At 52.4% G+C, this 123997-nt stretch overlaps 3 protein-coding genes across 4 annotated transcripts; all 3 read right to left on the minus strand.

The window, feature by feature from the left end:
* Positions 1-2260: 2260 nt before the first annotated feature.
* Positions 2261-13436, minus strand: ANKRD39 (ankyrin repeat domain 39). The gene is made up of 4 exons (XM_028103961.2): positions 13307-13436; positions 7954-8057; positions 7317-7520; positions 2261-2655 (listed from the first exon to the last, which is right to left on the minus strand). Exons 1-4 carry the CDS (start codon positions 13404-13406, stop codon positions 2512-2514), a joined length of 552 nt encoding a protein of 183 aa, XP_027959762.1. The 5' UTR covers positions 13407-13436; the 3' UTR covers positions 2261-2511.
* A 2287-nt stretch (positions 13437-15723) lies between these two features.
* On the minus strand, positions 15724-22537 carry SEMA4C (semaphorin 4C). 2 transcript variants are annotated; one of them, XM_028104063.2, is made up of 14 exons: positions 22396-22537; positions 20765-20913; positions 20330-20392; positions 20039-20137; positions 19844-19940; positions 19603-19719; positions 19334-19485; positions 19071-19246; positions 18605-18749; positions 18286-18508; positions 17955-18067; positions 16837-16994; positions 16688-16758; positions 15724-16553 (listed from the first exon to the last, which is right to left on the minus strand). In XM_028104063.2, the coding sequence occupies exons 1-14, from the start codon at positions 22502-22504 to the stop codon at positions 15724-15726; spliced, it is 2502 nt and encodes an 833-aa protein (XP_027959864.1). In that variant the 5' UTR covers positions 22505-22537. The 2 variants fall into 2 exon arrangements, with proteins under 2 accessions (XP_027959864.1, XP_087882339.1); XM_088026213.1 differs by having other exon boundaries at positions 17952-18067; positions 22396-22519.
* A 7604-nt stretch (positions 22538-30141) lies between these two features.
* On the minus strand, positions 30142-115576 carry FAM178B (family with sequence similarity 178 member B). The gene is made up of 15 exons (XM_088026214.1): positions 115307-115576; positions 113736-113797; positions 111728-111823; positions 106307-106459; positions 99640-99745; positions 95804-95888; positions 73204-73306; positions 67178-67271; positions 66679-66855; positions 66258-66355; positions 52696-52783; positions 45926-46051; positions 31944-32021; positions 31481-31633; positions 30142-30171 (listed from the first exon to the last, which is right to left on the minus strand). The coding sequence occupies exons 1-15, from the start codon at positions 115559-115561 to the stop codon at positions 30142-30144; spliced, it is 1704 nt and encodes a 567-aa protein (XP_087882340.1). The 5' UTR covers positions 115562-115576.
* Between the last annotated feature and the right edge of the window lie 8421 nt (positions 115577-123997).

Below are 123997 nucleotides of genomic sequence, written 5' to 3' on the forward strand. Positions count from 1 at the left end.
CTGCTCTTCACGCCCCCAGCGAGAGGAGCTGAGCTCCTCAGCCCTTTTACAGGAGAGCTGGCTCCTGGGGGCAGGGCAGGCCAGGGGCTTGTGCCCGGGCCAGATAGCTCAGTGGTTCTGTAACGCTGACCAAAATACCAGTGTGGGCGTGCAGCCCGCTGAAGGCAGGAGCTGCTTTGAGCTGCATGAGGTGCAGCCTCAGACACCCACTCTCCTGCACCTGTGCCATCCCCTACACCTGCTCAGGAGTAATTCGGCCAATGTGTGGCCAGGGGTGCCTGGGCCACTAGAAAAAAGTCGAGCGTGAGCCTCCATGTTGCCACAGGTCTAGGTGCCTGAGACCCTGAAAGACCCAGCCAGCCTATTCTAACCAAAGGAAGCCAGAATCCTAGAGAGGACCTTGGGAAGGAAAGGCCCAAGAGGCTGACATCTGCGGCAGGAATCCGCATGGCACCTACAGGAGATCAGGCTTCAAGCAACTTCCCCACTCCCAGCTTCAAGGCTGCCCTCCATACTTTTGCTTTCCTTGCCCAGGCGCCCCCCACTTCTCCCTCACCACTCCGAGAGCCAGTGTATTAAACTACACCACGGCCAGGAGCCAAGTCCAGCCTGTCCTCAGCAGCCCCTGCCTCTTGAAAAGCCTTCCATGCCCCACACATGCAGGTCCCTACCTGATGCTCTCCTGGGCAGGGAGCGTGCCATCCCACAGAGAAGCTGGACTGAGACCCTCTCCGGGTCCAAGTACGGAATGTTAGCCATTAATCTAGTCACAAATCAACCTGTCTCAAGCCACCAAAGTCAAACTTCCTCATTTAAGATGCCCAGCATGCCCTTCACCCAGCTGGGCCTTGAATTCTGCCTTGACCTTTGAAAGGAAATCTGATAGTAAATAAGACTCCCAAACTGGAACTATATGAGCAGGGCTGACCAGAACAAGAGGGAGGGAGAAGTACAGGTCAAGGACAGCCCAAGGCCCCAAAGGGCTGGGAATGGTTCCACCCACAGCTGTCTTCTCAGTAAATACATCCAAGTTCTGAGACTTAGGGAACCCAGAGCTTTTAAAAGAAACTCAGTCCTTATGTGTCAGGGGTTTTTGTCAAAGGTGATTTCTTGCCTTTGGTTATGAAAAGGGAGAGCAGCCTAGACTAGAGTGAGGGTAAGAAAGACAAGACAGACTTTGGCTTTGGTCTCTATCTGCCGACTCTAAAACTCTTCTTCAACATTCAAGGACAAGGGCATCTTCAACACGCTTCATCTGAAATTCTCACCAGAAAACTAGTTTCTTCCACAGGAAATTGGTATTAATTCTTACAAAAAATTACTCCTTGTAAAAAACTGAAACATAACCAATAAAGCTCAAGATGCACTTGACAAACCACTCTCACCACAGCAGACCAAGGGACACCCCAGGTACCAGTGTAATATATATCAACATTTTTCCTGTAATTTTGTGTACGTACATACAGGTTTCCATAGACAGGTCTGAAGAGGCATCATACTGTGACTGCACCTCAGCACACTTTCCATGTTAGTCTCACACTGCACTCCAATGACACATGTACCAGAATTTAATCCTTTCCCTAGCAGGGAGCACAGCACTTAGCTTACTTCCTTTCTTCCTTACATTATAGCACAGCTCTGTAGATGTCTCTGTAAGTAACTTATCTTTGTATATGTGGGTATTTCTCTAGATGGCTACAGAGAAATCAAATTATTGGCCCTCATCTAAATTTTAATAGATATTCCCAAACCCCCATCTGAGGTGGGTATACCAATTTCCATGAACAGATACCAACAAAGTGATGGTAAAAAAAAAAATATATATATATATATATATATAAAAACAAGATTAATATCCAGAATACATAACTCCTATGAATCAATAAAAGGAAGAAAATCTTTAAACAGGCCATAGTTATGGACAGGAAGTTCAGCGAAGACAGGCGGTCTATCAGGTTGTTAAAACGAAAGGTGAGGAAGTGTGCGCTCTGACAGTTTGCAGCATGCCTGGCACACTCTGGTGCCCTCCATATATTCGCTCATTTAACCTCCACAAGGCCACCAAAGCAGGCCATTATAATCATCCTCACCTCACAGATGAGGAAGCAGGGACAGACGGGCAAAGTGACCTTTCCCAAGGGCATTCAGCTAGAAAGCAGCTTTTAATTTGTCATATGTCCCAGTTTCTTCTAATACTTACGTAGTTCTGTTTTTCTACTTAAGTCTTTAATCTACTTGAAATTTATTTTTGTGCATGAGATGAGGTAAGGCTACAACTTTATTTTTTCCAAACGGATAAATGTTTCCACATGAACTAATTTAGAATATGATCATCTCTCCAGGCTTAAGCACTTGCAGCCCCACATCTACTCCCTCACTCCCCGAGTGGCCAGAATAGGGCTCTTCAGGCCTCAGGTTCCCACCCTGCAGCCCGGATGCTGGCCAAGGCAGGCGCTAGGAGGGCTAGTCTGGGTCCTCTTGCAAGGCAGCCTGAGACAGAAAGGTGGTGGCTCAGGTGGCCAGCAGGTCCCACAGGTCACTGTCGCAGGGCAGCAGGTCACATGCTAGTCGTGCCTTCCGATCCCGGACAGCCTTCAGGGCTGGGCTGTGTTCTAACAGCAGGGAGCAAATGTCCACATGACCCTTCTCAGCAGCCTGTGGAGAAAGATGCCCGAATCAAAAGCCATATCCCCACTGGGCTCTACCCTTTCTTGCTCCACTTCGGGGAATCTCTTGGTCCTAAAACAGGTCTTATGGAAATGGGAGACACAGGCTATTTGAGTAGATTTCCCCTAAGCCCTACCAAATCCCAACAACTTGCATAAAGATTGGTGGAATTCTCTAGTGCCATTCCTGGCAGTTAGCTTGAGTTTTTCTTTCTGGTGTCCTCTGCTCAGCAGCCATTCTTCTCTGTCCAGGCCTGCACATTAAAAATAAATACAGACAGGCACCTGGCTGGCTCAGTTGATGGAGCATGCAACTCTTGGTCTCGGGATTGTGAGTTCAAGTCCCACGTTGGGTATAGAGATTACTTAAAAATAAAATCTTTAAACAAACAAAAACAAATATAAAACCTTGGATCTCTAAGTGTCTTTTATAAATGTTCAGTCATCTATCAGCTGGGCACCGTAGGCACAAGATACACCAGACACGGCCTCTGCCCTCTGGGAACGCACAGATGAGCAGAGAAAAATGGGTCCAGGTTCCCGGCTTTCTCCTCTTCCTTTGAAATAGACGATCCGAACCTGGACGTCAATTTTTAACCTACCTCCTCCAGAAAAAAGTGTTAAGGTGATTTACACAGATTAGCTTATATAACTTTCATGATAACCGTAAGAGGTAGGAACTATCATCATTCCCACTTTATAGATGAAGAAACAGGCTCATACAAGGTAAGTGACTTATCCAATGTCACAGGGCTGGTGTGGGAGCCTGGGGGACCCTAAAGCAGGTCTGACTGCCAAGTCTCAACTCTTAACAACCGTGTTATAGCACTCTATTCCCTGCTCTTCCCAACAGTCACTGATGTACCACGAGGCTTTTGAGAGGTATCAATATTAGTAGCAAATACCACCTCAAATTTGAATCCAGATCTTTATTTAGGAGGTCCTCTTGATGAGTACAGACCTAAGGTTCTCAGTTTTGTTGCCTCAATTCAGGCAGTGGTATGTTGTGAGCAGTTCTGGGGTGCATTCTGGGGAGATGTGAAATGCATTCCAAAGAATTTTGTAGAAAAATACCAAAGTTTGCAAGTAGCTTATTTGTTAAAAAAGAAAGAACAATTCCTAACTCTTCCCATATCTGCATCCCCTGAAGGAAAGGCTGGAGATGCATTGAAAAAGCCTCAGGCTGTAAGACCAGCCAGCACCATGCGCGCAGTGTCCCGCCGTACACACCCTCCAAGGGAGTTACACTGTCTGAGCAACACCAGTGTAGACCATCAAGGAATAAGCAATCTGCCTCTTCAACTGGCAAGGATCCTAAAAAAATAAAACGCCATCCAGTTGTTCACTAAGCAAATATTCACTGGGAACCTGTGCTAAGAGCTGGGGCTACCACAGTAAACAAGATCAAGTCTTCGCTGTCTCTGGGGAGAGAGAGCTCAGACGGAATTTAGGAGGGAGAAAAGTTATGAGGAGTCAAGTGCAGGGTGCTTTTGCACACACAGTTGGGGGAGCTACCCACGTCTGAGAACAGGAAAGCTCTCTGAGAGTGTGATGTAGAAGCTAAGATCCAGAAGGAAGGACAGAAACAAGCCAGATGAAAACCGGAAGAGGAGAGGCATCGAGCTGGGGATAGCTTGACAGGTAAGGTCCTGGAGTGTCAACCATGACAGGGTCAAGAAAGGGGGCCTGAGGGGGCGCCTGGGTGGCTCAGTCGTTAAGCGTCTACCTTCGGCTCAGGTCGTGATCCCAGGGTCCTGGGATCGAGCCCCGCATCGGGCTCCCTGCTCCACATGAAGCCTGTTTCTCCCTCTCCCACTCCCCCCTGCTTGTGTTCCCTCTATCACTGTGTCTCTGTCAGATACATAAATAAAATCTTAAAAAAAAAGAGAGAGAAAGAAAGGGGGCCTGAGTGTAAGTGACAAGGGGATGAGAGCTCAAGATAGTGGCACCTGGCTGGTTCAGTCGGAAGAGCATGAAAGTCTTGACCTCGAGTGGTGAGTTTGAGCCTCATGTTGGGCATAAAGATGACTTAAAAGAAAGAAAAGAAAGTAAAGAAAGGAAAGGAAAAGAGAAAAAAGAAAGAAAAAAAGAGAAAAAAGAAACTGGAGGAGGGAAATGTTGACATCTTCCCTTGAGTGCACGCCAAGGGTACTATTATCTGCAAATCCTTGGACAATGAACTACATCTGGCTTCCTAAAAATTAAGTTGGTCCTTGAAACAGCCCCCCACCCAATTTTTTATTATGGTAAGAACACTTCACATGAGATCTGACTTCTTAACAAATCTATTTTTTTATAATTTTTTGGTAATTGTTTTTTGTTAAAGGATAGCCACACACCCCCATCCACACCCAACGCAGCGCTGAGATGACGAGTCCCACGCTCTACCGACTGAGCCAGCCAGGCGCGCCCCCTTCTTGACAAACTTCAAGTTTGTTAAGCACGGTCACCTACTGACACAGTGCAGATCTGCTGCGCTTCATCAGCTCCCCTCAGGGACGCTGTGCCAGCTCAACAGCACCCCCCCACACACACAGCCCCGGCAACCACCATCCCACTCTCTGCTTCTGTGTTTGACTATTTTCTACACAGGCACACCTCATTTTGTTGCACTTTGCTTTACCGCACTATGCAGATACTGTGTTTCTACAAAGTGAAGATCTCTGGCAACGCTGCACCGAGCAGGTCTATTGGTGCCATTTTCCAACAGCATTTGCTCACTTCGTATCTCTGTGCCACATTTTTGTAATTCCTGAACTACTTCAAACTTTTTCATCATTATTATATTTGTCACCTGTGATCACTGATCTCTGATGTTACTACTCTATTTTGGGATGCCTGAACTGCACCGATATAAGACAGAGGAGCTAATCGATAATGTATGGGTTCTGACTGCTACCCCAGTCTTTCTCTCTCTCTGCCTTGTACCTCCCTACTCCCTGAATGACAATACTGAAAGCCAGTTAATAGCCCTGCAATGGCCTCTCAGCGCTCCAGTGAAAGGAAGAGTCAATGTGGCAAAGTCCATTGCTGTCTTATTTCAAGAACCAGTGTGCCACAGCAGTTTCTTAAACCTTCAGCAACCACTACCCTGAGCTCCCTGATACGCTGAGCAGTTATCCACATCGAGCTAAGACCCTCTACCAGTTAAAAGATTACAACTTGCTGAAAGGTCAGATGATGGCTAGCATCTGTTAGCAATAAAGTATTTTTAAATTAAGTTTCATACATGATTCTTTTGGACATAATGCTATTGTACACTAAATAGCCTACAGTATAAACATAATTTTTATGTGTCCTGGGAAACCAAACAAACTTGTCCGACTTGCTTTATGACCGTGGCCTGCGTATCTCAGAGGCGTGCCTCATATAAGGTGTATCATGAAGTATAAAAAACAAAATCAAAACCTGCTACATTTTTTTTTTAAAGATTTTATTTATTTGACAGAGACAGCAAGAGCAGGAACACAAGCAGGGGGCGTGGGAGAGGGAGAAGCAGGCTTCCCGCTGAGCAGGGAGCCCGATGTGGGACTCGATCCCAGGACCCTGGGACCACGACCTGAGTCGAAGGCAGCCGCTTAACGACTGAGCCACGCAGGTGCCCTGTATTTTTTTAATATATCTACTAGTGTCTCTACCAAAGTGTTACCCCCACTCCCACCATACATTAAAAAATAATGATTATAACATGTTATTCAACAGTCAGGTGTACAAAATAAAAACAAGAACTCTGTCTTTGTGGCCGTAACATTTCAAGGCTGCTGTCGCTAAGCAAGCACCTTTCTGTCCTACCATGTTTCTGAAGTCCAGGTTGCTTGCTGGGGAATCTGCCAACCCCTAGGTGTCTCTGTTACGGGCTGGGGCGACGGAGTAGAGTGTGCGGAGTAGGAACACTGGCTCCTAAAAGCTCTCCTCCTGGAAAAAAAGCTTGTCAGTGTGTCTTGTCTTCTAGTGGCTGAGAACTCGCCACACTAGGGAGCGGAACATAGTCTGTGATTGTAGAGCCCGGTCTGAGAGACAGGTCTCTAATATGAAAAAGCGAGCACAAATTTTTGGTGGACAGCAAAAAGTGTCTGCCATAGGCTCTCACGGTAAGTCATGCAGTCAACTTACATTTTTCTATTTTAAAGTTCGTAAGAGAATACATTTACACACGCACGCCATAAATATGCATAAACCGCTTCTCTAAGATGCATAAGCAATCAGTAAAGGTGATGCCTTGAGCAGGGTGTCCCAGAAGACTGAGGGACCAGGGGTCAGGGTGGAAGGGAGACATTTTCATGCTGCACTGTTTTGTACTCCTCAAACTCTTCACCAAGTATAGGTATTTCTGGTCAGCAGAAAGTGAATGAAGTGGTCACCCTGGCTACCGTACAGCAAGCAGGCTACATGGGTAGGCGAGAGTAGATGTGAGCTTCAGAAAACTGACTTCACGGAAAAGCATTCATGACATATCATGAAAGCGAAGGGAAAAAAAATGACGCCGTATGTGTAATTCTAATTTACACACCCAGGGAAAATGCTGGGACATTGGACATTAACCCTCAAGTGATGACTGGTAAGCACGGACATTACAAGTGCTTCTCTGCTTTCCCCGTGTTTGCTCCACTGAACAAAAGCCAAGATTGTGAAGGGGGGAGGGTGGCATACCTTGTGCAGACTGGTCATGCCATCGTCGTCCACCAACCTAGGGTTGGACCCGTGAGACAGCAGAAGGCGTGCGATTTCGGTGTGCCCACAGTAGCTGGCCCGGTGCAGAGCGGTGGCGCCCCCGTGCGTTTGGGCGTCACACTTAGCCCCGCTCTCCAGCAGGAACTGGCACACGGCATAGTGCCCATTGCGGCTGGCATAGTGCTGCAGGGAACGGAAAGCGAGGTCAGACAGCAGAGCCCAGGCAGGCGGCAGGGCGGTGGGCAGGGGAGAGCGTGGGCTCTGGAGCAGGCTACAGGGTAGGCGAGAGGACGGTAATGACCTCAGGGGCCGCGTCCGTCAGCCGTGTGACCTGAACAAGCTGCTTCATTTCTACCATCAGCTTCCTCAACAGCAAAGTGGGGATAATAATCATTCCTACCTCACAGGATTGTTAGGTAAACGAAATTATAAGTGATGTAAAGCACTTAACACTAATTAAGGAAAAAAACAAACCAAGAACAAGGTTCACGCAATGCTTGTGTGCTTCTTCCACAAAACCTGCTGGGAGAGAAGAACGGGTGGCAGCACAGGCAACAACCCCCAGCCCCGCCAGAGAGGGCAGATACCCCGAGTGGGAGTCCCCTCCGCAGCTCACCAGAGCCGTGTAGCCAGCCGAGTCGGGCTGGCTAGGGTCTGCTGCCTTCTGGATGAAATATTTCACTCGGCTTAGGTCTCCATTCAGGGCTGCCGACCAGATTCCTGTGGAAAGACAACCAAAGTGCTGAATAATGCTGAATGACTGGAGACTTTCAGTGCTTCCTTGACTTCTTGACCACCATTTTCTCACCTATAAAATGGGGGATTTACTCATTCCACAAATATTAACTGAGGGGCTCCTGGGTGGCTCAGTCAGTTGCGTGCCTGACCCTTGGTTTGGGCACAGATCATGATCTCAGGGTCCTGGGATCAAGCCCCGAGTCAGACTCTGCGCTCAGCTTGAGATTCTCTCTCTCTCTGCCCCTCCCATAAATACATACATACGTACATAAATTAATTAATTAAACAAAATCTTTTAAAAAATTTAACTGAAATCTCTGTGCTAAGGACTGTCCTAGGAGCTGGTGAGAAAGCTGTGAGCAAGACGGACAAAGGGGCTTTATCTAATCAAGGCAGTAGGGTTGGACTGTCGCAAATCCCTTCTTCCCACTTCAAACACATAAATATTGAATAAAGTAATGTTTCAAATGTCTGAATACACAGGCAAATTCAAAAGCAAGATAAGGACACTGCGAGTTGCCAGAGAAGATGAAACCCATAGCCAAAGTGGTGAGCAGGTACTCCATCTGCAGAAAACCCAAAGTCCTTGTAAATAGACACACATCTTAGAGGCTCCGGCTTGAACTAGGCAGAGTCTGGAGCAAAGGCCGCAGGGCATGTGCATGGCCAGGAACAGACACAACAAGGTTCCGCGCACAAAGCTGGGAGACAGGAAGTACCACCTCATGGGTGAACTGGGACTAGAAAATCTCTACTTTCCTGAATAGCAGCAGAAAGCAAGCTACCAGGCCCAGGCAGTTCACTCATTCAGCAAATATTTACTGAATACCTATCAAGTATCTGGCACTGTTCTGCGTACTAGAGGCCAGCCCAGAATTAAAGGTCCCCAATCCCCAGGGCTGCCCCAAAGCTTTGGTCTTATGGAGGTTACTTTCTAATTAAAGGAAACAGATGAGAAAAAAAAAAATGAGAGAAATCAGGTGGTGCTAAGGGCTATGAAGAAAAAGAAAAGAGAGAAGGGATACAAGCAGTGGTCAGGGATGGCATCTCTGATAAGGTGACATCTGAAGAGAAACTTAAATGAGAAAGGCACCATTTCAAGAGGTGTGAGAAGACAGCAAGGGCAGAAGAAACTTGGAGACATATGTATACATATATTTATTTATTTTTGCATTTCTCCCATCATGTAAACTTCATTAACTGTATGATATCTTTTCCAGCTTTATGGAGAAATAGTTGACATACATCACTGTATAAGGGGACCTGTATCTTTTTATAGCCTCAGGGAGCAAAACCCCCAAGCTAAGGATCTGTCATAAAAATGGATCCAGACGGTGAATGCTGTAAGGGCTGAGCAGAGGCAACTTTTAAAAAATGTCCCATAAGGACACTTCCACAAGCCAACAAAGGTGTGGCTCTGTTGTGGATAATCTCTAACAAGAGAAGACACCCCCTGCCCCCCGTGAGCTCAAAAATTAAAAGTTGCAAAGAAGTAATCCACTGCCACAAGAAATAGCAAATACAACAAATGGAAAAATGCATACTTCAAAAATGAGCCATAGATCCCCCGCACGCCGCGCTCAGTGTCTAGAACCCCGCAACTGCTGCGCTCGGTTCGCCTGCATCTGAGCCTACTGAAGGGATGCTGTAGGGACAGAAGGCATGGAGGACTTTAGGACTCGCGGGACTGCTGTTAGTACAGTAGCCACAAGTGAGAAAAATCCAGCCTCAGAATCTGCCCCCTTTGGTGAAGATACTCAGCAAGTTCTTGTCACAGTAGCATCCGTCAGGATTGCCTCTTCAAAACTGGATCCAAAGTGTGCAAAACAAAGAAAAGATGAATAAATGAAGGGACTCCCCAGAGGCCCATGGGGCACAATAGGCAGAACAGTGGAGCCCTGGCCTCTCCTGAATTCGTCCGTTCAGGAATGGACAGAATTTCAACCATTTATAAAAGCCCAAACGTTTTAAAAAATGGATTCAAATATAAGCTACATTATTTCCAGATGAACAGAGAAACTTAAACAACTGCCAGAGTCAAGGAGGGAAACACTCTCCGTTCAGCCCCTTCTTCATTCCCATTTGGAAAGAGCATCGGCTGCTCCCTCTACTCACGTCTCTGTGTCTTTTCATGAAGCCAGGACGGTGCTGAAGTCAAGTGGCCATCACACAAGTCCCACAAGCCAAGGCAATGGTCCCTCGAGACAGGGTCCTTTCACAATTAGAGAAGAAGACTAGCACCATATGCTCTATTTCAACACCTCACAATGTGCTTCTGACAGTACACAAACTTACTCTTAGCTGACTCTCTGTTTTGGCAAAACAAATCTTAGTTCGGTGCTTAACATCCGTGTTCCCAAGCCATGATTTACCACCCAAAGTAAACGACACAATAAAAACAGAATATAATCAAAGCAAAAAAAAAAAAAAAGAGCCATAATAGCACAATCTAAAAGACTTTAAAACAACATTTAGTGTGTTCACAGAGATGAAGGAATACAATTCACAAATCAGCAGAACATTAGGGAGAAAAAAAAGAACAGGGAGATCTGAAACAAAGTCAGGGGTGCCTGACTGGCTCAGCCAGTAGAGCATGTGACTCTTGATCTCAGGGTCATGAGTTCAAGCCCCAGAGTGGGTGTAGAGATTGCTTTTAAAAAAGTCAGTAGGTGCACCTGGGTCAGTCATTGAGCGTCTGCCTTCAACTCAGGTCGTGATCCCAGGGTTCTGGGATCGAGCCCCACATCGGGCTCCCTCCTCGGCGGGAAGCCCGCTTCTCCCTCCCACTCCCTCTGCTTGTGTTCCCTCTCTCACGGTCTGTCTCTCTCAGATAAATAAAATCTTTTAAAAATAAATTAATTAAAAGTCAGTAAATTAAAAAATAGAATCACTGAACTAAAACAACAACAGATGGCTGGACAGTACTGCAGACCCACCCGGGAGGGAATGAATGACTTGGAAATCACCCAGAATGCAGAATGGTAAAGGGAAAAATATTAAAGAGAGGTAAGAAAACATGAAAGGCAGAATGTACCAACATGTCTAATAGGAGTTTCAAACAAAAAAAAAGAGAGAAATTGGACAGAATGGGAGAGAGGAAATGCCTGAAGAGATAACGTCTGAGAATTATTCTGAAGTAAAGACAACAATGAGTTCTCAGATGAAAACCACATTAAATCCCAAGGAGAATTAATCAAAACATATCTACCATGGTAAAATGACCAGGCCTCAAGAATAGAGAGAAGATTTAAGTTACCAAAAAGAAAAGATCATTAGTCACTGAAGAATTATAATCAGATTATCAGGATTTTTTTTAAGTTTATTTATTTCCTTATTTATTTTTTAGCGATCTCTACACCCAACGTGGGGCTTGAACTAATGACCTCGAGATCACGAGTCACTCGCTCTTCTGAATGAACCACCCAGGCGCTCCCAGCAGAATTCTTAACAGAAGTAGCAGAAAAAGAAGATAAACACTACTTTCAAAGGTTTGAGGGGGGTAAAATAATTGTCAGTCTAGAATTTTATACCCGGCTAACCTACCAGTCAAGACAGAGAAAGAGAGAGAGGGAGATGAAGAATCATACTCACTGAAAAAACTTTTAAAAGCTATACTTCAGGAAAAGGGAAAATGAACCCAGAGAGGAAATATGAAAAAAACAAAAAAACCCACATGATAAGGATCTTTCCCACGTGTGGGAAATAATGAGTAAGCAAACAAAATAATATCAGGTTGTAAAAACTGCTTTGATGAAAGCAAGGTGATATATCAGAGTAACCTGGAACGGAAGGGACCCTACTTTGGACAGGGCAAGGTTTCTTTCTTAACAGCTGCACAACTGGCACTGTAGGCCAGTTAATTCTTGGTTATGAGGAACGGTCCTGTGCATTGTGGGATGTAGACTAGCATCTTTGGCCTCTACCTACTAGATGACTGTAGCATCCTCCCAGGTGTAACACCTGAAATTGTTTCTAGACATTGCCAAAGACCCTTAAGGAACAGAACTGCAACTGCCCCCACCCAGTTGAGAACTACTAGAATGGGGTGTTGCCCACCGCCCCAGTTGAAAACTACCAGAATGCAGTGTTCAGGGTGAGTCTCTCTGAGGAGGTGACATTTGAGCCAAGACCAGAAGAAAAGCATTAGCTAGCCTAATGCTGCAGAAAGTTCACTGCAAGGAGCTGGGACAGCAAGTACCACGGCTTTAAGTCAGAAAGAGATCTTGCATGTCTGTGAAACCAAAACGAGCCCAGTGTGGCTGAAGCACAGAGCAGGGGAAGAAAAGGATGAGAAATAAAGTGGGAGCGGAGGAGGAGAATAGGCAACGATTAGGTCACACAGTTTTGTAGGCCACGAAGGGAATTTGAACTTACTCTAAAAACAATGAAATTATCTGGTTTAATATATTCAAACGGTTACTATGGCTTCTGTGTGGAGTAGAAAACTTTGTAGGAGGGCAGGAGAGGAAGCAGGAAGGCCCAGGAGGGAATTGCTTCAGAAGTCCAGAGGGTGGCGACGTGGAGGGAGGTAAGCAGGTGCAAGAGCCACTTAACATAAGTTAAATCAGAATGCGTAAAAAGCCGTAGCATCCACCCAACAGCTGATGAGAGTGTTATTACTGCAAAAACTGCCTCTGCACTGACAGGTGATACAGGGCCTCCGAGGAAGAGCGGACTTGTTTTTCAGCTTTACTCTATTCCTTACAGGCGATATCATCTCCTTACAGCGTGGGGTAAGAGAGTTACCTCTCTGGGCCCCAAAGGTGGAGATAACATCCCCTGCGTCGAGGGCCATGTGTATACGTATCTAAAACCATACAGGGCCTGACACATCGGGGCTCACATCAGAGGTCAAAACGTTAGTTCCCTTCGCAGCGCAGCCCTCCCTCTGAAGCTGCCCTCGGGGTGGCTGCAATACCCCGGCTGCAGATTCTGCTTCCCGACCCCCGCCCAGCCACCCGAGAGGGCCCAAGCCTCCCGCGGGCGCACCAGCTGAGAAGCCGCGCCGACCACTTGGGAAAGTTACCGAAACGAGGGCCTCCGTTTCCCAACCTGCACGCGAGACGAAGTTTCTAGAGGCCCAGCTCGTGCCAGGTCCCTGGCGGGATCTCAATGACGCGGGGGCTATAAGCCCACCGTCCGCCTGCGCTCCCACCAGGCCCACTGCGGCCCTCGGGGCCCCGCTTCTCGGCCATCTTGTTCCGCGATCTGGAGAAAGCCGGGAGTCTCACCCCTGTCGAAGTCCATCTCGTCCAGCGTTTGCTGCACGCCGGACGCCGCACCCGTCCAGGAGCAGCAAGAGCCGTCCGCGCAGGGCCGCGGCGCCGCCATGTCGGCCCCAGAGCCCCCTCCGTCCCGGCTGTTGTGCGCACGCGCGACCGCGACGGGTGGGTGGGGCGGGGCGAGGCGGGGCGGACGCAGCAGCGCCAGTAGCTCGGGAACCAATCGAGGCGGCGGGGCGGGGCTTGCGGCGCTGCCCCGCGCTCCGAGGCGGCCGCGCGAGGGCGTCCCAGGCTAAGCAGAGTGCCGAGGGCACCGCGCAGGATGCCCAGACCCGGACAGCAGGCGGATGGCGCCCGGGCCGGCGGCCTTGTAGGGCGTGTGGAACCCTGTAGGGTGTGGGGACGCAGCGGGCGGCTCGGCCGCCCGCCAGAGCCCAGCCCTCCAAGGTTCCCTGCGTCCCACCGGTTTCCCTAGGGCAGGGAGTCGCCGGGCGCGCCCCAAGGCCCTCCGCCCCGTCTTTCCGCACCACCCCAGGCCCAGTGACCTCGCTTCCCCTTTCCACCTCCCGTGCCTCCTGCCCATTTCCTGAAAACCCGTGGGAGGCAGGTGGCCACAGCTTTTGCCACTGGGAGCACATAAGCCCCAAGGGCAAGTACAAGGGCCGTGGGTTGTGCGGAACTCGCCAACTCCAGTGGGAGCCTACTTTACCGTACCTATCTTCATATAGCAAGACATCTTAGGGCCTGAGGTTTACTGACCATGATGGAAGCTTAAGTGTACCCAGAAGTCAGCAGATCACAGCCCTTTCCTACAGCTAAGGACACCCAGGGCAGCAGCCCCTTTCAGCCACTGCAGGCCCTCCGGACCAGTCAAATGTAGGGAGGCCATTTCACAACTGCCTCCATCTGTGGACATGAATCCAGGCTGGGTCTTCCCTTCCTTACAAGTATCTGGGCCCTCCCTGTGCCCACTCCTCCCATAGGACAGTGGCTTGGTGCACCCTGGGTGGTGGTGGGGCAAGTTCCATGTTGTACATCGCTTAAGCATTCGAGGCGAGTATTCCTGGAGGGTAGGCAGAAGGCTGGAAGTAAACTTTCCTCCTCTAGGCTAGTTGAGAACATCCTCACAAGCAGCCAGTACATACAACCTGAAGCTCCTTCTAATACGTTCCCTTCCTTTACCCCTCACTCCCACTTCCCTTCCCAGAGCTCTGGGAAGCCAGGGCCCTCCTCTCCGGCCTTGCTCCAAATGCCCTAACTTCTCCTTTTGGCCAGAAGCCAAAGCTGCCAGCTGCCTCCCAAGAGCCTGTGGCCCTGGTCTGCTTCCAGCCCCACAGCTACCACTGTGGGGAAGCACTGGAGCCTGGGCTATCCCCCCTCTGGAGAGGGGCACAAGCAGGCAGGGGTAACATTAGGGGCAGCGGCCCCAGAACTATGGGGAGGCGAGGCTAGTCCTGCCCAGAAGGTTTTAGCCCAAATGCCTTATCCCTACCACAGTAACGCTTAGCTGTTTTCTTGATTTTTATTTGTCAATATAAAAATACTCAAATATTTACAACAAATAAATACGCGGGGACACAATAAGTTACACTGTTAGGAGCCCTCCTCCTAGGGCTGGGAGAGGATATGCAATATCCACAGCATGCCCACCCTCTCTCCTCCTCCCTCCCCCACCCCCCAACACCACCTTTCCCAGCCCAGTAAGGGAGGACAAGTATAAAATACCACTGAACCCCAGGGCCGAGTGGGAGGCCCCTCCCACCCTTGCCCCAAACACACAGGAGAATCCATCTCCCTCCCCCCACCCTGAAAACATTCACAGCCCTAGGAGCAGGACCAGGCCCACCCCAGAGCCCCGGACTCCCCAAAAGGGGCACAGCACCCTGCCCAGCCCACCCCCATATGTACATTGCTGACCCACGCTGGGGACTGGGTGGGGGTAGGAGAGGCAAAGTGATACGACCCCTTCCCCTTCATAGCTCCAATGACTCACCAGGAGGACCCCAGGCCGAAGGAAGACTCGGACAGAAAAAGGAAGACCTCTCTCTCTCACACACACACACACACACACAGACAAAGACTAGGTCACACACACGTGCACACACAGACGTATAGATACAAACACACCCACATCTCCAACTTCTGCCTTGGGAAGTTTTGGCTGCTGGGGTCCCACGTGTCCGTGATTCACAGCCCCTCACAGAGAGGAGGAAGAGGCCTTCCGGGAGGCTGGTGCCCTGGGGAGCAGTGCCCGTGCTGAGCAGAGCAGGTCCTCATGGCCGGGCGGGTGCCGGCCAGGCTCTGTCCCAGGCCGAGCCGGTGCCCGCGCCATGTCCCTGAGGTAGCTGGTGCGTGTGCAAAAGGAGGAGCGGCGCCTCGCACCCTGCCCCTGCGAGGCGGGGGTGGGGTGGGGGGTGGGGATCCCCTCATACGGAGGACTCCTCGGGATTGGAGTCCGGCAGCGGCTGGCGCTGCTGCAGCTTGCGCCTCAGCTCGTCTGCCAGCTCGGGCAGCGGGTGCCCGAGCCCGCCGCGGTCCTCCGCTCCCAGCTGTAAGCGCACGTAGCCATTGGCGTTTGAGTTCCGCCCACCCCCCAGGTGAAGCCGGGTCGGAGAAGGCAGGGGCTGGCCGGGGATGCCAGGAGCTGGGGAAGGGGGCCCGCCCCCGGGCTGGCACCGCGCGTGTCCAGGCACGATCTTGAGGGAGCCGTCCGAGTAGTAGTAGCCGACGGGATCCCAGAGTTTCTCATCAGTCTCCGGGCCGGGCCTGAAGGGGGGACTGGTGGGCTCCTTGGGCAGCTCCAGGGGGTACACCAGGGTCCTCTCCGCCGCCTTGGCACCTTTCTCCAGCTCCTCCCGCAGCCGCCGGCGCAGCGACAGAACGAGCAGCAGCAGGACCAGGCACACGGCCCCCAGGGCCACCACAGCCAGCCACACCAGCCCCAGGTTTTCCAAGGGCGCCCGAGCCTCCAGGGTCACCGATGGGCCCGCCACCACGGCCACCAGGTAGCCTTCGGCAGCCAGCCGTGCCCCCTGCTCCTCCGAAAAGCAGTGGTAGGCCCCGGCGTGGCGGGGCTGGGCAGCCATCACGACCAGGGCCTGCAGGCGGGCGTCATAGAGGAAGGAGCCGGGCTGTTCCGCAGGCAGGTCCCGGCCCCCGAAGGTCCAGCGGGCGTGGGCCAAGTTGGAAGAGAGGCGGCAGGGCAGCACCAGGTCCGTGCCCGCCACCACGGTGATGTTTTTGGGTGTGAGCCTGACTGCAGCAGCAGAAAAACAGGAGAGCCGAGTTAGCACGGGAAACCCAGGGCCACGCGGAGCTGCGGCTAGTCCAGCTCTGGCCCAGGGCCCATCCTACCAGGGAGGAGGGAGGGGGAAAAAAAAGACAGCTCACCCTTTTTATTGCCACGGAGGTTACAAATGCCTGAGGTGTCGGAGACCGTCACGTGCTGGATCAGCGAGGACCTGGTTGGGGAAGCAGGGTCCATGGGCACTGGGGCTCCAAACACCCTGCCCCTCACCCTTGTGCTGAGCCCCACTCACCCGAAGGGGCCATCCACGGCCACACAGCGGCTGGTGTTAACGCTCCAGGCACAGTAGGGGTCCCGAGCGAGGACGCAGTCTGCGCAGGAGCGGTACTTCACGCAGTCGGCCAGGGGCAGCTGAACCAGCTGAGAGCGGGAGCCTGCAAAGAGAAGCTTCTGCAAGAGAAGCGGGGCAGAGGAGGCTCAGCCAGACTGGGACACAGACTGCAGCATGGGCGCAGGAGGGCAAGGGTGCCAGAGGAGGAAGAGGGCGGTGCTAAACTCCCAGGAGGGGAACGGAAGGACCAAAGAACGCCCAGAGGGCTTACTACAAGCCAGACACAATCCTAAGCACCTTCAAGATGTGACCTTCTTAGACAGGGAACAGTGGAACTACGGGGCTGAGAAATATAATCTCTCTCTCTCTCACACACACACACGCACACGCACACATTCTCCCGTACTGTATAAATAGTGCAGGAAATGTGTGTTCCGCTAGGCCCGGCAGCCCTCACAATAGCACAAGCAAAGCATAAGGTGTTTTCCTCTGTCTGAATGGTGACTGCCAATCCGTGTGTTTCTTCAACCACGGACTTTCTTTCTGCCATTATTCCATGTTCTGGGCAACAATCTGAGCCACAATAGTTGGTCAAGGGCCAGCACATGAAAGTTCAGGGGAGTCACAGACAGGCCAGAAGAAGGGTAGGGTGCAAGCGGCACCTCAGGCAAACAGCGAAGGGAGTGCAGGGCCGGGACTGGGCTGGGCTGGCCTGGGCTGGACCAGGGGGCCGGTGGGAAAGCCGGCATCAGGAGGGCAGCTGAGCAGAGATGTGGCCCGAGAGGGCCGGTCCACAATGGCACCACCAGAGAGGCTGTACGTCACAGAGGCACAGCACGACCTCGAGGGGTCTGAAGGAAGCGTGGAGAGCAGCTGCCAAGGCCCAGTTCTGGGAACACAGCCCCGTGGGGACCTGGCTATATATAACGCCTGCGGAGCGCAGAGTCCGTTAGCACGCTTGTTTCCTGGAACTCTCCCCAAGCTAAGTGAGGTATGTTCGAGTGTCTCCCCACCCGTCCTGGCCAAGCAAAAGACTGCGGAAGGTGTAGGGACAGCCGTGGGTGGGGCCTGATTACTACCTTGCTCCGGGATAGGACCAAGCTTTCCACAGGCTCCTGGTCAAACACCTGCAGCTCCTCGATCAGGTGGACCCAGGGGCCCAGGTTCACGGCCTTGAGCAGCCAGCCGTCTCCTGTGGGGGTTGGGGGAGGACAGGCATAAACGAGAGGGCACGGGGGCCCCTGGGGCATCTCTAGATCTCACTGCCCCGGACACACAGGCCCTGCCGCCCCCACCCTGTTCTTCCCTGTGGAAATCCTGCGCAGCCTCCAGGCCCATCCTAGCAAAGTGGGCATGCTGCTTTCCCTCAGGCAGCTTCCGGCAGCCACACCCGCCTCCCCAGGTGCCTACCTGTACCAATGAACAGCACTGTATAGGTGGCTCCGTCAAGCCCCGTGACCCTGTCAGCCACCAGGTGGGTGAAGTTGGTGTCCTTCTTCACAAGCAGGGGCCGGCCCCACCGGGGCCCTACCTGCTCCTCCATCAGTGGGTGCTTCTTGATGAAGTTGAGGGTGTTATCAGGCAGCTCCAGAGAACTGGTGTAGCCATGGCGTCGGTGCCAGTTGTTGATGCACTGGGGGCGGGAGGGGGGAAGACGGGAGAGCTGTCAGCATGTGGGAGAGCTACTGCAGCGGAGGGCAGGAGCCCATCCCCGCCCCGGAGGACTCACTGAGCCGGGCCGTGGGCTGGGTACGGGGTCGGTATAGCGGCCCCACTTCTGGGCTTGCTCACGGTACTCCTTGTAGGGACCCTCGAATACCCTCTGGATCTCTTCCAGCTGGTACTCGCAGACCGCTGACAAGTCCACATCGCCCCTGTCACAGCAAAGGAGGGACCCCAAGGGTGAGGCACGGCACTCACTTTACCCCAGCTCGTGGCATGGACCGGGAAGGCGGGGCCCCCCACAAAGCAGTCCTGGGCGTGTGTGACGTCATGTCGGCTCTAAAGTACCACTGGGGGAAGGGTCCTGCACACCTCCCCTGAGGGGGCTTTGAAAAGGGGCAGATGCCCAACATCCTCCTCGCCTTCTGGTCTACCGACCACTTAAGACTTTACTCAAGACACCTGCACCCACCAACCATCCCTACCCTGCAAACCTCCTCCTCCCAACCCCCAAGTATTCCTGGCCAACTCACCACCGCGCCCGGAAAACCCCGAAGAAGGTGGTGTTGTGCCAAGAGGTGTCACGCAGTGTGTGCAGGGCCTGCAGCTGGTTGAAGTAGAGCTGCCGGTCGGGGGCCGAGCACACCAGCCTTGCCTTCAGGAATGTGGTCCACTTCCTCTGCAGGGTCCGCGCACCCCCCATGTCCCCCTGGCGGATGGCAAGGGGACACTGCCGGTCAGGCCTGCCGAGCCACCAGGGCTCCCAGAGCTCCTCACTCACTGCAGGACTCCATACCTTGCAGACACGGGCTACACGAGCCACCACCTGTTCCGCGTAGCAGTCATACTCCACTGCCCGCTCACTGAAGAAGAAGTAGACCTTGTCATCGTCCCCCGTGAAGCTGCCCACGCTCTCTGGGATGTAGGCAGAGCCTACAAAATGAGGTTCTACAGGAAGGGGAGGAGGGTTAGCAGCGGGGGGGGGGGGGGGAGGGTTTGCTGCAGGGCCCCTCACCCATGGCTCCCCCCCCCCCCGGGGCCCCACACCAGCTCCTCGGGGCTCACCATTGAGCCAGAAGGCCAGGTACTCTGTCTTCATGGAGTGGTGAGGCCCCATGTTACGCAGGATTACAGGCTCTGTTCCTAGGAAGTTGTTGAGCGTGGCCGAGTACAGCTCACCGTCTGTGGGGGACAGGATCAGGCAGGCCAGAAGTGACATGAAGACACATTCAGGCCACGCAGAACCATAGTGAGAACAAGTTCTAGGGGCGGACTCCCCCAGCCTACCGCGGGGACAGCCACTCACCCACAAGGAGGCCAGTGTGGCCCTTGGCCGGGTCATAGGGACATTTCCCCTTCCCATCCTCAAATTCTCCACGCTCCAAAGTGAAGGTGAGCATGTCCTAGGGGCAGGGAAGAGACAATGAGGAGGAGATGCAGAAGGGCCTGGGAGTCCAGAGAAGGGCGAGGAGGGGGACTGAGGAGGGAAACCAGCACTCACGATGTAGGTGCACTTGGGCTGGAAGGCGTAGGTACCACAGACGTACAGGTGGGAGGCGTTGTAGGGCTGCAGGAAGCGGATGAAGTTGAAACACTCCGTCTGGGGAGAGAACGGCATTCACTTAAGAGTACGGGGCCATGGGACACGGGACACAAGGACCAAGAACGGGTCTGGGACAAAGAGAGAGGGTGGGGGTGGGGGGAGACAGCAGGTGCCGTGAGGCCCGGCCAGCGGAAGTACGGGCGCAGGGGGCGGGCCTCTGGCTCTCCTGGCCGTATCCTGAGCACCCACCTGGTTGCTCTTCCCTTTCTGGATACACTCGGCTTTCTTCTCAGCTGGTGCCTCCCATGAAATCTGGGGGGGGGGGGCGCGGAGGGGGGCATGTCAACATCACAAGTACACACTGAGCATGTGCCCGGAGTATCTGCCACATGCATGGCCTGTGGCAGCCACATGAGGACACCACAAGCAAGCATACACAGTCCCCATTCTCTGGGAGTTTATTTTAACAGAGGACGGAAGCCGCAAACTGCCCCAAAGCTGCAGATGAGGGAAAGCAGCGTGCCCACTTTGCTAGGAGGATGGGCCTGGAGGCTGCGCAGGCTTTCCACAGGGAAGAACAGGGTGGGGGCGGCAGGGCTGAGGGGGCAGTTTGGTCAAGCTAAGCCCCTCTGGGTCCTGCCGCTCTCCCCACACCTGTGTGCCTCCCACTCCCCCACCTCTCACCGCTCCTTGCAGCTCCAGAGCCTCCACGCTGAAGGCAAACAGGGCCTCCCGGGCCCCCACGTAAAGAAGCCCCGTCTGCTCAGTCAGGGTCAACGTCAGGAAGTCCTGGATGCCCGTCTGGGAGAACCGCCGCACCACCGTGGCCAACTCTGCAGGGACAAGGTGGGAGTGAGCAGGGTGGTGAATGGGCAGAGGGCTTCCTGGGGCTCCAGGTACCCTCCTCCCCCCAAGAATCAGCCTTCCTCTATACAGTGGTCTTCGGGGCCTAATCACCCCTGCTGCCGGCCAGCACCCCACAAGCAGATGCCAGCTAAGCACTCTGACTGGCAATAAAGGGCCTTCTCCAATAGCATTTTGGCTCTGACAGCTCCACCCAAGCCTCCCTGGCCTTTCCCAGCCTGGGAGGCGGCAAATCTGGGCTGGTGAGGAGGAAGGAAGGATATCTCAGCCACAGCTTCCGGCCAGAGGAAGCCATCAGACTGATGGCCCTCACTCTCAGGGTCAGCAGCACCTCTGGCTGCAGAGCTGGGCTCTTCCCCCTCCCAGCTTCCTCCGCTGCTTCCTTCTTTGTTGCCTACTACCTACATCACGCTCCGGCCAGGCGCCAGCCCGTGATCGGGCAAAGCAGTTATGTACTGAAGTTGTAAGCACTGCTTGCCTGAGTTAACTCTTCACTCCAGCAGGACCCAAATCCAGGCGGCCAGAGGTCCAAGCACGGCCGGCCACTGGGACAGGCGGGGATGTGGGAGACAGAGTTGGGGCTGGGAGGCCAGGCCAGGGTGGTCAGGGGGAACCAGAGGCTAGGCACCAGAGAAGGCACTGAAGCCTCGGAGCTGGGAAGCTTTGTTGCTGTTCACCATGCAAGGTATGACGACACCGATATAGTCACAGGATTCCTAAGTCAGCCCCCAAAATAGCTGCTGACTTGTCCTCAGGGTCCCCCTAAACCAGGCTTAGTCTTTGGAGCCAGACACAGGCGGGCAAGGGAGGGCTTCATTAGCACCCGAGTGGAGCCTGTGGGAGGTGAGCTCATCCTAGGTCCCCAGGGTGCACTGATGATACAAACACCTGACATCACCTCTTAATACAGGTGTGTGCGTGCAGAGGGCTGTCGGGTCTGCTGTCCCCCGACATGAGCACGTGTGTAAACACATCCAGGGCCAACACAAGGCACAAGGGTAACAGAGGGGTAGCAGAGAGGCTCTATTACGGTTGATAAAGGGGCTCCTGGGGGCAAAGAGAGAGCTAGAAAGGCTTTGGGTAGAGGGGTGATAACACTCTGCCTTATGCCTACCCGGGCTGCATTTTCTCTCTGTGGGCTCTCAGTGCAAGTGCTAGTTCCAGAAGTAAGGCATGGGGAGAACGATACAGAACGGTCTCTCTTCCTTACGTTATGGGGGCAGCCAGGTCCTAACCATGTGAAGAAGGGCTATCCCAAGACTATGAGCTCTGGGTCCCTGGGGCCACTCTAGGGCCACTCATTCTCATTTCTTAGAAAGCTGTCATACACATCGGTGGGCTTTAAGCCCAAGAGCAGGATAAAGCTGGCACAATCTAGGGGCAATCGCTCTTCTCCCCCCACCTCTCCATAGTCCCTCCTGGCCTCCCCCCTTGGGACTTGAGGCACTCACCCCCAGAAGATACGGTCTTCCGGGGCACCAGGTTCCACCACATCTCAGCCCCAATGCCCAGGCCCCACAGCCCCACTACCAGCAGCCAGACAGCCCAGTGTGGGGCCATGGCAAATGCCCCGGCTCGAAGCTCCAGGCCAGCTGCCCTGCTGGGGGAAAAGAAAGGGTCAGAATCACAGCCAGAGAAAACAGACCGGAAGGGGGCCCACACAAGCCCGTGTCAGGAGGCACTGACAGGACATATGACCTGATCAGCTTCCCCAGGAGCCTCCTGGATCCCCCCCCACCCCGGCCCTTACCCAGTCCTTGGAGCAGAACTTGGTGTCCCCCCCCCACACACACACCTGGCCTCAGCCCGCACAGATTCCAAAGGAGGTGGGGACCCCAGAGGAGAGGGGAGGAGCTGAGTCAGCTGGAGGGGTGGACACTCCAAGAAACATTCTCTGGCCTCCAGGCCCTCACCCACTCCCTCTCAACAGGAAGTTGTTTAAGAAATTAAAAGGGGACTCCTTCCCCCCACATTCAGGCCTGACAGATTTGAGGATTTCTTAAAATAACCTCTGGGAGCAGCACCTGCCCCCACTGGGGCTCCAGCCAGCCCCAAGACATACTTCTGGCACGCAAACCCCTTGGCAGGGTGAAGGGGCATACGGTGGGTGGGCGTTTCCAGAAGCCCCTCCACCCCCCCCCCAGAGGGGACTTGATGGAGCCAGCCTTGCGGGGGTCCTGGCCCCAGGCTCTCCCCTCCCCCAGCGCAGACAATAGCCAGGCAAAGCCCCAAACCCCGGTTCCACATCAGCAGGGCTGAAGTGGGGCCGGAGCCGAAGGGGCCCAGCTTTCCCGAGGCCCCTTTGTTGCCCAAGACTGGAGGCAGGAAGTGGGTGGGATGGGCGTGGAAATGACCAGGGCCTCATCCTGTTCCTCGCACAGCCTCCTAGGAGACACTAGCCTTCGGGCTTTGGGGCGGCGGGACAACAGAGCTGGCTCCGGTCTAATCAGGGATCTCCCGGCGAGAAGCTCTCAGGCGGGGGCGGGGGGAGCTGAGGAGCGGGTGGGGAACGCGAGAGGGGTTCCTCTCGGATCGCGGGGGACGCCCTGTGCAGGGCCGGCGCCTGCTGCGCTCCCCCCGGGTCTGACGAATCTTCCCAACTCAGGGATTGCGCCCCGGGACCCCCGCCTGGGCAAGCCATCTGGATTAACTGCACTGCCCCAGCCCTCCAGTGCCGGGTACGGAGACACAGAAGCCGGGGACCTGCTCACCCCAAAACAAAGGGTCCCCGCCAAGACCTCGTCCTTGGTCACCCCCCCAGATTCTCCCCTCCCCCCAGCTCCCGGGATTTGAATGCAAACAAAGCGGCGGCGCTGGGAGCGTGGCGAGCCCGGCCGGCGGACGCCCCCTGTCGGCCCAGTACCCCAGTACTGGAAGGGCGGGGGGGGCGCTGGGGATACGTCCACCCCTCCCTCCCCTCCAACACACCCCCAGCCCTCCCTCTGCCCCTTACCCTAGACCCGGGCCGGACTCCGCGGCGCGCTCCGAGAATCGGCCAGCACGGCGATGCCCCCACCCCCAGCTCCTCCCAGGGCGGGGAAGCAGGGGCAGCCGGAGGGGTGGGGGCTGGAGGACTGCGGGGCCCAGGCGGTGCGCCCCCCACCCTCGCCCACCGCGAGCGGCGGGGCGCGAACGGCGCTTCCGCGGCTGCAGGGCGGGCGCTCCCGCCAGGGACTGCGCGGCCAGGCTCGCGTCGGGAGCCTGGCTTTCCAGGACAACCCGCCTCCCCGGCGGAGCGGGCGGGCAGGGGGCCGCGGCAGGGAAATCCGATCCCACAACATCGGCCTCAGTCCAAGCCCGCCCCAAACTTTCCGTCGGGGGTGGGGGAACCGGGGACAGTTCGGGGGCCTGGAGAGGATCCTGGCCGCCGACCCAACAGCACGGGGGACCCCCGCTCCCCTCAGCCGCGCTCTTCCAGACCAGTCCGCGCCTCCGGACGCTATGGCTGCGGGCACTGCTTGCCCGGCTCAGGAGCCCCCGCCAGGCAGCCCGCGGGGGGCGCAGGAAGGATCTCGGACGAACTGCTGTCCCCGCCGCTAGCCCTCCCCGCACCCCCAGACCCTGTCCCTCGAGCGTGCGGCGGCCCCTGCCCGAGTCGGGGGACAAAGCGGCGGCCCCGGAGCCCTGGTGCTCCCGCCCCGCGCAACCCTGGCCTCACTCACCTCTTCTTCGCGGCTTGAATCCCTGGGCGCCGCCCTCGCGTTCGGCTCGGATCACGGTCCGCCCCTACCCGCGCGCCGCCGACGGCCTGCGCGCGCCCGCCCGCCCTCCTCCGCTGTCCCCTCTGCCACCGCCCCTCGGTCCCGGCTCGGCTCGGCTCGGCGCCCCTGGGCTCGGGCTCCCCGCGCCACCGCGCCGGGTGCCGGCTCTTTCTCCAGCGCTGCCGCCGCTCTCCGCCCCCTCCCCCCTGACGTCAGGCGGGGGGGGGGGTTGAGCGGAGGCCGGGGGCGGGACGCGAAGGCCGGCCCAGGAGGGGGCTGCGACCCGCCGCGACCCGCCGGCCCCCCAGCTCCCCGCCGGCGGGCTGGGACCCTCGCCCCTCCCCGCGCCCTGCCGCCCCGTGCCTCGGAGTCGCGGTCTGCGCCACAGCGCCGGGAGGTGGGGCGGGGGAGGGACTCCGGGCATTGCCTTGGTTGGGGGGGATCGGACTCACCCGGTCTTTCCGAAGTGTCCCCCAAGGCCAACCGCGGGCTGGGCGGCTGGGCTCGGGAATGGGGCTGAGGAGCTCCCCACGCTGCAGTTACTGGAACCAACGCGGGCAAACCACCTCGGGGCGAGTATCCGAGGGAGGGGTGCCGGGGAAATCGAGGCTCCTTTTCGGGGCGGACCAGAGTGGGTCTGTCTTTTGGCCCGAAATTCTGCTTCGTTTCTTGGCCCCAACGCCCACTGTCGTCCCCCCCCGCCCCCCGCAGTCAGACTGGAACGGGTCTTACCAGCCAGGAAGACCCACTAATCTCCGGAGAGTCTGCTCCTTGTTTTTCATGCTCCACACGGAGGGACAGCAGCGCCCTTGCCCAGCTCCCGGTGAAGACAACCCTCTGGGAGACTCCTGTTGCACAGAGCCTGCCCCCAAAAAATGACTCCTTCTGATGCCACTGGAAGGCTGAATAACAAGTGACATGAGCCCTAACGTTCAGATGAAAGCGGCTGAGGGGAAGCCTCGGTGGAGAACTACCACCTTTTAGAACAGCCTGCCTCCGCCCACAGCAGCTCCTAGAAGTCACTTGTAGCTCTGGCCTCCTGCGCTGGGGCAGTGCTGGGGTGGACCTTGCCAGCTGGTCCTCGGAGCTGGGCAGGTGGACAAACCCCAGGGAAGCCGCCCCATCGGCACCCAGACACAGATGCCTCCTCTTGGCTAGGGGCAAATGACAGAGGTAAAGAGACTGGAGCCTGGAGGCTTTGGTGGTAACTTTAAACGGGCGCAGTCCTGGAGGGGAGGAACAGTGGAGGGCCCCCGTCAGCAGATCTGGATTATAAATCAGTCCCGACAGGAGCTTTTGTTCTGAGTTAAAACTTGGCATCTGAAAATGGAGACCAGAAGAGTAGTGGAGATAATTGGGAAAAGCAGTACAGTTTGGATTCAGTAACAATTGGGTCTTTGCTGGTACACATAAAGGCCCCTTCTCCCGCACTGGCCAAAGCCACATTTCCCAGCTCCTTTCCACCGGGGGGGGGGGGGGGGGGGGGGGGGGGGGGCTGTGGTCTTGGAAATGCTGGAGATAAGAGGGCAAGCCAGTTAACAGTTAGCATGGGGTAGGCAGGAAAGGCTCTGTGCTTCAGCAGGCTGGGAGGGAGATGGGTGTAACCCTCCTCCTCCAGGTTAGACCCTGCTGTCTTTTTCAGTGGAGGTAAACGGATGCTCAACATTTGTTCTGTGCTTTAGACTTTGCAACCTGCCTTCACATACATTTCCTCACTTAATCCTCATGACCACTGTTCAAAAGGCAGGTATGGGGTACCTGAGTGGCTCAGTGGGTTAAGCATCTGCCTTTGGTTCAGGTCATCCGGCGGCAAGCCTGCTTCTCCCTCTCCCTCTGAGGCTCCCTCTGCCTGTGCTCTCTCTGTCAAATAAATAAATAAAACCTTAAAAAAAAAAGGGCAGGTATTGTGTCTCTGATTTTAGAGATAAAATGCGTCTCAGAAGGATGAAGCAACCTGCTCAAAGGCACGTAGGTAATTAGCAAGGTCGGAATGTTAAATCAGGTCTTGGGACTCCCAATTCTATCTTTGCACCAAGTCAGAGTGCATCTGGACAACCTTTAAGCCCTAAACAGCGTGTTTCCTGCTGTTTTTCCTCACCTCCGCTCCCACCCCCAACCAGGCAGAGACTTGAGCTCCTGGCTCCACCTGCAAGATGGCCCCAGTGGAAAGTTTCAAAAGGTGGTTTGGTTTCACTGGCAGGGACAGTCTTCTGTATGTTATGGCAGCCTTCTCTGTTCCTGCTAACAGACTCCGGGAGCCCTTGCCTCTCAAATGCTCCTCCAAGATAAGGCTGCAGCTCCCCCCACCCCCCTTTTCTACCTTCACTCATTTCCTGCTGTGTTCTGTCCATTTCCAGCACTGGCCTTTTCCATGGGTGGGTGGGCAGAGGATAAAGTTTCCTGCATGACTACTTGCTCATGATTCATACTTTTTAATAAAAGCACAACCGGTCAAAAATGAGGATTCCTGGGTTTTAAATTAAGAAAAAAAAAAAGAAGAAGAAGAAGAAAAGTCTCCTGTACCTGTCATGTCTCTCTAGGGTCTGTCTGCCATATTCTATTTAAGGTACCCATGCTTCAGGCCTTAGGCCCTAACAGACCCTCCTGCTCACCTGCTTGTGGCCAAGTCAAGGAAAGACCCAGATACTGCTAAATGCCTTCTGAGGTTCTCCAAGAGTCCACTGGCAGCTCAGCTCAGGCCAGTCCCTACAGATGGGCCCAGGAGTCTTATCTGAAAGGCAAGCCCCCGCTCCCTCCCCCACGACATTGGTCATGTGCCATGGCGTCCCTGATTTGAGCTCCTCACCCCTAGTTCTTGCAAGGCAGCTTTCGGACCGGAGTGGAGCCCAGGGTTCACACTGGGATTCTCCAGTTAGCACTGCCTGGCCAACTTCCAAAGGATCCGGGAGCTGTTGTCAGCCCACAGAGGGGGAAATGAGAAAGCCTGGGTCAGCCATCCTTCAGGGATCTTTCTGAGGGCCTGGGGACCGAGGTGAGTGGGGACATAGGAAAAGGACTTCCTCTACTTCCTCCTAGAGGAGAGTTATCAAAGCTGTCCACCTGGGAAGCCTTTCCCTTCCCAGCCCCTCCCTGCCACCATCACCAAAAGGAAGCAGGAAAACATCCGTCATCACAGCCCCGGATGCTGCGTTTCCAGTGGCTTCAATCAGGATATCCCTCAGCCTTTTCCCAGGAGCTTAAGGATCTGGAAAGGGCAAGTGGTGAAGTGGCCAGCACCATTGTGGACTTCTTGGCCTAGAGGAGACTGAGTCTCTAACTGGTCAGCCAGCTCCCAGCCAGTTCCAGAGAGGGCCCATTACATGTCCCAGGGGATGTGGGACGCCCTTAGCTGACCTCGAAGCGCACCCCTCTGCTCAGGTTACAGCTAGGTCTCTGGAGGGACTGAGTATTCACCAACACCTCCTCTCTCCTTGGTATCTATTTCCCTCTTGGGGATGAGTGTGTTTGGGGAACAGGGGAGGAGGGGTCAGTGCACAAGGACCAGGACTGGGGAGACGGGCCCCAGACATCTATGGCGATAGACCGCATGGATCTCTTTCTCAGAGCCACGAAGGGGCAGCTTCAAGAACTGGAAACTCCCCAGCTCAGCCTCTTAGGCCTCCCTACTCCCTCTCTGCCCTTGGCAGTGAGAACAAAGAGGGGAAATTTCAAAGGTGATTTCCAGGTTTCCAGAGCAAACTGAAGAGCTGAGGATTAACTGTCAGGATGTGCAGTGTCAAAAGCAGGGGCTGCCCGGAGGGAGGTGAAGGAGGCTGGCTCACCAGAGCCTTCGCTCTTTTATCAGACGATCTCAGGCCTACCTGATGCCACTGGGGCCTCAGTGGTGCCCCAGCCAGGGGGCCCTGTGATGTGGCCAGGAACAGAAACCAGAACTCTCGGTCAAGTCACCTGGGTATCCAAGTCACCCTGGCCAAGGACTTCTTCCACCTCTCACTTGGCAAAGGGAGCATGGCAGGGCAATGACACGTATGGCACCCAGCACTCTGCCGTGTGCTCATGCCCTCTGAATTATAGATGCCCCCAGCTCCCAGACTTCTGGGCGAGGGAGGCAGCTGTGTCTAAAACAGCCCCAGGGCGCACCTGGGTGGCTCAGTCAGTTAAGCGTCCAACTCTTGATCTCAGCTCGGGGCTTGATCTCAGGGTCATATGAGTTCAAGCCCTGCGTTGGGCTCCACGTTGGGTGTGGAGCCTACTTAAATAAAACAAAACAAACAAACAAACAAACAGACAGGCCCAGGAAGTGATGGGCTACTCTTCAGTTCTGCAAATGGAGCCACTTGTCCTGAAGGTGCTTTATTTGGGGTGGGGGGAGTCTCTCTCCTAGTTAGCCTGCCTTACCCTACCCCTGTGGCATGAGAGCAAAGGAGAGGGGCACAGAAACACGGAAAGTCGTAAGCACCAGCCATGGTGAAGCTCCGTCGGCAGACGCTCGGCTTGAGTTGAGGAGAGGGCCCAGGCCAAGGGTGTAGGGGTCATTCTCTGCTACTTCCACCTCTTACAGCCCCTGTAAAACCCTCTTCCAACCCAGGGTTAGGAGAAGCCTGACGCTAAAATGGATTCTTGGGATTGGAGAAGTAGACAGAGAATGGGGATACCCAGGGATCTCCCCGGTGATGCACAGGGCCCACATGCTTCTCAAGGGGGGCAGGTCAAAGACACCCAGCACTTCATTAAGGATCAGGGCCCACCAAACCGATCTTGGGCAAGGCTGAGGGAAAGTATCCAGAACTGTCTTTTGGCACCCCACCCCACTTCTAAGTCTGGGGAGTTGATTTCAGAACTCAAGTGATAAACTGAATTAAGTGTAATTACAGCCCTGACCCACCAGCTCACTCTGTGGATCCTCCCCGGTAAGGGCAGTGAGTAGGAGGGGGGTGCGTAGTTCCAGACCGGGTCCAAACAAATGCTCGCTCGCGGTACTCCCCGGTTTCTGACAGCTCTCAGGCCACAGGAGTAACTGCTGCTCCCTCAGGATTTACACACAGCCTTCTGGGGCAGGGGGTGGGGCCTAAGAGGCCCAGGTCACATGACTGTCCGAGGTGGGAACTCAGCCCAGCACCAGCAGAGATGTCAGGAAACGGGACGCTGGGCAGGAGCCCTCAGGATAGGCACTGAAGGAAATCTTCTAAACCACCGATGCTGAAATAAGACTTTAGTGTGCACAAAGAAAGCTCGCATTAGTGCGAGAGGAAGGAGGGTTGCGAGGGCCCAGGAGGCCCCGGGAAAACGGAGAGTGGATACAAAGGCCTGGGGGCAGAGGAGACGACTGGGAGGACTGGGAGGGAAGGAGGGCTGAGGGGCGGGCCAGGCAGGGAGACGAATCTGTTGCTTGGTGGGGCTCGGGGGGAGGCAGGCTCTTGCTTCATCACACCGGTCCTCCTCTGGCCTCTGTTCGTCACTCCCTCCTGTTCCTTGAAGCCCGTTTGCTTCCTGCCAGAGCCAAGAGCTGGGGACCAGCAGCCGTGCCCTGCTCCTCTAGTCTTTCCAGGGGCTGAAGTACTGGGCCTGTGGCAAGGAGAAAAACAGGGCGATGGCCCCAGGCCGGGTAGGGCCCACCATCCTGACGGTGACTCTCCGGCGTCAACATCCACTACAGGCCTCCTCATGCCCGGTGCTGAGCTCCAAGAGTCCTGTGGCTTCCCGTCCAGGAGAGGACACGGCAGGTCAACAGGCCACTTGAGCACAGCGCAGGAGTGCTCTGTCCGGGTTCCCTCTACTCACGACTCGAAGGCCCAGGGCAGTGTGACAGGAAGGTGGGGCCTGCCCCCTGACTTGGCCAGGCCACAGATCACTTTTCCTGACAAACACGCTGTTTCCCACCAGAGACTAGTGCGATCTAGTTCCTGGGGGACTGAGGGTGAGGTCTGCTCTCCGGCTTTCTCAGAGACTTGCGAAATCTGAGACCCAAGCCACAGCCTGTGGCCAATGTGTCAGCCCCAAGTCAGAGGTTACAGGAGGAAGGACGAGCAGAGACAAGGCCAAGGATAGACACGTTGGGAGCCGAGGGGCATTGGGAGGATGGGAGGAGAAATGCTCACCAGACCCAGCCTGTGTCCATCAAGGGTTCGGGGCTAGGGGAGGGAAGAGCCCCCAAGGCAGCCGGTGCTGTTTGTCAGAGGGACAGAGACCAGAAAAGAGGCTGCCAGAGCAGGGGTTGGGAGTCAGGCTGGATCTCTGCCCTGGTTCTGGCATTTACACGCTGCCTTCGTGATGGGGCAAGCTATTTAACCTCTCAGCGACTCTGGTTAGCTTGCTCATCTGTAGAATGGGATGGTAACAGGACGTGTCTCATGGGGATAGTTACCTGGATTCGTGGAGAAAGGGGGTCTTTGTTCAATACGTATTAGCTATGAGTATTATTCCCTAAGAGAGCCTGAGAGAATCAGGGGCGTGGAGGGTGTCACTCCAGACATTGGAGGGACCAGGGCAGGCTGAGAGGGTCCCTCCCAGCAGAGTAGGAAGCCAGCCTCAGACCTGCAGGACAAGTGGGCAGAGGGGAGACAGCTGGTCCCTCTGGTGCCCCTCCCTGGCACAGCTCACTGCTCCTCCTCTAGGGCGAAGTTTTTCTTTGCATTTGGCCAGGAGTTGGCCTCTCTGTCTCCCCCTCACGACACCCCTGCACTGGGCATTGGATTCTTGGTGAGCATGATGAACGCCCTGTGCAGCATCTCCACCCCCCCACATTGCCTTCTCCACCCATCGGCCAGTCAGGAGCTCAGTAGCTGCAGTCAGGGCAGACGTTGCTGCCGGCTCTGGCCAGCCCACCTGACCGCTTCCCTCCCCTCCCACGTCTCGGGCCCGGAGGGGGCACCACCTGGGGCTGGCAATGGGCCAGCAGCTCCTGCCAACGGATGTAGGTCTGGGCAGCTAGGTCCTTGAGTCTGGTCCGGTGCATGGCCTGCGGGCTCTCCCGGATATGGGTGCTGATGTGACGGTCCAACTGCATACAGAGCAGCTGCAGTTCTCCCTGTGGGAGGGGGGTGTGGGGGGGGAGGTGTGGCATGGGCCAGGCCCCTCCGCAGAAGGGGAGGAGGGGGAAAGAAATCAGAGCAAGAGAGGGATGGATTTGAATGACTGCTCAGAAGTAGGGCAGGAAAGGGAGGAGAGGAACAGGGCAGCTGCTGGGAGGTTGGGTCAGGATCCCTTGGGAGTGCCTCGTGGGACACTGGGAGAAGGAGGGCGCCTGGCTCCCCTAGGCCCACGTCTTTCAGAGCCTCCCACTCTTTGCAGCTCCTGACAGCGGGCTGGCCTCCATCTCAGCCTCTTGGGAGACTCACCCATTGGTCTGGAGTAATGTCCTGGCAGCTGACCACCACCCCGGCCAGCATCAGCAGGCTGTGGCACAGGTAGCAGGCCTGGACAGAACACAGAGAGACGGGCTCCCCTAAGTCCGTCACCTCCAGACTCCGTACTTGCAGGCCCAGCGGCCCGGGACAGGGACTCAGCCCACCGCTGGGCTTCCAGGCGCAGTTTCTAGGGAGGTGTCCTAATGGAGGGCTGTGGACCCCCTTGCTCAGAACCCTCCCTCTGATGGATGACTGTCCTCCCTTCGTTCAGAAAAAGAAGAAACCTCTGCCATCCAGAAACCCGTCCTGTCACTCAGGCCTGTCCCGGGGGCCCAGCAGAGAAAGCCTGCTGTGGAAAAGGGCCCGTCCATCCTCACCTCTGCACCATGTCTGTGGTCCTGCTCTGTTCCCTGAGACACCCGTGTCAGGGGCCACGATTCTCTAAGGTGGGGGACATGGCCCCCGGGTGCCCAGCTTGCTCCTCGGCAGGAAACCCCTTGCACAGACAGATGTACAGCCCTGTGTGGACAGTCAAACCGTGTTGACTCAAAGAGGCCGGTGAAGAAAGGAGAGGCAGGCGGGAGACGGCTTCAGTTAAGCATCTGCACGCTTACCCTCCCAACTCATACCCTTGCTCTGCCCCCTTGACGTTCTGAGGGGTACAGACAGGACAAAGGCCAATTCCATCTGCTCAGGGAATGGTTGGATCCCAGGGTGCCCTGGAACTCTGTCGGCACCCATTCTTTGATGGGACAATCCAGACAAAGCGAGGCACGGGGAGGAGAGCACCCTCAAAGACAGGCGTGGCGTCTGCCGTGAAAGGCAGCCTGCTCCTGGCGCATCGAACTCTTCCACTCAGACGTGCCTGCCGCCTTGTCCCCTTCAGACTCCTACGTCTAAGATAGGGAAGGTGGCAGGAAACACCCCCACCATTGTGCCCGTTGCAGATAACTAGCTCTGAGGCCGCGCTGGGAGGGGAGAGGCGAGCTCCAGAGAAGGCCAGCAGGGCTGATGCATGGTAGTAACAGAGCTGGAGCTCAGAACCAGCCCAGGACTCCCCTGTGCCCCTACCATCCAGAAACAGCAGCATCCCCTCTGCACAGACCCAGGAGCCTCCTGAGGGCAGAAGCCAGAACCGTTTTTGAGGGCATCAGACATGGTACTCTGGAGTACTGTCTTCCTAAACTCAAAATACCTCTGTGTAAAATCCTGAGACGGGAAGCCTCCTCCCCCCCCCCCCCCCCACTGCACTCCGCCACCACCACGGCCCCGGCAGCACCTGTCTTGCCCAGGACCCAGCCTGCTCTTCAGCACCACAGCCAAGGCCACAGGCGGCCTGACCCCATAGTCTGGCCAGGATGGGTTGGCCGAAGACGCAGGGCAGGAAGCCCAGGGGACCACCGGTGTGCCTCCAAGCAGTGCCGCCCCAGGTTGGGCAAGAGCCCGTTCCCGAGCCAGCGGCACCTGCTGGGTCCTGCAGCTGCCTAGGCCTGAGTCCCCCAGCTGGGCTGGCTTGTCAGAGGGCCGGCTTGCTGGCAACCTGCTGCTTCCCCCAGGCTCCCTTTCCCCAGCCTGGCCTTGCCTTAAGGAGGTCCACAGCATTCAGAACTCCTTCTCACTCTGCAGTCCTGGCAAAAGGCTGCTGCCGACCGCCCCCCCCCTCCCCGCCCCCATAAAGCAGGCACAGGCCTGGGAGCCAGACGCTGTTCCGTACTAAGACACAGCCACAAACACGGAGACGTTAGAAGATACTTCAGGAAGGCAGTCATTGGGCCAACGAGTACTGAATCTCAACTTCCCCATGGACCAAAAAGAGAAAGGGTCCTTCTAGGGTTTGTTTGTTTGTTTGTTTGTTTTTGGTGGGGGAGGGGGTGAAATGCAGCTCTGAGGGCTTCAGGGAGGAAGTGACTAAGCCCAGCCCAGCCTCAAAGGAACAGTAGGATCTGAGGTGAAGATGGCCCTGTGGGGGTGGGGGCAGGGCCAAGATTACACCATCAGACAGATCCTAGGGCTGATGCAAGAAACAGGCAGGGCACACTGGGGGACTGACCACCAGGTAGCTGGCTAGGCTGGGGCAGGGGGGAGGGAGGGGGCCCCCTGAGGACCGGGCTGGCCCCAGAGGGCCTGGACAGTGGGCTGTGGAGATCGTTCAGGGCTCTTGAGCAGGGACGGCTGGGGTGTGGGGGACAGACTGCCCCCCCACCCCCCAGAAGGAGGCCACTAGAATCAGTTGGGATGGAATACCACCAGAATGAAAATGTGGCTGTCTCTGACAGAAGGGACTATAGCACATCCTTCATCTTTTCTGTTCTAAGCTTATTTTTCTACAATGTGTGCGCTTTACTCGTATAATCTGAATACAATTAAAGTTTTTTTAAAAAGTTAATTTAAAACGGGACAATACTAGTTATAATTGACTGAACCTCTTGGGTTTGGGGAGGGTGTGGGAGCAAGGGAGAGAGACGTGACCCTGAAAAAGAGCGACACTCTATGACCCAGGCCCCTGTTTGAGAGGGCACTGAGCAAGCTGCTAGCAAGACGTGGTGGTGGCAGGAGACGCCAACGAAAATATCCAGGGGCCATAGAGGGGGTGGGTCAGAGGAAGGCCCGGAGGCGTGGAGAGGCACCTGAGAGATTTCTGCATTTCAGAGACCCCTGTGCTGTGTACAAAGCCAGGGGCTAAAAGGGACCTTGGAGCCACCCTGGGATTGGTACAGAGGCCACTCTCTGTCCCTGGGGGTCTCCGGAACCACCGCCCCCTCGCCCCCACCCCACCCCGGGGCAGAATCTATCTTCCTAAATGGGAAACGTGGTGAAGATGGGCCCCGGATCTGAGGAATGCCCTGGAGGAAAACTTGTGCAGTGGGGATTTACTGAGAAAAAAAGCAGCAGGACCAGGGACTACGGAGTGCGAGTTTCACAACTTCGTTCTTAACACTGATTCCCATCATTGAATCCAGGGGGAAAATCCCAGGGAAACTATTCTGAATGTGTGCTTTTGGGGGCAGGGGGGCAGGAATGGCATGAAGGAAACGGTCGTTCTGAAGAAAATCCCTGCGAACCACGCGTTACCAGCTGTATTTCCCCAAGGGGGAAGAAAACCTTGCCCACTACCTACAAGGAAGGCTGAGGGCATTTTTTTTCCTTGCCCTCAAGGGTGATCCTTGGAGTTGGGCCCACGTGAGGGGAGGCCCTTTAAGGAAGACTTTGATCCAACTTAGGGGGATATAGTTCCATCTGTGCACAGAAAACCCCACAAAGACAGCAGTCTTTATAGTAGTACTTTTGCGGGGGGGGAAGAAAGGTTCCATACTGCATGGGAAGCGCCCAGCCCCTGTGGTCCTCTCCGGTCTGTCCCCTAGACCCATGACCCCAGCATTGAGGAGAGGTAAGAGAGCATCCGATCCCCTCCAGACAACCCGACAGACAGTGGCACCGGGTGCCCGCAAGGCTTCTTGTGAACCCCACCCTCCCTCAGACTCCTCTCCCTTGCCCTGTTTTGTGAAGGTCTGAGAAGCAGACATTTAGCAGAACCTGGGGCTCTGGCTAGGAGGGGGCTGTACCCGAGCCTCCTTCCTCTGAGAGGCAGGCCCGGAGCACCAGCAGCAGTGGGGAGAGCGGGCCACTCCTGGGGGTGACAAAGTAAACAGCCAGGTTGTGGGAGCTGGATTTCCTGCTCCAGTCGCGCTGTGGCCGGCTCCTGAACTCAGCAAGCCTGTTCCTGTCCAGGCTGGCACCACAGAGACACGGGGCTCTGTCTTCCCTTTCAAGACTGGGAAGGGAAGCCGGCAGAAGCCATGCAGCAGCTGGGCTGGTAGCCGGTGAGCCCCAAGCCCCCTGCCTGCTCCCATTTCCTCCACAGCTGGAAGTGCAAGGTGGCCCTCTCCTCAGCCTGAGGCACCTTCCAAGTCCCCAGGGTCCTGTGTGTCGGGAGGGAGTAGAAGGCAGTGTGGCTTCAGGGTTAAAGGGTAACGCAGAGACACTCCTTGGGGTTGGGGTGCGGGGGTGCTATGCTTCTCAGGCCTTCCGGATCTTGTCGGAGAAATGGGCCCCCACCAGCGCAGGCTGCCCAACTCTTCCCCCTCTGGGTGTCAGCAGGGGCTTGTTGGAAGCCCCTGTGGACAATGGAGCCCTGGAAACCTCAGGCAGCCACTTGGGGAAAGGCAGAGGGCGAGGGCAGAGAGGGACATGCCCGCACCCAATGCTGACGAGACGACACCGTCCCCCCGCCAGCAAGGCCTGGAGCTATCACTTTCTGGGTCTCTCCCCAGAGTGGAGCAGGCCAACTTTTCTGGGAAGTTCTGTGCTGGATGCCTCCCTCCCGGCTCTAGAGCCTGAACGCCCTGCCCTCCCCCCGGGGAAGGACGATGAGGATGAGAGATAGGGCTTGTCACCCCGTGAGGGGGGCGGGGGGGAAGGGAAGGTCAGTGTCTCCTTTTCTGGCCCGGCTAGTTCGGACTGCAGGAACCACCAGCCAAGGCTCCATTTGCAGCGCTTTCGTCATAAGAAAGGAGGGAAAAAGGGTGAACATTTCCCAGACACTTCATCCTTTAGAAAATTCCCCTCCAGCTAATGCCAAGGGAGCAGGCTGTGGCCTGGGTTATTTACACTAAAATAGGGCAGAAAGGAGGAGGCAGAGGATCTCCCAGGAAGTCACTCTGGCCGGAACACAGTGGTTTCTCCCGCCTCAGGTCATGACCAAGAATCCAGGCTTGCCCCAGGCAAGTCTCCAAACCAAGCCCTTTCCCTGGAAGCTGCCAGGCTGGGTGACCATCCTGTGGGAGCAGGTTCAGCCAGGCTCTGGGGCAGCTGCTGGGGTGGGGGGCGGTATGGAGTCCGCGGGGGGGGGGGGGGGAGGCTGACTCAGGAACACCTGCTGGGGAAAACCAAGACTCACCCAAAGGACATGGTCTTCCCGGCCTGGCTGCTAGACCCAAGGGGCTTCTGCTCAGGATGCTGGCCCTGCAGACCTATAGGTGCCCGCTCCCTGCCTGGGACACCAGGACCCAAAGCAGCCTCCTTTGCTTTCACCTCTCCATGCTCACAGGCCCTGGGGGGTGACTGCCCGGGGTTGGGGGGGGGGGGCGCCTGCCTTCAATCACAATCTGGCTGGGCTGCTCTCAGCCCTGTCCAGAGGGCCTGCCGATGGACTCCAGGGGGAGAATTCTGCATGTGGGTCCACTCAAGGGTTTTGTTTCTGTCAGACACAGATGCACGCACACATGCTGAGGGTCAACTCTTGAACCAATCTGGTTTGGGGGAGACTGGAGCGGCACTGGTCTGTCTGCCTTGGCACATTTCAGACCCAAGGCTAGAGCGAGGCCTCCATGAATTCTTTTTCTTTTTTTTCTTTTTTTGTTAAAAATCAAATTTAAACCTACAGTACCACTTCACAGTGCCCCAACCCAGCAGGGCTCCCAGAGAGGCCTAATGATTCTCATTTTGAGCAGATGTGGAAGCTGAGCTTGGAGAGATCCCCTGACTGTATGACGATCTCCAATAAGGGTTAGGTCTGAAGCAGATGTCTGTACTCTCTTCCTAAGGCTTAACAAGTTCCGTGTGTGTGTGTGTGTGTGTGTGTGTGTGTATTTTCCATAAAGGGGATTTAACTGGAGACACCCTCTTTCAGAAGGAACAAGCTCCCTTTGCACTGCCCAGCAGAGGCCCGAGGGCCTATTAGCGGCAGGGTACAGAGGATGAGGCTGTGCCCCTAGGACGGGGAGCGGGGCCCCAAGCCTGAGCCCCAAGGGCATGGTACTCTACCACAGGATGGGCAAATAACAACAACAATAATTAGGAATGAGTAATCCTGAGGTAGGGCTACTTGGGGGCCCCAGGCCAAGAGCCTCAGGCTGGTGGAGAGAGCCAGACCTTGTCCCGCTGGTATGTCCACAGAACACAAGAGGAGAGGAGACCCGTCCTGGAGTGTGGCACCTGCCATCATCTCTAGGACGCTATTTCTTCCCTGTGCCCACAAGCAAACTGCCTGACCTACTCCCCTTGCTCATGCTGCTACCGCTCCAAGGTTACTGCCTGACCTTGCCTTGGGCCAGCACTCAAGCTGCAAGCAGAGGACTGCGCCAAAAGGAAAGCTGAGTTCGAAGGAGATTCTGACCAGGATGGGTCATCGGTTGGACCTCGCAAGAAGGAGATGACAAGGATACACAACCGATAATTAGGAAATGAGATGGTGACACAAGGCCTCTCCCGAGTCCAGGGTCCCTGAAGGCACAGAGCACAGAGGCCAGGGAGCAGATGTCACAGGCAGGGCCTGCCACACTTACCCTCCGGCTTACAAGGCCAGACACTTAATTCTGTAAATGAAAGTGCGGTTTGGGCATGGGGGTGGGTGGAGCCCTCAACATGGAGTAGGGATGAGGCCAGTCGAGGGTGATGGGAGACAGGCTGGCAGAGTCTGCAAAGGAACAGGACTTCTGGCTCAGCCGCAGGCGAGAAAGTTGGCTCTCGGGTCCCAGCTGGGCAGCCAGGCAGGTAGCATCTCTGCAGCCTGCTGAGGGACCCTGGAGGCCCAGCACGGGCCCGCCTGCTCCCATCCCGCAGAAGGTGCGTCCTGTACCTGCATGTCCAGATGCCTGGACAAAGTGAGTTCAGAGACTCCAGACCCTGAACTCCAGACAGACAAAGAGATGCTCTTTTAAGCTTTATCTCAAACTTGGGACTGGCCCCTACACAGCCGTGGCCCCTGCTCTTGGTACTGAGAATGAGGAGGGAACGAGGAGGCCCTGGCACAGTGGGGCAGGGGTGGGAAAGAGATGGAGCTGGGACAAAGGCAGGAAGGCTGAGGGGTTTTAGTTCTGTGGATCTGCTGCAGGGAGGTTATCTCAGAGCATCTGACCCATTCCTGTGTCTGCTGGTGGGAGGAACGAGGGGTTGTAGGCAAACCTTTGCTAGAGTGCTCCCACCCAGCCCACCCTTCCTTTCTGGCTTCCTGCTGGCCGTGGGGGGTAGGGGAGATGACAAGCCAGGACTGGCTGGCTGGCTCTTCCTGCTCCTCCAGCTGGGACTAGAGACCCTGACCCCAGGGGGATCTGGACCGGAAGCCCAGCTTTGCCGACTACCCAGAGAGGGACCAGATTCCCAGTGCAAATGTTTGAGAATTTAGGACTGGCTGTGCATGAGCACATCAGTATGTGGGTGCTGGTGCTGGACAGACCCATTGAAACCAGCCAGGGTGTGGGCATGGGCACCCTCCACGGGCTGGAGAGCCTATGGAGAGTACTGGCTTCCTCAAAAGCCATTTCCTCAAAAGCAATGGCTTCTTCTCTTCTCTTTCTTATCTTTCTCGCTCCCTGAACTATCTCCTGGTGTGCTGGCATGGGAGGACCCTGGAAAGCACTGAGTCCTTATACTTCCTATAGAAATCACAGCGTAGGGCCATTGCCCACGGCTACAGACCAGGCTATCGGCATCCAAGGTTTCTGGGTACCCAGGATCCTGCCCCCATCTTTGTCAAGAGTGTTGCAGCCCCCCGATTCCCTAAACTCCATGGTGGTGACCTCAGCCCTGACTCTGGGGGAAGACATGTGACCCGGGCCGGCCACTGTATGCCTGCCGATTTGATTGGCTGACAGATGAGCATATGACCCAAGCCAAGCCAATGAGCCTCAACTCTGGGATTCTGCTTAGGACTCTAGGATAAAAGATCTTTCTTTCCCCCACTTCCTAGGGCTGCTAAGGGAAGGACATAGCCTGGAGTTTCTCAGGACCAGCAGGGAAAGCCTGCCTGGGAATACACCAAAGGGCAGAGCTGAGAGATGCAGAGAGAGGTTTCACGCCACTGCTCAGCTTCTGGTCCAGCTGAGGCTGATGGGCTGTTCCAGGACCTTCCAGGATATGTGTCTGTGTTTCTGTTACTACAAAGTCCTGGCAAAAATGGGAGAAGGGACCGAAAAGGCAGTGAACAGAAGAGCAGTTGAGAAGGCCACGGCTTGCCTGGCAACTGCTCCTCCATCTGGGGAAGTGAGCGAGGGACCTCACACACCCTTCCTGGTCCTCCTTAGGTGTGTGGTAGGAGCTGAGCCCAAACTGCTTAGACGCAGCATTTAGAAGGCACTGTCCCTGAGAAGGTATAGCCTGGGAGAAGAGACAAGGTGGGGCAGGGCTGAGCGCAGGAGAGGTGGGCAAGGGTCCCTCCCAAAGGCTGCACCTGCCAGGGCACCCATTTCAGTGGGAGGCGTGGGACGCCACTGAGCCAGACTCTGGACCCGATCCTCAGAGGTGACTCTGTTTAGGTGTGTGAAGCAACGTGTGGACAGGCCATGGGTCAAGTGAACAGATTGTAATGACCACAGGAATCCAAGGACAGGGGAGACAGGCCAGGCATTGCCAGGAAGAGGGAACAGCAGGAGCAAAGAGAATGGAGGCTTGACATCTCACATTTCCCATGACGTCTGGGAAAGATATCTGCTGCCTGGAATCAAATGGTGTGGTTTGACATGCGGGAGAGAAGCTATGGGGATGAAGTAGGGCCCCCTGACAGAGGGGCTGAACATGGATGTGATGGGCACTTAGGACTGCCTTTGCCTAAGTAAGAGTGGGAGAAAGACAATCACAGGTTTGTCCAGGAGGGTTCAAAAGATGAAGAGAAGGACTGTCAGGCCAGCCAGTGTCAGTGTCAGGTGAGTTACCCTGCAGGGAGCAAGGGCTGTGCCTGGGGGAGGTACCCCCAAGAGTTCCAGGACGACTGGGCCTGGAGCAGAGGGCTCAGAAGTTGCCTAAAGAATCCAAGCCTGCTCTCTCTGGCTCCACTCTGTCACTTCAAGTCCTGCTTGCAAAGAAGCCAGGGTTCCTGGGACCCAAACACAGCTAGTTTGGGCCTGGGCCCCAGTGTGGCCTTCAGCTGCTCACAAGCACCCATTCTGAAGAGGCTCGGCGGCCTCCGAGGTGGGTGTGACCCGGGGCTGGTACGTGGATCTCCCCTCGGGCTCAGCTTCCCAGAGGCCATCTCTTTGAGGTTTATTTCAAAAGATGTTGGATGTTCCTCATTTTGGAGGAAGGAAGAAGGAACCCACCACAGACCAGGCAAGAAGGAACGCAGGATTCCCGAATGTCTATTTTCTGTTTCTTCAAGCCAGTTCCTTTCTTCCCAATCTTGCCCTGACTAAGGTCTCCGGCCCTGCGGGCAGGACTCCCCCTCAGGTGCAGGGAAGGGGCAGGATGTAAGGACAGGCACTTGCAGGTGAGACGGCGGAGGGTACGGGGAGAGGGAGAGGCCCCCGCTCCACCTGGACTTCTGGCTGACGTGGGGCGAGGGGCCTGTTCTCCAGCCAAGCCTGAGGGAGTATGTCCCTTGGCTGGTGTTGAGTGCCAGCAGGAGAGGGCAGAGCCAGGCACAGAGCTGCCAGGCCCTAGAGGCACCCTCCCTGCCCACTCCCCACAACCTCCCTAAACCACACCCCAGTCGCTCCAGCGGCTCCTGGCAGGGTCACCAGACGCAGGGGCAGGCCAGTCCCAGCCACAGCAGGAGCAAAAGCCATCAGACTTGTTTGTCAACTCTTTAACACGAGGGCACACCACAAAGATATACAGAGATACACACAACACATGCACACAGGCATACATGCACGCATGCAGACGTGCACGCACGTGCACACACACACGTGCGTGCGGCGGGCCCACAGCCTCTGCAGAAGAAGTGCAGAGACCCAGGAGTGAGGGGCAAAGGAGTTTGTTCAGTAGGGCAGAGTTTGTTTACCCCAGAGCATCACTCAAGCGTGTGGTACTCACCCACCCCCGCATAAAAATCAACTCTTTACACACGCACTTCTCCAACACACAAGCCATCCCCAAGCCTCGGAAGCACAGAGCTGGACAGCACGCGGTGTGCATGGTGAGGAAGCTGATGGGAGCCACCTGTGGTCCCCAGGCTCAGTCTGGGTGGTGGGGCCTTGAGGACCATCACAGATGCAGAGCCATCAGTGGGCCCCATGAGGACACTCATCAGGTTGTGTGGAGGACATGCCCTGGAAGACGGGGAGACAGGAACCCGGCTCCTGGTGCCTCAATGCAGCCCCAACTCTAGGACATCCCCCTTTGTGGACCTCCGTTTTCTTCCCACACGACGCTTAACTTCCTCAAACTTCCCAGATTTAACCAGACTGGGGGAAAACGTCCCATCCCACCATAACGATCCTGGTTCTGTAGACCTTCCGAATCCCCAGGGGGAAAAACATGGAACAAAAAAGTTCCTTCACTATAGCAAAAGGCCTGAGGAAAAGCAAGAAACAACAGGAAGGTGAGCACATAGAAACAGAACACACAATGGCGGGTCTAACAAGACCAAAACATCAAGAATCTCAATTCAAGTGAATAGACCAAGACTCTGAAATTGGGCAGAATGCAATTAGACAAAATCTGGCCCAAGACGGTTCACGTAAAGCCACCGAAAAGGAAACTCCTGGTTCTGGGTTGGAAGGCTGAGGAGACAGTAGCAAAGCACGTCCAGTTACACGTTTGTCTGCAGAGCGGTCAAAGGACAGGCTCACACGGGGCCTGGGACAGCGCTGCTGGTCTCTTACAGAATTGGATCCAAGGACCCAAGGAAGCACTAGGAAGCCAGCTCTGCAGTTGCCTCCTGCATTAAAACATCCTCTCCACCTCTCTGAGCTGAATGGGCACCTGCCTGCCGATGGGCTGTCTCAGACCCCGGTACTTACTCTGACTTAGATGTTTACTCTCCTCCAGGAGAGCCCCTGCTCAAACCAGGTGAGCACAGGGCCTCCCAATAACCACCAAGGGGGCTGAGCAACCATTTCTTTTATCAAAAGCACTTGGAAATGCTGAAAGTGTTCTCATCTCGCCAGGAAGCAGAGTCTTAGACTACACAAACCCTGCCTGATTTGCTAGGACACTTTGTGCTCGGACCCAGCTCCGACGAACAGCCGGTCCAGCCCCCTGCAGTGCTGCAGCGGGACCAGCTTGCTGCTCTTGTTGCTCTTGGTGGTTAGCTTTCCCAGGCAGGAATCTCACCGGCTCATAATTACAATGCGCTGTGATTGGTTCTCTCATGAGCAGGTAGGGCTTCTGAAGTCAAGGACCTCCAACACAAGAAGTGCAGGCCATAAACCCTCGTGGCCTTCATGAAACAAGGACTTTCAGCGACAAGGGGGCTGACACATAGAGGCTGGCCAGAGGGCATGCAGAGGGAGAGGGTTCTGGAAACGGGTAGGAGAGTGGACGGCCCGAATGCGGTGGAAGAAGAGACTTTGGAGAGGGGAGAGGAACTCAAATCGCGTTCATTCCTTTGTTCATTCATTCACTTATCCAGTACCCAGTATACCGGGGCTGTGGAGAGGCTGGGCCCTATGCTGTGCCCACGGTCTAGCTGGGGAGACCCACTGGTAAAGGGTCAACTGCAAAGCCACAGGATCCGTGGAGAGAGAGAGAGTCAAGCCCTGGGCACCAGACAGCAGCTCGCCCAGCCCCAAGGGAGGGCAGGCCAGGGAGGGGAAGAAGGCTGGGAGCTTCCTAGGAGAGGGAGGAGACTGGGCAAAGGAGGAGGTGGGGAGAACAGGGGGAGGGGAGCCTGGCAGAAGTGTTTATCTGCAGGGCTGGAGGAGGGCTGTCACCCAGCTTCTCACAGGAAGTCTCCCAGACAGGGGTGAGCAGGGCCTGGCGGATGGGGCTCAGCACGGCCGCCCCAAGGGCTGGGAAAGCCCTATTTCCTCCAGGCCGGGCTGCCTCGGGCCAAGCTCACTCTGGCCTTAGTTTCCCCACTGCCCCTGGAGGGAAGGAAGGCAAAGACTTTGAGCCCTAGGGATGAAAGGCTCAGCCCAGGCCCAGACCACCACTCCCTGTAAAACAGGGCGGGTGACGCCGCTGCTCTTTTTGGCTGGTGAGTAGCCTGATCACCTTTGAAGATGAAACATGCTCGGGCCTAATGAGGAGTCAGTTGGCCAAGGTGGGAGCAGGGCTGGGCTGTGGGAGCCCGGCACCTGCCTCACCTGGCCCCTTCCGGTCAGCACCCGCCCAGGGGGACAGAACACTTCCCATTTCTGGGCAGATCCCCACGCCCGCACCAGCCCCACCTCTTCCCCTTCCCCAGACCAGGGCCCTTCCCCTCCTCTGCTCCTGGCTACCTCCCTGTCAGGCTGGGACCAATCCTAGGTGGGCAAGAGGGGCAGCCAAGGCCTTGGAGAACAGCCTTGGCCTCACGTGCCCCCTTCACTGCCCTGGGCGGGGCCCACACCCTACGCTTTTGGGACACCCTGCCGAGACACACTGAACCCTCCATGTTTCCAGGCCACACGAGTCATTTCCAAAATGGTAGCTGACCAGCGGGACACAGCTTCCTTTACACGCATGAGAACAGTGCTCAGAATAAAGGACACCCTCAGGCCACTTATTCCTCTTCTTCCCTGGGTGTGGAACAGACATTTGCTACCAGATGGGCTCCAAAAAGCAAGGAGCCAAGTGGAGGTCTCTGGCCTGGTGGTCACAGCTCTGCTGGGTGAGGTCACAGGCGTAGCCTCCAAAGTGTTTGAAGTGCACACTCTTCACTGGGCAAATCAGACGCAAGCCTCTTTTCTGCCACTGCTCCTCTTCTTTCTCTTTCCTTTTTCCTTCCCTCAGTCCAGCCTGGGGCCTGTCCATTTGTGTCCTGCTCAGACAGATCCTTCCTGCCCATGGGCCAACCCCACCTCCTTTCTAGAGGCCGTGGAACATCCAAACACAGCCTCTGCGACCAGCTCTTTTCCCAGGAAATCGTTGGGAGAACAGAACAGGGCATGCACACAGCTCAGACTCTCCTGGGAGGCAGGCAGCAGTCTCGTAAATGCACTAATATTAGGCACAACTCAAAGATAACCTTACCTACGTGCTCCAGAAGAGGCGCATCCACCTGGGATCATCATATCTTCTTAATGGTTCACTTGTGTTCATTAAGTAAATTAATTCATTTATCTGATTTGCAGAGCAATGCCCAAAGGGTGGACTTCTGGATCGTCAACATCCACCCTCCAAGTGAGCTTTTGGAATTACTACTTTCCTAAATTAGGAAGATGTCTATCTCCATTCCTCATCCTCGAGGCTCCAGGGAGAGGGGAGCTCACTGAGATCTACACCCTTCCCCCGGCCTTCCCCACCTCCCAGAGCCAAGCTTGGGGCTCCCACTTTGAAGCCCCTACATCCTACACCACTGCCCCTGCTTGACCTTCACCCCCAGTGTCCCCAGGCCTCCCCATTCCAAACCGCACAACCTGCAGGCTCAGGGATACCGCTTTGTCCTCGACTCCCACCAAAGCCGGGCTTTCGGAAGAGCTGGGCAATGTCTGGAAAGTCCATTAGGAGGAAATGGGGAGGGGCGCCTGGGTGGCTCAGTCGGTTAAGTGTCTGACTTCAGCTCAGGTCATGATCCTGGGGTCCCGGGATCGAGCCCCGCGTCGGGCTCCCTACTCAGAGGGAGCCTGCTTCTCCCTCTCCCTCTGCTCCTCCCCCCACTTGTGTTCTCTTTCTCAAGTAAATAAATAAAATCTTTTTTTTAAAAAAAAGGAAGAACTGGGGGAAAGGCCAAGGACTCAGCCTCAGTGGCAACCACGGTGAGGAACAGGGAGGAAGCGCCCAGCTCCACTCCCCTCACCAGGATTTCGCTCCTGCATCCTCTCCAAGCTGTGCTGTACGACTCCCGGAGCACCCCATGCTAACACATCCGTACCAGACCATCAAGGATGCGGCAAAACCCCGGAGCAGGGCCAGGGGGATGCGCATGCCCGTGCACACAGCACCCCACTGCGCCTCCGTGAGGGGCACGGGCAAGGGCCCTGATTACAGGCTCTGCAGGGACGGTGAGCACTTCCTCTCAGCAGAGGGAGGCAGCTTGCTGGAATTTTAAGGCCCTGGGGTGGCAATAAGGCCCTCCAGGCTGGGCAGTGTGGCCGGCCCTGCCTTCCGCGCTAGCTGGCGGTGCCGCACCCTGGCTGGGCGGGCAGGCGCCGGGGGGCGGGGGGGGGGCTCACCTTGCGGTCGAGCTCAGCACTGGCCTTTGGCTGTTGCCCCTGGAACGGTGGCAAGGTCTCAGAGCCCAGGTACTGCCTGAGAGATGATGGCCTCATGAGGCTCAGCAGCTGGCTGAGCGAAGACAGCTGGGAAGGAGAAGAGAGGCTGTCACACAGAGCGGGGGTTGGGACACCTGGGGACTCGGCCTCGGCCGGCACTGGGAGGTCAGAGCATGGGTTCTGGAGCCAGACCACCAGCTTCCACGACCTGGATCCACCTCTCCCCGGCATGCTGTGTGGCCTCTTGGAGCCTGAGTGTCCTGTAGCTGCAAGATGTGGAGACAGCCACACACCCTGTTCCCAGGACAGGAGAGCCGCGCGTGCACACAGGGCCTGGCACAGGCCGAGCCTTCCTTCAAAGGCGTGAACTCAGATCTCTGTAGGCTGGGGCTTTGATCCACTTCCCTGGAGGGAGCACTCAGGCCTGGAAGAACCAAGGCCACCCCGAGCGGCTGCTCAAGTCCCTCTCCCCGCTGAACTTGCTGTGGGCTTGGAGGGGCTCACGGAGGAGCAGAGGCTCTGCGCCCCCCGCCCCCTCTCATGCTGGCTGTGCCTGCTCCCCATCGCTCTGCCTGCCCCCATTTCTCCGCCCCGCCCTTTCCCTTCCAGGGGATTTCAAAGCAAATCCAAACACTGTATCATTTTACCCATAAAGAGCTTCTCACCCAAAAGGATAAGGATTTCTTTCCCCAGCATGGTCACAGTATCATTCTCTTGCCCAGCAAAATTACCAAGAATTCCTTATATGATCTAACACCGTGTTCGGGTTTCTCTGACGGTCTCAAAAAATGTCCTTACCAGTTGTGTTGTTGGAACGGGGATTCCCCACAAGGTCTGCACACTGCGTATGGTTGCTATGTCCCTTAATCTGCTAGCTGCCCCCCACCCCCCATGTAAACTGCTCACCCTTTCTGAACAAATGGGAGTGCCCCCACCCCTCCCAGGAACAGGGCCGGCAGGAGTCCAGGTGTCAGCAGTGAGCCACGCCTTCGGGCCCAGCCCCTGCACCTGGTTTGGGCCGCCTGGGTTCAGCCCCAACAAGGACCATTCAGCTGCCCTGGAACTAACTTGTGGTCAGGACAGAGGCAGGCAGTATGTGGGTCCCTGGCGCCTCTGGGCCCACCTGCAACCCTGGGAAAGGGGTGGATGCAGATTGAAGGAGCAGAGCCAGCCGAGTTCACAGAGGCACCATCTTTTTAGATGTAGCAGATGTAGGCTGGCCAAAGGGCTTAGGCCTGAGCCCCCAGCCCAGCTCCCTGCTCGAGCCCAGCCTTGCCTGGCACACCTGGCTTCCTCTCCCTGACTCACCCGCAGACACCTGCTTAGCATCTCAGCCAGCCACAGGCTTAGACAGCCCACAAGAGCAGCTGGGCTGAGGGCTAGGAGACAGGCCTAGGGCCTCGGCTCCTGGAAGGGGGCCAGGGCTTCCCGGCCTCGTGTCTGATCCCTTTAGGAACAGAGAGGAGGCAGGAAGAGAGAGAAGGTTCTAGGCGAAGAGAGGCACCATCTGGAGCTTCCCCCAAACCAGAGCTGGGCTGTCTTGCTCAGGCCTTGCGAGGCTGGGGATGGTTTCCAAAACAGCCCTGCCTGCTTGGGGATCACAGCTGTGCAAGCACAGGGGCCAGGCTCCGCAGCCCACGCCCCCAGAAGCCGTCCTCAGGCAGGCAGCCTCGCCCCAGCTAGCCCCTCCCTGCTATGGGAGGCCCGGGCGGGGCTGGGCAGGGGAGTACACAACGGCAGCTCAGCGGCTCGCTAGCTCCCATGTTTTTCCTCTCCACAAAAACTGCTTCGCCCCGCTCAGCGCAGCAAGCTGCCGCCTTCTGATTGCTTACCCTCCTTTGTTTCCAGTTCTGGCAGCCACACCCCTCTCTGGGATAAGGGCTTATTTGGACCGTGCATCCCAGGAGGGAGGGCCAGGGCCTGACATCGCACCTCCCCACCTCAGCCGGCCGCTGGGAGCTGTCTCTACAAACAGCCCATTAGGACAGACACCTCCAGGCAAGAGGCAAATGATCACCCAAGCAGGCAGGCCTCCACTGGTCTTGTCCGCCCAGGGGGCAGCAGGAGGCAGGCGAGTTCCAGCCGGGCTACTGGCCACACGGCCGGTCACTCCTGTGCTCAGGCCCCGGTGGTGCTTCCATCTGCCCAGTGGAGGAGGCCAGGATCTTAAGTGTCAGTGAGGCTCGGGCAGCCCTGCTGTCCCCTAGAGCCGGCACCCTCACCGGGCCTTGCGACCGGACACGTGCAGCTGCCCCTAACCGCCTTCCAGCCCCAGCCTCCCCACCCCCGACACTGCCGCCCACACCACCCACACCTACCAATCCTCTCACCCCGAATGACTTTTGCGTCTACCACATTTACCACCTCCTAGCGCGTTCTGTAATTTACTTGTTTACCATGTTTCTTACCTGTCCCCCCCCTCGCTAGAACGTAGGGCCCACGAGGGCAGCTTTGTTCCCCACAGTGTCCCCCGGGGTCGAGCACAGCCCCTGGCACATGTTATATGTTTCCTAAGTCTTCGTTCCCTGAACGAATGCAGGGCAGGGCAGGACTGCTGTCAGCCTCTCCCTAGGAGATGCAGACCCTTGAACTCCTGCACTTGGGCCATTTACAGCCCGTGTCTTCCCGACTCCAAACTGGAAGACGTGGCTTGACGAAAGAGGCTTGCTGTGTTGCAAGAGGTGGCCTGGGAGAAGAAGCAAACTCCCGACTGGTCTCCAAACCTGTTCCACCTGTGTCTTGCCGATCTCGGTAAAGGGCTTCTCCATCCTGCCAGTTGCATAGGTCCAGGAGCCCTCCTTGTCTCCTTCCTCTCACATCTCCTGTCCCACTGGCTGTGCTTGGGAAACACACCTAGAGTCGGACCACTTCTCACCACCTACGCCGCTATCTCCCCAGGCCAAACCACCTTCATCTCTTACCAGGATTACTGCAATTGCCTAAGCTCAACATAGCAGCCAGAGTAATTTAAAAATATTTTATAAATTAGATTCTGTTTCTCTTATCAAAACCTTCCAATGGCTCTCCAGCCACAGTGGCTTCTGTTTTTCCTCTAACCTAAGAGAACTCTGGCTGCCCCAGGGCCTTTGCACTGGCTGTTTCCTGTGTGGAATGCTCTTCCCCGAGAAACCTGCCTGACGTTTTCAGTTCTATGCACAAATATCCCCATCTCCCAACATTCCCTCTCCTCTTTATCTGGCTTTATTTTTCTCCAGGGCCCTTATGACCATCTGGTATGGCAAATATTTACTTTTTTCTTGGTGCCTGTGTCCGTCTCCCCCTAGACAGTGAGTTTCACAAGGGAGGGACTGAATTTTCTTCAGGGTTGTATCTTTAGTGCCCCAAGCAGGGTCTGGAGCACACTGGTGCACGAAGCCAAAACCCTGCTGTTTCTGGGATATTCCCAAGATTCCCAAGGACAACAGGAAGCAGCCTGACTCCAAGGCTCTCCTGGAAAATGAGGCCTTGGCGGTGGGGGGGGGGGGGTACATCCTGACCACCTACAGAAGTCCCATTCCCCAAATTCTAGTTCTTCAGCTCCTACTCCTAGGGCCTTAGACTGTAGCCTGAGACAGAGTCAAGCCATCCAGGGGTCAGGGACTCCTCCTGCCCAGCAGTGCCCTGAGACCCTCTGCCTAGGCACTAACCCCAGAACTTCTCCTAGAGGAGTCAATTCTCTATCCCCCGGCTCCCCTTCAGAGTCAATCAACTGATAAGGTTTATCAAGCATTTGTACATCAATGAAGGAAGTAGAAGCCACAGCCCTTGTTCTCCTATCTGCCACTTAGGGATAAAGCTCAAGCGACCAGCAGGGCACCTTCAGCATGAAAGGGCAGGCGTGGTCTGGGCTGTCACCACGATGAGAGCCAAGGAAGGGGCTGGAGAAGCAGAGACGGCATGTTGCAGTGGTCAAGGGCAAGGACCCTGCGGTTGAATCCTAGCTCCAGGGCTTTCCCCGCTGTATGGCCCTGAGAAGCTTCCTAACTGCACCTGCCTCAGTTTCCCCATCTGTGAAAAACATCTGATGGTAACAGTCCTTACAGCCGGGGGGCTGCTATGAGAGGTAAGCTCTGAGAACAGCCCCTGGGACACTATGCAGAGTGTTGGCTACAGCCATTTCAGTTGGGATGTGATGATGGAAAGGAAGGAGGGTCAGGGCACAGAGCTGTGTGCAGAGGGAGTGGGGCAGGCCCGCGAGGAGGGCTGGGAAGAACAGGTGGTGCGGGCAGGCCACATAGAGAAGCTGGGGAAAGGGGGCGTTGTGGGGTTTGACGCGGAGGCTGTGGGGCCAAGGTGGTGGCCCTTTGAAGGCAACGATCCGTCTGACAGGCCAGACTGGAAAGGGGAGCGCCTACAGCCCGGAGACCTGGGAGGCGCCTGCAGTGGAGATGGGGGAAACAGGCGGCGGGGGGGGGGGGGGGGGGGGGGGGGAGGGAGGGGGGCGCCTGCAGGCAGGCCCCAGCTGGTCCCTCCTCTCCCCGAGCCGCCAGGAGGCTGGCGCAGCTGTGCACAGCCCGCACCGGCGGCCGGCAGACTCTCCTCTCTGCAACATGAGCACTGACTCAGCCTCCTAGCCCTGGCTCAGGACACCTTCTCTGGAAGCCACTTCATAGCCCTCGGGCAGTGTTAGTCACTGCACCCTCAGCCCACCTTTCTCACACCCCGTCTTCGGAGGCTGGTTCCTGGCACAGAGCTTGGCACGGAGACTGGCACACAGGCGGTGCTTAGCTGGGGTCTCCTGAAGAGATGGGCGCACGGTGGGCATGTGGGCAACTGGTATGGCGGGAGAGCCCTGGAGCTGGGTGGGGCTGGGCCGGGCTTGGCCCCTGGCAGGCTCTGGGGAGAAGCTGGGGGCTCCTGGGCCTGGATGCTTGAGCCACTCTTTGGTCACTGCCAAACACTGCAGGTGGGCGACCCCCCCACCCCCGCCGCCCCACACACACAGCTGGTCCTGCCTTTCCTGAGCTGGACGCTCTGGGTTTTCCCCTCTGCTCTGCTGACACCGTGCTCTGTTCTCCTTGGGGCTCACAGACCCCCATCTGCCCTCCAGACCCTCTGGGTCCAGGTGGTCTTGTTTGCCTGCTGCATCTCTGCCGGCCCCCACTCCTAACAGCCTGGCACCCCCGAGACACTGTTTGGTCTCTCCTTCCTCACAGAGATGCTCTGTCATCAGGCTTTCATCTGTGTGAAGTCACCCCAGTGACTTCCCCAGGTCTCTGGGGAAAGGGAACTTCCTCTCGCACACTCCAGGGGCTCCACTCCAGGCTCATTCACTCTACAAGTACACGCAGAGTCCCCGTGTGTGCCAGGCACTGTGCTGGGTGCTAACGGGCAGAAAGATTTGGTCCCTGTACTCAAGGAGCTGCTGCTGCTGGTGGGGTGTGTGTGTGTGTGTGTGTGTGTGTGTGTGTGTGTGCGCGCGCACACGCACACATGTACACAGACCCTGACCTAATAAATAAGAAAATGTCAGGTAAATAATTTAAAACAGGGGGATGTGCCAGGGGACTTTGCATTGGGTGGTCAGGAAAGGCCTCTGAGTGGTGGTGTCATTTCAGCAGGAACTGGAATGACAATAAGCTGCAGCCAGGCTAAGTCCTCGGGAGAAAGTATTTATGGCAAAGGGGGCAGCCGCGGCAAAAGCCAGGCCGAGCCCACTCGGACAAGCCAATACAACCAGTCAGCTTTCTGAGCTCCCGCCCTGCAATCCTGGCATTGCAGACTCAGCGATATTGTCCACCCTGCCCTGGGATGTGCCGGAACGTTCTCTCAGCACTCTGGGCAAGGGGTTACGCAGGCTTCCCGAGGACACCTCTATGAACAGAGATGCACAGCCCTTCACAGGGACTGCCTGGTCCCTCTCGTGTTGCTGAGCTAGAGGGCTCGGTTGTACCCAGCAACTATTCTTCGATCCCAGGGAGCTTCTAGGGGGTAAGGGTGAGGGCATGCTCAACCTCTCTGCCACCCATCCTTGGGCTGGCTGGGACCCACGCTGCCCCCAGGGCCCCGAGCTGTGGAGGCTGTGGTCAGAGCTTTCTGGAGAGAAGGGGAATGGGGAAAGAAGACAAAGCTCTACTTTTCTTTCTGCCCTCTTTTCCAATGCCTAACATTGGAAAAGGAGAGGCACTAGGAGTGAGTAGTTTTAAGGCCATATTGTTTGTTTTCACTTGCACTGTTTTTCCTTCCACCTATAAAAAGTAATATAAGCAGGGGCTGGGGAAGGGCAGAATGGAAATTAGCATTTAACGGGTATGGAGTTTTTATTTGGGAGGATGAAAAAAAGTTCTGGAGGTGGATGGTGGTGATGGCTGCACAACTTTGTGAATGTACTCAGAGCCACTGAATTGTACGCTTTGAAACGGCTGAACTCTGCACTTAAACTTGTCATGATGGTAAAAAAAAAACAAAACAACAAAAACGTTAAAGCGGTAAATGTTATGTCATGCATATTTTACCACAGCTAAAAAAAAAACCAAACCAACAAGTAACACATGCTCCCAGCTCACTGCTCTAGCCTCAGTGCCTAGCACACAGTGGGCATACAAAACAGTAATTGCTGAATGCAAGGATATGAGGGAAAAATTCACACTCAACTTGCCTCTCCTGGCCTGAGGCTCCCAACCTTTGGGAAAAGCCACAGGAGCAGGCAGGCCTCAGGGCGGGGGCGCCCTCTGCTCACCCACAGGCTTCCTGGGCCCAGGGGATGCTGCCCAGCTGAGACCAAGACTCACCTGGGCTTTCTCTTGCCAGAGAGGGAGCGTCTCTTGCTGGTCCAGCATCTGGGCAATGACCACGAGGCTGAGCTGGCTTCGAAGTTGCCTGTGGGGAAGGAGCAAGAGGGACTGAGGGGTGGGACACTCTGAGAGCAAGTGGGCTGGAGGCGCATGTGGGGGCAGCATGGGAGAGGCGTGCTGTCTGGAGTACTCCGTCCTGCTCTCCTGCTTTATAGTATTTATCATTTATTTTAGAAGCAATAAAACATGACGGCAGAGTTAAAAAATAAGCAAAAGGAAAAAAAATTAAAGTCACTGGTAATTTCAGAGGTTGGCTCAGCAGTGTTTTTCTTCTCAGTTCATCTTTCTGAGTATCTGTACTTACCTGCGGATACACAGAGATAAGGAATGTTCAACTGCTTTGGCACAGACCTTTGCCTTTTCTGTCCTTGGCAGCATTAGAATCTTTCAGCCCACACAGGGTAGTGGAAAGTGGGGCTAAACTTCGTTTTTCTTTCACCCGGCATCAACTTTCCTTTGGAGAAGCTGCTCACCCAGATTGGGCACATGGGCCAGGCCCGGCCCATCAGAGTCTGAGTGACTGAGCCTCTTAGAGGTCGCCTCAGTGCCCTGGTTGGAATTATCTAGCGGAACGTGTGCCGTTCCAGCAGGGCCACCGGTCGGGCAGGAGGTGATCCCACACCTGCTGGTGACCATCGTGCCTCCTTGTGGGAGAGCCTGGAGGATGAAGCAAGCAGAGACAAGAGGACAGGCACAGAGCTCTGCCAAAACCCAGAGCCTGCTGTGCCTGAAGCCCCCGGCCCCTGGACCATTCAGTAGGTCAGCTGGTCATGTGGAACAATAAAGTGCCTTTGGCTTCTAGTCACTTTGGGCTGGGCTTCTGAGTCAAGCACTAATTAGTCTTAACTGATTCACTCAGGGGGCTAGTATCTCTTCTCTTTGGGACTGAAGACCTCTGATGGGGATTTCAGAAGCTCATGTTCAGGGCTCTGATTTCCATGGGTCCTTGAGGACTAGAGGGATCAGAAAGAGAAGAGAGGAGGGGCGTGGAGACCAGAGGATGAGGCTGGGGTGGGCAGTGGCTGAGGAGGCTGTGGGGGAGTCGAGGGCCCCTCCTCTGTCCACGCTCCCTGCCACAGCTCGTCTCCACCAAGAGGGTCACATCTCTCTTGCACCTCCATACACTCTGGGAGCAGACGTCAGCCCCTGGCACGGACCTTGCTGTGGCCACAGTCCCTAGTTTCTGCAGAGAGCCATCAGAAGAAGCAAAGGAGAGGTCCCGAAGCTAGAGGAAACATAAGGCACATGAAGGAAGACACTTGGGCTGGAACCATCTCCTTAAAGGGGAAATGCCCTCAGGTCACGGCCCTGCTGAGGGGACCCACACAGCCGCCCTCACCCGTATTCCTGGAATGACAGCACAAGGAACTGAAGGACCGGACATCTGGAACAGCCTGCCACAGGCAGCACGGGGAAATGCTAAGCAAGTACTCTGGGGAGGCAGGATCCAGCCTGGCCACTTCTGGGCTTCGTGGTCCAGCCTCCGCTGCAACTTCCCCAGGGCCGGGCCCTCTGCTGCCCGGGCCTCACATGACAGAGGGAACTGGGGTAGGAATAGGGAACTGGGGTAGGAATGGCTCCTCGAAGTTCCTGTGGGGCTGGGCAGGCTGGAACTCCAACCAGGGGCCTTGCTGAGTTTCTTAGCACTTCGTCAAGAAAGTCAGAGGGATCAACAAAGCAACAGGCTCTTGATGAAATGGAGAAAAAAAAGCAGCAGCACCACGATACATCAGAAAGGAGAACATGAGAAAGGGGGAAATGCACAGTGCTGGGGAGGAGGAGGGGCGGCAGAGACGCTCACACAAAGCAGGTGGGAATTCGAATTGCACATCCACTTTGAGAAACTGCTTGGCAAGATCAACTAAAGATGAACATGTGCTCACCCATGACCTAGCAATCCTATGCCTAGGTACCTATGCGCGTGCACACAAGGCGGAAGTGCACCTTAGGTACACCATTAGTACGCATACCCAGACTGGGCCCTATTGATCCAACTCAATCCTACTCGTAATGACAGTGAGCTAAAACGCTATCCAAAGTCCCGGATGATCTTCACTGTGCCACTCGAAAGAAGCCAGATTCAAAAGAATACATGTGCATGATTAAGTTCCAATAAAGTACAAAAATGGCCAAATAGCAGCTGTTGGAAGCCTGGGTAGTGATGGCTGGGGGGACGGGCAGGTTCTGCTCATGCTGCATTTCTTGCTCCGAGTGCAGGTTTCCCACGGGTTCCACTTGTGGTCACTGAGCCATGCACCTACGGTCTGTGTTCTGTTCTGTTTGTATGTTGCAGTTCAATAAAACTATTACTTAAAGAAGCAATTCAGGTGGAGGGAGAGACAGGATTGCCAGATTTAGCCAGTAAAGATAGAGGATGCCCAGTTAAATTTGAATTTCTTATTGATAAAGAGTCATTTTCTTGGCGTTCTCCTGCACAATGTTTGTATTTTATCTGGCAACCCAGGGAGGGGCCGGCCATCCCTGGTCCATTCGGGATCAGGAAGACCTGACATTAACCAGCACAGGGCCCTCCCGCACCCTGTCTCCTTTTAGCCATGACCCCTTTCTGCGGAGCACCTCAGCGTCCCCACCTGACCTTCTGAGAGCTGTGGAGAGGCAGCCTCTTTTAGCCGCATGGGCTAGAGAACAGGAGTCCCTCATCATCCCCCACACCGGACTCCTGTGAGCGCGGCCAGACCCTCGCCCCTCACCCAGCGCCCCACCCTCCCGTTTTCTCCCGGAGCCCTGGCCACACGGCACACCCCGCATGGCTTCCATCTCATTGGCAGCCAGGACCTGCTCTCCGGCTGTTGCCCGGGAGCGCCAGCAGCAGCTGGGCCGGGAACACAGTGGGAGGTAAATGGCCCCTCTGTGCCGCGCTCCAAAGTTAACTCGCAGCCAGAGTCAGAAGTCCTGCATCTGGGCTTCGTTAATCCAAAACCCAGGCCTCGGAAGGCGGGGAGGGGCCAACCTGGGGGCGGGGGTGCTGGCAGGCCAGCGGAGCAGAGCCGGGGTGGTTCCAGAAGGGAAGAAGCAGGCTGGGTGGGTCAGGACAGGGCTGTCGTCCAGAGAAGGAAAAAAGCACCAGAAAAAGCACCGGCTAAATGGATGAAAAGGAACCCACATCTGAGGGTGGCATGTTCCCCCTCGCTGTCCCCGCCTGCCCACTGCCTTTCGTTCTGACGGCCCCCCTGCCTTTTAAACACAGTCTCCTGCGTTCTCAGTTCCCACTGGGACACAGAGACAGGGGACGGGACCGCTTTTTAATTTTAGACTGAGACCTTACTCTACGGAGGAGAAAACACAAAGACTCACCCCAAATAACACCCAAACTATGCAGGGGGCAAGCAAAGGGGTCCTGTGGGCCCAGCCAAGGTCGGCCAGGAGCTCTTCCTCTCTCTCCTAGAAGCTGCTGGACCCCACCCGGCAAGGACTCCCCGGGACTCAAACCAGACGGACAAAGGAGGATGTAGAAGGCACTGGAGGTATCCCAGCCACTGTCATATAAGGAAACAAGCTCCAGCTTTCTGTGCTCACCAGGCCAGGCCTCTGCCTCAGCCCTGCCCCCATGCCCTGCTCCCCCCACGGGCCTCTGTAAGATCAGGACACGGGATTGGCACTCAGAGGAGCCTAAGGCACTGCGAAATCTGGAATCCACAGTGGAGCTGGGAAGTGGAATGCAGGCACTCGGCTTCCCAGCCTCCGGCCTTTCCGTCGCTCCTGCAAGGGGCAGCCCAGCCAGGCACCGGGCACCATGCTTAAACTCGGAAGAAGGCAAAGGCGCTAACCAGTGTGGGCCGCTAGGATGTTGGGACAACCGCCCTGGTCAGTGCAGCCCCCTCTGGCGCCCCTCATCTTCACTTGTTCAGAGGAGAATGAGGCCCTGCCAAGGCTGAACTACCCTAAAAGGCCATCAGGCATCTGGCCAAAGGCGTGAGCTGCCTTTTCCATGTCTCTAGGGCAGTTCAGGAAGCAACAATAGTGGCCTGTTCCGCTGTGGAAATGAGGCCCAACACCCTGCCTCAGGGCATCTGCCCGCCTTGCCTCTTGGGGACTGTCCACGCTGCCTCCCAGGCATCACGGCCACCCTTCATGCCCCCGCCTCCGCCCACCACCCCCTGCCCACAGCCCTTCACTTGGAGCCTATCCTGCACGTGAGCAAATACTACCCAGGCGGGAAGAACCAGGGCCTGGGCTCAGAGCTCAGGGCAACCTCCTTGGGAGTCTGCCCCGTCATCCACACACACGTTGGGACACTCGTGAGTGCGGGCATGTACAGTGCAGACAGGAAGAGACAGCCACAGATCCATACGGGGGACCACCACACGGCAACATGAAAGGTCCAACCACAACAGCTCACTTCTACATGGACGAATCCCACAAAGTGTTGACACTACGCCGAAGAAAGCCAGACACAAGAGAGAACACTGAGCACGGTCCCATTTATGCACAGGTTTAAAACCGGGCAAAGGAAGCTATGGGATAGAAGTCAAGGAAATGGTTTTCTTTGTAGAGGGAATGCCTGGGAGGGGCTTGAGAGGGCTTCTGGGGGGGCGGGTGACCGTGCCCTATGATATAGCAGTAGTTACACAGACAGCCCCGTTTGCAAAGTGCACTGACTAGCCACCTCTGATGCGTCCTTTCCTGCAGGGATATCATATGAATGAAAAGGTTACTACTATTTAGTAGATAAAGTTCACACGGACAATTACAACCCATTTCCCACCCTCTTTATCATCATATTTCCCCTTCTTTTCGGTATTGTGGTGAAATCCGGAGAACCTCAGGCTTAGCACACTTCTTAAAAGTCACCCCATCTAGGTGGCGCCTGACCGGCTCAGTTGGTAGAGCATGTGACTCTTGATTTCAGGGTTGTTAAGTCATGAGTTCAAGCCCCACGCTGGGCTGACAGCTTACGTAAAACAAACAAACAAAAAATAGTCACGCCATCTAATGTCCGCGCATTTGTCCATCTAATTAGGCCCTCCACACACCTGAGGGAAGTGGCCGTTCTTTTCCACAAATCTCTCCTCTGTGTATACAACATCCACACTTTTCTCTCTTTCAGAATCTGTTTGCCGCTGTGGATTGGGTCCTCTGAAGGCCCTGGGGGCTGTCAACATTCTCATCAGTGAGGTGCTCAGAGCTGACCCTGACGCTCCTTTTCCTGGCTGCCCCGCGATGCGACGCAGATCACATATTGAGCCCCAAAGTCTTTCTCACATGTCTTGCTGTCAAATCCCATTTCCCAGATCCTGCTGTTAATTGTGCAGCTGGGTCTCTTTTTTCCTCTCAGACAGTCATTATGGTTTGTTGAGATCTTCTGGGATCTTCCATTCCCTGGAAGTTGTATTCAGGTCATGTGTGAGTCTGACTATTGTTCCATTTTTTTTTTTTTTGAAGATTTTATTTATTTGACAGAGAGGGGCACAGCGAGAGAGGGAACACAAGCAGAGGGAGTGGGAGAGGGAGAAGCAGGCTTCCTGCGGAACAGGGAGCCCGACGTGGGGCCCGATCCCAGGACCCTGGGATCACGACCTGAGCCGAAGGCAGACGCTCAACGACTGAGCCACCCAGGTGCCCCTGACTATTGTTCCGTTAATGGCCTCATCTGAGACACCGGGTCTGCTCTGACCCACCTGTCAGTGAAGACAAGACTTCAGGGGTCCCGGGGGCTTGCCCTCCAGGCAGACTCTGCCGGCCAGCAGCACCTTGTGATGAGGAGCCCCAGCTACTTGGACATCAATCGCTCAGCCCAAATTTCTTACGTTGTCCCCAGGATAGGACGGTAGTCTCTACCAAGTGCCTTACAGAAACCCAGACGGTCCTCTCCAGAGTACTATTCTGGTTGGCCTGTCAAAACATAAATGAGGCTAGCCTGGTATGATTTATTCTTAGGAATCCTAGAAAGCAGAGCTTCCTTTTCTGTGTACGTGCTCACAAGCCGTCCCTGGGGAATGATGTGGGGGGCGCCTCAAGCCCGCCGTGCTCCTTCTGCACCCTCCCTCCCCACCTCCGGAGGTCTCCGTGGACTCAGGGGACCCCCATCTGCTCCTCTCCCAGGACTGACTGGGGACATCCTTGTACCACGGGGGACTTAAACCCATTCCGCTCAGCGGGATGCTGCCACACTGTCTTCTCCCGTGCAGTCTTAGGCCTCAATTCCCTTTGATCAATAGTGGAGCCCGGATGAAAAATTATGCTCCTCGACGAAGAGAAGAGAAGCAAAATAGGAATTATATAGTGTCCTCTCTTCATCGGTTCCCTCTTCATCACTGTCAGCCCACAACAGCATTCCTTGCTTCAAAAACAACTACGCGGAAGCCCCTCCTATGGGCCTTAGTCCTCCCCACGGGCGCTAACACTGGTCCGCGCTGTTTGTTCATCTGCCTTGTTTCTGCGTCCTGCTTTTTATCTTCCGTATCTTTCAAAACCCAAGATCATGCTCAAGCTCTGGGTGCAGCCCCCGCAGCCTTTAGATACTTCCTACTTTTCCCTTACTGGGTTCACTGGCAGTCCACAACCGCTGTGTTACTGCACCCTGTCTCCGAGCCTGCCTGAGCCATCTTTCAGTTTGGAATTGGCTACTCAAAAACCAGCTCTTACGCTCTTTGAGCTCTGCCCTCCAGACGCAACCGCTCCACAAGCAGGCCTGCACACGAGTCCCTCCTCCATGCCAGGCTCCGAGGGCCTAGAGAGCAGTCACAGCTCCTCCCTCCAGATGCTCACAGCCCAAGGGATTAGCGAAAGGCACTGACAATCAGGGCCCTGGGTTAGGAGGTTTCTCGGGAGAATTGCCTTGGTCTGAGCCTAGTCTTGAGGCTGAGGAAATGTTAACCAGGCAAAGAGGAGCAGAGGGATGAGGGAAGATGGAACTGATGCTGAAAGGCTCCGAGACAAATCCTGAGTTGGGGTGGCTGGAGCATGGGAGCCTGCCGGGGACACTGCGCAGGGGGAGAAGGTAGGATTGGAAAAGAAGGCACAAAGGCCTAGTATGCCACTGTTTGAATTTCATCCTGGGGACAGAAGCCCGAGGGATTTTAATGGAGCAAAGGAGTGACACGGCCAGCTGTGCATCCGAAGGGAGGTGATGCTGCCGGACAGTGCAGGCATAGGTCAGGAGGGGGACAGCCTGGAAGGAGGCGGCAATCCAGGGGCGCTGTGGTAAGAGCTGGAACTGTGTGAGGGTGATGGGAGAGGTGGCTATTGTTGGGGAGGAGCTGGAGGGGACAGGAGGTGACCCTGGACTCTCAGGCTTTGGGCAGTGGGCAGGTGCTGATACCGTCATGGGGCCATGGAAGACAGGAGAAGGTGGTCCTCCTTGGAAGATGGTGACTTCTGTTCTGCACATGCTAACCCTGAAACACTTTTCCACCTAGATCTGGCGCTTAGCAGAAAAGTCTGGCCAAAGGTATTGACTTGGGAGCCCCTGGCATGAGTCGGGAGCTGTGGCCATGGATGAGGATGAGATGGGGTCTCAGGTCGAGTTCCCCAGGAGGTGGACTTTGAAGCAGAGGTGAGCATGCAGGGAGAAGGGGAGATGGGTGCTCTTGGGACGACTTCCTGTAGGGATGAAGGAAGCAGGTCTGGACCAAAGGGGAAAGCCAGGCTGGAATGCAGTCACAGCAAAGCCCTTGGCTGACCCCGCAAGGACCTCTGCGGCTGGCAAGGTCCTTAAGAGACATCCCGGATCGAGGCAAAGGGGCAGGCCTTTGGGCTACTCCCAAGGAAGGCACCTAACCTCAGGTAAAGTAACTGTGTTCAGCAAAGGCAATTCCTGGGATTTGGGCTGGCAGGGGTGGGCTGGCAGGGCGACACTCAGCAGCTGGGGAGGGGGTGCCAGAGTCCTGAAATGGGACCATATGGACAGAGCACCGCAGGGCCCAGCCTGGAAAGCTCCCCCAGACTGCGCAGAATGACCACAGGAGAGGGACTGGGGCAGAATCCCTGGGCAAACTGAGGCTTGAGGAGTGGCAGAGGAAGGAACCGGATGATGGCGACTGAGAAGGATGGGCCAAAGAAGGGGAGGGGAGTCGGGAGAATGATATTGTGAAGCCAAGGAAGAAAATGATAAGCTTATGCCTGAGGAAGGGCCATTAGGTCAAGGGTGATAAGGAAGTTCGGCTAGAGTGCCAGATGAGGTATGTCTCCTCTACTCCTAGCTCTTTAGGTCTCTCCTACCACCCCTTACATGAGCACCCACTCGTAAAGGCAAGCCAGATCCTCTCCAGCTACAACCCCTTACACTCCTGGCTTCATGGGGACCCACTTTTTCTCTGCTGCCCTCTCGGCTCCAGTGTGGCCCCTCGACCCCTGGACATGATCTTCATCTTGCCTCCTGTCCCTCTGGATTTTGAGGCCTTCTAAAATTTTGAGGGATTTTGGACTGGGGCTGCCCCCTTCTAGAATGTTCTGGCCTTGCCCACCCCCCGAGCCTGAAGTGTCTGTTTTCTCAGGTGAGAACTCCCTCCAACACTCTGAGCTCTGAAGAATCCACCATGTGTCCAGGATGGGCAGGGTTCAGAAAGCCTGTTTTGGGTGAATGGAGTAAGGGAGAGCAGGGGAAGGGAAGCTTAGAAGTGCAGCAGTAGCTGGAGGAGGGGGGAGGCGGCAGAATTGCTGTTCTAAGGTAGGAGACACAAGAGTGAGCGCACGTATTTGCTGAGGAATAGCCAGTAAGAGGCTGAGAAGTGAAAGGTATAGGAATCAGGGACGACTGCAGAAGATCTGGAAGGGCAGGGCCGTTGGGGTCCTGAGCATGGGAGGTGGGGTTGGGAGCAAGGCAAGGAGGTGAGTTGTGGGTCCACTAGGTATGTGGGTGGCTGGCAGTCAGACAGTAGAGAAAGAAGGGGCAGAGCTGTTTGCTGGGGTAGAGATTTCAGCAGCAGGAAGCACAGTGATGTCTGGAATCTTCTGAGGGCCCCCAGGAGGCTGGCCAGGCATTCAGAGTGGGTCCTGGTCAGCCAGAAGGGATCAGGGGCCCACGCAGGGACAGGCCATGTGTGGTGGCACACAGGAAGGGCGTTACGGTGGAGCGAGGAGCCAGGGCATGAAGGCAGCAAGGCGAAAGGACTGGGAGAGAATTAACTGGTCGGTCTTGGGCCTGCACCGAGCTGGGGGAGGGGGGAGGGGGTGGGGCCATGACACGCCACTAAGGTGCAGCCCTTGGCCCCGCCCCAGCAGCACAGAACACGAAGGAAAACAAGGACTTGGGGAGCGCTATGGGGTGCCTGCACGTGCCGTGGCTCTTACCCCGGTGTGCAAAGACCTGAAGCCTCTGAAGGCCACCTTTTCCTAGGGCTCCTGCACTTGGACTTGAGCAGCCAGCTTTTCCTTGTGGGTCGGAACCTGGCAGATCCAGTGGCCTGCTCAAGCCGGTTTCATCTGCCCCTCTACTTTGGAGGCCGCAGTTAAATCGGATATTTAATAAACATTCGCGGGTGGTGAAGGAGGCGGATCCTGGAGCCTGCACACATCAGCTTTCAGTGGAGTGAAAGCAGCCCTCAGCCTCTGTCCTCCTCCTAAAAGGGCTCCTGGGCGTGGCTGCAGAGGTTCACTCAGAACACACACTGGAGACCCTGCACAGAAGCTGGAAGGGCAAGTCGCCCCCCCCACCCATCCCCTCGTCCCCAGCTCCCTAGAGCTACCCGAGAGGGGCCAGAGTCCCAAGACAGACTCTCCTCCAAGGGAAAGTCTTCCCATTGGCCCCATTTCAAATGGTTTGCTCTTGTATTTACTTTCATTTCTCCGGGTTGAGCTCAACTGTGCCTTAAATTTACAGTGCATCCCTGAAGTCTTGGTCAACGAGGTCGGGGGCGGGGGGGGGGGGGATGTGCCTCGCACAAATGTTGGTGGAAGTTCTCGCTTTGTGCTTCATCAGTCAGTAGACGAATGTGACAGAATGTACAACAGTACGCCCTCCTTCCTGGGGTCAGTCTGGGCACTGAGCCCAGTGGGACAGCCACCAGTGAGGGCAGAACAGGCCGCCAGCAAGCTCCTCCAACATCGCCACCACAGGGAGCATGGGGCAGGGGCGGGGGGTGGCCGGCTGAAGACCACAGTGAATACAGTGAGGCTGTAAGGAAGAATTAGAAGCTCTTTCTGATCCAATTTGGAATGACTGCCAACATATATACCTTGAAGTGAAAAGAAGGGCAGAGAGAATATGCACAGAAGTCCCAATGAGAAACGGAGGCAGCCTAGGTGGCTCGTAGGGGGAGGGGCACATTTTCAAATAGGTGTTCCTGGTGCCTTTTGAATTTTGTTCTATTTGAATGCTTTATCTATTTAGAAAAGTAAGATAAAATTTCTAAATAAATAAATAGATAATACCCATCGCACTTTCTTAGCAAAGCTTGTGGCAGGCATTATCACCCTAGTTGATGTGTCTGTTTGAAAGTGAGGTGAGGGGGCCCCTGGATGGCTCAGTTGGTTAAGCGTGTGCCTTCAGCTCGGGTCATGACCCCAGGGTCCTGGGATCAGGGCCTGTGTCCGCTTCTCCGCTCAGCGGCGAGTTGGCTTCTCTCTCTCACTCTAGCTCTGTCTCTCAGATAAATAAATAAAATCTTAAAAAAAAAAAAAGTGAGGCGAGGCTGGCTTCCATTATATTCACTGCTGGCATTTAAGGAACACTTAGTAAGGACTCTGGAGTTACAAAGACACCCTGTAAAAGACACAGATCCCTGAAATCAATTTGACTCAATTAACAGATGAACGACATCATAAATTTAGGATATGTTAAAGGTAGTCTCAAATCTGCTGGGAAAGGTGGATTATGAAGAAAGAAAGAAAGTTGGTGTTGGCCCCACTGGCTCTTCAGACTTGGAAAATAATCAAGTTAGATCCCTGTCTCTTATCTTTGAAGAAGAGATTCCCAGATGGGATTAAGAACCAAGAGTAACAAAGTTAATATACGTACTGAGATAAAGAGAACATTCTATTTTTGTGATCTTGGGGTGGGGAAGGCTTTTCTTTTCAAGATAGATTCAATAAGAATCAACTCTCTACACCATCCACATAACTTTTCTATAAAGCTAAATCTACTCTAAAACAAAATTTCAAAAAACCCAAAACCTCAGTTCGCCGGAAGATATCATGCACAAACATTTAAAAAGAATGACGTGCAAAAAAAAGAGAAAAAAACGATATATAGACGTAGAAGAAAATACAGTGCTGAAACATATATAATAAGCAATTTATCAATACGTTAAGATTAACTGCCCCATAGAAAAATGGGCAAGAAGCATCAAGATATAATTTACAATAAGAGAAACACAAAAGGCCAATAAACATATGAAAAGATTCTCAATTTCACTGGCAGTCAGAGAAATAAAAATCAGAACCACAGGATCACACTTTTTACTTACCAGATTGACTAAAGCTTAAAAACAAAACTGAGAATACACAGTGGAGAAACAGATATTTTCATGTCCATTGGGGGTATAATTAATTGATACAGCTTTTGTTGGAGACCAAATTTTAAATGTATATACCTTAGGACTGCAATTTCACTTCAAAGAGTTTATCCTATAGAAATATTTACATAGATGTGCAAAGACCGTACCCTGGTTGTGTGTACACCAGGGAACACTCCACAGCTATGAAAATGGATGAGGTTCATCATACACATACATATACATATGTACACATACACATATGTGTGTATATATACATACATGGAAGTGAGACAAACTGGAGCACCTGGCTGGCTCAGTCGGTAGAGCATGCAACTCTTAATCTCAGGGTCGTGAGCTCAAGCCCCACCGTTAGGCATGGAGCCTACTTTAAAAAAAGGAAGGAAGGAAGGAAGGAAGGGAGGAAGGGAGAGAAGGGAGGGAGGGAGAGAAGGGAGGGAGGGAGGGAGGGAGGGAGGGAGGAAGGCAGGAAGGCAGGAAGGCAGGCAGGAAGGAAGGAAAACAAGTACCAATAATGGGGCCTGTTGGGAGCAAATGGGAAACTGGGGCTGGACAACATGGGCCCTGGAGGTTTGGACTTGGTGTGCAAGGTAAGGCAAAGACAAGATAATCCCATGTATCCTCAGAGCGGAGAGACTCAGAGGGAGGAGGAGATGGACCGACCATCCATCCAGGTGAGAGAGAGGACATGAAAGCAGAAGCAGGTGGGACAGGGGTGGCTGAGACCCAGACAGGTACCTGTTTTCACAGAGCTGACGTGGACAGGCAACCGCAAACAAGGATTTGGGATTTGGAAGTCAGAACGGACAGGATGTAGGATGAACAGGCATAATGGGCTGGGGATGGGAGAGACCTCTAAGACTACAGTTTCTGGCTCTGTGACACAGAAGACTAGCTCTTTGGGGCTGAGCAGGGAGCCTGGAGGCAGAGGTCAGCCTCTTCAGATCATATGGAAAGAAGTCCAATGCATCTGGGCTTAATGCAGATGGTTCCCACTGAGGCCCTGCTTTAGCGTTCACACTTAAAGCCCTCAGACAGAGCTTCTAGAAGCCCAGTTCTTTCAAATAGAGAGCAATAACTCTCCTTCTAGGACTGTGGAGAGGCCTTCTCTCTTTATTCACAGACAAGAGCTGAAGCTGAACTCAGGATGACTGCACCAGCTGGGCCCTGGGATATGGGTCTGCATGGAATGCCAAGCCTGCTTCCAGAAGCTGCCCCTGCGGAGGGAGTTGCAGGGGAATGGCCCCAGTGGAGGGTTACTGCGGAGATGCCTGTGAAGGCTGGGGGTCTTCCTGAAGGGCCCCAGGACAGGCCTGGTTGGAAGGGTGGGGAGGGCCTTCACTCTAGATGGGAGGAGAGGACAGATGAGGAATGGTCTGCTCCGGGAAGGCAAGGAATTCCCTATGGCTGTGGCCTAAAGTGGGGGAAGGAAGGAGGAGAGACTGGGTGGGGCCAGGTCCTGTGACTGGGTCTCATCTCCCAGTGGGCTGAGTTTGGTCACCTCGTTCATTCATTCGAAAAGAATTAACAGAGTGCCAACAGCGTATCAGGCACTGTTCTAGATGCTGAGGGATATGGCAGTGACTCTACTGAGGGACCTGCTCTCCTGGAAGGAACATGGAGGAGAGGCACCAAAAATAAGGAACCAACAAGTAAGATAAATTTCTGGCAGACAGCCACGCTGTGCAGAAAATAAAGCAGAATGGTGAGTTTGGGAGAGAGGTCCGGGAGGAGTGATTAGGGGACATAATGCCGCTGAGGTCTGAGTGACAAGAAGGAACCCGCTACCAAGGACTGGGAAGCAGCAGGCTTGGGGGGGGGGGCGGTGCTGCAGTCAGAAGCTAATTGTATAAGGCAATTGTTTTGCTAATAAGACCGTGTTAAGAAAATTAGGCTTTTTTCCTTTCGGAATGAACTCATTAGTGAGCTGTATTTTTAGTTCTTTCTCCTGGGTTTTAGAGATCAGGCAGGAGGGGGAGGTTTGTTGGGACTGATGGGGGAGGATTCTGGATCCCCACACCCCACCATGTGCCAGGGGAAGGGATGCGTGTCAGAGGGAGGAGGCAGGGGTGGAGGGGCACCCACCTGCTCCGAGGGGTCACATCCAAGAAGAACTGCACGAGGGCCAGCAGGTTGTGGTGGTGATCTGACACCTTGCTCAGGGTGCGGCACAGCTGCTGGAGCTGTGGGGACAGCAGGCGGCAAGGGGGGCTGCGGGAGGGCCCGCCTTGACCCTGACCTCCCCATCAGCCCACTTAGGGGGGAAGCCAGAGAGTAAGAGGAGGGGGCGGTCACGGACGCCGGGGACTGGCAGGCACGCTCCCTGGCATCCTGGTGACCTCCAAGCCTGCTATTCCCATTGAGTGCACTCAAGGTGCAACTTCCGTCCCAGCAACAAGGCCAAACGCGGAGGCTCAGGACCTTAAAGAGGACGCTAGGGCTTGGGCTTGGGCTTGGGCTTGGGCTTGGGCTTGGGCTTGGGCTTGGGCTTGGGGGCTCATGATACCTTCCCGGGCCACTCGTGGATGTTCTCAAGGAGCAGGAGAAGAAGCTGCTGAAGATCGCTCTTGGGCAGCAGGCGGAGCCCCACGTCTAGGCCAGCTCGGCACAGCAGCTCGATCAGGTTCAAGAGCTCCCCGTCGGTGTAGGCCGCTGGATGGGCTAGGGCACACAGTGCCAGGAACTGGAGAGCGGAGAGAGTGCTAGGGCAGGGAGGGCCTCCCTGGGGGGCCGGGCAGGGCAGGAAGGGATGGCACCCGGAGCCCTGTGGCCGGGCTGGGCAGTAGCTGAGAAAAACAAGCGGCAAGGCCTAGAGTCAAGCCCTCCATGGGGTGCTCCGGTGGCAGGCCCGGTCGTGGGGACTGTGAACTTTCCGCAGCATCAGTCCTGGCAGCCCGTGTGGTGCCTACAGTGGCGCTGAGCACACGGTGGGTGCTCAGTGGTACCTACCACGGGCAACTGCTCAGCAGGTCTGGATGGTGGGCAGAAGTGGGCGTCTGACTCACCTTATAGATGTAGCTCAGGCTACTGTCCAAGGCAGTCTCTGGGGGGCTGTCCTGCTGCTGACTTGAGCTCAGGCTGATGTCGTTTTTAAGCACTCTAAGGTAAGACAAAAGCAAAGGGAAGGAAATGAGAGGAGGTGGATGCAAGGGGAACACTGAGGCAGGGAGGGGGGCCTGCCATTGCTCGAGAGCAGAGAGCCTGTGGATGGTCCATGCAGCCTGGGACACTCATGCCCTATGTGTGTTGGTCATCTACTGCTGCATAACAAATCCCCCCAACATACAGAGGCTTAAAAACGACAAATATTTATGATGTCATGCAGTTTCTGAGAGTCAAGAATCCAGGAGCTGCTTAGCTGGGTGGTCCCCAGGCTCAGGGTTTCTGGGGAGGTTGCCTCCAAAATATTGAGGGTGGGGCTGCTGTCACGTCAGGCTGGAATGGGCTGGAGGAACTGCTTCCAAGCTCACTCGTGTGCCCACCAGCAGGCCTCCAAGTCCTTACCCCATGGCCAGCTTCCCCCAAAGCGGGCGATTCGAGAGAGGGGAGAATGCCAGAGACTGAAGCCACAGCCTTTATAACCTGGTATTGGAAGTGACTTCATCCTGTCACTTCTGCTGGTGCACACAGACCATCCAGACTCTGAGTGGGGGTGAGAGCCACACAAGGAGAAGAACACCAGGAGAGGGGCGCCTGGGTGGCTCAGATGGTTGGGCGTCTGCCTTCGGCTCAGGTCGTGATCCCAGGATCCTGGGATCAAGTCCCGCATCGGGTTCCCTGCTCCTTGGGAGCCTGCTTCTCTCTCTCTCTCTCTGTTTCTCATGAATAAATAAATAAAATCTTAAAAAAAAAAAAACCTCAAAAAAAAAAAAAAAAAAAAGAACACCAGGAGATGGGGATCCCTGGGGGTTGGCTCCCAATGGCTGCCATTCCAGCCAGGCCTCAGGCTTTACTTTTCTGGGACTCGAAGACCAGAAAATCATACTCCATTATCCCAAAAGAGTCTTCCTCAAGACAGTTCTTTGTCCATACAGGTATGATGACTCTTCGCATGCATGGAAAAGTACACCACACGGTAGCTTACGTGGGGGCCAGTCTCCAAAGTCAGCAAGTAATATGGGGTAATTCAGAGTAAAAGTGATCTTTGAGAACCCCTCCAAAGGTCACACTAACACGCTGTCTACCAGTGAAGTTAGAGCTTAGGGTCACATGAAAAAAAACCCCAAAAAACAAAATACCTCTTTAAAGACTAGAGTCATACTCAGGGTGGCAAGATCCCTCCAGTGAGAGGGGCATCAGCGGACAGCAGAGCTGCACCACCCTTGCACAAACTTTCCAGGCACATGCTCACTGGATAGAAAACAGAGCAGGATCAGTCTCACTAAGTCATTCTCTCTCTCTGGTCAAATGTATACTGTTGATTGTTAGATACTGTTGAGGTGAGCTTATGACAAGGCTCCCTGTGCTGTCTCATCCACTTCTCCACGCTTATTAACTGGTTTGGAGTTCCCAAGAACAGTGGGCTCTCCACAAATGAAGGTATGGAGGACAGCAACACTGTTGACCACAGCATCTCCAGGGTAGCCACCTGACCGCTGACCAAGGGGGAGCCCTCCGTTCCTGCATGCTCCAGGGAAGAGTCTCTGCTCTTCTTTACTTGACACTGGTGCTGCTTTTCAGACAGGAAGAAGGAGAAATCCATCTCTAGGAACCGGAGAATTGGTGCCCACACACCGACGTCAGGGGAAGGGGCGGGGGTTAGGACTGGGCTCGGTCATTCTTCCAGAGCTCAGCATTTATTAGGGCCAAGGAATGGGTGAGGCTACGTGTGCACATCTGGGCACCTGCTGGGCCCATGTCCGTACAGGAGGGCCGTCCTAGTCTGCTCCAGCCTGTGAGCAGGCATGGGGGCCGGAAGCACGAGTGGGAATGTGTTCAGACTTCCCCAAGGGTGGGGGCAGGCACAGAACTGTGACTCCGCTGAAGAGGAATGGGCTTTCAGACAGTTTGGTGCTGCCAGAGGCGGAGTGTGGAAAACGTGAGCTGGGGAAGGAAGCGTGTCTGTGACAAGTGGAGAGGGCCAACAGCCTCCCCGTGCGAGCATCTCCCTGTGCCACCTCTCCTCGGGAAGAGCAGGCAATATGGTGGCGTCCTCTGTCCCCTGCCTTTCCGAGGCTCTGAGGAACCACTTGACTGGACCGTCTGCCTCTGTGACTGCTATTCTGGGATGTGGCATCTGCTGACACCCAGGCCTCCATCTCCATGCCCCGAGCAGGAGGCCACGGAACACAGGCATTCACAGCCCAGCAACTCCGCTCCCCTCCTGGACTCAGCAGGTTAAGAACGAGGTGACGGTCCCACCACTGGACTCCATGAACAAAGTGCTTCATCTGTCCAGCCCCTGCCCCTCAGCCCTGCCCCCCAGCTGGCTGGGTTAGGGTTCAGCCTGTGGCCAGCACCCAGGAGCTGGAGTTGGGTTACAACGACATCGTTCTATACTTACAAGTAATCTTAAGAGGGGCATGTCACTGACCCCTATCCCAGTTTCTAGATTTGTTTTCCCCAAGGGTTGAAAACGATACTAAAGTTACTGTCTGTACAGTGTGCTGACATTCTCAGCAGGAGGACGGTAAGAGAGGCATATGAGCACGGAACCTCCAGAACCGTGGGCCATCCTCAAGGCGCCCAGGGGTCAGGGCCCCACCATGCAGGCTATGAGGGGGTGCTCTCCCCTAGGCCTGTACTGCCAAACCAGACTGGGCCTGTCCAGGCTCTACGAGCTGAGGTCAATGAAGTAAAGGGAAATCGATGCTAAGCTAATGGGAAGGGAGAGAGAAGTACATTTTACCTGGGTCGGATTACATTGTCCTGAGATGGCCAGTGACCAGCCTCCCCCACATTGGACAGGATACTCTTTCAATGGATTAACTGTCATTTAGTTGCCCCTTTGGCCTCTGCACCAGGCTGCCCTTTCAGAGAACCAAGTGGATGAAGGTTTCCAGCACTAGGCTATGGCAGTTTGGCTGCCAGTCCTGTGTGTCTGACTGGGACTTTCCGCTGGGCCTTGTAACCTGGGAGCAGCCTTGGAAGACCGGCCGTTGGTGGCCAAGGACCTGCCCTGCCTTTGCAGGTGAGATTAGGGCCCGTGATGGAGAGTGTCTGCATAGCCGTGTGGCACAAGCCCCCTCAAGCTCTCGCTTCTGCTTCCTGGTCAGTGCTCACGCTCTGGTCCCTCTTCTGCCCTTTTGCTCCCACACATCCTCCCGATTCCTCCCTCCCCAGCCTCGTAATGGGCAGAGGGCTACTGTGTTTGCAACAAGGTGGGCATCGCCTGGTCCAGCAGCAGAAGGGCTGCATCTTGAAAGGAGATCTTGAAGCATTCGACAAGATGGTGATGGGTTTCAATGAAATCTGAGATTAAGAACAAATGGTGAAAGAAAGACCAGTCTTTCTCATAGACACTAAAAAGATAGTCCAGTTGTGGGGCCATGTGCAGAGACATCTCAACCCCTCATTTCCAAGCTTGGCCAATATGAGGGCTCTGTGGGTGCCCTGGAGGAGCCCCAGGGCATCTGTTCTGTCCAGGAGCCCTAGATCAGACATCCCCGGAAGTCAACAGAGCAGTGGGTGACATGGAGCCAATTGGGATGGGATGAACTTGAGCTAGGTCAGGAACAGGACAAGGAAGACAGTGGGGAGAGGCAGCCTGCCCCTATGTTCCTCTTGTGGTCCATGTGTCTATGAAGGATGCCATACCCCCCAGTGGAGGAGATGCCAGAACCTTCACAGTGCTTCCTGAATCGTCTAGAAGAACTCTCTTCCAACCCTATGACTCCCAGAGCCTCCCCAACTGCAGCAGCCAGCCAGCAACCCAGGTAACCCACCCAAACATCTCTGCTACCCCACATCTTGGGGAGGTCACTGGAGGGGTCTCCAGGTTGTGTTTGCTTTTCCAAAAAGAGGCTGTGTTCAGGCAGAAAAACCTCCACAGGCTAAGTGGCTGGGCAGGTGGCCCCAGCCTGTCCTTAGAGGGCCACAATAAGAAAATCAGCCCTGAAGCCATCGGCCAGCTCCTCTGGGTCAGTTCTGAGTCCTCCGTGGGGAAACGGTGCCGGCAGCGTGAGGCCCAAGGGAAGAGGCAGGGTGTCCAAGCATGCTGCACGTCTGGTGACGTGACTACGCAGCTCTGACCACACTCTGCAACCGCGTGGATTGGCCTTCCTCTTACACAGGACCAACTGCCTGGTCAGGCTGGAAGTCTGCAAGTCTGCATGCTGGGCTTGGTGTTCTCAAGTAGTCGAGGTGGCAGATTTACACAGCCATAGTTCTAATGCTCACCTGCCCCCCTGCCCCGTGCCTCCAGAGAGGATGGATTTGTCCTGACGCACCAGGAGCAGGAAGCCATCGAATCTTGGAGGAAGGGAGAAGCGCGGGGGAGAAAGTGGCGCTTTGCAGAGCATGGAATAAATGAGGTGGTTATACGCCCCGCCTGCGGTGGCACCTCTCACTTTCCAGGTGGACACCCAGAGCTCATCAGAACAGTTAGAAATAGCTCTTCTGGACCCCACAGGCCCCCAGCACCCCCTCTCACTGGCATTTGTTTTTCTAAGTGTAAGTCTTCCCCCAACTCATTCTAGTAGGCGGTGTGATTGAAGCTCTGTGTTGGGGACGAGGCAACTGGCTTGCGACACCAGATGTGGAGCTCTGCAGGAAGGGAGGGGGCAGGAGCGAGGCAGGCTAGCACATGCGTGGGGTATTTATAGCAGAGTGAGTGTGGTTTGGTCTGGTTTGGTTTGGCAGACAATTACTAAACACAGTCGTGAAACAGGTTCTTAAGAAAGCGTTGGCCTTCCCTGTGTAGGAACACCCGCCTGCCCACCACAGCAAGGGAAAAGGGTCCCTGCACCTGCTGGGGCCAAAAGATTGTCACCGACGGGGCGGTGCGGGGGAGAGAGGCTCCCACATAACGGCCTGTCCAGGGCTCTAAACACCCCATTACGTCGTCTCAAAGAATTGTCAAGAAAGAGCTTGAACATAATATAATTTGCAGAATAAGTTCATAATATGTAACACTTTTACAACCCAGACCTAATCACTGTCCACCCAATAACAGTCATTTATTTATGTATTGTATGGCTCTGTTCCTAGAGGGCAGAGACAATGGCTATGCAAATTAGTACCCCCCCAACCCAGCCCAGTGCACAAAGGGGACACCCACAAAACAAAACTGGCCACTGTGGAAATTACATGCAAAATTGTGCCTTGCTGGCCTTGAGTTGATACTAGGGAACGGGCCAAAATTGAGGCTTGGAGGTAGACCAGAGAGACTTGGGACATGTCCTGGAAGAGGAGGAGCAGTGAGGGCTCTGAGTCACTGAGGGGCAGGAACAGATGTCAGCCAAAGCAGCCAGACTCACCCGTGCCTGGCTCTTCCATCCCCCTGAAGCTGGGAGCACAGTCATTTACCAGAACCTTTGCCATTCGTGGTGTGATACCCATAATCCACGGGTACTTGTGTGTGGTTGTTCTAGAATCCCTCAGACTCTGCTTCCCCATGGAGGCTAGAGGCCGAGTTTGGGAAATTTTTTTTACTTCCCCCCCCCAATGCACATAATTCCATATAATAATCAGAGAAAATCTTTCCTTTTTCTAACTTACAAATGCTTATGGAGCTGAGGATGTGGACCACAAACAATAATGGATAGTTTTGTACAATAAATGGCCCGTTACGTTGTATTACCTTTACAGAATAGGAAATACTTGATTTTTTTCTTCCCTTCCATTCTCCCTAGAATAGGAAACAGTTTAATATTTCTTAGCATGAATATACGTTGAGAAGAATGCATCTCTCTTTTTTAGGTAGTATTTTGTCTTTTTTTTTTTTTTAACATTTTGACAGAGGTATAACCAATATGGAAAAACCTGCACATATCTAACTGTATACAAGTCAACGGGCTTGGGGTGAGATCCACAGTGTCGAACGAATGAGAGAGGTTAGCGAGGAAGGGGAAGGACTCACCTCTCACTGGGCTGACAGGGCCCCTCCGGGCCCAGAGCAGGGCTGTGGGCTCCCAGGCTGTGAAATGTTTCTATGACCTCTTGCAGCGAGGGGCACCACCAGCGCTTGTCTCCATCTGTCAGGCCAAGGGAGGGCAGAGGGTCAGGGAGGGCAGAGGGGGACAGGGGCACTACTCCCACGGAAGGGCTGGGTGTGACAGCCCCTGGCCCAAGGGGACCCGTTTCTGCCTTCTCTAGCACCTCAGGTATTTTCTGGAGGAATCGAGCAACCAGCGGTTTTGAGACATCCGCTGGAGCTTTGGGAACCCGGTCCTTCATTCTCGTCTTCAAGCTCTGGCCACCTTGAAGTGCGAGGGCCCAGGGGTGATGGCGCCCTGACTGGCTCCATCAGACAGCCGTCGGGGTGCTGAGCGGCCCAGAGCCGAGCCAGATGAAGAGACCTAAACCAGAAGCCTCAGAACTGCAAGACGTGGAAGACACAAGCCTCAGCAGCCCCGGGCCCTTGCTGAGGGCAGCCCTGAGCCTCCTGCTGACTCGGCACTGCCCTTGCAGCAACAGCTGGGCGGTCCCAGGTCCACCATATCCCAGCCCAGGGCACTCCCTGCAGCCTGGGACACGTCTCCACAGCCAGCTTGAGCTCAAAGTACCATTGTCTCTTGACTAGTTTTGACAAACCATGAACAGTAATCTGACCTCACCAACGATGAGGGAAAACCTTATGTACTCGGGGCTTTTCCTAAGGACATTTTTCACAACCAGGAAACCAGAAAAACAAAAACCAACGTGCAGGATCCTATTTCCCAAAGATGGCTGCAATCCAGTCTGCCTCCCACACACTCTTTGCATTGTGACCTCTCTGCACCCCTCCACGTCTCCACATGGTCCTTCCTCTACAGCATCTTATTGATTTACTGGCTTCTTGTCTCGGTCTCCCCATTAGAATGTAAATTCCATGAGGGCAGGGCCCGCTCTGCACACCCAGGGCCTGGAGGAATGGCTGGTGTGGGGGTGGGGGAAGCCCAATGAATGAATGATGGAGAGAATCCTAAACAAACCTGACTGAGTAGTACTGGAACAAGAGGGAAACTGAAGACCAGCCATAAGATAAGCTGGCAATGTCAGGAATGTGGACAGACATTGACTTTGACAGATGTGTCCGAATCATGAACTCGAAACAGGGCTAGAAGCACACTAGCAGCACGTGCTCGACCCTTGCCGTTCTGCCAGTGAGAGTTCCCTCTGAAAGGTCCACCTCAGTGGATCCCCCCATGTGCTGGAACCATGCCAGGTGCCCAAGATAAAAAGGTGGCTGCGGGGGGCGACCTTGACCTCAGGGAGCTCACAGTCTAGGAGGGAGGGGAGTCAGGCAGATAAATACAGGAGAGTATATTCAAAAAGCAAAGCAGGTGAAAGGTGCAGAGCCTGCTCAAAGGAGGGGAAGTTCACGGCGGGGGAGGGGGGGGCATGGCACAGGTAACGGTAAAGGTAGCACGCACCCAGCAAAGGGACAGAAGTGACCAAGGCAGAGAAGCATGAAAGAGCACGGAATGCCCAGTGACTCAAGGCAAGAAACACAGCATCCTCAACTCTTTGAGAAGTTTGGCAACAGTCTGGTATGGTTGCAGAGCCAGCCACCGGCGGAATGGCCAGCAGAGGGTCTCTGAATCCCGTCCAAGGACATCTCTTCTGCTGGCATCAGGTGTCTCTCTCTTTAGAAATGTATATGAGTCGGGGCTCACCCAACAAGTAATTAGACTCTTGGAGGAGGAAAAACTTTTTTTTTCCCTCTCGGGCAATTTAACAAGTAAGAGTAATGATACCCTTTGCCTGCTTCACAAACGAGCAGGGAAGAATGAAGTCTGCAAAACACAATGAGATTCCACTCTTATTCCACTCAATGAGAGCAAGCTGTTTACCGGGGCCCTTGGGGGACTGCGCACGTAAGCACACGCATGTGTGGGCGGGCCGACGAACTTTCCAGGAGGGAGGATGCGTGTGCAAAGAGAATCGGCCTAGGGTGAGGCCCTGGAGGACCAGCTTGGCGGGGGGGGTGGGGTGGGGGGGGTGGACAGCCTGCCTGCAGTGTAGGACCCCAAAGGGTGCTGTGCGTGTCCACCCTCACATCACCCCCTCAGCCCATGGCAGGTGCATCAGTTGCTTTAAAACCCCTTGGGGAACAGCAGCTGCAGGTGCCGCTAGCTTCCAAACCTGGAGCCCAGCACTGTCCCCCTTCGCCAACCCGCCCTGTCATGACCAGGCTGATGGGTCAGGAGAGGTTCCAGAGCCAGGGGCCTGGGCTGCCTCAGGATAAATCGGGCCCAATCAACAGCGTGGGAAATTGGTTAAGTGACGACAGGTGCCCGAGAGCCCGTAATTAACACCACCTAGAACTAGGCCATGCTCTCAGCTTTTCCTGAGCACTGTGTCCCGAATGGGGGTTTTCCGGAGAGCTGACACAGAACAAAACCCAAGACGCAAGGCTGCCAGCTCCAACACCCTCACTCCGTTTCTCCACAGCCACACCGCACTCGTTGGAGGCGACCGATGGCCCCGGGTGCATCGGGACCCTGTGCCTTTCTAAACGCCAGTGCTAACAGCCCTGAGCTCCTGGGCTCTGTTTAGGGGCTGAGTCTGGAAGCGTCCCTCTGGGTGGTTCTCCTGGAATGGAACTGATGCTCTGGGGGAAGGCAGGGGAGGAAAGGCACTGGGCCTAAAATAAAAGTGGCTTTTCCATCTGTGCCTCAGAAGAAGCGCTACTTCACGTACCACCACCGCCTCCACGCTCCTGGCACCACTGTCAGGGAATGGGAAAACCGCACACGGCCCAAAACCTCCTCGGCTCGACGCGCCAGTCCCAGCGGCTCCCCTCCGCAGGCCTGTGTCATCCCTTCCCACCCACCAGGTCCCATCCTGGGCCTTAGCAGTTAGACGACAGGGCACAGGGTCTGCAGGACTCTGGTCTCTTTCTCCCCCTCCCAGACCCCCAAGTCGAACTGCTGAAGAGTATTCTGGGGTGGCTGCCTTGGGAGGGCCAAACATCTGCCTGGGCCCTGATTCTTGATGCCATCTTAGAGACCCCACGATTCTCCAGGAGGGTGTTCCCAATCATCCTTAATGCGGGGGTGCTGGGTTCCTAAAGAAAAGTAAGCAACCACCCCATCAGACTGAGCCCAGGTCCCAATTGGAGCGTGGGACTCAAGACATTTAGGAGAGGCTTACAATCTGTTGAACACAATCTAACCGAGTAAATACAAGGATCTAATTAGCTTTATTAAGCAATTCATCCATCAGGCAGCACCCCACCTAGCAGGCAAAGGGGAGCTCCAAGGAGTTGTACAAAATGGAAGGTTTTTATAGGAAGGAGGGTGGGGCAAGAAAGTTATTATCGAAAGAAAAGAAAGGATTGTTCTATGCAAGGTCACCTTTCCTTAGGGGGAAGGGCAGGGGGTCTTATTATACAGATAGATTACCTCATTGATGCCTATCAGAAAATTCCTGACAGACTTAACACTTCTGGAGGGAGGTTGAAACTGCAGTTAAGTATTAAGCCCTGGTTTAGTGACCTGGCCTAAGTGATGCCATTTTGGGCCTGTGGTTTTCTTTTCAACAAATCTTACATTTTTATTTTTTTTAAAGATTGTATTTATTTGACAGAGGGACAGCCAGAGAGGGAACACAAGCAGGGGGAGTGGGAGCAGGAGAAGCAGGCTTCCCGCGGAGCAGGGAGCCTGATGCAGGGCTCTGTCCCAGGACCCTGGGATCATGACCTGAGCCGAAGGCAGACGCCACCCAGGCACCCCAAATCTTACCTTTTTTTTTTTAAAAGATGTATTTATTTATTTGAGAGAGAGAACAAGAGTGAGTGCACATGCTGGGGGGGAGGGAAGGGCAGGGAGAGACTATCCAAGCAGACTCCCCCCTGAGTGCGGAGCCAGATGGGGCTCCATCCCATAAGCCATGAGATCAGGACTTGAGCCGAAACGAGAGTCAGACACTTAGCCGACGGAGCCCCGCAGGCGCCCCGCTTACCATTCCTTATCCTCCCAATTGTGATTACTCAACTTCCCTCTGCACTTCTGTATTTAAATTTACACTTGTCTATCATTGGCTTTAGTCAATCAGCTTCAGCCTGTCATTTAAACTTTTCATTCGCTCAATAAACAGTAACTGAACACCAGGCATTGTTCTAAACGCTGGGGGCCCAGCAGTGAACAAAAGAGACAAAATCCTGGTCTCATGGAGCTGAAGGTTTAGCAGGGAAACTGACAAAACATGAAAAAAAAAAAAAACAGTTCACACCGAATGAAGCCAGGTGGTATAAACGGCCCAGAAGAAAGGTGGTTGGCCGGGGTGCTGCGGGGGGCAGCTAGACACAGAAGGAAGAGCCCTGGGTACACCCTGAGGCCAGGCTGCCATTCCTTGTCTTTTAGGCCCAGCCAGGAGCCAGGGTGCTAGAGGGGTGTGAGGCCCAGGGGTGAGAGGATAAGGGCAGAAAGAGGGAGGGGAGCCCACCTGAGACAGGGAAACTGAAAGGACCCCATGGGAAACTGCTTTTTGCTCCTCTCCCTGCTTCTGTTCTTGCTGGGAACTGCAGCCCCACCTTGCACACGCCTTAGAGTACAAATAACGTAGGTCCTAACTGTAAAGGTCAAGGAGTGCGTGATTTCTTTGGAGTTTTCCGGCACAGTCATTAACATCCAAGGAGGGACTGGGTGGGGTCCTCGGGTACCTATTCCAGACCCCTGACCTTAGACGTCTTGACACCAAGACCCCCTGGCTCCTGGGCATAAGTGACTTGTGGAGGATCCCTGGACCCTTGTCCTTGTTCTGACCAGTTAGGACATGCGCACCATCCTCAACGAAAAGCCCAGACCCCAAGCAAAGGAGAGACTCGCTCTCCTCTCCTTTCTGAGGCGCCCCCCCAACACCCTGTCTGCTATACTCTATCACTGATGCTCTTCAATAAACTCTGCTTTTACTTCCTCCTGGCTCACTTTGATTTCTATCCTGTGCGAAACCAACAACCCTCTTGGCTGGTCCTGCGGGATCCCCTCTGGGTCCTCAGGCCCGGCCTGCCCACACCACACCCACCCTGCAGACTGGGGCAAGGAAGCAACTTGGGTCTCAGGGGTATGGAGTGATGTGATCAAAGGGATCCATGTATGTGGTAAAAACACAAAATTCCATCAAGTCCATATTTTAAAAACATGTACATCTCATTGCCCCAACTATAGTGTGAGCACGGGAAGGAGTGTGGAATTCTCCTAAGCCTGATGCTGCCTCTCACCACGGACAACTACATGCCCGGGACCTGGATAAGCTCTGACCCACTCGCTCTTCTTGCCTCTCATCCCCACGGGTTTCTTCTCCAGACCGCTCTACCCACATTCTTTCCAGGCTTCCTTTTGTTCCTTTTCTGCCATGCAACCCATCCCACTGACCCTTCATTTTCCCTTTCCTACCTGCTCACCCTGAGCTAAGGCCCTCCCTCCCTCTGGCTCCTCCACAGCCTCCTGCCTGCCTTGCTGTAATCCAGCCTATAACCCCCCACATCCTCACACACACATATGCTCCCCCATATGCACCCACCACACACACCGTCACACACATACAAGCACCCCCATATGCACCCACCATATACACACCCTCACACACACACATGCACCCCCATATGCACCTACCACACACACACACATGCACCCCCATATGCACCCACCACACACACCCTCACACACACGCACCCCCATATCCACCCACCACACCCTCACACACACATGCACCCCCATATGCATCCACCAGACACACACCATCACACACACACACGCACCCCCATATCCACCCACCACACACACATACACACCTATACATGCACACCATATACTACAGACACACCGCCCATCCACACACACACACTTCTGCACCACACTTATACTACACCCACACTATGCACATACCACCCATCTGTACACACACCACACATACCACAGACGCAGATTCATCCAACACAAACACACCCACACACCACACACCTACACACTGCACATGACACACACAACACTCATCCATACGCACTCACATATCACACACACGCATCCCACCCATACTTACCACACACAGCACCCATCCACACCCCCCCTCACATAGCCCCCCCACCCCCGACAGAGTCCTTGTCAGCCCCTGGTCCTTTTATTCATGGGAGTGAGGATGTGTACAGGGTAGGTGATGCCGTCCCCAGGCCACCCACCTCTCCTCTCTCCTGCCCTCTGTAACTGACACCACTGCCTGGTCACCTAACACCATTGAGCATTCCTGGCCCCCAGTGTGTAGGACAGACTTGCATTGTGCCAAACCATTGAATCACCATAGCTCCTAGAACTAGGTTCTGCTGCAAATAACAAAAAGACCAAAAACAAAACAAAAAACCTACCTGGGCTTAGATAAGCTAGAATTTTATTTCTCTCTGATGAAAAAGTCTGGAAGCAGGTGGGCCACACTGGTGCAGGGACCTGACTGATCTGTAGGATCTTGGGTGCCCGTCTTCTGCTCTGCCCTTCTTGGCATGTGCCTCTCCTTCTCAAGATCACCTCATGGTTCAGGATGGCTGCCAGAGGCCCAGCTGTCATGTCTCGACTCCAGGCAACCATTTCCTCACTTTCCTACCTCAGGATGCACTATTGGATTATTTTTAATAAAGCAAGGCCCCCTCAGTATGACTCAGGAAGGTAGGAGCAAACCGCCCTCTCACATTTAAAAAGCAAGAATCTGAGACTGATTTAGACTCAACCAAGAGCTTCCCGGTAACGTCCCTGAATACAAGGCCCACCAGGATTTCTCTCACTTTGGATTTCTGAACCTGAGATTTCTGGAATATTCCTGATCTCTACCTAAAATGAAACAAAAGATACCAAATGCTAATAAGGATGTGGAGCAACAGGAACTCTCATTCATTGCTGGTGGGAACACGAAAGAGCCCTTTCGGAAGACCGTCTGGTGGTTTGTTACAAAACTAAACATACTTTTACCACACAATCCAGCAATTGTGTTCCTTGGTATTTACCCAGATGAACTGAAAATGTATGCCCACACAAAAAGCCGCACATGAATATTTACGGCAGCTTTACTCGTAATTGTCAAAAACTGGAAGCTACAAAATGTCCTTCAGGAGGTGAATGGCTAAACAAACTGTGGTACATCTAGGCAATGGATTACTACTGAGTGGCAAAAAGAAATAAGCTATGAAGCCATGAGAAGGCATAGAGAAACCTCCAATACCTATTGCTAAGTGAAAGGAGCTAGTCTGAAAAGGCTACATACTGTTTGATTCCAGCTAGATGACATTCTGGAAAAGGCAAACTCTAGAGACCATAAAGAGATCAGGGGTTACCAGGGGTTTGGATGGAGAGGGGGAAGAATGAACAAGGGGAGCACAGAGGACGTTCAGAGCAGCGAGACTATTCTGTATGATACAGCAATGATGGACACAAGTCATACGTTTACCAAAACCCACAGAACGTACAACACAAAGAGGGCACACTACTGGGGCTGCCTTCCATGGGTTCCTCCCCACACCCATCCCACCCCAATCATGGGTCCCTGTGTGCTGTTCTTGGAGCGAGGGCCGTGGCTTTCATTAGCTCGGTGGTTTCCCAATGTGGCTGCATCTTAGAATCACTTGGGACTTCTGTTTTAATTCTAGAGCCCAAGCCAGGCTAATTAAACCATAGTAGTGGGGGGATGGGGGGGGGCCGGTGACTGTAACTTGTGAAGCTGCTTCCCTAAGAGATTCCAGAATCTCTGTTTTAGATTTATTTACTTATTTGAGAGAGAGAGAGAGAGAGAGAGAGAGAGAGAGAGCGAGCATGGGGAGGGGCAGAGGGGCAAGCAGGCTGTCCGCTGAGCATAGAGGCCAGTGTGCCTAGGGCTCGATCTCAGGACCCTGAGATCATGACCTAAGATGAAATCAAGAGTTAGACACTTAACCGACTGAGCCACCCAGGTGCTCCAGAGTGAACCCTAATTTAAACAATAGCTTTTAGTTAATGATGATGTATCAGTAGTGCTTCATCAATCCTAACAAATACACCATACAAATGGAAAATGTCAGTAGAAGAAACTAGTGTGTGTTGCGGGGGCGGGAGGGGGGTGGCAGGCCAGGGGAGTAATAGGGGAACTGCTTTCTGATCAAATATCCTGTAAGCCTAAAACTGTTCTAAAACAACAACAACAACTGGGGCACCTGGGTGGTGCAGTAGGTTGAGCATCTGACTCATGGTTTCAGCTCAGGTTTGATCTCTGGGCTGTGGGATCGAACCCCATGTTGGGCTCTGTGTTCGGCATGGAGTCTACTTGGGATTCTCCCTCTCCCTCTACCCCTCCAGCTCGTGTTCTCTCTTTTTCTCTTAAATAAATAAATCTTTAAACAACAACAACAAAAACAAAGAACTCTGAAGAAAAGGAAACAGACGAAAAGGTCTCCCTCCCCACACAGCAGCGTGGGCAGCACAACCCAGCAGTCTAAGGGATTTGGTGTCTGCTGCATTCTGGATCAAGGACCCAGCTGAGAACCAAATGCAGTGGTTCTCAGACTTGTCTGCACATTCTGGAATCTCTTAGGGAGCAGCTTCACAAGTTACTGTCACCGGTCCCCCCATCCCCCCACTACTATGGTTTAATTAGCCTGGCTTGGGCTCTAGAATTAAAAAAGAAATCCCAAGAGATTCTAAGATGCAGCCACATTGGGAAACCACTGAGCTAATGAAAGCCACGGCCCTCGCTCCAAGAACAGCACACAGGGACCCATGATTGGGGTGGGATGGGTGTGGGGAGGAACCCATGGAAGGCAGCCCCAGCTCCTCGTGCACCCAACAGCTCTCAGCCTTGCTCCTGAGGTGCAGGAGCCCAGAGGCCCTCAGCCCCACTGTTTGCTAGAATCATCTGGGGAGGTTTTATTTTATTTTATTTTATTTTATCTTATTTAAAGATTTTATTTATTTATTAGAGAGCGAGCGAGAGAGAAACAGCATGAGAGGGGAGAGAGTCAGAGGGAGAAGCAGGCTCCCCACTGAGCTGGGAGCCCGATGTGGGACTCGATCCCAGGACTCCAGGATCATGACCTGAGCCGAAGGCAGTCACTTAACCAACTGAGCCACCCAGGCGCCCATCTGGGGAGGTTTTAAAATGCCCCTCTCAGGGCTGTACTCCAGGCCAGTCTCTGAGAGCAGGACCCAAGCCTTGGTCCTGTTTAAAGTTCAGACACAACTGAAAACTGGCGGCTAGAGGCTGAGCTCTAGGGGAGCCACGGAGATTTCTGATCAGGGTCTGAAAGACAAACGTGAAGAAATGCTCGCCCTATGACTGCATGAGGTTTATGCACTTGGCCAAAGTCCTCATAACCTGGCACTTTCTCAGCCTGGCTGCACATTAGGATCACCTGGGAGCTTTACCAGTCCGTGCCAGGCGCTGTGGCAGAGGTGGCGGAGCTGACCCACCTGGGCTCAGCAGCAGCCATGGAGCAGTGCCGCACAACCCGGCAGGGACACGAGGGCAATGCCCACTGGGCTGCGGTATCACACACACGCCTGTCCCCCCAGGGCCAGCGGATCCCACCTTCTGACCTCGGACAGCCGCACAGCACGTCTGGAGTCTGGCCCGTGCACGCAGCTCCCCAGTTGACACAATGCACAGGATCAGAGGGGCTGGTAGGAAAAGACGCCCATGTGTTGCTGTGGGCAAATCACACATTCCCCGACACTCAGCGGCACACTGAACAAATACCACCTGAGTCCTACTGTGTACCAGCTCCTGCAGCCGCCAGGAGCTCAAGAGGGAGACAAAATGAAGACAAGCGAAGCCACAGTCCCTGCACTTTGGAGCACAGAGAGCGAGACAGAGAAGATAAAGTGAGCTGGAACCGGGGGTCCAGCCCCCCACCTCGGAGACTGTGGGTCATACAAATCGTGTGAAGCTTGGGCTTTCCAGCCCCCTGATTATCTGCGAAAAGGGAAAATCACAGTATCTACTTGGAGGATTTTGTTGTGGTGATTAAATGAGATAGGCCAAGCCCTGCGCTCAGGGTCTGGCACCAGCTCTCTAGAAATGTGAGCTATTATTTTCAAGGAAATGACTTTTATTATCACAACAGACAATAATATGCTTTTAAAATGAAGATCAATTCTGAAGTTGAATTACTGTTATTGTCGCGTTCCAACTGGAGACTTTGAAGGGCCCAGGCCCAGCAAATGACAGCTCTGAGGGGGCTGGGGTGCTGGGCTCTCCAGGGTGGTCCTCATGGGGTTTGCCTGCTCCTTTGGGTCTGCACCGTGTTCTCACAGTACCAGTGTGAGGATTAAGAGTGCAGCTGGATCCCAGCTTCCCTCCTTGGCCCGGGCAGAGAGGCACCTGCCCTGTGAAGTCGGGAGTGAAGGTCACCCCCACATGAAAAGAGGGCTGGGCTCTGGGCCCTGCACAGAAGTGCTCCTTGTATGTGGATCGCCGCCGGTACCACGGACATGGGGTCCCAGGCTGCGTGGAGCCCCAGGGGCAGCTGTTCTCAGGCAGGGCCTCTACCCCGGGAGGCTGCAGGAGGCTCTGGATGGGTTGCTCCGACCAGCCCCGCGGGAGACTCTCCCGAGCACCATGAAAGGGCAGGTCAGGGGAAGTGAGGACAACTAATAAGACAGTGAAGGGCAGAAAGCGTCAACTGAACAGATAGACAGGGATTTTTGGCTGCTTAAAAGCCATCTGAGAAAAGAAAAAGAAAACCTAAAACCAATCATCTGAGACTAGAGTGAGACAGGAATGGCCAAAACAGAACTAGAAGAATTAAGAAGAGGGAGCAGAGTATTTGTGCTGCTTAGCTCCTGTGGTTTTATCTAACGATCTCTGAGTCATAAAGAAATATGTTTTTGCTTTGATAATAGCTATTGTATTTTGAGTGTCCACTCTACACCTGGTGCTTCACCGATGTTATTACTGCCAACTCTGAAAACGATCCTGAGTGCTCAGTGCTGGCCACTCGGAGGACTCTGACAGTCGGACTGCCAAGCTCCATCTGTGTCCTGACGCTGCTCCATGTTGCTGTAGGGTTCTTCCCAAGGGAGCGACTGTCAGACATCCTGTCTCCACTCCATCCACCCCATCCTATGCTCTGTCACCCGTCATGCATCCCCATGTTCCCACAGTATGTCAAAATTCCTAGGAAGGCATCAGCCTGCAGCTCCAATCAAAGAATGCTTCTGCTGCTCCCTAAAACTTTCCTGATGGCGCATATCCATCATTAAAATTTTTTAAATTTATACCTCTAACAAATATACATTTATAAGCTCTATAAATGTACTTTGATGCTAATAGGCCATGTATGTGTTAAAAGGTGAATTTAAAAAAGATGAGCTTTGGAGCACCCGGCTGGCTCAATCGGTGGAGCATGCAACTCTTGATCGCATGGTTGTGAGTTCGAGCCCCATGTTGGGTGTGGAGATTACTTAAAAATAAAGTCTTAAAAAAAAAAGAAGAAGAAGATGAGCTACTTTTGACACACAAATAAAAAAAAGACGAGCTACTATGATTTAAGTTTCCACCTTAAAATACTGGGAGAAAATAGAGCAGATCAAACTCCAAACAAGAATTTGAAAGGAAATAAAGGTAAGAGCAGAAATCAGTAAAACAGAAAACAGAAAAGCTCTAAGGAAAATCAACGAAACCAAAAGCTTGTTCTTTGGGATCAATAAAGCTGATAAACCTGAAACCCAACTGATCTGACTGAAGAAGAAAGAAACACAAATTACCAGTATCAGAATGAGAGGTCATCATCACTGATCCAACAGACATTAAAAAGATAATAAGGGAATATTATGAACAAAACTATGCTGATAAATTTGACAATTTAGGTGAAAGGGACACAAACTAACAGAGCTCACTCAAGAAGAAACAGGTAATATATATAGCCATATATCTATTTTTAACAATTGGATTTGTAATTAAAAATCTTCCCATAAAGAAAACTCAAGGCCCAGATGGCTCAACTGGCTAATTTCACCAAACATTTAAGGAAGAAATAATACCAGTTCTATACAAACTCTCCCAGAATATTGAAGAAGAGGAAATACCTCCTAACACATTCTATGAAGCCAGTATTACTCTGATACCAAAACCAGAAAAAGAAAACTACAGACTAATATCCTTCATGAACATAAATGTTGAGTTCTCAACAAAAAGTTACCAGATTGAATCCAAAAATACATACAAAATTAATACATCATGACCAAGTAGGATTTATTCCAGAATGCAAGGATGAATAAACAAACATTCAAAAATCAGTCAATGTAATTCACATATTAAGGGACTGAAGAAGAAAAACCACATAATCATCTCAAAATCTAACATCCACTCCTGATAAAAATTCTCAACAAAGTAGGGGTCTATCAAGGTTATAGCATAAGAGATCAATATGCAAAAATCACTTATACATCAGTACACTATCAACAAACAATTTGAAAATGAAATTAAGAAAACAATTCATTTTTTTAAAGATTTTATTTATTTATTTGTCAGAGAGAGAGAGGGCGCATGCACAAGCAGGAGGGTAGCGGCAGGCAGAGGGAAAAGCAGGCTCCCTGCTGAGTGAGGAGCCTGATGCAGGACCCTGGAATCATGACCTGAGCTGAAGGCAGACACTTAACCAACTCACCCACCCAGGCAACCCTTCACAAGTATTTCTTAAATATGACACTAAAAGCACCAACTATAAAATATCAATAGGGGCACCTGGCTGGCTCAGTTGGAAGAGCATGCAACTTTTGATCTTGAGGGGGCACAAGTTTGAGCCCTACACCGGGTGCAGAGATTACTAAAGAAAAAATAAATAAACACTTAAAAAAAGAACTTAAACATTTATCATATGACCCAGCCTATCCATTATTTACCTCAAGGGGAAAGAAAGCAGATGTATACACAAAGACCTGCATAAGAATGTTTATAGGAGGGGCGCCTGGGTGGCTCAGTCGTTAAGCATCTGCCTTTGGCTCAGGTCATGATCCCAGGGTCCTGGGATCGAGCCCCGCATCAGGCTCCCTGCTCAGCGGGAAGCCTGCTTCTCCCTCTCCCACTCCCCCTGCTTGTGTTCCCTCTCTCGCTGTGTCTCTCTCTGTCAAATAAATAAATAAAATCTTAAAAAAAAAAGAATGTTTATAGCAGATTTTAATAGCTCCCAAACTGAAAGCAAAACCAAACCCAAAATGTCATTAGTAGGGATAGGATATCCATACAATGAAATAGTACTCAGCTATGAAAAGGAATAAAGTACTGAGACACACAAGATCGATGGATTTCAAAATAATTATCCTGAGTTAAAGAAGCCAGACACCCCCCCAAAAAAGAGTACCTGCTGTGTGATTCCACCCATTTATATAAAATTCTAGAGAATGCAAACTGATCTGTAGTGAAAGAAAGTAGATTAGCGGTTTTCTACAGACAAAAGGGGAAGGAGAGAAATTAATTACAAAGAAGCACAAGAAAACTATGAGGGCAATGGACATCATTATTTGGATGATGATGACAGTTTTATGGATATATACATATGTGAAGTGTATAAATTGCAATGTATGTCAATTACACATGTCAATAAAACTTAAAAAAAAAAAAGATGGGCTAAAATGTAAATATAGGTATTAATGTTTTCTTTTTGCACCTGATGACATATCCCACCTCAAGCGTCCTCCACACTGGAGACCCCGGTCTAGAAAATCTTGTCTGACTTGTGTTATGTGGGCTGCGGCCTCTCCTGATATCCAGGGGAGAGAGCTGGTAAGGCCCAAGATTAACTCTCTGCTGGAGGTAACTTCAGATGAATACCAAAGTGTCAGAAGAAATACGGTGTAAATCCATAAATACAAAAACATGGATTATGTGGACTGTGGATTGTATATGTATTACATGGCTTTTGCTCCTGGAAATCATCACAAGAAATAATGACTCTTAATAATGACTATCTGGGGAGAGGTGGCCTGGGGAGTGGGTAGGCAGGGAGGCTTTCACTTTTCAGCTTGCACCTGTCTCTAATATTTGAATTTTCTGCACTTGATACATAGAATACTTTAAGATTAACAACAGGGGTTACCTAGCTAGTGAGGTTATTGGTCTTTGTTTTGTTTTATTCTTTTTATAAGCAGCAGTCTTATAAATATTATCTGAGAGGGAATAAGGAAGGAGGGTAGAGAAGGAGGGAGACAGAATACAAGAAAAAGAAAAGTGACCCACAAAACAGGAGCCTGTCCCAGAGAGCCCCAAAGCCCCAATGACTGTAATACTGGAGCCCCAGGGACAAAGGGAAAAAGCATGGTGACCATGTGAGGAAGAACAAAGTGTCCAAAGACACTGCTCGTGAAAATGAAACTAATTCGTTCTGAGAACTAAATTTCTCACTCACTTAAAAAATGTCCAAAGAATGGGGGCACCTGGGTGGCTCATTCGTTAAGCGTCTGCCTTCAGCTCAGGCCATGATCCCAGGGTCCTGGGACCGAGCCCCGCATTGGGGTCCCTGCTCCGCGGGAGGCCTGCTTCTCCCTCTCCCACTCCCCCTGCTTGTGTTCCCTCTCTCACTGTTTCTCTCTGTCAAATAAATGAAATCTTAAAAAAAAAAATATCCAAAGAATGTACTGGCCAGGGTCATTTTATTTTGTTATATTCTTCCCCTCCTACACAAATATTATAGAAGCTGGTAGGGAATGGAAGGGGTAGATAAGAATGAACAACATTGTCTTGGAAGCTAACGGGACAGAACCTACGCGTGTTTTCCTCCTTCTCTCAAGTGTTTCGATCTCATTGATGGAGCTCCTTTTTTCCAGGCACTGCTGCCTACTCAGTGTGCTTGGCAGACTTACTGGCCAGTCCTACGTTGGCACGGCCAAAGCATGTTTGTTAAAGAAACATGAAGTCATTTCTTTTAAGCAATTAGTTGCACAAGAACATGTTTGCTTTCAAAACCAAATTCTGCCATTAAAAAAATGATTAGAGCTAATAAACGAGTTCAGCAAGGTTGAAGAATATAAGGTCTGTATACAAAAATCTGTTCTCTTTCTATACATCAGCAAGGAACAATATGAAAAGAAAATGAAGAAAATAATTCCATTTATAATAGCATCAAAAATAAGGGGTGCCTGGGTGGCTCAGTTGGTTAAGCGTCTGCCTTCGGCTTAGGTCATAATCCCAGGGTTCTGGGATCGAGCCCCACATGGGGCTTTCTGCTCAGCGGGGAGTCTGTTTCTCCATCTCCCTCTGCTCCTCCCCCCACTGCTTGTGCTCTATCTCTCAAATAAATAATCTTTTAAAAAAATAAAATACTTAGGAATAAATTTAACAAATATAAGACTTACACACTGAGAACCACAAAACAGTATTGGAAGAAATGAAAGATCTAAGTAAATGGAAAGATATCCCATATTCATGGATTGGAAGACTCAATATTATTAAGATGGCCGTAGTACTCAAAGTTATCTACAGATTCAACACAATCACTATCAAAACCCCAGCTGTCATTTTTGCAGAGGTTGATAAACCATCCTAAAATTGATATGGAAATACAAGAGACCCAGAATAGCCAAAATAATTCTGAAAGAGCAAAGCTGGAAGACTCACACTCCCAATTTTAACACTGCAAACTGCAGTGATCAAGAATTTGGATACTGGGCACCTGGGTGTCTCCGGGTTAAGTGCCCCACTTGATTTTGGCTCAGGTCATGATCTCAGGGTAGTGAGATTGAGCTCCACGCTGGGCTCCATACTGAGTGCATAGCCTGCTTACGATTCTCTCTCTCTCTCTGGAGAGGGGGATGGGGTAATTGGGTGATGGGCATTAAGGAGGGCATGTGATGTGATGAGCACTGGCTGTTATACACAACTAATGAATCACTGAACACTACATCAAAAACTAATGATGTACTATATGTTGGCTAATTGAATTTAAATTAGAAAAAAAGAAAGTTGCATTCTAAATAGAAAAAAAAAGATTCTCTCTCTCCCTCTGCCCCTCCCACCCCAGCTCATGCTCACTCTCTCAAAAAAAAAAAAAAAAAACTGGGGGTACTGGCATAAAGATATATAAATCAATGGAATAAGGGCTCCTGGGTGGCTCAGTCAGTTGAGCGTCTGCCTTCGGCTCCGGTCACGATCTCAGGCTCCTGGGATCGAGCCCCACATAGGGCTTTCTGCTCAGTGGGGAGTCTGCTTCTCTCTCTCCCTCTGTGTTCAGGCTCTCTTGCTCTCTCAGATAAATAAATAAAATCTTTTTTAAAAAAAATCAATGGAATAGAAATGAGAATCCAGAAATAAACTCATACATCTATGGTCAATTGATTTTCAACAAGAATGCCAACTCAATGGAGAAAGAAGAGTCTTTTCAACAAACAGTGCTTTTCAGCAAGTGGATATCCACATGCAAAAGAATAAAGCTGGACCCTTGTCTCACACCACATAAAAAAACCAACTCAAAATGGACCAAAGAGCTAAATGCAAGAGCTAAAACTATAAAACTTTAATAAGGAAACATAACAGAAAAATATTCATGACCTTGGACTAGGAAATGGTGCTTTGTTTGACACCAAAAGCACAGGCAATGGTAAAAAATAGATAAATTAGGCTTTATCAAAATTTAAAACTTGTGCATCAGGGGCACCCAGTGTGGAACCTACTTAAAAGCAAAAAAAAAAAAAAAAAAAAACTAAACTAAACTGAAAAAAAAAAACCGTGTGCATCAAAGTCTACCATCAAGACAGTGAGAAGATAAACCACAGAATGGGAGAAGATATCTGCAAATCATATATCTGGTAAGGGTCTAGTATCTAGAGTCTATGAAGAACTCCTGCAACTCAACAAAAAAAGAACCCAACAACCCAATCAAAAAATGGGCAAAGCACTTAAATAGATGTTTCCCCAGAGAAGATATACAAATGGCCACTAAGTACATGAAATGCTGAACATCCTTAGTCATTAGAGAAATGTAAATCCAAACCACAAGATAGCACTTAACACCCACTAGCTTGGCTATTAAAAGATGGACAATAACAAATGTTGGCAAGGGTGTAAAGAAACTGGAAGCCTCATACACAGTTGGTAGGAATGTAAAAGGATGCAGCCACTTCAGAAAATAGTTTGGCAGTCCTTCAAAAAACCAACCATATAGTCACCATATGATCCAGCAATTTCACTCTTAAGTGTACACCCAAGAGAACTGAAACTTATGTCCCCATAAACACTTGTGTACAAATGTTTATAGTAGCATTATTTGCAATAGCCAAAATGTGGAAACAACCCAAGTGTCCTTCAACAGATGAATGGATAAAATATGGTATATCTATATAATGGAATATTATTCAGCCATAAAAAAGAATGGAGTACTAATACATGCTACAGGGTGCATGAACTTTGCAAACATGATGCTAAGTGAAAGAAGCCAGACACAAAAGGTTGCATATTGGGGCGGGTGGGTGGCTCAGTTGGTTGGGCGCCTGCCTTCGGCTTAGGTCGTGATCCCAGGGTGCTGGGATCGAGCCCCATGTCAGGGCTCCCTGCTCAGAAGGGAGTCTGTTTCTCCCTCTACCTCTGCCCCTCTACACTACCCCCCACCGCTTGTTCTCTTTTGCTCGCTTGCTCTCTCTCTCATTTGAGAGAGAGTGAGCACAAGCAGGGGGAGCAGGATGAGAAGCAAGCTCCCCTCTGAGCAGGGAGCCCGAAGCGGGGCTTGATCCCAGGACCCTGGGATCACGACCTGAGCCGAAGGCAGACGCTTAACAACTAAGCCATCCAGGAGTCCTCAAATGAATAAAATCTTTTAAAAAAGCCCAAAGGTTGCATATTGTATAATTCCAGTTATATGAAATGTCCAGAATAAGCAAGTTCATGGAGAAAGAATGTAGATTGGGGTTTGCAGGTGCTGGGAGGAGGGGTGTGGGAAATGACCACTGATGGGTATGAGTTTTTCTAGGGTGATGAAAATGTTCTGGAATTATTAGATAGTGATTTTAGCTGAGCAACTCTATTAATCATATTGAATCATACACTTTAGAAGGGTGAATTACATGGTGTGTGAATTACATCTAAACAACTCCAATTCTGTACCAGCCTTAATAAATATTAATAAAGCTTCACTGTGTCTACAATGGCCCCCACTGTCCTCTAAGCTCTGGCCCCAAACATCCCCTACTCTGCCCCCTTTAAGGAAGTCCTACTCTCCCCTCCTCCTTGTCTTTGTTCCCACTGCTTCCTGCTTCCCTTGCATCTCTCCACACCTGAATCCTACCCCCAGGGCTGCAAACCAGTGGAGCTGTATTCCATCTACAGTCGAACAGAGCCTGCAGATGGGTTCACAGTGGGGGCTTGGGGGTTTGGTCTTTTAACTGAATAAGTTCCAAGAGGAGATTTCACATAAATGTCGGTATTCTGGCTAAGACAGATTCTGCTGGCTGCTGATCCAACAACCGTGCTCCCCTTCCTCCCTGTTAAGGGAACCCAGTCCACCTCAGTGGATGAACCATGTCATCCCACTTACCTCTGCAGGGATTGGTCTGGGGTGCTACTGGAGCAGTCAGAGCTCCGAACCACAGGCAACAGAGAAAAGCGCTAGCTATTTGAACAGAAAACAGTTTATTACGTGTCTTAAGCCAATTGACTATAAAGTTAATGAAGCTTAAGTTCTGGGGCCCTCCCTTGCACGGCCCCCCTATGAATTTCTAGGTTAGGTAGGGAAGCAGGCTACAACCAGTGGGCATTTCTACATGAACATTTCTGGAAAATATCCTAAAGATATCCAGGAGAGTGGAACCTGAACTTCCCAAGGTAGTATTTAGTATGATTTTTCTACTCATTCTAAATAAATGTTCACTTTCATACTTAATTTTCCATGTTAATGAATTAGATGATCCAGATGTTATAATTACAGACAAGGATTTTAAAGCAGGTTTTACAGCTATGCTCAAAGTGGTAAATGAAAATATGCTCATATTGAATGAACAAATAAGAAATCCCAGTAGAGAAATAGAAACTATTTAAAAAATTATACAGAACTAACTGGAAAATCCAAAACTAAAAATTCAAGTATTTGAAAGGAGGCTGGAAGAGTGAGTCTCCAGGATTCTACCCTGGAGGCTTAGGATCATGAAGCTAAAAATTCTTCAAACATAGCCAGGGTGTCCAAGGGCACCAGACAGTCAGAAAACATGGCAAGTGTCCTCTAAAACCTGTGACCCAGTTCTGTCTAATGAAACAAAATGGAGTGTCCTGACAAAAAGAGAGAAAAGTACGAGAAGGAATGACGTCTCCTCCACCCTTCTTTCTGCCTTGAACTGCTGTGTCATGAGAACATGATGATGCTTGGAGTTATGGCAGCCATTTTGCAACCTTGAGGAGTAGTAGTGAGAAGGGAGACATAGAAGCTAAGCCAGAGCCCTGATACTGCAGATCTGCTGAATATACCACAGAAGCCCTCACCTCTGGATTTCTTGTCATGTGAGATAATAAACTTCTCTTAATTGGGTATTTAATTCTCTTAATTGTTACTTATAGCCAAAGTACATCCTAACTAAAACACGGCTTCTCTTGAAAACGGAGAGATCTGGCAAGACCAGACCGACTAGCCTCTTAGACAAGGCAAGAGCTCTCTAGTCATGGACTTGCTCGGTCCCCACAGGCAAGTGAGTTTGCAATCCCTGCCCTATACATCTTTTGAGAGATAAATCAACTGCCCTCTCTCCTACAAAGCCCTCCCTGTCTCCGGCCTCCCCGCACCCCCCACCCCACCTGGCTAGAAGTAATCTTCCTCTCTTTGGAATTCCCACAGTTTTTGTGGCTGTGTCCATCTCCTGTTGTAATTGCACATTTCATCCCCTCCCACTTGGCTGTCAGCCTTCTGAGGGCAGGAACCACACCTTATTCATCCCTGTATCTCCCTCTGCTGTCTAGCAAGGTACCGAATACAGGACACACTCAATGCATGTTTTCTAAATAAATGCATAAACCCCCTGCAGTGAAAAATGTCAGTGTTCTGTAATACCCCATTCTCCAAGCTCACCAAGGACCTCTAACTGGTGACCTGGGCTTCTTCTCAATCTAGGAAAACAGTATCCACCATACCCCAAAACTCCAGCGACCCCTGGACCTGAACTCTGTTCAGCCCTCAGCCCCAGTGACCCAGAGTACACCTGTGACAGTCCACTCTCTGAAGCCTGGGCCCGCCTTAGCTCCCCCTTTACTTGGGAGGCATGCTGGGATAAAGGTAGTAGTGTAAAACTCTCCCCAGGATAGTCTGGGAAAAGCAGCCAATCACCACAGACTCCAGGAAAGAATGGAAATGTACACACATGCAAATCTCTTAAAGGCCAGGCAACCTGAAAACACATACAGCAATTATAGTTCCAAATGGGAGGGAAGGCAGCTCAAGGTTCTGCCTCAGGGGGCTGTGTCCCACAGAGGACAGGGACCTGCAGAACACCTCAAGTTGCTAACGAATCCTGAGCAGCATGACTTCCTTTTATATCAATCCTGGATCTAACTTAACCTTGCACATGCTTCTTGAACTGGTGGTTGATTTGTAGTTCCAGCTTTTGGTAGGTTCTCTGTTGGTCCCTAGTTCTTGTCTCTAAACTTGTTTTTAATTTTGGTAAAAAACACATAACATAAAGTTTTCTTTCTGTTCTTAACCATTTCGAAGTGTGTAGTTCATTGGTGCTAAGTACACCCCCATTGTTGGACAACCGTCACCACTGTCCATCTCCAGAACTTTCTCATCCTCCCAAACTGAAACTTCATACCGATTAAACACTAACTCTCCATTGTCTCTTCCCCTGGGTCCTGGCAACCACCATTCTACCTTCTGTCTCTATGAATTTGACACCTGTAGGTATTTCCCATAAGTGGAAAGTATTTGTCCTTTTGAGTCTGGCTTATTCACTTAGCGCAAGGGCCTGAAAGTTCATCCATATTGGAACACGTGTCAGAACTTCCCTTCTTTCTAACACTGAATGGTACTCCGCTGCATGTGCATACCATGTTTTGCTTATCCACCCATCTTCCAGTGACATTTGGGTTACTTCCACCTTTTGGCTATTGTGACCAATGCTACTCTGAATGTGGGTGTACACATATGTTTAAGTCCTGCTTCTGGTTCTTTTGCGGACCTGGCCTTTGACTTTCCCCAAATCAGTCAAGATCCCGACCTTGGGCATGGAATTCTCTAGGCCAGTCTCTATTCCAATGGGAGAGAATGAGAAGCCTGGGCTGAGCTCTCAGGTGATGCCATGAGAAACGTTCCGGAGCCAGAGCTGACCTGGCCGAGAACTCCAGAGCAGGTTCCGGGCCCCTCCTGATGGGAGGGCAAATCAGGCACAATGTGGCAAGAAGCAGAGAAGAGTGGGACGTCCCCTCTGCCCCTGCAGGAGGAGACACATACCACTGCGTGGAGGAGAAGAGCAGGACAAGGAAGGCCTCTGTTCCCCCAAAGGGCAGGCATGTCGCAGAGGAGGCCCCAGAGGCTCAAGAAAGGGCAGCCCAGGCTGCAGGGGCAGAGGCTATGAGAAGGATGGGGACGCCAGGACTAGTGCTATTCAGAGGACCTCAGTTACGAGGGTCCCGGCGCGCAGATGGAGGGGTGAAGGGTGGGGGCGGGGGGAGCAGGAGGGGTCTGGAATACCCTCATTTGACAGATGGGCCTCGGCTCAGCCAACTCCTGAAGTACAAGAGGCACAAAAGCAGAAATCTGAAGGGCTGGTGAGGCAGGGGCTTCAGGGTGCATCGTGGGTCCATGACTGGCCTTCCGAGCTACATGCTTTTGAGTTTCAGTCGGGGGGCGGGGTGTGGGCAGACCACAGCTGTGGGCAAAGGTGGGGTCTAGACACTTGTGAATCCCTCCCCTTGTCTGCCGTAAGCACTTTTCCACTGGCTACATGATATTTTTCAGTGCCCAAGTGTCTAGGTTCAGGTACCAAATGAGGGCAGCCTGGTAAGGGCACAGCCACTAAAGGGAAATTGACTGCTCTGTGGAACTCTGAACATCCTCAACTATAAAGATGACTTAAAGCACCCCTTCAATGCCAGGACCAAGGTATAGACTCAAGGCTCTCACTTTTGCCCGGACCAAACTTAGGGGCTTCTCCGATGTCCTAGGAGCCAAGAGGGACTGCTGGTGGGGGCACAGCTTCAAGGCCTTCCCCTTTCGTGACTCCAACACAAGGAGCTTCCCTGACTTGATGCAGATGTTCCTGAAACCCACCCGAGGAAACTGGGGCTCTCAGGAAGAACTCAGAGGCAAGGCTGTCCCCTTAAATCCAGAAAACTCACCTTCCAGACTGTTCTGGGATCCCAAGAGTCTGTGAGGTCAGCCTGCACTTGGCCACAGTGACATGGATCTGAAGCCAGATCAAGGTGCCAAGGAGCCTGTTGGCTCAGCTTTTTACTAATACTGGAGCCAGAGCCAAAGATGGCCTGATGTCTCCATGTTGTGCTGACGCAATGTCCCCACCAGCACCTCTCCTGCATGCTGGGCTCCACGGCTGCTGAGAGCTGTGTACTATGCAGGCTCTCGAGCTTGGGTACTCAGGGCTCAGGTCTCCACCCTGCTCCTTAGTACTGACCAGACTGATGGAAGAGCCCATCCATGCTGAGATCCCATAGGAGACTAAAGGCTCCTGAAGAAGTTTCTGGAGGCCATGTCAACAGCTAGGAGGAGAGAAAAAAAAAAAAAAAGCAGTTTAGGTTAGCTGGCATAATAGTAGTATGGTATAAGAGTAGTAAACCTTCATTACTCCATATTAAATAAATCCCATTTAACCCTCACAAGTCCACATGGTAGAAGGATATTGCCCTTAGTGACATTTTACGGATGAAGAAATCACGCTCAGAGGGGTCAAGCAACCTCCCCAGGGTCACAGAGCCAGTAAGCAGCAAAGCCAGGATTCAATCCCAAGCCTATGTGACTTGAAACTCTGTCCACCGCCCTGTATGAGAGTCTTGGTCCTTCTGCCCCTCATTCCCTGTGGCCACAGCCATGCCCCTCCAGGACAGGCCAGTGTGAGGAAGAGACATAGCTCGAAAGCACTAAGTACACTCAGCTGGACAATGACAAGTCAGCTACTCTCCATGATTCTTACATCCTTTCCAGGTCACTGCCTTAACTTACATTTTAGGCCACTGGCTCTGGGAAGGACTTGGTACTGAGTAAGGATCCTCAAATAACCTGGTGGGGGGTGCAGGTCACCCATCTGACTCAAACTCACTGGGATCTTTACCTGAATGCTCCTTGAGTCTGAAGGTCATCAGGGTGGGGATTTGCAATGTGGAGAGAACATGACATGGAAATGAACAATGGGCCAGCACCCTCCCCCCGCCCCCTCCCCCCAGGGCCATCCAGCCTGGGGACACACAGAGGAGGCCAGGCCTTAGAGGTGGGGCAGCGCCTTGGCAGCTCTGTTCCTGCCCGTGGTCAGCCATGCTGCACGTTATACCATCCTTCTGAGAGTGCTGAGCAAAGCCTGTTGTGTGGACACTCTGGGCACATCCCCTCTTCAGGCCTGAAGCTCTCATCCCCAGGGGCTGTTGCTTGCTGAGAGCTCTGAGCCAAGTCCCTCGCTAGCATTGACCTTGCAGGGAGGGAGCGCCTCAGTCAAGGTCGCACCCCCTCTCTGAGCGCAGCCTTAGTCTGATGTCTGGCCTGGCCAATACCGGAGTCCGAGGGCCTGGACCCCTTGCCTCAACTGGGACAACTCTAAAAGGTCACCCCGTTTCCAGAGTACCTGCAGAACTGGCTGTGGCCTGTTGAATTTGCTCTGCCACTCAGCTTCTCCTTCTCCCCGGTGCTCTCCCTCGGCCGGAGGTGTGGCTCTTGGGAGCCCTCCCCAGGGAACCTCCAGGAAACCACCAAGGCCCAGGCCTATGATACCAGAACTCTGCTTCCTCTTCCTCTCATAGCTTCTTGTAACTTCTTCATACTTACAGTTTTCCAACAAGAATAGACATTCACTGACAGCATATGCTACCCACTTTTGTCCACCCTCCCCAGCCAAGGCTCACCTTGCTCCAGGTACACACTAGGGCTCCAGTGACGAGCTTAGTAATTCGTGAGCGCTAAGCCCAAAGCCTATTCGCCCAGGGGCCACCATACACTCCACTAGGAGGAGGGAGGGTGGTGGGCAGCAGGATCTAGTTTCCATGAGAACTCAGGATGTTCTTCCCCCAAAAAAAGCTGAATGAGTGGGGTTGGAGAAATCTGCCTAGCTCACCTATCCCTTAGCTCTCAGATCAACCCCAGGCATATATATGAGCCCCCAGCAGCCCGGTGACCCTACTCACTTAGCTGCTTTTGATTGGACTGGGGAGGGGGGTTGTCACTTAACCTTTTTTGGGCCAATAAGACTCTCCTTCCTGGGAATTAACTTGGCCATGGAGCCTGGTGAACAGAGAGAAACTGAGGCCTGTCCTCGAACCCTAAACCTTCCCGATTCTAGCTTTTCCTGAGGCCCAGCCATATCCCTGCCCTTGGATCTCAGGAACCTTTAGGAGAATCCCACCAACAGTTTCAGGCAGCCCCCGTGGATTTCTGCCTTCTCCCAACCATACTCCCCACTAACAATGTGAGGTTCTGAAGTGGGTTGAGCACCACGGCCACATTCTGTGGCCACATTTACCTGGGACACCATTTCCAAGATCTTTCTATCCCTAGAGCTTACTATGTAGCAGGAACTTGACCCATGCCTGAGAATGAATGAATGAATGAATGCCACTGTTACTATAGGAAGATATGTTCCAAGTGGCAAAACCTCCAAAGTGAAATAGAAAGAGTCCATCCTGCGAAGGCCTATAAGACCTCAGGTGCCCTGCTCCTCCTTCTCCCTCCAGAGACAAAGATGTTGGGCAGAGTCTTGCCCAGAAGGCTCCCAAGGCCAAGTGCACCCTTTTCACTTATCTGGCTTCAGCCGTAGGGGAAGGAGGAACTTTCGTTTCTCCTTCCTGAAGGTGGAGAACCAGAACCTTTGAGCTAACATCATCCCTTTCCCATGATGTCCAGGCCCTGGGCCTTATGGACAAGGCAGGTCACAGGAATTCCTCACTTAGTCTTCACCTGGGACTGTCGGTCTCAGTTTACAAAGAAACTCAGGCAGAGAGCTGGCATTAAACAGCTTGTCCAAGGTCGCAGGGTAGTACATGGCAGAGCTGGAATTCCCACCTAGCGTCTGTCTAGCCATGGGGCTGGGTCCTCTGTTCTCTGGCCCCCTGCTGAGGTGACGGTGGTGGGAGAAGAGCCAGCAGAGCCGGGCAGGGCTCACCCCCTGCTCCCGTGTTGACTGACAGGGAAGGTACTCCATGCTGTGTCAGGGTCACACAAGGACGCTCTGTGGGCGACGTCTCAGATGGGCCCTTTGTGCCTCCCAATGCCTGATTGTGCATTTGGCCATATACTGTGCAAGGAGCCGAGAGAAGCTGCACTGACTAGGGGCAGAGAAGAATGGTAGCACTGTTCCTGTTCGAGGCCTGCCAGTCCCATCAGGCCTGGGGGAGGGGCGAGGGGAGCAGCCACACTCAGCCCCAGGAGCTGAGCAGGACTTTTTCCTCTCGGGCAGGGAGGGGCACCATGGGAAGGATCCCAGACGGGAGAGGAGAGAGCTGGAGGGCCTTTTCTGGAAGGCAGCCAGTCTGCCTAGGCTGAGGAGTTCCTAGAACAATCCACCCTGCATGGTGGCTCTAATTTACAGCTGGGGTCCAGGCCCCAACTGGCAGGAATGAGACCAGCTGGAACTTGTGACCTGCCCATCCCCAGGCAGGGGTGTCTCTGGGTGGGGGCCAAGGCCAGCATCCTCATGCCTTGCGTTCAGATGACAGCAGTTGGTCCCTGGGCTATGCAGGCTGCTCTTTCTCAGGGTGGAGGTTTTAAGCCCAGGGCAGAATGCATGTTGCCCCAAGGCAAAACGTTCCAGCAGCCCGGGCAAGAGAAGAAAGGGGAAGACAGAGGCAGCTGTTCTAGACTTCTTTTCCAGGCCCCCTACGACTCCACGGAGAGAGGCAAACGCTCAAACACCCGGGACACACCCAGCTGTAAATTCACGAGGGCCATTCACACTTCCAAGGGCGCTGCAAGGGCCCGGACCTGTGACTTGGGAGTAGCGAGCGAGGAGCAGCCTAGACAAAACGGAAGCACCTGCTGAGTAGCGGGGAGTCACAGAGAGGGCTTCTGGCCACACGGCATGAGGCACACACTCTGGTGGGGAGTGGAGCGAGACCATGGGCTGGTCCTTGAACTCCGTGACGACGGGGGCATCCTAGGTTGCCTCCCTCCCTCCTTTTGCCCCGGGCTGGGTCACACCCCACAGCACCCAAAGTCAAAAGAGGGACGTGCCCATCCTCCCCCTCAGCAGCCCTGCCCGTGCTGTCGGGCCAGCGTGCTCCCGCCACCTAGTGGCAGGTCTGTGCACCTCACCTGGAAGAGCCACTGCAGCAGGGCCACAGGGCAGTCGGGGGTGTGCAGGTAGAGGTTGCTCAGGAGGCCCGTGCGCAGGAAGGAGAGCTGCTGGGCCAGCGGGCAGCTGCGGAGGCAGAGGAGTGAGGTCGGGGGTGGGTGGGGGGCCCTCCACGCAGGCAGCCCGGCAGCCTTTCCTCAACACGCCTGTCTCAGTAAAACCGGGGGGAAGGTGGTGTTCCATATTTGCAGCCTCACTGGACGCCAGAATCATGACAGCACCTGCTAGGGACACAAACGCTTAGAGCCCCTGACGCCAGAAGCTGTCAGAAGGAAAAACAGCCCATGCCATTGCCAGAATCCATTGATCTCCGTGAACATCTCTCAGTGTTTTAAGCACACGACTGGACAGTACGTTTTGTCCTTTCCCCGTGGCGGAGGGGGACACGAAGAGATTTACGGAGGTCGCAGGAGGAACCTGTGGGGAAGTGAGGAGAGAACCCGGGAGTCACGGCTCTTAGCCCAGGGCCCCGGGCCGCCACAGGCAGGCAGAATTACCTGCGGGGCCCACGTGGGGCCTGAGTCTGGGGTCTGGTTACACAGAGCGTTTCTGCCCCGTCTTGTGTTTTTCCAACACAAAGGACACCTGAGAAGACGGGAAAATAACAGAAAGGGGCCCAAGACGGAGCCGTTCTGGTAAGGAAAGAACAAACAAGGGTGCCGCAGAGGATTCTTCAGAAACCGTGGGAGGGGCAGTGTTGAGGGGCAGGGGGTGGCACTGAGACTCGCCTCCTGCCTGTGCTCCTACCCTGCGGTTCCCCTCACAACAGGGCCCTGCTGGGCCTCTCCCTGCTGCCCTGAGCTCTCAGAATCAAAGGGCCAGCATGCAGAGGAGCCTAGCTTTGAGTCCTCGGCCGCCCGCCCCTTAGACCGTCTGGGCAGGCAGGATCCCAGGTCCCTGTAAAAGGAGTTGAAATGATTCATGTGGTCGTAGGGCCTGTGGTGGAAGATGCTGGAGAAGTCACTTCAGAGTGGCTGGCTGGACTTCATCACCCTTCCTGGTTACCTGCAGGGAGGCTGGGTTCGGGGAAGGCGGCTCCTACTCTCTCTGCATTTTGTGAATGTTCCTCTGCTCTCTTGTTCTAGACGATGTTCCTAAGGCAATGAATAGGGATTCTAGGAAATGAAAAAAGTAATTTCAGGTCTGTTCTTTTTTTTTTTTTTTAACGGCCAAATCCACACAAAGAACATTTTAGACAGCGTTTAAAGTCATGACTCTAGATAGAAATTTCTTCAGTCAGCCCAACTTCTTCTTCTTTTTAAAAAGGACATATTTGAATCTGCCAGGAACAGAATGCTCCAAAACAAAGATTCTCCTCTGAGCCAAGTTGCTGTCTCCTTGAGTATGTCCAGGCAGTTTACAAATTGTATATTTTTTTCCAAATTATTTAAGTTCAGAGGAGAAAGCGGCTTTGTTTCTAGGTCTGTGAAGCTGACTGCTCTAAAATAGACCTTTATTTGTGCATACGAACACGTGTGCACCCCAGGGCTGCTGGCGCACTCTGCTCTAATTCACGTGCTCCGCCACACGGACACTTCATGGGCTGACCCTGCAATGCATGCGCGGTTCAAGCACAGCACCCCGAGTGCAGACAATACCCCAGCGAACAATGCCTGGAAGACCTCACGGACTGGCAGGTCTTGGCCAGGGGCCATGCGGCAAGGAGGCTGGTGCTCCAGGGACTCTAAGGAGACTCCGGCTCTGGCATTCAGCTCAGGGGGGCACCCCACCACTTTCTCAGTAGGAGAACTGATTGTACAAGCCCCTGTGGGCTCAGATCAACACATTTCCAACTGCCGCTCCGAGGGAGAGCTACCCTTCGGTTGCAATGTCTCCTTTTGGCTATGCCAGCCTTGCAGCTCAGTTTCTGCCAGAGAAAAGATCAGTTTGCCTTCAAGTTCATTGCTGCCCAGGGATGTTTGGCCTGTAAGGCAAGGAGCAAGAGATAGGCAGGAGGGGTCCAGTTGCGCCTTGAAGCAAATGGCTTTCAAGGAATTCTGTGCTTAGAGCTCCATAAGATGCAAGGAATCTCTGCAGGCGGCTGGATCCCAAGCCGAGTGCTGCTTCACCTCAGGGGAACCACGAGCCTTCTCACCTTCAATGCAAGGGACAAGGCTGATTGTGCAGACATTGCCCTGATCTGCAGCAGGAGGGGAAGCCGGGAGGAAAAGGGTGGGCAAAGTAGGTGTGTGTACTGAAAGCTCAAAAACCTTAGGTTACAGAACTACTTGTTAAGTTTGCAAAAACCCACTTTATGTCCACAAGCCAAGAATGCGGACATGGTGTCCAACTGGGTGCTTTGCCTTTTGCAAAGCCAATGCTAAGTCAGAAGCCATCCTGAGAATGTCAGAGGACCCGGGAGTGAGAAGAGGAGGGACAGAGCCTTCTGGGCAGCAGATGCCACGCAGGCCTGGCTAGGCGAGAAGCCCCAGCTGTCCACTCTAAGGATCCCAGTAAGAGAGGTTCCCACCTGGGATGAGAGACCGTCATGGTCAGAATACTGCTAACCCCCAGCCCCCGTGGCGAGGAGATGGGGATTAGCCCCAAAGGGGAATCCAAACAAAACACAGGCCAGCTTGGGTCAGCAGGTTGGGCTCTCGGGCAGAGCTGTGACCTTCTACTTGGACTGTGTGTTCCCGATGATGCCCGAGTCAACATTCTGCTAGGCTATCTTCATCTATTTTTTGGGCAGCAGTCCTAGAGGGCAAAGGATCCAAATGCCTTGGGAATCCCAAGTGATGGCAGAGGGATAAGCACCAAGTGTAGTTATTTATACGGTATCAGTTTCTGTGTCTTTGCCAAGTTCCTCAAATGCAAGTTTAGGGAGAACAGAAAGGAGTAATGGTCAGAGCTTTCATCCGTGTTCCTCCTCTTTTTCCTCTCTTTCCTTTGTTTAAAGATGAGTGAGCACCCTTCGGGTCAGGAGTCCAGGGATCCCAGCAATACCCCGGCTGGCTGCTTCTGCTGGCTCTTTATTTTGGGGGGCAGTTGGAGCCAGTTGGGCCTTCAGCTCCGTCCATAGTCTCTGTTAACTGCTGATTTCACCCGGGCCTCAACCCTGGCCTGCCAGTGAGATGGGGAGACAGAAGGGACCCCATGAGAAAAAAAAGCATTTGTTTTCTTTTGCTTCTTATCCTGTTTCTGTTCTTGCTAGGACCTGCACCCCCACCTCACTCTACACATGCCTGGTAATGCAAATAGCCTATGTCTTCCTTGTAAGGGACAAGGAGTTAATGATCTCTAGAATAGATACCACCTAAGGAAGGACCAGGTGAGAAGGAGGGGAGGAAGCCATCATATGCGTATTTCAGACCCAGGACTGGACATCTGGACGCGAAGACCCCCTGGTTCCAAGGAATAACACCTGGGCCCTCGTCTTTGTTTTAACTGGTTCCTGGATGTCTGAGGAGACACATACATGAGGCCACCATCCTCAGTAAAAAACTCAGACCCCGAACAAAGATGAGACTTCCTGCTCTTTTCCTTTCCCACTGTCTGGACACTTCGTCTCTGTCTCTATAGATTTTCACTAAACTCTGCTTTTTACCTTCTGCTGGCTCACATCTGATTTCCGTCCTGCGTGAAGCCAGGGACTGTTTGGCTGGTCCTGAAGGAAACTCCTACTCCCCCCGCCCCCCAGGTCCTCGGACCCGCCTGCCAGCAACACCAGGAAGAGGAAAAGGTCCTGGCAAAACCGGAGCTCGAGTTCGGCCTCAGGGAGACCCAGTGCACAAGCACATGGACATCCACACGGCTCAGACCCACACGCCGCCTCCTGCCTGCAGACGTGTTCCTGGAGGAAGGGCTCCCTGACCACACACGGTGAACACCTCTCCAGAACAGTGGCGGACACCCCCCCCACACACACTCCAGCGCACTCTGTGGGGGCCCAGAGAGGACCATGAATCATTCAGCAGGCAATCTCCACCCTTCCCAGGGAGATCACTGGCCTCTGAGCTGCATGTGGGCATAGGTCCCAACGCTTCTCCACTCGGGGATCGGATTTCCTTTTGAACGGCTGTCAAGGGAGGAAAAAGTTCAGGCCTTGGTACCAGCTTCTGTCATAAATGCATGTGACTTTGGTTCCAGGGAACTGACCTGAGGTCACACATCCAGCTGGGTGATGAATGAGGGCGGGCCGGCCAGGCCATCTCTGATCCAGGGGCTGTGGGCTCCAGGAGACGTGTTCTTGCACAGAAACCTGTGTAGGTGCGGCCCGGGAGGACGAGGCCCCGGACGAGGCCCCGGAGCCCAGGCGCCGAGGCCTCCCGCACCTGCCCTGCACCCCATGCCAAGAGCACCCACTTTGTAGAGCGGAAAGATGACACCCCTCCTCCCAGACGGGCAAGGAGACCTGGATCTATTTCCAGAGGGAGTTCTTAAAACTCGCATTCACATTTTCCCCCTAAAACCCCTGTTAAAAATGAGACGGAGTCATAAAATACAGAAGAGTATAATAAGGAAAATAAAAGTTACCTGTAATCTCACAAAGTTTTAATTTTTTGTAAGGCAAAACACTGAACCCTACTGCCTCTTGAGAGATCAAGTAACCTTCTATTTTCCCTTCGTCTTCACGCTTCCGGCTGAACACAACGGGGTAATTATTGAACCACTATTTCCCTCTCTTGTGTCTGGGCTTGAGGTCCTTGGCACAAACAGGAAATAAGAGTGACCCCAAGGCTAAATGGTGACCTTCAGGAAGTGGCCCTTACCCACTGCGTAGCAGGCCTCCCCCCCCCCTCCAACCGGACCATGTGGAAGGCGGCGGGCATTCCTCCAGAAAGGGTCTGGGCTGGGCTCCCGGCCGGCGAGGCCGCCTCTCCGGTGCCTCATTAGCATACTTGAGGGAGGAGGGTCTGAATTCCTCACCCCAGGGGAGCGGGCCGGCCACCTGGCCCCATTTGGCAGGGCTGCTCAGGCCCCCAGGTCACCGCTGCGGGGGCCCTGTCGGCTGTCAAACACTTCCTGCCGGCCGTCCAGTCTGGGACAGGAGCCCTGCTGTCACCCAGACCGTGGCCGGCTGAGGTAGCTCTGCGAGACGCCTTCCTCTCTCCTCTCCTCTCTCCGCTTCCTGCCCCGCCCCTCCTCTTTCTCCAACGCCGCTATCCTTTTCTCGTCAACCCTGGTTTCTTTTTTCCCCTTTTCATCGACCCTTTATGAGACACCTTCTCAGCGTGGCGACAGCAGCCTTTACCAATATGCAGACGCGCAGGTCCAGTCCCCGCACGTCGCTTCCGGGGCTATGCTCCAGACAAATATCTGTGTATGAAGATGTTCTCTACCACATCGCTTATAAAAAAGCTGGAAGTAACATATATGCTGAGGAAAATGGTTAAATATGTGGAGGCATCAACGCAATGCAATGTTCTCTCACCACTCACATTACGACTAATGGTGACGTTAGGGCCTTGTTCAGATCCTGATTTGAACCACAGAGAATACACATTTAGAGGATGACTGGGGAAATCTGAACACCGACTGATAGCAATGGTATGAAGGATTTGTAATTTTTAGATGGAATAATGGCATTGAAGTTATATCTAAGGATAGAGTCCTATCTTTTAGAGACAGACACTGAAGTACTTACAGATTCAATTAAATGTGTCTGGGATTTGCTTAAAAATAATCCTGAGGGGATAATGTTAGTGGGCAGGGGTAGAGATGGAACAGGATTGGCTTTGAGCTGCTGGTTGCCGAAGCTGAGTGATGACTATATGGGGAATCATTACACTGCGCTATCTATACTTGAAACTTCCCGTGATATGAGATGGCTTTAGAATTAGTGAAATAGACCAAGGAAGTCCTGAATAGCTGGAAACCATCACAAGACTCCTGCTTTCAAGAGACCAGAGACAGTTCAACCTCTGTGCTCCCCACCGGCTGGTGCTGGCCCCGCAGCCTCCTCCCCATCCCCCTTGGCCACCAAGGCGCAGCAGGGCGTCGGCCTCATGAGTGTGAGTGGTCAGCTGCACTGAGTCCTGCGGGCTTTCTCTCTTAATCTCAGATAGATGAACTCACAACTGCAACTGTTGGATGTGATTGTGGTCAAGCTTTTAAAATCCCCTTAAAAAGCAACATAGCCCGTGGCTGTGCGTTAATGAACGTAAATTTCCTTCCACGGAGTTGAGCCTAATGTCCTAATGTTACACAGTGTGCACTTAGGGCTGGGGACAAACTTTTCAGTGTTAGCATCACACATGGACGGAAGAAGGGTGGTGTCTCCAATGAGCAGATGGAAGTGACGATGACGTGCTCTGGAAAACTGCTGGATGGCCCAGAAAGCGGCTCCAGTGTTGAGGGAGACATCACCCCAAAGGCATGTAATGGTGAGTCTGACTACAGTTGTTCCATGAAACTGGGGTGTGGGGGAGGAAAAAAGCAATATGAATACATAAATATACAACCGACCTAATATTTGCGACAATGTAGGGCTTTTTAAAAGTATGTACAACCAAATCAGCAAATTAAATATTATAAGCAGACATGTGGGACTATTTCATCCCATAGTCTTGAAAGCTGACATATCCAAACTGGCTCAAGCACAGCTTTGAATTTCCTCATTTGGGCCAGTCCTTATCATTGGGCTCCATGAGGGACCAGGCCTGGCCATCCCATGCCAACATTTACCTGACGAACAGTTCTTCCAGGTGGCTACGTGGCTTCAGCTGTGAACGGTCCAGGAGGCAGTGCAGGGGCTGACGCCTGGGTAGAAACACAGTCTCCCCGGGATGTACTGGTGGGATGACCTGCAGTGACACGGAGAACCTCTCCACCAGCATCCTGGCAAAGCAAGGAGCCGGAGAGGCACGTGTCAGCAGGCACACCTGGTCTGCAGCCTGGAGGGAGGCCAGGGAAAGCCAGATGGTGCCCCTGCCTTGCAACCGCGGCCTGGTGGGGAAAAGACTGGGGGGGAGGACAGCGCCACCTGCTGGTAAAGGAGGAGCCTACGAGATGCAGACTCAGGAGCTCTTCCCCATCCCACTCTGCGTCCTGCATCCCAGCCCCTTCCTCAGGGCTTTAGTTCAGGAGCCAGAAGTCCTGCTCCCAAACTCAGCGCCGCCCACTGCCTTTGTTCAGCTCAAACTTTCACTGAGCACCCACGATATGTGGGTGCCAGGTGCTGAAGGATGAGTCAGGCGTGGGCTGCCATTGCATGTCTAGGAGAAGGGTAAATAAATCACCACAGTAGCCTTCAGCAAATGGGCTGACCACAAAACTGCCTACACGGTCTGCCAGGGGCGGAGGAGAGAAGCTCTGGGTGCGGCCAGGGTCAGGGAGGGCATCCACACAAGGAAGGAGCCTGGATGCTTCTTCTGGGACACCAGTCCTCAAGCTCTTGTGATCAGGAGGACTTCCCAGGGATGCCCAGATGCCCAGGCCCTGCCTTGTGAGTCCAATTAGTAGATCAGAGCTGGGTCCCCAAGACAGGGAAGGAACAGAGAGAAGAAGGGATACATTCCAACTCTACTGGGAGGGGTAAAAATTGTCAGGATTGAATGACCTGTTTAAGAGGGAGTGGGGAAAAGGGAGGCAGTTAAGACAATTCCTAAGAACAAAGTAAATCTTTGCATCATGACAGACCAGCCACAGTGCACTGGTGGGTGGAAACAGCCAAGTTTCAGAAGAGGAAGAGTGTGTGTGTGTGTGTGTGTGTGTGTGTGTGTGTGTGTGTGCATGCGTGTGTACAGGTATACACAGACGTATGCACACATTCTTAGAAACATGCAACACCCCCCACACATCTGACGTGCCCAGCTATGAGCTGAAGTCATCCCTAGGGGATAGGATTTGGAGGAGGGGGCAGAAGAGACATTTCCTGTTTACTTCATACAACTGTGTTCTGCTTGATTTTGTAGAGACAGAACACACATTTGACAACAATAAAAACAGCACAAGAAAACAAGCTACAAGCACTGCATCCCCTCCTGTCACCAGAGGACGGTGAACTCGGAGCGGGGAGCAGCACCCAGGGCTCCTGTCGGGGTCTGGGACGTAAGCAGCGGGTGCTGGAGGCAGGGCAGCTAGCAGCCCACCACTGGCCCAAGAAGATTTGTCTCCCTTTCTGGCCACCGACCCGAGAACAGGTGCTGATGCTCATCACAGGGCCGTCCGGAGGGTGAAATGGCACACGGTACGGAAATGACATGAAAACACCGGGGAGCTTCTGCTTCTGTGGGTTTTTGCAAGCGGCCTGTGCAAACCACCACACAGACGGGAAAACATTCTTCTGTTTTATTCATTTCTTTGCCATTTCAGCTTTTGAGGATCTATGGCTTATGTTGCTCGTATATTAAGGAAAAGGTGCAAATTATTAAGTCTGTAGGAATCAGGCTCATCTGTAAAAGGGTCTTAGTCTTGTCCCCCAAACCATCACACAAAGGGACTTTTGTGATACTAAATATAATGTATGTGCATTATTAAGAGTTCTGAGATGACTCTTCCACGTCTAATTGGGGATTTCCTGTACAGCCCCAAAGTGAGGATAAAGGATGATGTTAGGGTTGAAATATTCCCCTGTCCCCTGCCCCAGCACACACATACGGTCTCTTAACTTTAAGAAATACAGAACATAGGATGGCATCCATTCAAACTGCAAGCCAGTCCTTAGAGCATGAGGGGATGCTGGGCTCTGGGTGCTTGTGGGTCTCTTCTACGGCGGGCATCCACGGCCAGCGTGTGACTCCTGGTCACAGACAACTGCTCTGGCAGATGGTGGCTGGCCCCTAGCCGCAGCCTCACCCCTTCCAGATCCACATCCCTCCTTGGCCCCATTCAGGGATAGAAAAAGCTGTTGGCTTTGTGTGATCAGTGAGTAATTTTCTTTGAAGCAGAGAGTCGAACTGTCCCATCAAAATGATCCCACATCAAAACCACCACCTCAAAGTGGCTGTTGTCAAAAAGGCTTTCTCAAAGTACTACTTGAAAATGTCACGTGCCCAGAAAATCATCGGTGATTTCAGAGCCTGGGACACCTGGCTTAAGCGGGTTCCCCAGATAACTCCCTTTCTTCTGTGGGGAATTTCAAAACACCCAAGCCATGACTTCCAGAAGTCTGGATGCACTCAGTAGAAACATCAAGAGCTAAAATAGTTATTCTTGCTACCGAGATTTTATTTTTTATTTTTTTAAAGAGTTTTTATTTATTCCTTTGAGAGAGACAGAGAGAGTACAAGCAGGGGGAGAGGCAGAAGCAGGCTCCCCGCTGAGCAGGGAGCCCGCTGTGGGGCTTGATCCCAGGACCTGGAGATCATGACCTGAGCCCAAGGCAGACAACCATCTGAGCCACCCAGGCACCCCACTACTGAGATTTTAAAGAGGATTTAAAAGGTTTCATTCCAAGGTTATGTATCCATTGAGTAGGAAACCTGGAAACAAATCCATGAGTCCCAACTTAGACAACTGTTTTTATCACTTATGATGCCACCAAGGCACTCTTGTCCAAAGAGGCCTTTAGCCCAAACCCAGAGCTTCCATTCAGTCTCCACATCTGCCCTTCTGGGTTTGCTGTGCGCCCTGCATGGCACCCGTTCTCTGGGCCTCTAGGCAGCATGTTAGCAGCTTTCCACCTATGTGGGGTGGCTGTTCCAATCTGAACACTCACAGGTGTTCACAGTGGAAAGTATCAGTGAGGAGGCTGGGGTCCTCCTAACCAAGGCCACTGGTCAGCAAACTGCCGTCTGCGGCCAACCCCTGCCCGTTGCTGTAAACGAGGTTTTATTGCAACATAGGCATGTTTATTCACTTATGTATTGTCTATGGGAGCTTCCCTGTTACAACAGCAGAGTTGAGTGGTTGTTGCACACAGAGACTGCATGGTTCTCAAAGCCTAAAATATTTACTATTTACAAATACAGAGTTTGCTAATCCCTGATCAAGTCCAGAGATGGTTATCAGAAAAACTTGAGGGGAAAAAAAGCAAACAGCCAGCCACAGTGATGTTCATAACCATCTCTGGGCAATAAAAACAATGTAAACCATTTGGGGGTCCTAAAATGGAAGCTCCAAAGAAGTCTGTAGGTTGTCACTCAACATTCCCTTAGTAAGTGGAAGCAGAATGCTAACTTAGAGTGTGCACAAAAACTTGACCTATCACTGCTTAGACGAATGCTTAATAACCTAACTCAGGCTGACAGAAAAAAAAGCCCAAGCCTGGACAGGCAGATGATCTAGTGCGTGTTGACCAACATGCCCTCAGCCACATGGCTGAGGTGACCTCATCCCCTGCAGTCCACCCCAGCCCCTCCGGCGCACTTGGTTCCTGAGGGAGAAAGGGAAGGAAGGCGGGAAGGAAGCAAGGGAGGAACCAATTAAAAGAAAGAAAAGGAAGGGAGACATACAGAAAGATCTCTCCTGACTCTACTTCCCCCTTCAGCTACTGCACACTTTTCTCTTTCGACCTCTCCTCCTGTTGCCCTATGGGCCTGTTCCAGTCAGGTTCACCCCCAGCACTCCACCAGAGCCGCTCCTGTCAAGGTCACTGTGACCTCTACATTGCACCCCCTTGGGCCTGTTTTCTCTCTAAACTTGCTCTCCAGGTGAGCTCATCCAGTTTGTGGCTTTAAACGTCACCTTGGTGACTCCTGGGCCTGCCTCTCCAGAAGAGGGGATCCAAGCCGTCTCCTTGGTCTCGCCCGTGGGATCCCCCAAATGAACTCTTGACCTCACAAGTGCCCCCACCGCAGTCTTCGTCACTTAGTCTTCCCCAGTTTAATTAGACAACTCCAACCTTCCAGGTGCTCAGGCCCAAATCCTGGGGGGTACCCCCTGATTCCCCTCTTTCTCCCATACACTTCATCCAGTTCATCAACAAATCCTGTCAGTTCTACCCTAAAAATATATCCAGACTGTGCCTACTCCTTACCACCCACCCTCCCTCCCTCCCAGCCTCTTACTTCTCAGGATACCTGCTATGGCTCATTTGCCCCTGTCTCCCTCCTTCTGCCCTTGCACCCCCCCACCCCGCCCCAGGCTCCCCAGTTTATCCTTGACATGGCAGCAGAGGGTCCTGTTCAGCTCACTGGCGGCTAGCTCACAGAGAAGCTGATGCATCGAGCCCACTCCTGGCCTCCCGGACCTCCTCTCCCCAGCCCTCCCCTCCATGGCTGCCACTATGCTCTCCCTGCAGGGCCCCCAGAGCTGCCTCTCGTCTCCTTCACAATGCCCTGCTAGAAGCGAGCCACCTGCTCATCGAGGTCTTCCCTGATCCTTATGCGCAATCTCACAGGCCTTCCAAGCTCCTCCCACCCCCTCTCTTCTTTATCCTCTCTCCTGAGCACTTGTTACCTCTCTTCGCTTAGGAGGACAGAGATTTCTGTCTGGTTTTGCTTTTGCTGTATCCCCAGAGTCTGTAACAGAGCCTGGTACAAAGTTGGACTCAGTAGATGTTTGCTGGTTGGCTGGCTGGCCAGACAGTTGGGTAGATGGATGGCTAACAGGGTACCCTGATGATGGATTCAAACTGGTCTCTCGGCACCTCTGAGACACTGCAGTACAGATGAGACCAGCCCTCCCTCCAGCCAATGGCCCAGTTAGATCATGGCCGGCAGACACCCCACTCCCCTCATGATAGCACTGACAAAAGCAACCTTCTTTTCTCCGGGGCGGGGGGATGAAAAATGTCACATGGCCATATTCTCCCCTTTAAAGACAGTTTTCTCTTAGATTGTGGTTTTGTAGAGTTACTTCCCCCAAGTGACCTGGTTCCATAAATTTGGGTGGACAACTGGGGCCAAGTAGGCCGTGTTTTCCTATCTCTGCGTTCTCAAAGGCCCACGCTGAATCCTGACGCACAGTAGAGGATCCAATATTTCTGTAATCAATGAATGAATGAATGTAGGGGTTTTCTTGAATGTTGGTTTAAGAAAAGGAGGCAGCCTGAGAACTTATAAATACACACAGATTGCTGGTTGAAATTCTGTCTGAAAATGAGAGCCAGTCAACACTTAAATCCTTTGCCTTGAGAGGCAGGTGCGTGGACTACCCCCCCCCCCCCGCCCCAGACCCCACAAGTGGCCAGGCCCTTGCCCCTCTCGTGCCCACGTCCCCCACCTGTGCTCAGGTTTGAGAGGCACTTCATCCAGATCCAGGGAGCTGAGATGGGGGTGGTGCTGCAGAAGCACCTGCTCTCGCTCCAAGGCTTGGTCCCTGCAGGGAGCAGAAAGCCAGCAACAGAGGTCAGCACTGTCCCCAGTCAAGTGACCCAGGCACTGGGCTGCAGACCCTGTGAACATGTCAAGGCCTAGGAATAGGGACACTTCCCTGCACTCCTGCGTAAAGGCCCTCAACATGGACTTGGATGGGGCGGGGGAGAGGCATCACATCGCATCACCTGTGCCATCTCTGGTTAAGCGGACAGGAGCAGACAGGCCTGAAGGAAAATTTTCACCACACAACTTCAAACCCGCCTTTGTGTACCTTGTTTAGGATGTGCCCACTTTTTGACACATCCAGGCCCGTGCCTAGCCCCTTCTCTTCCTCCCAGGGTCTGGCCACACTGACCTGGAGAGGCCCCCAGGCTCATGGCTCCCGGAGCCCCCGACACACGGCCTGCCTTTCCGGCCCCAAGGGCAGCCCTTCCAGGTCCTGCTCATTTCCTTCTCTCCCTACCCTTTGGTCTCCAGCCTCAGAGGCCCGTCCCCACCACAGCCCTGCATGCCAACCATTATGTTGCTGGAATCCTGACTCCCTCACCTCCCTCCTGCCCGAACAACACCAAACCCCTGAGCAGGCACAGTCCATCCTTCAGCCTTCTTGATCCTTGGCCCCTCAACAGCCTTGGAGCCTCCCCAGCCATTGTCCTGCCCTTCCAGGTGCTTGCCCTGCCTTTGCCCAAAGGTCCTCAGTTCTTAAAGACTTTACCTCCAGTCCAGGCTGCCATCCGGAGTTTGGATCCTCCCAGCCAGTGACAACTGAATGATTTTCCACTGAATGTGCCCGGGCCTCTCCGAAGCCACATGTCTAGGTCTGAACTCCCTTCCACACAGGCTCCAGAGTCCCAGCCACCCAGGTCAGCAGACTCATCATAACCCCAACTGCCCTCCTCCCAGGGCCCCACCCCATCACCATTCACCCTACTTCCTCTCTCCCCATTCCCATCCATTCTCCATAATGCAACCTAGTGATCTCTGAAACACAGCAGGAAACACATCACTACCCACTTAAAATTCTCCCAACTCAACCTTGTGTGCATGAGGCCTCTCGTGACCCAGCTCCGGTTCACATCTTGGCTGCACCTCCTGCTATGTCAAGCCCCAACCCCCACTCCCCAGTGCCAAGAATTCCAGTTCTAGTTGGCCACCAGAATATCTGTCATACCCACCTTCACATGTGTGGTCACCCATGATGCCCCCCCCCCCCCCAGATCTCCTAATTCTCCTAGGTTCAAAGATAAGGATACCTGTGGGGAGCCTTTTCTGACCCTCAGGTTACCTGAGGTGCCAGTACTCCAGCCCCTCCATAGCCACTTCACAGCGTGGGAAATACTAGAAGCATTAGGATACATCCCCAGGCGAGCAGGCCTGCACTATCACCTCCGTATATCCAGTGCCTGGCACAGGACCCGGCAGAGCAAGAATCTCCCAATGCTGGGTGCCTTGATGAGCTTTACTTGCCCACACCACCGGCATGGCAATGCTCAGGCTGTACACCTCTGTCAAAGCCATCTGCCTTTTCCCCTTCTCTCCCACGGAATGCTTGAATGGGAGCCAAGAGGCCCCCACATGGGCATGAATTGGGCAGAAGAGAGCAAGGGATTCCCCCTGCATCCCACCCACACCAAACCAAGATTCATGAGCTCCCCTGAACGAGGGCTCTGTATGTGGCAGAGGTCTGGGGCTTTCTGCCTTCCAGACGACCCCCCCCTTTGACCTGACTACCGTACCCCACGCTCACTATTAATCAGAGCACACAGGGCGCTCCAGGAGACATGCTGTGTAGGAGTATGGTAGGCTGCTCGATCCTGATGGGAATGTGCTAGGAGTCTTAGAGGACAACCCCCTGAAATCGCTGCCAACCCCACAGAATTAAGACCCCATGGTGGACCTCTTCCCACACTCACCGCTTCTCCTGCAGTAAGTAATCCAAGCTATTGACATAGCTCTCTGAGGCCCCAAAGGTGAACTGGAGAAATAGGACGTGAGAATGGGGGACAGAGAGAAAGACAGACAGAGGGGGGAGAAGAATAAAATTAATCTAAATTAAGCCCTTTATTTATCTTGTTTATGTTTCTGAATAGGCAATACCTTCACATGATTAAAAACTCGAGAAGTATAAAGGCATGCGGTAAGCTGTCTCCCCTCACCTGCATCCCCAGCCACCCAGGCCCCTCCTCACAGGTGTTCACTCCTCTGTGTGCTTTCGGAGACATTTTATCCACAGACAAGCAGTCATACATCACAGACTTCCCCCATCCATAACGCATATGATAGCAAACTATGAACCCTATTCTAGCCTTGGCTCTGTTCAATTAATAGTATGTCTTGAGGGTCATTCCATATCAATACCAAAGAGATAAGTAAAAAAAAAAAAAAAAAAACCACTTTCAGGGTACTCTAATGTAGCACTAGACCATAAGGTATTAATTCCCTAGTGGTAGGCATTTATTTTTTTAAATTTTATTTATTTATTTATTTATTTATTTATTTATTTATTTATTTATTTGAGAGAGAGAGAGAGAGAGAGGGAGGGAAGAGGGTCAGGGGGAGAAGCAGACTCCCTGCTGAGCAGGGAGCCCGATGTGGGACTCGATCCCGGGACTCCAGGATCATGACCTGAGCTGAAGGCAGTCGCTTAACCAACTGAGCCACCCAGGCGCCCAGTGGTAGGCATTTAGATTATTGACAATCTTGGGCTATTATAAATAATTAAGACCAGGGATGCCTGGGTGGCTCAGTCGGTTAAGTGTCTGCCTTCGGCTCAGGTCATGATCCCAGGGTCCTGGGATTGAGTCCCACATCGGGCTCCTTGCTCAGCAGGAAGCCTGCTTCTCCCCCTGCTTGTGCGCTGTCTGACAAATAAATAAGGTCTTTAAAAAAAAAAAAAAAGACTTCCCACAAGAAGAAAAAACTTCTACTTAAAAAGAAAACCAAACAAAACAAATAATTAAGCCCTATTCTCAAAATAAATTTCCTGGATCCATGGGCCCCTTAAGTGTTCCCAGTCTACCTAGCAAGAACTGTTTATTCCCACCCAGCTTAAAGTTCATCATTGAAGTTTCCATTGAGACATTCCAATCCACTGGACCAGAGTCAGCCTGAGTCTTTGTGCCTGGCCTAACTTAGACCCAGGCACCAAGGTCCCCCTTTCCCCACAGGGATAACCTCAACCTTAGGCACAAAAGCCTTGAAGGCTCCCATACAGAAGCAGCATCAAATTTGGCACCACCCAAGCCATCTGTTAGCAGAGGTTAGCAGCAGAAATAAGGGGAGAGATGCACCCCAGCCACAAGGGTCCAAGGGCTGGGGAGAGGTGGGGGGGTATGAGGTTGAGGAGGGATAGTTAGGGGGAAGTGGCCAATGAAGGGCAGTTGGGATATGGCCAAGGAAGAATGGCCAAAAAGGGAGTGGCCTGGGGATGACTGAGAAAGGGCAGCAAGGAGAGGAGGCCGGGGGGGGGGGGGCACTGGCTTACCAAGCTGTGGGTGTCCACCACTGGAGCTGCAGCCTTCTGGCTTGGGCCTGCCGTGTTCCAGAACGGCTCCTCCAGTGAGGCCAGACTTTCCTGGGGCTCCTGCTCTAACTCCTCAGGCAGCTGGTGGGCCCATGTCCTCAGGGCCTGTGGCCCTGCCTCACCCACCCACCTCGCGGCTGGGGTCCCCCTGCCGGCCAGTGGTACCCTCAGGTTCAGGAACTCTACAGGTGGTGGGCTCCAGTCAGTGGGGAACATGTCCCTGGCTGCATCCACCTTGGGCTTCTTTGACAATTTAGGAGTTGGAGCCGAGGTAGGACTGCTGCAGCGCCGGGTGGGGTGGAGGAGCCCCTGGTGCAGGGGATGGTTGAAGCAGCTGCCATTCAGGCTGGGCGACAGGAGGGGCAACACTTCAGCTTCCTGGACCCCTATGGATAGGACAGAGTATTGTGGTACCCTCACTCACCTACCACCACCCCGGCCACTGTGCCATGCTGGGTGAGGAGAGGGGGCAGCTCCGGATTGATGTGGGCAGAATGCGAGGGGAATCCCTCAACCGTGGCTTGTCCACTCCCTCATGGCCTCAGGCCTCAGAACCGCTCTACCTGTGCAGGTGAGAGACACCTACCTTCGTTCTGAGGAAGGGCTGACGCAGTCTTCTCAGGCCTGGCCATCTGCAAACCGCTGGGCTTTCTGTCCTGGAAGGAACTGTCTGTCAGGTGACGTGAGCCTCCAGAAGAAAGCTAAATGCTCTGAAGTTCTAGGTTCCCTATGGAAGAGGGCCTGGGCCCACTGGTCCCAGGAGGGAAATCCCCCTCCAGCTCTACCCTAAGGACCAAGTCCATGCACCATGAAGATCAAGTTGCTGAGGTGAAATGGGCTGTCACCTCTCATTTCAAGGATGTGATAGGCAAGTGTATGGACATTTTTTTTTTTTAAACTTTTATAAAATCAAAACTAGTACAGCTCAACAGAAAAGATGTGTTCTGAGATGACATTCTGCACATCTTGCTTGCTCGGTGTCACCCCTATAAAAACTGTTTGCTCACAAGGGGTAGGCCAGGGCTCTCTAGTCCCTGTCATTTCCCCCAGAATCAGCACAGACCTGGCACACAGTAGGGCTTGGTGCATTTCTGTTGAATGAATGAATGATTTAAAGATACCCAGGGCTGGCCCAACAAGCTTTCTCCAGCGTTAGGAGCTGTCCGTCTATAGCTGAGATGGATTATGCCTCACACACAGACATCTCTCGTCATTTCAGGCTTAGGATCAGATAAACTGAAAGGTACATGAAAGACTGATATCTGAATGGGCTACTGACCAAAGGAAACAACCATTTACAAAAAACACAAACTCAACAAGGGTTCAAACCCAACCAAAATGGAAGACATTCAAATCAATATGCCTATGAGGTATTCTTTAATCATAATGAAATCATTAAAAAATTAAAAATTTATAATAAATGTTGACATGGCTGTGAGGAAATACATTGCTGTTGGTACTCTAAAATGGCTTATTCTTTTTAGAGAGCACGCTATTAACATAAAAATAACTGCAAAATGTTCATACCTGGGATTAGGGAATCCCAGAAACCTGTCCCTCCACAAAAGCAGTAATTAAGCTGACAAAACCTGTCAGAACCAACACTTACAGAACTCTGGAATTTAACAAGAAACTAACAATAAGCAGGGAAAGGCTTAATGAAGAAAGAAGCTGCTAAATTTCAGTACAGTTGTGTTCTGGATTTTGAACTTACCCGATTTTCATCCCCCACCCCCAGTTAAGAGGCAGCTGGTGTGGAGGCTGTGTTCCTGGTGTGGCTTTGCTGGTGACAGAGAGGGTAATATAAACTTCGTTCTCAAAGAATTGTGGTTGTATGTTTTGACCTGTATCCTGGCTCCCTGAGAGATCAACTCAGGGTCTTACCTTTGTTTTCTCTCACTTGGAACTTTCTCAGGGCTGAAGTGGCCTCCTGGGCAGCATTTGTTGAAAGCATTTAAAGGCAAGTCTGTCAGCCACAACCACCTGGGGCAGGGATAACAGGTGAGGCAAGCAGCAGGGAGTCTGAACGGCCTGAAAAGGAAGAGGCTGAGGAAGAAGATACGCAGAGGAAAAAAGATTCTAAAAAGCTCGCACATAAACCAGAGTCCAGAAGGCCACATGCATGCCCAGGGCTAATGCATGTTTAGGAAAGACCCCAGAAGATGGTAAGTGTTAACCTCTGGCTGATCATTAGGCTCCACATAAGCAGGAAGTGAAGGCGAAGGCAGAGTTGCCTAAGTAAGGCCTGCCTAAGCTTTGAGGGAGTACTCCATCACAGAACCAAACTGCAAATACCAGAAGAGTTTTATTGTGCTGGCGGTGGTGGGATTTAAGGAATTTTCTAACTACTTACCAGTTAACCACTAAGCTTAAGGAACAGTGACTTCAGTGACCACACACAACAAATTAGTAATGTCTTTATAAAAATAGTTTAGAAAAATCATTAAACAATCAACTACAAATCACAATCAGCAACAGCAAATTCAGATGGGGGGAGGTAGTCCTATTTCCAGGGTTACTGCATTATAATATTCAAGATGAACAATTTTCAACAAAAATTACAAGGCATGCAAAGAAACAACAAAGTGTGGTCCATTCATAGACAAAAAAAAGAAGGAAATAACCTGTCCCTGAGGAAGCCCAGGCATTGGACTTTACTAGACAAAAACTTTACATCGACTGTCTCAAATATGCTCTAAGAACTAAAAGAAATGGTGAACAAAGAACTAAAAGAAACCAGAAGAGAATGAGTTCTCATCAAACAGGGACTGTCAATAAAGATTTTAAAAATTATAAAAAGGAACCAGACAGAAATTCTGGAGTTGAAAAGTACAAAAACTGGGGCGCCTGGGTGGCTCAGATGGTTAAGCGTCTGCCTTCGGCTCGGGTCATGATCCCAGAGTCCTGGGATCGAGTCCCGCATCGGGCTCCCTGCTCCTTGGGAGCCTGCTTCTCCCTCTGCCTCTCTCTCGCTCTCTCTCTCTGTGTCTCTCATGAATAAATAAATAAAATCTTTAAAAAAAAAAAAAAAGAAAAGAAAAGTACAAAAACTGAAATGAAAAACTAAGCAGAAGGCTTCAACACCAGATGCAGGCTAGCAGAAGAGAGAATCAGTGAACTTTTATAGAGGTTAATTGAGACAGTCAATTCTGAGGCACAAAAGGAAAAAAGAATAAGATGAACAGAGCCTCAGAAACCAGTATGACACCATTAAGTACACCAATATATGCATAATAGGAGTTCCAGGAGTTGAGAGAGAGATGGAGATAGAGATGGCGGGGGTGGAGGGGGACAGAAAGAATACTGCACTTCCAAGAAGCTCAAAAAACTCCAAGTAGGATAAACTCAAGGAGATCCACACCTAAATACATCATACTCAAACTGTTAAAAACCAATGAGAGAATCTTAAAAGCATGAAGAGAAAAGTGATTCATCACCTACAAGGAAGTCTCAATAAGATTAACAGGTGATTTCTCATCAACCCCAGAGATCAGCAAGCAGTGAGATGAAATAGTCAAAGTGCACAAAGAAAAGACCGGGGACCAAGAATGCTGTATCCAGTAAAACTATCCTCCAAAAAAGGAGAAGATGAGATATTCCCAGATAAACAAAAACTGAGAAAATTTGTTTCTAACAAATCTGTTCTGCCAGAAAGACTAAAATAAATTCTTTAGGCTGAAGTGAAAGGATATTAGAAAGTAACTTGAATCCATAGGAAGAGAAAAGAACAGTGACAAAGGTAACAACGTGGATATACATAAAAGTATAAATGTTGTTTTTACTTGTATCTCTTTTTCTCCTGATTTAAAAGACAACTGGATAAAGCAATAATTACACACCTGTCTTGATGGGGGCCCAGTGTCTAAAGATACAATTTGCATGACAACAACAGGACAAAGGAGGGGTGGGAATAGAGCTATAGGGGTGTAAAGTTTTGTATCTTATTGAAATTAAGTTGGTATTAACCTGAACTAGACTGTGAACTATGTGATATTTATACACAAATAAAAAAGGCAAGTACTACTATATTTTTGGTTTATAACTCTTTTTCCCCCATGTGATTTAAAAGTCAAATGCATAAAACAACAAGTATACACCTATGTTAATGAACACACAATGTTAAAAGATGTAATTTGTGACAACAGAAACATAAAGGGGAAGGATAGAATTGTACAGGAGCGGAGTTTTTTTTATACTTTTGAAGCTAATTTAAACTAGTTTGTTATAAATTTAAAATATAAATTATAATCTCCAGGGTAACCACTAAAAAAATATAGAGAAAAGGAAATGAAGAAGGAATCAAAACGATACAGTACAAAAAACCCCCAATTAAACACAAAAGAAGACAGCAATAGAGAAACTAAGGAACAAAAAAGATACAAGGTATATAGGAAACAAAATACCAAAATGGCAGAAATATTTTCTTATCAGTAATTACTGTAAACGTAAGTGGATTGAACTCTAAAATCAAAAGGTAGATCTTGGCAAAATAGATGAAAAAACATGACTATACGCTATCTGCAAGAAACTCACTTTATAACCAGATAGGCTGAAAGTGAAAGGATGGAAAAGATACTCCATGAACAAAGAAATCCAAAGAGAGCTGAAGTAGCTATCCTAACACTAGACAAAACAGATTTTCAGTCAAAAATTACAATGGGACAAAGCAAGCCATGACATATTGATATAAGACTCATTCACCAAGAAGGCATAATAGTTATAAACATTCATGTACCTCAAAAGAGAGCTTTCGCAGAGTTGAAGGGGGAAACAGTTATAAACTGATAGTTGAAGAATTCATTATCCTACTTTCAAAAATGTAACCAGACAGAAGATCAAAAGAAAACAGAGGACTTCAACAACACCATGAACCAACTACACATAATAGGCATCTACAGAACTCTTCACTCTTCGCAAAGAGTGTACATTCTTTGAAAGTACACATAGAACTTTCTTCAGGATAGACCATATGTTAGACCACAAAACAAGTCTCAATAAGTTTAAGAAGATGGAAATCCTTTATAAAGTATCTTTCCTGATCACAATAGAAACTAGACATAAAAAAAAGAGGAAAATTGGGAATTTCACAAATATGTAGAAATAAGACAACAAACTTTTTTTTTTAAGACAACAAACTCTTAAACAACCAACAGATCAAGGAAGAAATCATAAGAGAAATTAAAAAATACTTGGGACGCCTGGATGGCTCAGTTTATGATCCCAGAGTCCTGGTATCGAGTCCTGTATTGGGCTCCTTGCTCAGAGGAAAGCCTGCTTGTTCCTCTGCTTGCTGCTTCCCCTGCTTGTGCTGTCTCTCTCTCTCTGACAAATAAATAAAATCTTAAAAAAAAAATATTTAGAGGAAAGTGCAAACAAACACAACATACCAAAGATCATTAAGATTGTAAAACTCCCTGAAGTGGTCTACAGAATCAATGCATCCCTGTCCAAATCCCAAAGGCCTTTTTTGACAGAAGTGGAAAAAGCGATCCTAAAATGCATATAAAATCACGGGGGACCTTGAAATAATTTTGAAAAGGAAAAATAAAGTGGGAGGACTCAAAGTTCCTGATTTCTAAACTTACTACAAAGGCACAGTAATCAAAACAGTGTGGTACTAGCATAAGGGTAGACATATCATGTCTAGGTCACATATCAATGAACTAGTACTGAGATTCCAGAAATAAACACATACATCTATGGTCATTTGATTTTTAACAAAGATGCTAAAATCATGTGATGGAGAAAGAAGAGTCCAGCAAAAGTGCTAGGACAACTGGACATCCACAAGCAAAAGAATGACACTGGATCCTTGTCTCACCCGACACCACACACAATAATTAACTCAAAATAAAAGGAAAACCTAGGGGCACCTGGGTGGCTCCGTCGGTTCAGTGTCCGACTCTTGGTTTCAGCTCAGGTCATGATCTCAGGGTTGTGGGATCGAGCCCCACGTGGGGTTCTGTTCTCAGCATGGAGTCTGCTGGAGATTCTTTCCCCTTTCCTCTTCCCCCAGCCCCACTCCTCCCCCCGTTCACACACTCTCTCTCTCAAATAAATAAGTAAAATCTTTTTAAAAAATGGAAAACCTAAATATAAGCATTCAAACTACACAACTCTGAGAAGAAAACACAGGAGTAAATCTTCATGCCTCCAGGTTGGGCAATGGTTTCCTAGATATGATACCAACAGCACAGGCAACAAAAACAAAAGAACAGATACATTGGATTTCATCAGAATTTAAAACTTTTGTGCTTCAAAGACTAGGTCAAGAAAATGAAACGACAATCTACAGAGTGAGACAAAATATTTGCAAATCATAGAAATCTGATAAGGGTCTAGTATCCAGAATACATGAAAAACTTACAACTCAACAACAAAAAGACAAAAAAGCTTGTTAAAAAGTAAGCAAAAGATTTCAACGGGCCTTTTCAAAAGAATCTATACAAATGGCCAAAGGCACATGAAAAGATGCTCAATGTCATTGGCCACTTTATTGGGGAAGTGCAAATCAAAACTATAATAAGATGCCACTTCACACCCACTAGAATGGCAATCAGTCAACCAACCAATCAATAACTAGTATTGGTGAGGATCGGAGAAACTGGAGCCCTCACCCACTGCTGGTGTGAATGTAAAATGGTGCAGCTACTGTGGAGAAGAGTCTGGCGGTTCCCAAGCAAGGTAAATATAGAGTTACCGTATGACCAGCAATTCCTAGGTGCATACCTAAGAGAAATGAAAATAGGTACTCAGACAAAATCCTTGCACGTGAATGTTCATAGAGCCAAAAGGCGGAAACAGTGCAAATGTCCATCAACTACTGAATGGATATATAAAATGTAAGATAGCCATAAAATGGAGTATTATTGAGCCACAAAAAGGAAGGAAGCACTGATACATGCTGTAACAACGGATAAACCTTAACGTCATTATGCTTAGTAAAAGAAGCCAGACACAAAAGGTCTCATATTGCATATGATTCTCTCTATCTGGAATGCCCAGAACAGGAAAATCCACAGAGAGGGAAAATAGATTAGTGTTTGCCAGGTGCTGAGCGCTGGGGTGTGAGGGGGAGGGGAGGAGTAATGGGGAGTAGCTGCAGGATGGGTCCAAGGTCTCCTTTTCGGATGATGAAGACATTCTGGAACTCGACAGTGCTAACGGTTGCACAACACTGTGAATTTACTAAATGCCCCTGAATTTTATGATTAAATGGTAAATTTTAAGCTATGTGTATTTTATCACAAGAAAGGATAAATAGATATATAAATTACCCATGGGGGGGAAAGTACATGTAAACTAATGTCAAGTAAGTAGAGGACAACACAACTTGGCAGAAATCATGGATTAAAAAAAGTACTTAGAGATACAGGAAATAACCATATTAAGTAAAGGATTTATGGTTTGTAATTTTTGTACAATGGCTAAAATAATAAAATATTCTAAAGTTGTGCCTATAAAAGTACCGAAGGGCAGCATCAGATGCTTCTAGTGGACCAGCGAGCTAAGGATGATGCTAAAAATTATCCTCTGCCCTGGTTCTGGTACCTTGTCCTCCCCTTTGAGCCTTCAGGGAGGTGTTGCCCATGACTGCCCATCCTTCCATTCACCAGTGGAATTGTTTCTGGTTTTTCTACCTTAAAAAATAACCAGCTTCTTTTCCTTCTACCCCTTTTTCCTTCCAGTCCTTCCTGAACTTTGTTTCTGATTCAACCTTCCCAGACCTAGGGCATCAACTCAGTTGTGTAACTTCCTGGCTCAGAAGCCATGGCCAGGCAAAGGTGTATGAGGGTTCTTCAGAGGGTGATGTAAATATTCCCTACCTTAACTGTGGCAGTTGTTAACCTATATACATTTGTCTTATTGTATTAGGGTCCATCCCCAATGACCTCATTTAGCCCTCGTTACCTCTATAAAGGCCTTATTTCCAAATACAGTCACATTCTGGGGTGGCTAGGACTTCAAAATATGAATTTTAGGGGGTCAATTAAGCCTATAATAGTGTATTTGGTAGCAACAGCCCTGCATTCCATAGAAGGTGGAGGCTGGTGGTGAGGGCCTCTGAAAACATTAAACATCCTTTGTGTGTATCAGAAAGGGTGATACTGAAAGTCCAAGGGCTTTTCCCATGTTCCTGATTTGGACGCCATTTTGCAGCCAACACAGTCACGACATGAGCATGATCACAGAGTCATCAGCTCAAGCAACCAAAACTTGTGTGTGACATTCTACCCAAACTCTCAATATGTAAGTGGGATCTCAGGTAAAGATTGGCAAAAGAAATTGGTCTTATAACCAGAAGTATCTGAAAAGCTATTTGGTCCATAAACAACAATGCCTGTGGTAGGAAAAGTCTCTGTACCTAAGGGGTGTCAGAAGACTAAGGCCTGGATCCATCAGACTTATAGAGGATGAGAAATATGTAGAGAGAAGGAGTGTAAGCATGGTGATCACACCTCCAGCTTTTTTATGAAAGCATTTTAACAGATAAACTACAAAGGTGGTCAGTAGCAAAATTTGCAAAATCCTACGGAAGTTAAAGACCAGTAAAATATTTCTTTGGCTTACTGATCATACAAGGAAAAGGGCTTTGGGAAACAGCCTGGCAGTTCCTCCAATGGTTAAACATACAGGTACCATATGACCCAC

Source organism: Eumetopias jubatus, unplaced genomic scaffold, assembly GCF_037043125.1.
Source record: "Eumetopias jubatus isolate StellerSeaLion01/CBP00866 unplaced genomic scaffold, mEumJub1_p1.0 scaffold_9, whole genome shotgun sequence".
Taxonomy (NCBI): domain Eukaryota; kingdom Metazoa; phylum Chordata; class Mammalia; order Carnivora; family Otariidae; genus Eumetopias; species Eumetopias jubatus.

Bases quoted from the DNA above. Each gene is read 5' to 3' on its own strand.
- ANKRD39 (XM_028103961.2), bottom strand. From the start codon at position 13,406: ATGGCGGCGCCGCGGCCCTGCGCGGACGGCTCTTGCTGCTCCTGGACG. The intron at 7,521-7,953 runs GTGAGCTGCGGA...CGTTCCCTGCAG, and splicing joins CGGCTGGCTACACGGCTCTG to CACTATGCCAGCCGCAATGG. The intron at 2,656-7,316 runs GTATGCCACCCT...CTTTCTCCACAG, and splicing joins GCATGACCAGTCTGCACAAG to GCTGCTGAGAAGGGTCATGT.
- SEMA4C (XM_088026213.1), bottom strand. From the start codon at position 22,504: ATGGCCCCACACTGGGCTGTCTGGCTGCTGGTAGTGGGGCTGTGGGGC. The intron at 19,486-19,602 runs GTGAGCCCCGAG...CCCTTCCTGTAG, and splicing joins CCTGGCCTTCTGGCTCAATG to AACCTCATTTTGTAGGCTCT. The intron at 18,509-18,604 runs GTGAGTCCTCCG...TCCCGCCCCCAG, and splicing joins CCAGCCCACGGCCCGGCTCA to TGCATCAACAACTGGCACCG.
- FAM178B (XM_088026214.1), bottom strand. From the start codon at position 115,561: ATGTTCCCCACTGACTGGAGCCCACCACCTGTAGAGTTCCTGAACCTG. The intron at 106,460-111,727 runs GTGGGGGACGTG...TTGCTTTGCCAG, and splicing joins CCTCTCAAACCTGAGCACAG to GATGCTGGTGGAGAGGTTCT. The intron at 32,022-45,925 runs GTGAGCCCCCCC...TGTTCTGTCCAG, and splicing joins GTGCTGAGCTCGACCGCAAG to GCCTGCTACCTGTGCCACAG.